The sequence below is a fragment of the Thalassophryne amazonica genome, chromosome 5 (assembly GCF_902500255.1).
Source record: "Thalassophryne amazonica chromosome 5, fThaAma1.1, whole genome shotgun sequence".
NCBI lineage: Eukaryota > Metazoa > Chordata > Actinopteri > Batrachoidiformes > Batrachoididae > Thalassophryne > Thalassophryne amazonica.
In genome coordinates this window covers 42,383,194-42,527,372 of record NC_047107.1, presented here as the reverse complement: position 1 = coordinate 42,527,372, position 144,179 = coordinate 42,383,194, and the positions used below count along the sequence as shown (strand labels likewise).

The window sequence follows — 144,179 nt, the reverse complement described above, 5'->3', positions numbered from 1 at the left end:
ACTACGGAATGGCTTCCGTCTGGCCACTCTACCATACAGACCTGATTGGTGGATTGCTGCAAAGATGATTGTCCTTCTGGAGGGTACTCCAGAATGCTGGAGCTCTGACAGAGTGTCCATTGGGTTCTTGGTGACCTCCCTGACTCAGGCCCTTCTCCCCCAATCGCTCAGTTTAGACAATCGGCCAGCTCTAGGAAGAGTCCTGGTAGATCCAAATGCCTTCCATTTACGGACGATGGAGGACACTGTGCTCATTGTTACCTTCAAAGCAGCAGAAATGTTTCTGTGCCTTTCCCCAGATTTGTGCCTCAAGACAATCCTGTCTTGGAGGTCTACAGACAATTCCTTTGACTTCATGCTTGGTTTGTGCTCTGACATGCACTGTCAGCTGTGGGACCTTATATGTAGACAGGTGTGTGTCTTTCCAAATCATGTTGACCATAAAATTTTATTACAGAGATTAGAGCATGCCATAGGTATTAAAGGCACTGCGCTGTGCGCATCTTGCGGTCAAGGGAGGAAAGATAAACTATAACAGAACTCAGAGCGCAGCCCTGCAGCTCAGCACGACAAGCAGAAGCGAAGTCAGAGTGCACAGTCTGTCTGCAGCCAAACTGTGCACTCTGACTTCTCTGTGCAGAGAACCTGCAGGCTGCGTTCTCACCTCCTCTCTGCCCCCTGCTGCGCGCACCTGATGCAGAAATTCCTGTGTCGTCATGATGCCACAGGGAGCAACTGGGAGCAGCCCCGGTGTGAAAGGGGCTTAAGGTTAATTATGGAGTTCCACAAGGTTCTGTGCTAGGACCAATTTTATTCACTTTATACTTGCTTCCCTTAGGCAGTATTATTAGAAAGCATTGCTTAAATTTTCATTGTTACGCAGATGATACCCAGCTTTATCTATCCATGAAGCCAGAGGACACACACCAGTTAGTTAAACTGCAGGAATGTCTTACAGACATAAAGACATGGATGACCTCTAATTTCCTGCTTTTAAATTCAGATAAAACTGAAGTTATTTTACTTGGCCCCACAAATCTTAGAAACATGGTGTCTAACCAGATCCTTACTCTGGATGGCATTACCCTGACCTCTAGTAATACTGTGAGAAATCTTGGAGTCATTTTTGATCAGGATATGTCCTTCAATGCGCATATTAAGAAAATATGTAGGACTGCTTTTTTGCATTTGTGCAATATCTCTAAAATTAGAAAGGCCTTGTCTCAGAGTGATGCTGAAAAACTAATTCATGCATTTATTTCCTCTAGGCTGGACTATTGTAATTCATTATTATCAGGTTGTCCTAAAAGTTCCCTGAAAAACCTTCAGTTAATTCATAATACTGCAGCTAGAGTACTGATGGGGACTAGAAGGAGAGAGCATATTTCACCCATATTGGCCTCTTTTCATTGGCTTCCTGTTAATTCTAGAATAGAATTTAAAATTCTTCTTCTTACTTATAAGGTTTTGAAGAATCAGGTCCCATCTTATCTTAGGGACCTCATAGTACCATATCACCCGAATAGAGCGCTTCGCTCTGACTGCAGGCTTACTTGTAGTTCCTAGGGTTTGTAAGAGTAGAATGGGAGGCAGAGCCTTCAGCTTTCAGGCTCCTCTCCTGTGGAACCAGCTCCCAATTTGGATCAGGGAGACAGACACCCTCTCTACTTTTAAGATTAGGCTTAAAACTTTCCTTTTTGAAAAAGTTTATAGTTAGGGCTGGATCAGGTGACCCTGAACCATCCCTTAGTTATGCTGCTATAGACTTAGACTGCTGGGGGGTTCCCATGATGCACTGAGTGTTTCTTTCTCTTTTTGCTCTGTATGCACCACTCTGCATTTAATCATTAGTGATTGACCTCTGCTCCCCTCCACAGCATGTCTTTTTCCTGATTCTCTCCCCTCAGCCCCAACCAGTCCCAGCAGAAGACTGCCCAGAACCTTCTCTTTAGTATTTTTATGATTTGTTTAAGAACAAACCAAAAAAAAAAGGAAGAAAAAGAACATAAAAAAGGGAACAGGGAGCCCACAGTTATAATCACTGTCATCAGGTTGAAAGGAAGACGATATAAGTATATTTGTATACATACACCATGTACTTATATATCTATACTCAACAAAAATATAAATGCAACACTTTTGGTTTTGCTCCCATTTTGTATGAGATGAACTCAAAGATCTAAAACTTTTTCCACATACACAATATCACCATTTCCCTCAAATATTGTTCACAAACCAGTCTAAATCCGTGATAGTGAGCACTTCTCCTTTGCTGAGATAATCCATCCCACCTCACAGGTGTGCCATACCAAGATGCTGATTAGACACCATGATTAGTGCACAGGTGTGCCTTAGACTGTCCGAACTCCCGGAATTATTTGACATGTTGAATAATTTTTTCGACGATTCCCAGTAAAGCCGGAACTAAGCCACACCCCCTACTGCCGGCGTTAACAATGGCGTTTGATCCTTAAGACGGCCAAAAACTCTTCCGGGACGCTTCCGGGAGCTCTTACCGTCTATGTGTAAATGGGGCTTAAGTAAAAGAATCTGACAGAAGCTCATTTCAAGATACATTAACTTCAGCCACACCTCCTCTTAATTTCCACCATGCATGCAATGATGCAGGTGGTAGATGTAGTGTATTTTACATAAGCAAAACAAACTTGTTTTTTTTTTTTTATATATACAGCGGGCCGTCACCATTTTTCCCAGTAAATATATTTCTGAAGGCGTTATTGTCACGACATTTTCACCAGATGTCAGTAACAGCCCAAGTAATCTCCACATACAAAGAAATCAAACCATAGAGGTCCATAAATTATGTGTGATCATGTGAAATGACAGAAAAAAGTATTGTACGCCTGAAGAAAGGGAGGTAAAAAAAGGCTTTGAAAGCCAAGACACCAGCTGAAATCTATCAGTAATTAGAAAGTAGTCCTGCCCCTTGTTAATACAAATTAATATCAGCTGGTTCAGTCCCAACTGATGGCATGTAAAAAGGTGTCTCATTACCAAAGTTTCACACAAGAAACATCTCATGATGGGTAAAAGCTCTTTCCAGATCTTTGCAAACTTATTGTTGCAAAATACTAATGGCATTGGTTACAGAAGGATTTCTAAACTTCTGAATGTTCCAGTGAGAACCGTTGGGCCCACAATCTGAAAGGGGAAAGAACATCACTTCAACATAAATCGGACATGACCAGGTGCTCCTCTCCAGATTTCTCACAGAGGAATGAAACAAATTATTGGAAGAGTTGTCCAAGAGCCAAGGACCACTTGAGCATGATGGGGAATTAGCAGGTAGAATTATTTTAAAGAACACAATAAGTAATGCACTCAACTGTTATGGCCTGTGTGCACGCTCATCATGCAAGACTCCATTGCTGAAGAAAAAGCATGTTGAAGTTCATTTAAAGTTTGTGGCACAGCATTTAGACAAACCTGTGAAATACTGGGAAAATATAGTCTGGTCAGATGAGACCAAAACTGAACTCTTTGGATGCCATAATAATACACACCATAAATGGCACTGTACATCACCCCTAAAACACCAAACCAACAGTAAAGTTTGGAGGTGGGGACATCATGGTATGGGGCTGTTTTTTCAGCATCCGGCACTGGCAAAGACAATGATCACAAACACACTGTCATGACAACTCTCAGTTGGTTTCAGAGAATGAAAATAAAGCTTTGAGAATGGCCCAGCCAATCACCTGACTTGAATCCAATAGAAAATCTATGGAAAGAACTAAAGATCAGATTTCATAGAAGAGGTCCATGGAATCTTCAAGATTTGAAGACTGTTTGTGTGGAAGAATGGAGCAAAATCACACCTGAGCAACTCATGTGACTAGTTTCTCCATTCAGGAGGCATCTTGAAGCTGCTATTACCAACAAAGGATCTAGTTGTAGAAGTATGAAATAAATTTTGGTAAGCATGTTCAATACTTTTTCCTAGCGTCATTCCATTTCATTACACTTAATTTTTCTACTTATTTGATTTGGTTTGTTTTGCATCTATGGATTACTTGGGTTGTTACCGACACCTCGTGAAAATTTCATGTCAATTGCATCTTTAGAAATATATTTACTGAGAAAAACAGTGACGTGTTCAATAGTTACGTTGCCCGCTGTATGTGGTGCGTCAAAGTTTAATGGACGGTATCTTTGTTACTTACAGGATACATATCTGTTTCTCCAAAGCTTTCCTAGGCCTGTGGCCCCAGTGCCCAAAATATCAATGTACACTTAGTGTTTCAGGTGATATTCAGCTCCACTGCCACAAACAGACAGGTAAAGTCTAAACGCAAACAAAACAACTTCACACACAGTAAAGGAAGTGTGCGCTGATGCTGCCTGATAGAGGCCTTGCTGTGCACTTTTTAACCTGCAAATTTTCTCACACAGGCAATGAGTGCAGACAAAGAGCGTGTAATATGTGGTGATGAAGTTTCAGAAGGGGACAAAAGCAGGATCAGGTCAGGGGGAAACAAGGTGAGACGTGTGTGTGCAGCTGGAAATGAGTCCGTGAGAAGAGAAAAACAAAATCCTGCAAAGTGTGGACATGCTGCTACTTTAAAAGAGTGACAAGTAGGACTTGGGGTTTAGGATAAGGCTTACTGTCTGGTTAGAAGGTGAAAGGATAAATAAATAAATAAAAAATCTATTTCAGAATGCTTCAAACATTAAATGCAACCCATCTGGCGGCTGATGTATAACCTTCACACAATGCACACTGAGATCTAGGTTTATATTTACGAATAGTTTTTTGTCAGCAACACATACAGTGAGGAAAATAAGTATCTAAACACCCTGTGATTTTGTAAGTTCTCCCACTTAGAAATCATGGAGGGGTCTGAAATTTTCATCTTAGGTGCATGTCCACTGTGAGAGACATAATCTAAAAAAAAGTCTATATGTATGATTTTTTTAAAAATAATTTATTTGTATGTTACTGCTGCAAATAAGTATTTGAACACTGAAGTGTTCAAATACAAATCAAATACAAATCAGTGTTAATATTTGGTACAGTAGCCTTTGTTTGCAATTACAGAGGTCAAACGTTTCCTGTAGTTTTTCACCAGGTTTGCACACACTGCAGCAGGGATTTTGGCCCATTCCTCCATACAGATCTTCTCTAGATCAGTCAGGTTACTGGGCTGCTGCTGAGAAAAACAGAGTTTGAGCTCAATCCAAAGATTTTCTATTGGGTTTAGGTCTGGAGACTGGCCAGGCCACTCCAGAACCTTGATATGCTTCTTACAGACCCACTGCTTGGTTATCCTGGCTGTGTGTTTGGGGTCATTGTCATGTTGGAAGACCCATCCACGACCCATCTTCAATGCTCTAACTGAGGGAAGGAGGTTGTTACCCAAAATCTCACAATACATGGCCCCGGTCATCCTCTCCTTAATACAGTGCAGTCGTCCTGTCCCATGTGCAAAAAAACACCCCCAAAGCATGATGCTTCCACCCCCATGCTTCACAGTAGGGATGGTGTTTTTGGGATGGTACTCAGCATTCTTCTTCCTCCAAACAGGGTGGAATTAAGACCAAAAAGTTCTGTTTTGGGCTCATCTGACCTCATAACTTTCTCCCATGACCATTTGGATCATCCAAATGGTCATGGGCAAACTTAAGACGGGCCTGGACATGTGCTGATTTAAGCAGGGGAACCTTCCGTGCCATGCATGATTTTAACACATGACATCTTAGTGTATTACCCACAGTAACCTTGGAAACAGTGGTGCCAGCTCTCTTCAGGTCATTGACCAGCTCCTCCCGTGCAGTTCTGGGCTGATTCCTCACCTTTCTTAGGATCATTGATACGTCACGAGGTGGGATCTTGCATTGAGCCCCAGTCCAAGGGATTGATAGTCATGTTTGGCTTCTTCCATTTTCTAATAATTGCTCCAACAGTTGATCTTTTTTCACCTAGCTGTTTGTCAATTGCCCCGTAGCCCTTTCCAGCGTTGTGGAGGTCTGCAATTTTGTCTCTGGTGTCTTTGGACAGCTCTTTGGTCTTAGCCATGTTAGTAGTTGGAGTCTTACTGATTGTGTGGGGTGGACAGGTGTCTTTATGCAGCTAACGACCTCAAATAGGTGCTTCTAATTTGGAATAATAAGTGGAGTGGAGGTGGAATTTGAGGGCCAGAATTTCTGCTGATTGGCAGGTGTTGAAATACTTATTTGCAGCAGTAACATACAAATAAATTATTAAAAAAATCATACATTGTGATTTCCGGATTTTTTTTGGGGGGGGGGGGGATTATGTCTCTCACAGTGGACATGCACCTAAGATGAAAATTTCAGATCCCTCCATGGTTTCTAGATTTCTAAGTGGGAGAAGTTGCAAAATAATATTGCTTTATGAGTAAACTTTCTGACAGATTTTGTACAGGATCTCACATACAACATTAAATGTAGGTGTCTTTGATTTATCGAGGCAATAAACAGAAAGGTAATGTTCTGGATCAGATCACGGTCAAAAGTAATACCATGTGCTGTCATTCATGCAGCTAATCTTCTGTGCATGGAACCTGCTAAATGGTGAATTTCCTGTTGTGAAAGTGTCGTGACACGGACCCACAACAGGGGGCGTTAATGAACGGACAATGGATAAGCCAAAAAGTAACAATTTAATGTTGTGAATCGCACAACAAAGTACAGACAATAACAATATGGTGGAATGTCAAATATACACAAGGTGACGTGTGGGCAGGCTCGACGATAGTAGACGTCTGGCGAGAGAAGAGCCGGATCCCACACAGCTTCCACCACCAACGGAGCTGAAGAACACCGGAGCCGCCAAGCCCTGCGCCCCAGGTGGCCACTGTCTTCAGCAGTCAGACCTGGTACTGCTGGCAGAGAACAGAGACAGTACTGATGAGTGTGAGTTTGCACACTCAGTAATCCCACAGTCTGTGTTTAGTTAGGAGGGAGAACCTCCACCTCCGATTCACACACTCGTGCAGCTCCCGAGATAACCACTTATCTGGGTGGGGTGGGAGGCGAAGCCGTTGCAGTCCACACCAAACGCCAACTCAGCAGACAGGGTATCCGTCCCAGGAAAACGGCTGCAAAAGAAATCAGACTAATACTCGAATTAAGGTTCAGCAGAGAATTACCTGAATGGTAGCTGATTTCTTGGCGGGGAGGTGGAGTTGCAGTCCGGCCTTTATGGTGGTGGTGATGAGTAGTGGATGAGTGACAGCTGGTACGGATGATGGGTGACAGCTGTCACTCCCGGTCGCTCCGACGCCCTCTCGTGCTTGAAGCCTGCACTTCAAGCAGGGCGCCATCTTGTGGTGGTGGGCCAGCAGTATCTCCTCTTCAGCGGCCCACACAACAGGACCCCCCCCTCAACGGGCGCCTCCTGGCGCCCGACCAGGCTTGTCCGGGTGACGGGTGTAGAAGTCGACCAGGAGGGCCGGGTCCAGGATGAAGCTCCTCTTCACCCAGGAGCACTCTTCGGGGCCATAACCCTCCCAGTCCACCAGATACTGGAACCCCCGGCCCTTTCGACGGACGTCCAGGAGCCGGTGTACTGTCCACGCGGGCTCCCCGTCGATGATCCGGGCAGGAGGCGGCGCTGGTCCCGGGGCACACAGTGGTGAGGTATGGCAGGGCTTGAGTCTCGACACATGAAAAATGGGGTGTATCCGCAGTGAAGCTGGTAGCTTCAGCTTCACTGTGGCTGGACTGAGGACTTTGAGTATGGGAAACGGTCCAATGTACCTGTCCTTCAGCTTTTGGGTTCCACCTGCAGGGGGATGTCCTTTGTGGATAGCCAGACCTCCTGCCCGGGCTGGTATGCAGGGGCCGGGGAACGCCGGCGGTCTGCATGGGCCTTAGCCCTCATCCGGGCTCTGAGCAGGGCAGAGCGGGCGGTACGCCACACCCAACGGCACTTCCTCAGATGGGCCTGGACCGAGGGCACCCTGACCTCTCCCTCCACTAGCGGAAACAATGGGGGCTGGTACCCCAAACACACCTCAAACGGGGAGAGGCCGGTGGCAGATGAAACTTGGCTATTATGAGCGTACTCGATCCAGGCCAGATGGTCACTCCAGGCCGTCAGGTGCGCGGAGGTCACGCAGCGGAGGGCCTGCTCCAGTTCCTGCTCCAGTTCCTGGTTCGTCCGCTCTGCCTGCCCGTTCGTCTGGGGGTGGTACCCAGATGAGAGACTGACAGTGGCCCCCAGTTCCCTGCAGAAACTCCTCCAGACCTGGGAGGAGAACTGAGGACCACGATCCGAGACAATGTCAGATGGAATCCCATGCAGACGCACGACATGGTGGACCAGGAGGTCTGCAGTCTCCTGGGCCGTCGGGAGCTTCGGGAGGGCCACGAAGTGGGCCGCCTTGGAGAACCAGTCCACTGTTGTGAGGATGGAAGTCATGCCCTGGGACGGCGGGAGGCCCGTGACAAAGTCCAGGCCAATGTGAGACCAGGGGCGATGAGGCACAGGCAGAGGCTGGAGGAGGCCTTGGGCCTTGTGGTGGTCGGCTTTGCCCCTGGCACAGGTGGTGCAGGCCTGGACATACTCCTGGACGTCGGCTTCCATAGACGCCCACCAGAAGCGCTGCCGGACCACTGCCATGGTCCTTCGCACCCCTGGATGACAGGAGAGCTTGGAACTGTGACAGAAGTCAAGGATCGCAGCCCTGGCCTCTGGTGGGATGTACAATTTGTCCTTCGGACCTGTCCCCGGGTCCAGGCTCCGTGTCAGGGCCTCCCGGACGGTCTTCTCCACATCCCAAGTAAGGGTGGCCACGACAGTGGACTCGGGGATGATGGTTTCAGGGGGGTCTGACAGCTCGGTCTTGACCTCCTCTTCATGCACCCGGGACAGGGCGTCAGATCGTTGGTTCTTTGTCCCGGGGCGGTAGGTGATCCGGACGTCAAAACGCATGAAGAACAGCGACCAGCGGGCTTGCCTGGGGTTCAGACGCCTGGCGGTCCGAATGTACTCCAGGTTCCGATGGTCCGTGAAAATCGTAAATGGTACCGATGCTCCCTCCAACAGGTGTCTCCACTCCTCAAGAGCCTCCTTCATCGCAAGAAGTTCCCTATTGCCGACGTCATAGTTCCGTTCAGCTGTGGTCAACCTGCGGGAAAAGTAGGCACATGGATGGAGAACCTTGTCGGACTCCCTGCTCTGGGATAGCACGGCTCCTATCCCTGAGTCAGAGGCGTCCACTTCAACTACGAACTGGCGACTGGGATCGGGCTGCACCAGAACCGGTGCAGTCGAGAACCGGCGTTTCAACTCCCTAAACGCGGCTTCGCACTGATCCGACCAGGTGAAGGGGACTTTTGTGGAGTTCAGGGCTGTCAGGGGGCTAACTACCTGACTGTAGCCCTTGATGAACCTCCGGTAGAAATTTGCAAAACCGAGGAACTGTTGTAGCTTCCTACGGTTTGTTGGTTGGGGCCAATCTCTCACCGCCGCAACCTTGGCCGGATCAGGGGCAACGGAGTTGGAGGAGATTATGAATCCCAGGAAGGACAAAGAAGTGCGGTGGAACTCGTACTTCTCGCCCTTCACAAACAGCCGGTTCTCCAACAGCCGCTGCAGGACCTGACGTACATGCTTGACATGGGTCTCAGGATCCGGAGAAAAGATGAGTATATCGTCTAGATATACGAAGACAAACCGATGCAGGAAGTCCCGCAAGACGTCATTAACCAACGCTTGGAACGTCGCAGGCGCATTGGTGAGGCCGAACGGCATGACCAGGTACTCAAAGTGACCTAACGGCGTGTTAAATGCCGTCTTCCACTCGTCTCCCTCCCGGATCCGAACCAGGTGATAAGCATTCCTAAGATCCAATTTCGTGAAAATTTGGGCTCCATGCAGGGGCGTGAACACTGAATCCAACAGAGGTAACAGGTATCGGTTGCGAACTGTGATCTCGTTCAGCCCTCTGTAATCAATGCATGGACGGAGTCCGCCGTCCTTCTTGCCCACAAAAAAGAAACCAGCACCCATCGGGGAGGTGGAGTTCGGGATCAACCCGGCAGCTAACGAGTCCCGGATGTAGGTCTCCATTGATTCGCGTTCCGGACGTGAGAGGTTGTACAGCCTGCTGGACGGGTACTCAGCGCCCGGTATCAAATCAATGGCACAATCGTATGGACGGTGTGGGGGCAGCGTGAGTGCCAGATCCTTGCTGAAGACGTCAGCAAGGTCATGGTACTCGGTTGGCACCACCACCAGATTGGGGAGGGACTAAAACCTCCTCCTTAGCTGTCACACCAGGTGGAACCGAGGATCCTAAACACTCCCGGTGGCAGGTTTCGCTCCACTGAACCACAACCCCAGACGGCCAATCAATCCAGGGATTGTGTTTTAGTACCCATGGAAAACCCAAAATCACTCGGGAGGTTGAAGGTGTTACATAAAACACAATCTCCTCCCTGTGATTCCCAGACACCACCAATGTTACTGGCTGTGTCTGGTGTGTGATTAGTGGAAGAAGGGTGCCATCTAGTGCCCGCACCGACAATGGTGACGGTAGGGCCACTAGAGGGAGCCCAACCTCCTTTGCCCATCTGCTATCCAGCAGATTCCCCTCCGACCCCGTGTCCACCAGTGCTGGGGCGTGAAGGGTTAGATCCCCACTCAGGATCGTGACTGGGATACGTGCAGATTGTCGGGGTCTCCCCACGTGGGTGTTGTGACCCACCCTTAGCCCAGTCTCTAAGGACGAGTGCTGCTGTTTTGACCGTTTGGGGCATTCTCTCTGTGTGTGCTCGGTTGAGCTGCAGAGAAAACACTCTCCACGGATCAGCCTCCTTTGTCTCTGATCTGATCGCTCTTTGGCCCTGCTCGTTTCCATAGCAACGTCAGCAGGGGGAGCTGTCGTCACGTGGAGAGCCCTGGCTGTGGAGCGTGGGGAAGTCGGCTCCCTTTCGGACACGGGAGGAAGAGGGACGGCTTGTGCCTGACCACGCCCTTCGTCTCGCTCCCATCGGTGTTCTGTTAATCGGTTGTCTAATCCAGTGATTTTCAACCTTTTTTGAGCCGCGGCACCCTTTTTATATTTACAAAATCCTGCGGCACACCACTGTCATGTGTCACGCACCACTAACTCGACTGGCTCTACACGGTGCGTTAGCACGTTAGCAACACGTGCGGTACAGATATGACGTAACATAGTATACTATAGTCATGGAGCTGTATATAAGAACTAGAGAGCGCAGTCCCAACGCTGCACACTAAACGAAAACGTCCCTTCATGAACAGCGACATGCTGTCTCCTAACCGGGCAAAATATCGACGAAGTACCCGGATGTTAATGCATTTTCAATGGAGATTCGCGACTGAACACACTCAGAAAAATGCTCGCAAAATACGTGTTAAAATGCCATTTTGTCCTGGATATCGAGCCAGTAAAATTAAATTACATTAAATTAATTCAGGAAAGTATTAAACTTACTCTGACACACACACATTCACAAATATTAGTGTTGAAAGTTACACGGATCTGCGCTGATAAGCTACGCTGCTCGGCTGAGCTGCTGCTGTTCAACGCAGCGCGGCTCCTAAAACCATCACAATACATTTATATATATTATATTTTTACATAATTATCCTTTATTGACCGAGTTTCATTCATGAAGTCAGCGGTGTGTGTGTGCACATCTCTGTGTGTGTGGCAGCACAGCGCGGGTCATTAATCTCATTATTTTAAGGTGAAAAAAAAAAAAAAACTCCCCAGTCTTGTCGAACAATTTTTAGTCACTAACGACAATTTTAACTAGACATTGGTCTAGCAGTGGAAAATATTAACTAGACATAAGTGAAATTAATGATCCGTGTCATCGGGCGACACAGGTACGGCAGGAGACATACAGCTGTTTATCATCCAAATATCATAGACAAAGTGACAACAATAACTAAAACCACTTACTTATGGAAGGAAATATTATCTCCCTTGTTCCTCCGTTTGTGACTTTGCCAACATGCGCAGCTTTCCGGCATATTCCACCTGTTTCTTGACGAGACTAAGTGAACTTCTATGCACACAAATCACTAACTTGCCCGGAATTAAAATGGCGATCACGCCTCCTTGTCGGCACACGGCTCAGCGCTACTGCGCGCTTTGCTGCCATCTACTGGAATAAAAGAGCATTACACCATCTGCCACACTATTACAGCACATACACCCGATAATGGTGATATTTGATAATTGCCCACGGCACCCCTGACGATCGATCACGGCACCCTAAGGTGCGTGCCTCTCCTCGAAGCAAATTTATAACGTAAGCCACCCGGCTAGCATCTGACGCGTACATGACGGGACGCTGTGAAAAGACGAGCGAGCACTGCATCAAGAAGTCCGCGCACGTCTCCACACAGCCTCCGTACGGCTCCGGAGGGCTTATGTATGCTTCAGGGGAAGGTGGGGGGGTTCGTTGAACGACCAGTGGAATGTCTGTCTCTGGCATACGGTCAGCAGGAGGAGGTGCTGCAGCAGCGCCCTGAGCATGCGCTTCCACCTGGGCGGTGAGAGCCTCCATCCTACGATTGAGAATAATGCTCTGCTCGGTAACTAAGTCCAACCGAGCAGTAAAAGCGGTTAAGATGTGCTGCAGCTCACCCAACACGCCTCCTGCTGGCGCCTGTGCACCTCGCTCTTCCATTGGCTGTTCAAGCGATGGTTGACACCCCTCGGGATCCATGATGTTGGCCGAGAAATCCTGTTGTGAAAGTGTCGCGACACGGACCCACAACAGGGGGCGTTAATGAACGGACAATGGATAAGCCAAAAAGTAACAATTTAATGTTGTGAATCGCACAACGAAGTACAGACAATAACAATATGGTGGAATGTCAAATATACACAAGGTGACGTGTGGGCAGGCTCGACGATAGAAGACGTCTGGCGAGAGAAGAGCCGGATCCCACACAGCTTCCACCACCAACGGAGCTGAAGAACACCGGAGCCGCCAAGCCCTGCGCCCCAGGTGGCCCCTGTCTTCAGCAGTCAGACCTGGTACTGCTGGCAGAGAACAGAGACAGTACTGATGAGTGTGAGTTCGCACACTCAGTAATTCCACAGTCTGTGTTTAGTTAGGAGGGAGAACCTCCACCTCCGATTCACACACTTGTGCAGCTCCCGAGATAACCACTTATCTGGGTGGGGTGGGAGGCGAAGCCGTCGCAGTCCACACCAAACTCCAACTCAGCAGACAGGGTATCCGTCCCAGGAAAACGGCTGCAAAAGAGATCAGACTAATGCTCGAATTAAGGTTCAGCAGAGAATTACCTGAATGGTAGCTGATTTCTCGGCGGGGAGGTGGAGTTGCAGTCCGGCCTTTATGGTGGTGGTGATGAGTAGTGGATGAGTGACAGCTGGTACGGATGATGGGTGACAGCTGTCACTCCCGGTCGCTCCGACGCCCTCTCGTGCTTGAAGCCCGCAATTCAAGCAGTGCGCCATCTTGTGGTGGAGGGCCAGCAGTACCTCCTCTTCAGCGGCCCACACATTTCCTGTTGAGGACAGGCCTGCCACTCCTTCCTCAAGACATTCTGGAGTTGAACAACAGTGTTCGTTTGGTATCGCGATACCAGTGTGAACTCGATTTTCAATTTCAATTTATTTTCATTTATATAGCGCCAAATCACAAATTGATGACCCAGAATATGCCGTAAGTGTCCGTTGCGGGTCCTCCCCAGTGTCACGGAACCTCTGCCTTAACCGGCTGATAGTTGACTCATGCACATTTAAATGTCTGGCTATGTTTTGCGTTGTGAAACCAGCATCCAGCATGCCAATGGCACATTCTCAAAGACTTTCATTGAGGTGTGGCAAAAATGCAACAACTTTCTAGTTTTTTTTTATATCTATAATTTTCTTTTATGGGCCCCATGAGATAACTGTCTTGAATCATCCAAATCTACGCACAAAAATATTTCAAACACTAAATTAAACAATTACTTCAGGTAATGATTGTCAAAAACAAACAAACAAACACACTCAGAACATCAAATAAGCAACGGTTTCAAAAATGTTCATGGTTTTGTGAAGGGCAAAATGAATTAAAACCTAAATGAAACAACTGCTTTAAAAAAAAGGTTCACAGTTTTGTGGTGGGCAAAATATGGGATTTATGAAAACAGTTTCATTAAAATTTTAAAATCAATTTAGATCTATTATGGCAATTATATATATATATATATATATATATATATATATATATATATATATATATATATATCTCAAACTTCCCAAATGTATTAGGGATACCACCAGAGAGTTACTCTCTTCTGATCTCCTGAAAGGTATCTTAAAGATGCCTAATCTAATTTTGATCAAACGTGGCAGCTGTATTGGGCACGTGGATGGGAAGAAGTGATTTAATTTTGGTTAGAATAGATTATTGTCAGTCAGAAGAGGTCAAGTTCAAATTTCTTCCCCCATACTAACGTATAGGAAAATTACTAATTTGATGGAAATGCTGACATTTTATTATGAATGAATTTGGCTTAAAAAAAACAAAACAACTTATGTAACATATTTTTTTCCAACAGGCCTGATACTTTGAAATGTGGTTGTGACATCACTGTGCTCTCTGAGAGCTTTTGATCTAGTTACGCATTGTTATACACTTTTTCCAAAAAGTTAAAAATTTCAAACCTGTTATTTTACGGAGACAACACGTCTTCTGAGAGCTACAAATCAGATGGATCACACAGACTGTACAGACAGCCTGGATCATGTTCGGGTCAGAATGGATTATAAGGGGTGAAGTGTCAAACTGCAAGTGTGAAATAATCTCACTCCAAAACTGGACCTCATAGGTATGGCCATTTAAAGGTGTGTGTGGGTGGGTGAGGAGAGTATGAGGGTGAATCATACAGGCAGGGAGGGAGGGAGGGGAGGAAGAGGGGAGTGGTTCAGATGGGTGGATCCATGTTCAGGCTTGGCTCTATAAAAGGAGCCCGGGGCTCTGGGCTCCACATCCACTCAACAAAAACTACACACTCTTGTTGTTGGCTGTCAGAGAAGAAGAAACATGGGAAAACAGAAGGTGTACTTAGAGAAACTGGCCCAGTTCTTCCAGATCCGCAACCTGCTGCTTCGCCAGGCACTGGCAGAATGTCTCGGCACCCTCATCCTCGTGGTAAGTCATATATCATCTTGAAATAGACTAAAAAAAGACAAATCTGTCCATTCCACTGGTGATAACTGTTGTGTGTCCTTAACAGCTACTTTTTTTCTATTGCATTTGATTGTCATTTCTTTGTGTGTGTGTGTGTGTGTGTGTGTGTGTGTGTGTGTGTGTGTGTGTGTGTGTGTGTGTGTGTGTGTGTGTGTGTGTGTGTGTGTGTGTGTGTACTGCACATTTCAAAGTAAGGCAACAGATTTGTATTTGACACTGTTCACTGCTGACTGTGTGTGAACGTAGGAACACATACTTTCAGAACAAACAAGACACTAAAACTGTATCAGTAACTGGAAACTATTTAATATGTTGGATCCAAATCCTGGTACCGCCCTGTTATCATATATAACACTATAAAACATTGAGAAGTAGTTATTTTAGCTGTCTCTATGAGGCCGATGAGTTTTAACAACTTCGACTGTAGTTTTGCTACTTTGCTCCAATCTCGAGCATTAAAATGCAACAGACTTTTCGGCTATAGTACCAAAAGTCTTTTGTCTCTCGTGCGAAGTGCATTAATGAGCCTGAGAAAAAATTCTTGTGGAGCCCAATTAGACTCTCAACTTGAAATTTTATCAGTTTGCCTCCTCATGTTTACTGTCACCAGAATTTAGGTGCAGGATGGGGGTGTGTGTGTGCGTGTGTGTTCAGAGACTCCAGTTACTGGAGTCTATTTCTTTTACACTGCTTTTGCTGGATAACTGACACATGAGTTTTCAAAGAGGTTTTGAAGGTCGTTGCAACCATGTTGTTTTTAAGCACTCCCATCACAAAGGAGGTGGCATGAGCTGAGCCACGCATTTGCTATTGATTTATTTTTTTTTAAGAAAGGTTGGCGTGATGAGTATGAAGTCTCTCTCTCTCTCTTTCGAAATATTAGTGATCAGCTCTTCTGTTGCTTGAAGAGTTGGTGAGAAAGTGTGTGTGTGTGTGTGTGTGTGAGGGCATGTACATACCTGTCAGGACATTGGGATGGTAGTGCTCTTGTCAACTTGAATATTTGTTGTATTTCTGAATTCTGTTCACATTGAAGCCATGGAAAATTGTTTCTATGCATTGATTTAAAAACAAACAAACACACAAACAGTGTTGCACATGCTGAGTCTGATATTGGAGGTTTCTTACCAACAGAGTTGCTTGTACAGTATCGGTAGGTCACAGAGTCTAAACAGGCTCTGTAGTGATGCCTTTGAAAAATCTGATTTTCAAATCCTTTTCAACTATGTCAAGAGATTTTTTTTTAAAGTAATTTTAACCCATATGTGCCTTCCTTGAGATAAATCTGTGATTTCAACCTCAAGTGACTCAAAAATGAAACATTCGAGCAAAGAATGCGTAGAGTCCGATGTTTGAGTCTAAACCTTGACAAGGTGGAATGATGTGATAGATGTTGTAAGCTGTATGTGCTGTGCTTATGGTACGACTGTGCCCTCACAGCCATGCCACTTTAAGCACATCTGATCCCTGCAGATCTCAGAAGTGTAGCACAGTAGACCCTTATTCGTACTTGTCTGGAAGACTACTTAGAAACACCAGAAGGAGTGAGTATGTTTTTTCACATAGAACTGGAGACATCTGGTGTAAAAAAACAAATCTGTTGTGGCAACAAAAAGCATAAAAAAGGTATGACTGTGCGACAGTATTTCAAAGAACTGGGAGCATGCACTTTCGCCACATGTCGCTGCTCTCACAATACTACAAAACCACCATGGGTCCTGGGTGACACGACCCAGGCAAAGATCTCGTCCATCCCCACCTTTGCAAATCTGTTACGGCCAGTTGAAATGTGGGTGTCCCCTCTGTCTTTTCTCTCTCTCTGTTTGTTGCCCAGTGCAATGATGCACAATGTTACAATCCAGTATACTGCTTATATTTCAGTTTAAAATGTCAAAGCATGGTGCAGTTTGTCATAGTCATTTGCAGAAGGGAAATTATTAGGTGGGTTATATTGATAAAATCTGATAAAGTATACATCAACCATCATCGCCCAGCTGGTGGCTTCATCTGGCCCCTGTGTCACTAGTTTAAGACTTAGATAAGGCCTCTAAACTACTTCACTGCGACTCTGAAAACAATGTATTTAGGACTGATTCTAGCCTGAAGAAGATGCCCATTTGAGCATGCTGAGTCTTTTTACAGTCTTAATCACTGTGCTGAAAGACTGATGCAGGAGCAGTGAAATCACCCAAACCAATGATAGGAAGGAGGAGGGATGCAGTTATTGTACTACTTTGCTGTCATTTTCATATTAAAGTCACCAGGTTTGTTTGACAGATTCTTGTGCACACGGTCAACTGTGTCCATATGCATTAAGAATAGGGAGGAATAATCACTGCATTGAGACTCTCCAGAGGAAATCTGATCTTTACACAGTTACCACTTACACGTTAATGGCCACTCTTTTGCAATTGGATGCCTTTGACATTCTACCAAAAAAAAAAAAAAAAATGTCTACAGTTTTTTTTTTTTTTGCGTTTAAGGAGCCTTACTGAAACACTACTTAAGCACATACTTCTTTGACCAAACACATCCAAAGCGTGCACAGTGCACACGCGAACACAGATTCAGCCATTGATATTGACACTCTCATATTTTCAACCCAGTTCAGTCACGAAGGCGTTCTGTGTTTGACCACAGCTGACACTGCCTGTTTTATGTAGTTGTCATGATCTGCACCGCACAAATATAAGAACCGGTTTTTCTGCTCTTGTGTCCAGATGTTTGGCTGTGGCGCACTCGCACAGCTCATATTGAGCAGCGGCAGTCACGGCATGTTTCTCACTGTCAACTTTGCTTTTGGATTCGCAGCCACCTTAGGCATCCTGGTGTGTGGCCAAATATCAGGTAGGGAAAATGTCTATTTTTAGGAACTGCAGCTGCTTTTATTTGATTTCCTCTGCACAAGCAGAATCACATTTTATCATGCGATGCTCTGAGTATGGAGTATGTCTTCAGCCTTGTTATTATGCATTCTTGAGCCATAATGATTTGTTTATGACTATTTTATTTTCAGGTGGACATCTAAATCCTGCAGTAACTTTTGCCCTGTGCCTGCTTGGGAGAGAGCGTTGGCGAAAGTTCCCCATGTATTTTGCCTTCCAGACACTGGGTGCTTATCTAGGCGCTGCCATCATTTTTGGCATGTACTACGGTAAGGGATCATTGGAGTTGTTGAAGCACGTTGCAATCAGAGAATATCATGTTTTAGATTCTAGGTTACACATTCTGAAAGCATAGGTAGCTCTAGGAGGGGGGCTTGACTGGGAAGCAGCTCCTCTTCAAGAATAATATGCATTTTGACCCTCAGTTTCTCACGACCACTGCCATTCTGTTAGTGATCCACTGCTATAATGCCTCCTTGCACTCATGAGATACTTTTTCTGCACTGTACTGAGACTGCATGAACGAGTTTGCACCTTTCTTATAATGCAATAAATTTTTTGTGAATTATTTTTCCATTTGCTTTGGTATGACAGCGTGATTAAAAAGTGCATAATCTCCTTGTCAAACAACCCTATCCAGAATCCACAACTAGAAGAAATTTAAAAAATGACAGGACAACATTCCAACACTTGCAAAGATTGAAAGAAAATAGCACCACCTAAAGGAAAACAAGTTACATCCAGACTGTGTCATTTGTCATTAGCTGTGTAGTTGTTCTGTTTTTCCGCCTGCATTCCAAGTTTTCCAAATTTACACTTTGCAACACATCTAAATTCAAATTTAAGGCTCCATATTGGGGCCACCGTGGTGATTTCAAGCAAACCATGAGCAGCCAAAAGATGTTTTGGAGTAGACACTTTACTTCAAAATGCATACTGTATTTGCACATTGAGTGCAGATTCTGTTGCTCAACAGTCCATGAGTCAAAAGCCAATTTTGACTTAATTGGTACCATTTACTCTGCCTAAATGGAATAGTTTTGACTGTGTTGAATGCTTGGTCTCTAAAGTAATTGTCAAACAAGGTCAACTTCCACTGGATTCTATGACATGCCATATATTACCTTGTAATATGATAAACTATGCATAAAAGATGACATTAACTATTCCTTTTTAACTCCCATTAGCTCAACCAGTAAGCTGCATCACTTTTTCCAAAATTGCAAGTTTAATGTTTGATACATGTACAAACTGAAACTGACTGGGAGCCAGTCTGCTCTGTGTAAGTTGGATCCTGTCAGATCTCAGAAGTTAAGCAGAGTGGATTCTGGTTAGTACTTGGCTGGGAGCCCTCTTAAACCTCTATTCCACAAGGTGTCATTGTAGTACTTTTGCGCACAATCCAAAAAAGTATCCAGTTTTGGAACTGTTCGAAAATTTCGTCCCGTTTCTAAAAATCGTTGATAGTACGTGGTAACTTCCAGGTATTTGTAGCCTAACAACCCCACCCGAAAAAACAAAAGAGGAGCTGCGTGCTCAATCGTGTCTGGCTGAGGGCGCAGCTCCTCTCTTTTGTTTTCGGGCGGGGCTGCTAGGCAACAAATACCTGGAAGTTACCACGTACTATCACCGATTTTTAGAATTGGGACAAAATTTTCAAACAGTTCCAAAACTGGATACCAATTACAAGTCTGCTGCTGCTGATGACTGTAACTACTATGTATACCAAGTCTGTTCAAGATTGCTAAAGATGGATCAAGAAGTTACTGTGATGCTTCAAAACAAGCCCCAATTTGCTAATCATGATTAAACAAGAAGGAACGGTGCTCCATGGAATAGCCCTGTTAGGAAGACGTGTGGGATTCTCCAGGTATAATTGGAGTTGTGTGTAGTGACACTGTACAAATGGGAGCACGTAAAAGACAAACTGAAACTGAACTTTGTCACTGTTTTTTGACCCTTAACTCCATAACATTCAGTCATAGTTAGTCCAAACTATACATTTTTAGAATCTTTATAGTCAGGCAAATAATATGATTACTTTTTCAATATGTTTGGAGAATTTTAAAATTTTGATCCCTGTGTAATCCTTCATTGACTCCTGCCTAGCTATAGCTACCAGTCTGGGGTGGTTATACATTTTTTTTGTACGTTATGGTATACTGAGGCTGGATTGTAAGTGTTGTTTAGGCACCTTAAGCAGTACCAAAAACCTGCTTGGCCCAGGGACCTTAAATAATTCTGCTGCTACAAAGAATAAAAAACTTGTCTCTTTGTATACCAGATCTAAAGAACAATAACAAAATATCATGATGCATTTGCTGTCTGTGTCTTGTTTAGATGCCTTGTGGGACCTTCCTGGGAGTTTTGAAATAACAGGACCGAACGCCACAGCTGGCATCTTTGCTACCTACCCGGGAAATCATCTGACAATTGTCAATGGCTTCTTTGATCAGGTAGTCCATCAAGCCCAACAAATATCATAGAGCAGAGACTAGACTGATTTGTCAGGCTCAGTTTTCCCACAAAACAGATGGTACAGACCTGATATTCATATTTTTCTTTCTTCTTGTGTGACAGCTCATTGGCACAGCAGCACTGATTGTGTGCATTCTAGCTATTGTGGATCCGTACAACAACCCCATCCCCCCGGGCCTGGAGGCCTTCACTGTGGGATTTGTGGTGTTGGTAATTGGACTGTCTATGGGGTTCAACTCTGGCTATGCTGTCAATCCTGCCAGGGACCTGGGCCCACGTCTTTTCACTGCTATGGCTGGCTGGGGCAGCGAGGTTTTCACGTAAGTGCTGTTTAAAGTCCCATCATGTAAACCTCCATTCTCTCTGTAATCAAACTAAAACTAACCTCTAAGTGTCACACCTCAGTGCTAGGCACTGCTGGTTTCTGGTGCCCATTTTTGCCCCTTTTCTCGGAAGCCTCATCGGTGTGATGATCTACCAAGTGTTGGTTGGCTGGCATGTGGAGGGAGAGGTACGTGACCGTGAGAGGCAGCAGCTGAAGAAGGAGAGAATCCGACTCACAGATGTGACCACCAACGACAACTCCAACGGGGCCAGCAAAGACAATCACTGACACCCTGACAGACAGTGAGAACACGGACACACCAGAATTTCATCCCTCCAGCCACATTTGGATTTTCTAAACCTCCTTTATAGCTGTTGGGATTTGTCCCAAGGTAACTGAGTATTTGTCAAAGCAGGCCCCATTCTTTCTGTCATTATGACATTGTATTATATTGTAGAGGAATGAGTGTGTAAAGGAAACTTCAAAAACACAGAATTACATTAATTCTTTTAAGAAATGAAAATTAGGATTGTAGTGTCTTTAGCACTCCTGTTTGATCAGTATTGTGTACTTTATGCCAATGTTGTAACTCGTTTTTAAAAAAATATTGCTTCATACATTTATATACAGTAGAGTAGATGAATTTATGTGTTTTCAAACTGTAAAAAGTAACTAATAATGTAACTTTTCAGTTACTGTGGCAACACTGCCCACAAATTAGTCACTCTTTGAAAAATGCTCACAATGCTCAATGAAGCATTTACTTCACAAGATGTTCTGTCATTTGCAATTGTTGACATACTAAATTAAACAATTACTTTCAAAAATAAGTCACTTGTATCAAAGGTTTGAAACAATAAATTAAATTACAGTTTTAGAAAGAAACCAAATAAAGCAGTAATTTACAAAAAAAAAAAAAAAAGTTTTAAAATACCAAATGAAACCATATCTTTGAAAGAATAGTAATTGTTTTGAAATTATTGAAACTCTCAATGAAACTATAGTACATTAACAAATTAATAGAATGCTGTTATTCTGTTAATGTAGGACTGTACATACCGTTAATGCTGTGCTTTAAAAAGATGTTCTTGTATTTGCTGTTCCTGTACTTTGTTTTTGGGTGCTAAACTTTACTGTGAGATCTTTTGTACTTTCTTTGTAGGTTGAGGGGAAAAGCTTTTGTACTGACACAATAAAGTTCCCTTTTAAAAGTTGCATAAATATGAGCCACGAGATGATGTTACCTTCTTTTTATTTCTTTCTCTTGTTTGTCACTGCTGTCTGTCACAACAACAGCTGTGTACAATGTTAATCAGGTACATAATATGACCTGTTTAACATTGTACACATTTTAATCAGGCTAATAGAGGTCACGAGGTCTTTTACCAACACCTTAAAGTTTGTGGCAATAAATGCACTGAAGTACATTTCAAATACATAATGAAATAAATAGTATTAGAAAAAACTTTTTCTGGCCTGTTGCCAGAAAGGTGCAGCTTCTTGCCATTCCTTCTTTTCCCTTTTGGAGACTGGGTGTCCCTCCCACAGACTGTGTAGGTGTGTCATACAGAGCATCATGTCATGTCATGTCATGCATGCACATGCTGTTACTGTCACAGTTACTTACTATGCCACGTCTAAAACAAGTTATTTTGCACAATTTCTTATCAGTGGAGTTTCTACATGAAAAGACAAAGAATTGTGTGATATTGATCAGGTTTAACATGAAATCTCAACCATATCAGACTGTGAAAGGTAAAAGAAAAACAAACAAATAGCAAAAAAGATTTTGCACAATATGACACTTTTAAGAATTCTGAAAGTGCTGCTCAGTGAACCCTGCAATCATCCAGCTGCTCTCTTTAAGTGCGCTTCTTGAAAAGGAAAAGTGCACCATCATTATGCAGTACACAGCAGCATTTTGCACTTCTGTTTCAAGTTTATAGTCCTCCCCATCATACTATATAAATCCAAAACCGCCTTCTTTCAGCCCGTAAACCAAATCACACACAAACCTTTAGAAACACAAGCATTTTGAATGAATACATTTATTTTGGTACAAAGAAGTGTCCTTGGTTTATCAAATATCAATATTCCTCTCAAATTATAACTGGAGTCCTTCATTTTAAACAGATTTCTGACATGTTGAGGTAAATTTTTTTTTTTTTTGCTTTGTACATAGTTTGTATTGTGATGCAATCAACTAAGTCCATGAATTTCAGCAATAGAAATATTGAATTACAACCCCAATTCCAATGAAGTTGGGATGTTGTGTAAAATGTAAATAAAAACAGAATACAATGATTTGCAAATCCTCTTCAACCTATATTCAATTGAATACACCACAAAGACAAGATATTTAATGTTCAAACTGATAAACTTTGTTTTTGCGCAAATATTTGCTCATTTTGAAATGGATGCCTGCAACACATTTCAAAAACTGAATGATTCAGAGAATGAGTCAAATGAGACGGCAGCTGAACAGATAACCATTTGCCATCACAATGATGTTCCTCAGATTTTGGTGAAAAGGGACCAAGCTGTGAAAAATCCTGTGGGTACACAACATGTGGAGCGTCCAAGGAAAAATGTGCATCCTCCACAGCATCTGGACTTAACGGAATGTTGCTAGAGAAATGTAAATAATTATAATGTGTAAGTTGTAGTATGTTGAGAAAAAATGCACATGTATGTGAAAGAAAAGAAAAAAGACAAGTGGAGTTAATGACTACAGGGGACGACACTGTGGTATCTGGAAGGTTCTATGGGTGCAGTACCTGAGGTTACCTGCAGGAGCGCTAAGCGCCACTATAAAAGACCGTGACTGCCGACAGTCAAATGCAGAAGTAGGGTGGCAATGAGAGGAGACCTGTTGGCTATATGTTTAAACGTTATAATAAAGTTCGCTATTGTACCTGTACAAACTCGTCGGCATCCTTTGGCAATATTCGAACAACATCTGTGACACAGTTATGAGACCCATGCATATTTTAACTGGTCACACAGCTGTATTACTTTGCATTTTGTATCACCAGTTATACAGCTTCATAATGAAGTGGTATAGAGGAGGATTTTATTAAAAAGAAGACCTGAAAGTTCAGCTACAAATTGCGAGAAGGTACATCTGAGATGCAAGCCTAGATTTGATCTGTTTTGATGAGATGAGATATACTTTATTGATCTCACAGTGGAGAAATTATGTTTACACTCCAGTTCCCTCAGACAGCAATTAGTCCACAATTATTACTTGTTTACCTTAATAATGGCACACATTAGAATTAAAGACAGCACATACATATTTGACATTGTTTATGTGCACTAAATTTGAAGAAGTCCGTTATCCGAATTGAAGCATGTGGGTGAAGGTCGTGCAGCAACCTTGAGTTGCTCCACCGTCAGCTTGGGGGTGGGGGTGGGGACCAGCAGCAGCTAAAACCGTGCCGCCCCCACAGAAGGGAAGGGGGGTGACGTGAGCAGAAGCCGGAGTGGGGGGTGTGTGATGGGGGGGTAGGAGGGGGTGGGGAGAGGGAGTGGAGCATGCTTCAGTCCTATGAAAAACAGTTTATTGTCTTTGTGAGTTGAGATAAGAAAGGAGCCAAATAATCACCAAGACCTGAAGACATTCCTCTGGAGGAAAACAGTCGGGCAGTTTGTCCTTCAGGCTTGATAAGCCTGCCGTGTTGTGGTTTGAGCAGTGAAAAACACTTTTAACAGTTCCACTTGAACAACCAAATCCCAATTATGAATTAAGAATATTCCCAATTATGAATTAAGAATATTCACCGGCCTCCGAAATCTTCAACTTCATCTGCAAGGCACACATCTGCTCCAAGATGTCATCCAATTTGTGTCTGAGTTCAAGAGTCATCGCAGTCTCAGAATGCAATGCCTTGCCCACTTCGTTAATCATGATGGACAAACGAGGGGCCGTGGTTCTTGATGCTGCCGTCTTGCCAATTTTCCAATAGATCAGGGCAGCACATAAGCCAGAGAGTACCAGCCCTGCTACCATAAGACCAAATATGAATAAATCATCGTCGTCCTCAGCGGAGAAGGGCGCCAAGCATGCAATATGCCAAGACCCCCAGGAGTCGACAACATAGCCCGCAGGATGCGTTCCATCTGGGCAGGTAGGATCCCTTGGTCCTGACCTTCTTGTAGAAAAGATGGTGTCGATAGCGTTCAGAGACCAGCTGATCAATTCCATGGTTAATCCAATAGTAGTCCAGTAGAACCAGTATCCAATATAATTTGAGGAATTCACAGTCTGGTGAAGTAGGGACTTGAAGGTTAAAGCAGAGAGCAGAGATAAGGGAGAGTGGAGGAGATGCGACCGCCCTCGTCGGAGTCCCAAGCTGAAAGAATATCCTTCTCCACTCTACTCCACTTTAGTCCTTGGACCTGGCATCCACATATGTAGACATGACATTTTTGGTTGTCTGGACCATAATACTAAGTTTTGTTTTTAGAGAATCTGGTGTCCACATACGAGGTCATTATACTGCCACTTGGAGGTGGTAGAAGAGTATAACATTAAAATACAGATTCAAGAAGGCTGATAACACACCTGGAAGTTCAGATGGCAGCTCCCGATACAAATCTTGCTCAGGTAAAAAAAAAAAAAAAAAAAATCATGGCTGATTCACATTCAGATATGTATAAGAATGCTCAATGTTTGTTCTGGAGTCAAACTTTTCAAAAGTTAGCAACTGTAACAATTTACCATGCTGCTAAACATGATGTCCATGTATGTTGACAGACACACCTAGTTATGCCAGCGTTGTTGAAATGTCCACAAATGTGGACACGGGGAGTTGGGATAGTTTTGTTGTCAACAGTAGATTACTACATTGAAAATAGATGTAACTTCCTTTATTAATTAATATAAATAGATTATTCTTTGATTTTTCTTATGTATTTTCCAGGGTGTTATACTCTATCACAAGCATTGGAGTTACTGGGGTCAATTGGTGGAGATAACTCAGAGTGGGAAGATTTGTCAGACATTGATGATCCCGTGGGGGATGCTGACTATCAACCCCCACAGCAGGACCCAAGCAGCAGTGAGGAGGACAGTAGTGGATGTGAAGACCATTCAACAGCCCTCTAAGCCTATCAGGGGATATAAATGTCACCACGATGAACATGAAAAATATTGTTCAATCACGAAAGTGCCAGTTCACGCACTCCCAGACATCACTCTTGGATACAGCAGGATAAATGCTGATGTCTCAAAAAATGTCGCTGCAGATACATCACCAGAACCAAGCCATAAGAAACAGACCAAGAAAAGGCAGGAGATGCAATGGAGGGCTTTTCCGCTAACACCAGATCAAGCCCAGTTTGAGCATGAGGAGGAAACTGAACAGGACAGAGAGGGATGGACCCCACTGGATTACATAGAACAGTACATTGATAAAGATTTGATAAAAATGATGGCAGATTGCTCTAATGCTATGTCACTAGCCAGAAGTGGGGACCTACTCAACACATCAACTGATGAAGTTTATAATTTTTTGGTGCCTGTATTTTGATGTCTTGCATACAGTATCCTGCAATCACAATGTACTGGTCCAAAGACTTGAGACTCCCTGCTATCACCAAAAAGTTCACACGTGACAGATTTTTCAGACTGAGGTCATCATTCAAAGTGCTCATTGATGATGATGTTCCCCAGGATCAGAAACTGTGATAAATTCTGGAAGGTGAGGACTTTCCTGAAATGCATTCTGAAAGGCTGTAAATCTCAGGCCTGACCCCAATGTGTATCCATTGACGAACACATGATCCCATTTACAGGAGCTTATCCATGCTGGCAATATCTGCCAATGAAACCAAACTCAGTTGGGATGAAAAACTTTGTCTGTGCAACAGTTGATGGTATTGTGTTGGACTTTGACATCTATCAAGGTGCAGATGCTCTCCTTGAACAGGTTGAAGAACCAGAAGATCTGGGTTTGGGAGGCTTGGTTATAGACTGTCTGTCTCAAACTTTGCATCCAAATACAAATTTCTACTGTGATTGGTTCTTCATATCCATCCAAAGTATAGAGCAAATGATGAAAAAGCAGATCTATGTACAGTAGTGTTCAGAATAATAGTAGTGCTATGTGACTAAAAAGATTAATCCAGGTTTTGAGTATATTTCTTATTGTTACATGGGAAACAAGGTACCAGTAGATTCAGTAGATTCTCACAAATCCAACAAGACAAGCATTCATGATATGCACACTCTTAAGGCTATGAAATTGGGCTATTAATAAAAAAAAAGTAGAAAAGGGGGTGTTCACAATAATAGTAGCATCTGCTGTTGACGCTACAAATTCAAAACTATTATGTTTCACACTGCTTTTTTTTTTTAGCAATTCTGCGAATCACTAAACTAGTATTTAGTTGTATAACCACAGTTTTTCATGATTTCTTCACATCTGCGAGGCATTAATTTTGTTGGTTTGGAACCAAGATTTTGCTCGTTTACTAGTGTGCTTGGGGTCATTGTCTTGTTGAAACACCCATTTCAAGGGCATGTCCTCTTCAGCATAAGGCAACATGACCTCTTCAAGTATTTTGACATATCCAAACTGATCCATGATACCTGGTATGCGATATATAGGCCCAACACCATAGTAAGAGAAACATGCCCATATCATGATGCTTGCACCACCATGCTTCACTGTCTTCACTGTGAACTGTGGCTTGAATTCAGAGTTTGGGGGACATCTCACACCTCCGTGTTGATAACCATTTGTAAAATCCAGGCGGCTTTTGATGGCTTTCAGTGGAGTGAGTATATGAGAAATTGTTTAACAGCAGGACATGTTCCAACTTGTCCTTAAGGCTTCCAACAGAGGTGTTTTCCCTGTAAGAGGTGACACAGGTTTCATACAGAAAAGAGGAGGAGTAAATTACCTGTATTTCTTTCAGCATGAATGTCTTCACATTATATCTCACAAATCAACAGCTGCCTGCTTGTTTAAAATCACAGGAGAAACATGTATATATAAGACAACCCAAATTAAAGGAGAAATGCCACTTTAACAACCTGGACCTCATTTCTGGCATAATATACGGTCATTTACTCACTAATATACCTTTGGCGTCATTTGGATTCAATGGTTCAGATGAGGTCTTTAGTTTCAAATCTGAGGCAAACATTTTTCTTCTTCTACTAAGGTGGATCAGAACTTTTTGTGGTACGCAGCACCAACTACTGTACTGGAGGGGCCAAGCAGTCAATATGTGTCACTGATTTCAGAATGCAGCTCTTTTCAACCAGACATGTGGTGCCATGACATGTCAATCATCTGTCTCCAGTCAGATTTCAGGGGAGTCCAGTGCAACCTTGGCCTCCGCTCTAGGTCTGCCCTTGCCAGGAAGTTCAACATTTGACATTTCCTGTTTCACTGTGGACTCAAATTTTGGCACTTCCTGTTTCAGTCTCTACTTGCCACAGGATTCCAATGAGGGCACTTCCTGTTTGGGACTCCCTGTACCATGAGTGAGCTTTGTGTCGCTTCGCTTGTATAACATCTTCTGGGTTGTCTGGGTGTCTTGGTGGTTTTCCTCACTCTTCTCCTTCTTGCACAGTCAATTCTTGAGAACTGTCTACTCCATGCAGATTTACCATAGAGTGCCATACTGTTTGTATCTCTTCATAATTGATGTAAATATAGTCCAAGAAATATTCAGTGGCAGCTTCACCATCAGAGAGCCTCGTCCACAACTACCACAAAAGACTCCAAGCTGTCATTTATCTTAAAGGGGGCAACACATGGAATTAAGAACAGGGGTATGTAAACTTTTGAACATGGTCATTTTGGGTAGTTCCTGTTGTCATTATGATTTAAAAAGAGTAAACTCAGTTGCTTAACAATAAATGGCTTCACTCAACCACTAACCATGATCGAAAAAACAGTTTTTGTGTTATAAGTCATATTCTCTGAAAAATGGCCCAAAATATTGGAATTCTGCCAGGGTATGTAAATGTTTGAGCATAACTGTAGATGTATCCAATGTCACATATATGTCGAGCTCCAGTGACAAATTTACTACTGTTCATACTGGTTGACTGCGGCAATTCAAAATACAGGTTTGTATTTCTTGAAGGTGGCAGTAAAATCCCAGTTTAACAGTGAAATAACAATAAAATTACAGTGCTAGCGATAAAGTTCCCATCATGCATTGTCATTTATAGTAATAATGTGAATACAATACTTTGTAGAATATATTGTAAAAAATTACATCAATGTGTGTGTACAGTGTAAAACCAATCTGGAGAGTTAACATTATTCTCCAAACCAAAGTGAGATTATTGCATACACTCATCCTTTCAATACTCCTACATGCATGAGAGTCATGGTCTCTGACAACGGTACTACAAAGACAGATCCAAGCTGCAGAAATGAGATGTTACAGATGACTCCTGAGACACACATACACAAGAGATGAAGTGCATAGAAGAGTGATGCAACATATGAAACACCAAAACCATGAACTCCCATGGTTCATTGCAGCACAACATCCATTGCTCACTGTTGTTAGCTGTTATTGCTAATTTCTAAAAAAATATTAGTCCTGTTGGCAGCACGGTGGCTTAGTGGTTAGCACTGTTGCCTCACAGCGAGAAGGTCGTGGGGTCAATTCCCATGGCCTTTCTGTGTGGAGTTTGCATGTTTGCATGTTCTCCCCGTGTGTGCGTGGGTTTCCTCCGGGTGCTCCGGTTTCCTCCCACATCCAAAGACATGCGTGTTAGGTGGATTGGAATCTTTAAAATTGTCCGTAGGTGTGTGTGTGTGGGTGTGTCTGTGCTTGTTTGTCTGTTTGTGGCCCTGCGACAGACTAGCGTCCTGTCCTGGGTGTACCCCGCCTTGTGCTCTATGACTGCTGGGATAGGCTCCAGTCCCCCGCGACCCTTAATTGGACTAAGTGGTAGAAGATGAATGAATGAATGAATATTAGTCCTGTTAACTTTCCATTTTCGCAGCATTCATCAATAACCCAAAACACTTAAGCACACCAAATGACAAATGTCAGCTTTCCCCAGTTTCTCCGTGATTGAAGCCATAAATACACACACACATACACTGCTGCTGGGTTCATTAACTCCAACAAGAAAATCAACATTGCAGCTTTTTATCATGTCACCACTGCAACTACTTCTGGCAAAAGTGATTTTCTAACAAGGATCAGAATGACACATGAATACGCCCTGACTTGTAAACATCATTATGTAAAAGACTTTCACATGAAGTGAGAGGAGGACAAGACATATTTGATATATGCTCAATAACTGCACGTTTTCATCATATTTTATTTCAACAAAACTCTTGATTAAGTAAAACAGAATGTTCCTTTGATTTGATCATCTTATGTCATCAACATGAGCAAAATGTTGTTTCAACATGTCTCTTTGACGACTGAGTTTATTAGGTTGTCGCTGTCAGTTACTTTCAAAGTGACCTGCTTCAAATTGTTTTTAGTCATTTTAAAATTCATCCATCTAGCCATGCATTTCCTCAACCTGCTTATTCCAGTTAAGCCCTGCTTATTCCAGGTCGCAGGGTTCACCTGGCTGCAAACAGATAGATGGTAATTTTAGAGATGTGGGAATGGACAGGTTGACTGCCTGAGTGGTTGGCATCCAGGACCCAAGGTGGTGATGTGGAAGGAAACAGATGACACGGTAAGCTATTGGAGCCACACTGGATGGTTAACAAAAATAGTATTACTGTATGTTACAACAAGTGACGTCTGCTGGTCTGTCAAAGAGGGGAAGCTCATTGTCGGCTTACATAATAAAATTTGTCAATTTATTTATATTTAAATTCAAATATGTAAAATGGTCAACAGTTCCTAGCATTTCACAATTTATATCTCTATTACATACAGTCTTTTATGATGGCTTAATTACCAAGTGGTTAGTGCACTTGGTTTCAGTGCAGAAGGTTGTCAGTTCAAACCCCACCCCTGCCACATTTCTCCATGTAATGTGGAGTTGTGTCAGGAAGGACATCCGGCATTAAATTTTGTGTCAGAATCAACATGCAGGTCCACCTTGGATATGCTGTGGTGATTCCGAGTGAAAACAAGGGAGCAGCCGAAGGGACTTACTTTTACAAGAATATTATCAATGTTCTTAAACAAAAATACCATCAAAAATTTCAAGAAGCACATAGAACCTCTATTATTAAACATGCATAACAGAGCCTGACTGTTTCATGACATTGTTCCATACAAATGTTATTTTAAAGATTGGCCAGCAGATATCGCCATATAAAATTGTATCAAAGCTTCAAAACACTGAACCACTTGCTTCATATTGATTCAGTGGTTCAAAATGCTTTGGTTTCTCATCAGTAATTTTCATGAATAAAATACATCAGAAACCACTAATTATTACCACGTGCCCAGATAGACTTATAATCATGAATACTTTGATGTTGTGTTGTGAACCAGGATGTTAATTAACATGTGATGACTTTTAAACACTTACTGAAGAACGAAGCAGAGAGTAACTCATCTAGATCTTCTTACATAACATCTAATTCAGTGTGCTTCTCTGTGTGCCTTTAAAACAGACTGATTTATAGGACATACAAAACACTGGCATAAATTTAAAAATGCATAAATCTGCAAAATCTGCAAACTAATTCTCACATTCCTATAGCTGTCAATCAAAATGGGATTCTGCCTTTCCCATCATTGTGCAGAACTCCAACGTTCCTTTTTCCAGTTCGTTTCCCGCTCTTTTCTTTATAAACACAGTACAGTTTGATTCATCCGTTGTGATGATCAAAATAAGTCTCAGTCTTAAGTCATTTAGTCGGTTTAGTCACAATAAAATAATTATAAGTATAGGTCCACTTGTAAGGTCAAAAAAGTAAGTGAAATGATGGTGCAATACTCCTACCACACTGGAGTACTCAAGAATGGAATGGAAGATTAATGGCCTCCTCCGGAAAAGGGAATTTTGATCCAAACTTCTTGGGTCAAGGCTGGACTCAGGTTCACATGTGGCTCACCTTCTTCCTCTTCAGGAAGAACTCTAATCCAGTTCTAGGATCTCAAAAACCTAACCAAGATGTCGGTTATCGCACTGAACCTCTCTATCTACTCGGTCCTTCGTGACTGTATTGCTCTCCTGTGAATATTTCTGAGTGCTTCGTTAGCGTTCACCTCACGGCTCTCTCTGAAGAGCTTTTATCTTATCTCTCTTTTCTGCTTCATGTCCATAGTAGCTCTCTTTTTCCCGCTTCATCTCTGACCATTTTTACGCTTGAGAGAAGCGACTTCCCCTGACCTCCAGCCAATGGAAAATGCACATCCCCCAATCTGATAAATATCAGCCATTCTGGTTGGAGTAACTGTGAATCGGGTGACTTATTACAGAGATTAGAGCATGCCGTAGGTATTAAAGGCAGTGCGCTGCGGTGGTTTGAATCATATTTGTCTAATAGATTACAATTTGTTCATGTAAATGGGGAATCTTCTTCACAGACTAAAGTTAATTATGGAGTTCCACAAGGTTCTGTGCTAGGACCAATTTTATTCACTTTATGCTTCCCTTAGGCAGTATTATTAGACGGTATTGCTTAAATTTTCATTGTTACGCAGATGATACCCAGCTTTATCTATCCATGAAGCCAGAGGACACACACCAATTAGCTAAACTGCAGGATTGTCTTACAGACATAAAGACATGGATGACCTCTAATTTCCTGCTTTTAAACTCAGATAAAACTGAAGTTATTGTACTTGGCCCCACAAATCTTAGAAACATGGTGTCTAACCAGATCCTTACTCTGGATGGCATTACCCTGACCGCTAGTAATACTGTGAGAAATCTTGGAGTCATTTTTGATAAGGATATGTCATTCAAAGCGCATATTAAACAAATATGTAGGACTGCTTTTTTGCATTTACGCAATATCTCTAAAATTAGAAAGGTCTTGTCTCAGAGTGATGCTGAAAAACTAATTCATGCATTTATTTCCTCTAGGCTGGACTATTGTAATTCATTATTATCAGGTTGTCCTAAAAGTTCCCTGAAAAACCTTCAGTTAATTCATAATACTGCAGCTAGAGTACTGATGGGGACGAGAAGGAGAGAGCATATCTCACCCATATTGGCCTCTCTTCATTGGCTTCCTGTTAATTCTAGAATATAATTTAAAATTCTTCTTCTTACTTATAAGGTTTTGAATAATCAGGTCCCATCTTATCTTAGGGACCTCGTAGTACCATATCACCCCAATAGAGTGCTTCGCTCTCAGACTGCAGGCTTACTTGTAGTTCCTAGGGTTTGTAAGAGTAGAATGGGAGGCAGAACCTTCAGCTTTCAGGCTCCTCTCCTGTGGAACCAGCTCCCAATTCAGATCAGGGAGACAGACACCCTCTCTACTTTTAAGATTAGGCTTAAAACTTTCCTTTTTGCTAAAGCTTATAGTTAGGGCTGGATCAGGTGACCCTGAACCATCCCTTAGTTATGCTGCTATAGACGTAGACTGCTGGGGGGTTCCCATGATGCACTGTTTCTTTCTCTTTTTGCTCTGTATGCACCACTCTGCATTTAATCATTAGTGATCGATCTCTGCTCCCCTCCACAGCATGTCTTTTTCCTGGTTCTCTCCCTCAGCCCCAACCAGTCCCAGCAGAAGACTGCCCCTCCCTGAGCCTGGTTCTGCTGGAGGTTTCTTCCTGTTAAAAGGGAGTTTTTCCTTCCCACTGTAGCCAAGTGCTTGCTCACAGGGGGTCGTTTTGACCGTTGGGGTTTTACATAATTATTGTATGGCCTTGCCTTACAATATAAGGCGCCTTGGGGCAACTGTTTGTTGTGATTTGGCGCTATATTAAAAAAAAAAAATTGATTGATTGATTGATTGACTATGATTGACACCTTGTTTACCCGGTGGGGTAAAATAAAACAACTAAGTTTTCAGTTTTCAGGAGTGACTGTGATGGACACCTTATGTAACCAATGATAACAGACATCAACAACCCAAATACACCATGAGGAATCAAAATCAACACTACAGAAATAAATCAACATTTTGGAACCCGATTCTTTACCGGGTTACAGTTTCATGTTGTCGTGGATGTGATGAAGCACGCCACCAGCGCCTGCTCCCAGACTTGACTTGAATTAATTGGGTAAGAGGTGGGCTACGCCCTGGACAGGTTTATGTATGACCAACTTATACTTTTACAAAATGTATTAATTTAACATTATGATAAAACCCAGTGTAATTGTCATAGTCTGAAACAGAGGAAAGTCACTTTTCTTGTTTTTTTTTTTTTTGTTTCATTGTGTTTAATCATTATAAACTCTTATACCTGTGCTGAAAATATTATAGGGACATAATGCATACTTATTGTCTTTACCTTCAAATAAATCCTGCAGTATTGTCCTGTAAGGGGGACTTAAGCACAACTTATCAACCTCAAAGTTGTGCACATGTGTTTTCTGTTTGGCTCCGGTATGCTGCTGGAGGCTCGTGCACTGCTTGATCTGTTAAAGGTTTCGAATGAGGTTTTCAGCAAATGCTTGCTGTTTGTTTCTGAATCATTATCCAGGATTGACTCAGCTCCAATGTTAGGGTCTTGTATTTTATCCATTATTTAAATTGTATAACATTGGATTTTTGGTAAGTACACTGCTCCTTGGTGTACACACAGTTTATTGCTGCTGCGTACGTTTACTCGTCATCATATCCATCCAGCTCCAACATGGCAGACGGTTTGCAGAGCCACTTCAAAAAAGGCCAGAAAAACAAAGGTGTGAGTGGTTATGGTGACAACAGAAGGAGTGCAAATAGTTGTCTCACATTTCACCCTGCAGCAAACAACACATCATCCATGGAAGTGATAAAAACAAGCAAAATATGGGTTGCATAATGCTTGCCATGAGCGTGTCATAGGCTGATGGCTGCCAGTTATGACAGATTGAGACAAGACACTACCAGTCCATGTAACTGCACTAAAATTACTGTCATTATGTCAAGCCTGTTTAACACGAAATACAAGGCATCATCTACTCCATATCAGTTACCCATGAGATGAATATGAACTTTCCACTGCAAAGCACTGGTGAGACTCATGTAAATTAATATAAATATGAAAGTTACACTCATAGTGCAACATGTACATACCAAGAGGGACCTAATGCGTGAATATGAACTTTCCACTGCTAAATATTAGTGCGCTATTGGCAGAACTGCAAAATTAAGATCTCTGCATAAGTATACAAACTTGTACATACATCAGAATTGCACTTACATGGCTCCACGCACTGCACATTAAGTATCTTTGGTATAAATATGAACTTTTTATTGTTAAACCATTGATGATATAGGCACAATCCTAAAATAAGGATACCCTACCGACCAACCAACCACTGATGTCAGGAAAATAATGTACCTATAACGCAATGTGGCATGTGTGTCTAAATGCTAAAACCTTCAAAATTAGTGCATTACTTTAAAACTAAAACATATAGCTGATATTTTCACTTTGTAAAATGACAGATGTGATGTTAATTTCAATAACTTGTCTGGAATTAGTTTGTTTAAAATTATAACCATAAGTCAAAGCTGTCTGCCTGTGCAAGACTCCAGTGAAATGATCAGTAGGTTTATATAGTGTGAAGAGAAATTATCTCTCTCCCCCCTTCCTCTTCCTTTTTCTCTGGTAGTCAGCTCTATTCTGCCTGCAGAGGACAGAGCTGTACCATTCATGGCTGCCTGTCTGCTACAAAACATGTAACAGGTAGGCACTAAAATCTTTAATTTCAGACTTTATAAATGTTTTTAACTGTTAAGCTTTATTTACTATGCCTGAAAAAATATGTTAGTGGTCTGAAAGTTGTTGGAACTAAATTTATCGGAAGCCAATTAGTCCACTGATGGTTTTCAAAGTTATCTGGAAAGCTAATCCGCTAATGAAAACGTTAGCAGTTAGTGGATTAGCGGAACTGTGCCCACCACTGCCTAATTACGTAGTATATACATGTATGCAACTGTCAAGCAACATTTGTGTTGTATACTGTTGTATCTGCTCCACATGAGGTACTTGGTGTGAATATCATTTTAAAGCAAGTAGGCACAAATCTAAAATTAAGATCCCATCATTATTATGCAAATACAGTCCATGCAAACATCCACAAAACACTCACGCTGAAGGATCTACTCTACACAATTTTCCCATGGAGGAAATATAAACTTTCCATTACTACACACTGTTAAGATACAGCGAGTCATTCACAAATATGAACCCCTCATTAGTTTGCAAATCTATACAAATATCAAAGCAGAAACAATTGTATTGCAATATCCAGTTCACATGAGGTATCCATGTCTTGCTACAGAGAAGCAGCAGTTCCCAAAAGAACACATTCCTTTAATTAGTTTTCAAAATTATCTACATACAAAATCCTCAAACCTAATCAAGTCAAATATTTTGGAAGGACAATGTATGTTTTCTAAAGTGTTGCTCATGAGCAACTCCATCGGCAATTTCCTGCAAATATAACAGTGGCAGATCTGCTTCATATCTAATCCTCAGGAAGTCCCAGTGATATACATACATTCCACTGCTTAGCATCGGTGAGATATAGCAACAACACACACAAGTAGGGTGCAAATTTCTGAAAATATCATACTCCAATATATACCCTTCATGAAAATACAGTTTCCTCTCATTCAGTATGACTCAGATACTCCTGCATTCCTGTTATTAATTTTGAAATAAACTAAGGCACAGAACATCCCCAAAACATATTCAGCTGATCTATTTCCAAATTAGGTTGTTTACATTGGGTGTATTTAGCTCCACCAAGGAGGTAATGTTTTCACCAATATTTGCCTTTTAGCAGGATAACTCAAAAAAGTAATGAATAGATTAATCTATTACATTTGGCGAGCAGATAGATAATATTCTGAGAAATACGTGATTAAATTTTGGAGGTGATCTGGAGTATATTCTGAAATTAAGATACAGAAGAATTTCTGGCCCACAGTAACATTTAACTCAAAAATTTGTGAGAGGATGTTGATTAAATGTGATGAGGATATGGATAATGTTCTACAAAACAAGGAATTTTATTTTGAATTTGATCTGGAACACATTTTGCATCCAGAATCCAGAAAAACTTTTAAGCTTTCAGGAACATTTAATTCAAAAATGTATTAATAATAATGAACTTCAATAACATTTTGTGAGCAGGAAAGCCAAATTCAAGTGCTGGGTGTCCGAGGTCAAGGTCAAGACTGGGTCACAACAACTCAAGGCCAAGGCCGAGGATTATAAAAATTATTTTCACCTCCCTCTCAACTAAAGTAAGTCCCACTGGCTGCTTCCTTCTTTTCAATTGGGGACGCCACAGTGAATACGCACAATTTTTATGTCGAGCGCCCTTCTTGACACAACTCCACATTAGGGCCCTGTCCCACTGGGGAGAGGATTAATTGCGCATGAAATGAGTACACAAATTACGTGCATTCGTTGTTGTCTGCAACAAAAATGGCTAAAATTGACAAATGTCCCAGTATGAATTACGGATAAATTAATAATATATATCAATGAATCAATCAATCAATTTTATTTATATAGTGCCAAATCACAACAAACAGTTGCCCCAAGGCGCTTTATATTGTAAGGCAAGGCCATACAATAATTACGTAAAAACCCCAATGGTCAAAACGACCCCCTGTGAGCAAGCACTTGGCGACAGTGGGAAGGAAAAACTCCCTTTTAACAGGAAGAAACCTCCAACAGAACCAGGCTCAGGGAGGGGCAGTCTTCTGCTGGGACTGGTTGGGGCTGAGGGAGAGAACCAGGAAAAAGACATGCTGTGGAGGGGAGCAGAGATCAGTCACTAATGATTAAATGCAGAGTGGTGCATACAGAGCAAAAAGAGAAAGAAACACTCAGTGCATCATGGGAACCCCCCAGCAGTCTAAGTCTATAGCAGCATAACTAAGGGATGGTTCAGGGTCACCTGATCCAGCCCTAACTATAAACTTTTTCAAAAAGGAAAGTTTTAAGCCTAATCTTAAAAGTAGAGAGGGTGTCTGTCTCCCTGATCTGAATTGGGAGCTGGTTCCAGAGGAGAGGAGCCTGAAAGCTGAAGGCTCTGCCTCCCATTCTACTCTTACAAACCCTAGGAACTACAAGTAAGCCTGCAGTCTGAGAGCGAAGCGCTCTATTGGGGTGATATGGTACTATGAGGTCCCTAAGATAAGATGGGACCTGATTATTCAAAACCTTATAAGTAAGAAGAAGAATTTTAAATTATATTCTAGAATTAACAGGAAGCCAATGAAGAGAGGCCAATATGGGTGAGATATGCTCTCTCCTTCTCGTCCCCATCAGTACTCTAGCTGCAGTATTATGAATTAACTGAAGGTTTTTCAGGGAACTTTTAGGACAACCTGATAATAATGAATTACAATAGTCCAGCCTAGAGGAAATAAATGCATGAATTAGTTTTTCAGCATCACTCTGAGACAAGACCTTTCTAATTTTAGAGATATTGCGTAAATGCAAAAAAGCAGTCTTACATATTTGTTTAATATGCGCTTTGAATGACATATCCTGATCAAAAATGACTCCAAGATTTCTCACAGTATTACTAGAGGTCAGGGTAATGCCATCCAGAGTAAGGATCTGGTTAGACACCATGTTTCTAAGATTTGTGGGGCCAAGTACAATAACTTCAGTTTTATCTGAGTTTAAAAGCAGGAAATTAGAGGTCATCCATGTCTTTATGTCTGTAAGACAATCCTGCAGTTTGGCTAATTGGTGTGTGTCCTCTGGCTTCATGGATAGATAAAGCTGGGTATCATCTGCGTAACAATGAAAATGTAAGCAATGCCGTCTAATAATACTGCCTAAGGGAAGCATGTATAAAGTGAATAAAATTGGTCCTAGCACAGAACCTTGTGGAACTCCATAATTAACCTTAGTCTGTGAAGAAGATTTCCCATTTACATGAACAAATTGTAATCTATTAGATAAATATGATTCAAACCACCGCAGTGCAGTGCCTGTAATACCTATGGCATGCTCTAATGTCTGTAATAAAATTTTATGGTCAACAGTATCAAAAGCAGCACTGAGGTCTAACAGAACAAGCACAGAGATGAGTCCACTGTCTGAGGCCATAAGAAGATAATTTGTAACCTTCACTAATGCTGTTTCTGTACTATGATGAATTCTAAAACCTGACTGAAACTCTTCCAATAGACCATTCCTCTGCAGATGATCAGTTAGCTGTTTTACAACTACCCTTTCAAGAATTTTTGAGAGAAAAGGAAGGTTGGAGATTGGCCTATAATTAGCTAAGATAGCTGGGTCAAGTGATGGCTTTTTAAGTAATGGTTTAATTACTGCCACCTTAAAAGCCTGTGGTACATAGCCAACTAATAAAGATAGATTGATCATATTTAAGATCGAAGCATTAAATAATGGTAGGGCTTCCTTGAGCAGCCTGGTAGGAATGGGGTCTAATAGACATGTTGATGGTTTGGAGGAAGTAACTAATGAAAATAACTCAGACAGAACAATCGGAGAGAAAGAGTCTAACCAAATACCGGCATCACTGCGAATATATGATGAACAATCACGGTTGTATAATGCATGTAGTGAGGAAACGGATCAGACGCATTGCGATTATCACAGCAGTATTACAGGTGTATTATGAATGCATTGCGCACGTGTTGTGCGTGCACGGCATCTGCATTGTGGTCATAATAGAAGCGCACTCGCTCCTTTCGGCATCACTATTCACACCAACAATACAGCCTCTGGAGCATTTGCTGGACTTGGACAAGTTGACTAGAGTAAACAAGCAGTGAACAAGGCAAGTGGTGACATCAGCGGATTGCATCAGAGTGCAGCTCATCTGAATGATTATAACAAGAAGTTAAATCTGTTATAAACATAGGAATAAATACTGTAACAACTGCAGACAAGAATGAAACAACACGCAACTGTTTTATCAAGCCTTGACAATGTAAACAAGTCAAATAATTACCTTTTTAGATGGCTCAAAATGATTTCTGCAGCTGGGCTATTCGCGCGCGTATGCGCAAACAGCCCAGCTGCAGCCTCCTCTGTGATTCAGAAGGTGATTAGAGCCATTTGCATCCGCCGCAAATCAGATGCAAAGCAGACGTAATAAAAACGCTTTTTCGTGGCCAGTCTGTATGCAGTCGCTACAACTTATTTTAGTTCGTCATGTGGACATGATGGGCACGCAAAATATCTGTTTTACACACTGTCCCAGTCCGCTGCCAAGCCGCAAATCCCTGTCAGTTGTTGATATCAGCAGATGACGGCGAATATACAGCGCATATTTGATTATGTATTGTGTATGTATGGAGTATGTATGGGGTATGTAAGGTGGATGTCATCCGCAGCCAAAATTTTGTGCAACTCAAAAATCCTGGCAATGGAAAACGTGCCTCTAAGGATAATTGCGGATGTGTACGGGTGTCGGCCGACTCATACAAGCATGTTTTTCACGCATATTGCGGATGTTAAGCAAATATGAGCCAATTTTGTACGCAATCCATATGCAAATCCTCCTAAATGCCAGTGAGACAGGGCCCTTACATGAAGAAATGTGGCAGGGGTGGGGTTTGAACCAGGCATCTTCTACACTGAAACCAAACACACTAACCTCTTTGGAAAACCCCCTCTCCTGACTACAGGAGCACAATTGAATGAGTGTCTGTTAACAATAACTTCATAACCGTAAAAATAAAGACAGAACTGGTTTTGGTTGGTTCAGCGGCCAATATTAGTTATCTTCTTCTACATCTACAGTCAAAATCACATGGAAAGACAGGCCATGTATCAAAAGCAACAAAACAAGTGAGGTAACTCAAAGAGCTCAGAGACAGTTCTTAAAGAAATTTAACTGAACTGCATAGATGCCTCCAACCTTCCATGTGCACCTGCCTCTAGTACCTCCTCATGCCTACAAGAAAATAAAACAAGTCTGTAAATGTTAAATTATTCTCAGTTATGAAACCAAAATCAGTTGCAATAATAAAACTACTTTGATGTAAAGGAATATAATAATGCTTGGGTAGTAACAAGGCTGTTTTGGAAGATTTTTAACACATTAGTACTTATAGATGTAGCATAGCATAGCATGTGTCTATGTGTGCGTGTATTACTATTACTGTAAAACAATGCAATCAAGCATTGCACGCGTAGACCATCATATGTGGAAAGTTACCATGATGGACGCATTTTTGCTTGGTGGGAAGTAAACACCGTGAAAAACAAGTAAATACAAGTGGCCTTGGCTTATTCTAGAAGACCAAGACCAAAAAAGGACATTACACAACGAGGCATCAAAAATAAATAAATAGTTGGCCTCAAGCTTGAGGCCAGTCTCGAGATCTTCAACACTGGTGAGCACATGAATAATGTCTGAGGAAATAATTTCTGTTGTTTTTGAGTCAATCTGCAACATATTCTGGATCCAGGATTCAGAAGAATGTTAGAAAGACAGCAACATTGATCTCAAAGAGTTACCAATTTATCCTGATCAACTGTTGTGAGCAGGTGTGTGTAACTGTAGTTCCTCACACCAGTTTTCAGATGGTGTTGATGAAGTGTTATGAGCATTTTCATAAATTCTTAGGAAACAAAGCCCGATGCTTGATGTTCAACATCAGTGAAAGTGGGTATTTTGACTTTGGGGAACATATGGCCTTGGGAGAGGTAGAATAGAATAGAATAGAATAGAATAGAATAGAATAGAATAGAATAATTATTTTTGTCCACTGAGGTGGAAAATTGTCTTCGGCTCACCAGCACAAAAATGACAGCATTAAAATAGAAACATTGTCATACATAAAAACACATAATAAACACAATAAAACAAAGATAAGATATAATAAAATACACAGGAATAAAGGAAGAAGTACAATAAGACATAGTAAAATAAATAAAATGTAAAATAAGATCTAGTAAAATAAATAAAACAGAAGTAAAGCAGTTCAGGTTTTATCTGTGGATTGGTCACTTTGTATGCAATCTCTGAATGCCTTGTATTTTCATCTTGAATTATCATGTTGAGGGCATAGCTTAGAGAGATAAGGTGTTGTGTACCCCGCCTCACATCCTATGACAGCCCCCTGTAACCCTTGACTGGAGTCAGTGGGTAGAGAAAATGAAAGAATATCTTTGTCCAGCTGGCTATAAAAGAGAATAGGCTTTGCTTGAGGAATTAACCTGTGTCCAACGGATGTCTGGGGATAAGAGCCGATGTAGTGCTTACTTGTTATCACTTTAAACAATTATCTGTTTACACATTCACAGAGTATGTACCGAATGGTGGGATTGTAGTGGAACCCTTTTTGAGACAGATAGCCTTAATGCTAAAACTGTACAATACTGTCAATATAACATTGGACAGACCAAGAATATTCATTTATTCATTTTCCACATATGCTGGTGGCAGGGGTGGTGGTCAGGCAGTTAAGTCTGTTTGCTTCCAGTGTGGAAGGTTAGGGTTAGGATGGAGAATCTTGCTGCTATAGCCAACCTTTGTACATCCACAAGTAGATATGTGGTCAAGATGGAAATAGGTTTTCTATGAAATGGCCTACAGGCAGTCCAGGGCAAGACCACATCATTGAGACATGTAATATCAGTGTTGTTTCCACTCTGTCAGCCATGTATAAATCTGGGTAGCATGAAATGTGTGATAATACTGCAGCAGACTTGCTATGTGGGGGGGTTAGATATCCTAGGACAACTTCCCCCCGGGGTGGAGAATATCCAGGGGAGAAGATAAACTGGTACACTGGTTCAAAGCCACCCCTGCCCATTCTCCTTGTAGTGTGGAGCTGCGTCAAGGAGGGCATCCGGCTTAAAACATGTGCCAAATCAACCTGTGGGTCCACCTTTGATCTGCTGTGGTGATCAGTCTTAAACAAGGGAGAAGCCAAAGGGACTTACTTACATGTGCCGGTTCTGAGTACACCTATGAAACCTTTATTATATCCCAAGGCCAGTTTGCACATCCCACAGTCTGAGAAAAGCACCTGGTTAGAATCCAGCATGAGATCACTCCCTTTCATGGAGGGGAGCACAACTTACATTCTTGGACCTTAAATTTTGCTGTGGGTAATGATGTGGGCAATAATGTGCTTTTTTAATATGTGTTTATGTACCGGGCCAGCCTATGTGTGTTGTGTGTTGTGTGTCGTTTGTTATGGGTCGGTCTTGGTTTGCTCAGCCCTGCTGTTGACCAAGGCAGGGATGTACATCTGGAGCTGGTCCCCGGGCGCCTAATGGCGACTTCTGCTCCTACTGGCAATTAGGATGGGTTAAATGCAGTAGACACATTTCATTGTGCAGGGAAATGTTGTGCATATGACAATAAAATTCTTTTGAATCCTTTGAATCCTTTGAATCAGTCTTGAAAATGCTATAAAGGACAAAACAAATCAAGCTCATTTCACTTTCTTTGCAGGGTGAACTGGCCAAAGTGAAGCCAGCATTATAGCATAATAAAAACTATGTTGCATGTCTGTGTGGAGTTTCGGTTTGAGACGGAGACTCCGGTGGTCTGTTTTGTAAGCTGCAGCGTGAAACACCTGAGGGAGGAGCTGCTGCTGTATGCAGGCCATGTGTGATGACAGCTGCAGCTTGTGCTGAGACTTTCAGAGACAACGGCATACCAAAGGAGAGAGAGCGAATTTCAATACTCCAGCAAGCAATTATGCACTTTAAATTTTAAACACCATCATCAAACACAGGTTTACAGGTTTCCTTATTATGATTTTCTATTTTATCACTTCCACTATTAGGTCAAGTCAGTTTGTTGATCATTTAAAAACTTATGGACCCATTTCCTCAGATTTGTTAGAGGGGTGGGACACAGGCCAAGAATGAACTTATTAAATTCTTGTGTGTATCCAACCCCAGGAACTGATCCAGGAAAAACTGGTTCCAATTTCATCAGAGAGCATTTTTCTGCAGTTTTGTGGGTTTGTCATGAAATAATTTGTCAATCTGAAGTAACAGTAGAAAATCACACATATGTAGGATTTTAATTTTCAGAACGATATGCAGGTCCAGACCCGGTGGATATGACAGGCTATGGGTGGATTTTATGTTTCTGAGGCTCATACATTTGAAGGGCCTGATGGCAAAGGCATGCACTCTACTGAGTGCCCCTCTTTTCATTTCAACCTGTACATTGTGCACATGAATATCAGCAGAAGAGGGTCCGACTGTGGAATAATTCAGACCCTACAGTGGCACCAATGCAAACAATAAAAGATGCACACAGCATTTTGAATGTTTATGCAAATTAAGCACACAAGGAATACACACAAATTAACATATTTTCACTGACAATTTCTACATAATACTTTCCATAGTTGCAATGCAGTCGGCCTTTTGGAATGTTTAACATAAAACCTGTGTTACATAAAAACAGTGTTACTGGAGTTGCGTACAGAACTGCGGTCGGCCCAGAGTGCAATACGACAAGGAGCCAGGGGTTGTCTGTGCCCACATAGGTGCTGACCACGCTGCGTTCCCTGGTAACAGAGGCATTCCAGCGGGAGCTGGCCGATCGGTCAGGAATGTGCCAGTCAACCTTGAGCCGAGCCACGCCAGCTGTGTGGAACGCAATCATCCAAATGTCATCCAGGTACATCACATTCCAACATTAAAGTGCCATTTACAGCGAGAGCCAGTTTCCCTAATGTAATCAGAGCTATTGACTGCACACATATTGCTATAAAGGCGCCATCATATGATGAATTTTTTTTGGTTAATAGGGAACATTTCATTCCATTAATGTTCAAATCATATGTGATGCACAAATGCATTTAACTAACATCATGGCTAGGTGGCCTGCTTCAGTGCATGACTCATTCATCTTGATGACAGGTCTGAAGGGCGGAATAGGCTGGACGCAAATGCAGGACTCTGACAACAAGCTCTGTAAGACACAGCAGTTTACTGAAACAGTAAATGAGGTTCGGCACACGGAAAGGCAGTCCAACAAGAGTGATACAAACAGAAACATCAGGCAGTAGGCGTGGTCGAGGATACAGGCAGGTAGTCGTAACACATGTGAAGCAGGCAGGACAAGAATACAATACAGAGCTGGAGAGTAGGCACAAGGCGCAACAATCTGGCGAAGAAATGAGGCAAACAAAGGAGCTTATGTGCACCCAGGTGATGAGGTACAGATTGAGAGCAGGTGTGTGTGGAACGCCCCAGAAAGAAGGAGTGGTCAGGGGGAAGGACACACCCACCACCAGAAAACACAGACAGACAACAGAGAAAGCGACAGACAGATCCAGACAGGAAAAAACCCCCAGCAAGAGACAAAACAATATAAGCAAACCAAAACCAGGAAAGCAACAAACAGGACCCAAAGCCTGACACTTGACTAACAACATGGAACAAACTAGAGGCTGGCATGGTGTGTGATGGGTAGCTGCTTGGTGAGTAAATAGTTTATTTGTGTAATTGTTCTGAATGAGAACCAGTGCGGGGACATTTGGGCATGTGTGCATTCAAATATGTTTTTTGTTATTAATATTATATTGTTATTTTTGTTTGTTTGTTTCTTCATAGTGAAACTAGAGCTGCAGAGCTTCTTAACAAGCCCCCAATTGTCTCCTGGTGTTCAGTATTTGTCAATAAACACGTCTGTAAAGTTGTGAATGCCACACACTAACAGCCATGGTGCACCTCATGTCTTTTAACTTCAGTGTGTCTGCGCTGCTCTGAGCCCACAGTGTTTAGATCCTCACACACACACACACACACACACTACCACTCACTTCTTTTCTGTTTCATGTTTATTCTGCTTGACAGGGTACCAAATAAAATATCCCTGCATGTTTCCACTTCATCTGTAGCTCACACTTACAATTTACGTATAATTTCTGTTCTTTGTTCATGTTGAATGATTAGAGAGGGGAATTCCAGGTCTCAGGCCCTATTTAAATAAATTTGCATATTTAAATGGGGTGTGGACAGGGAGGAGTTTGGTAATACTGCATGTGTGCTCAATTCCACATTGATTGGGATGTACAAAAGGCGCGTGCTTGGATCCATGCGTACGCACACTTTCATACATCTGACTTTTTTGTGCATCCGACAGTTTTTGGGTTTTAGCGTACGCCATGTTTCAGTGGGAAATCCACACAAGTCTTTGAGCATGAGATCTCTGATGTCTGTTTTTTTTGACAAATATCTTTATTAACTTTTTTCAATTATTACAGAAAAGACATACAGAAACAACACATACACTAGAAAAAAAAGGCACATCCATTATTACTCTAAAGCACACAACATTCCAAACTGGAGAAGAAAAATTAAGTGACATGGTTTAATTATTTTAGCAGTTGCTTATCATCAGGTATGTAATATGTATGCACAGAAACAGCAGGCTACAGGGCTACGATAAAATCATCGCCTTCCAGAAATTTCATAAATGACTCACAAAAGTCTTATATTTTCCCTTAACTACTGTATGTGTGAGTTTTTCTCCATAGCAATACACTGCAATAGCTCCTCAACCAAACTTTGCTTACTTGGTCTATGAACTGATTTCCATGACTTCAAGGGGACACAGTATGACCATCATTCTTCTGAAACTTCCTCAGTGCACAATTTTCCAGAAAAAGTCCAAATGTACAGAGTTTAGGACACAGAGGAAGAGGTTCATTTGCTACCTTCGATAAGATTGTAATAATCTCCTTCCAAAACTCTTGAATGGTGGAACATTCCCAAAAAAAAAACAATGGTATAAACTACCTTTATGAATACCACATTTGACACATGTATCAGGTGTGTCAGGGTAAATACGATGTAGTAGTACCTCAGTGGTATTGTACATTCTCATCAACCATTTATACTGTAATAACTTGAACCGTGTATTTATTGTTTGAACCCGACACTGTAAACACATATCCTTCCATTCTTCTACACTAATTTCCTCGTTAAGATCTGTACACCATGCAAGTCATTTATCCTCAGAGGATTCTTTACTTCCAGCTATAATGATTTGGTAAAATCTGGAGATGAGTCTTGCTGCTCCATATTGGTTCACAGCTGTCAGTTCCAAAGAATTCTGAGTGGGACAGCTAAGGAATTTTGAGTCGTTGGTGTAAAGCTTCTTATCTGAAGAAATTTGAAAAAGTGTTTTGAGTTAATAGTAAACTTCTCCTTGATTTCACTGAAACTTAAAAGAACATCATTGTCATATAGATCTGATACTTGACTGATACTTTTATCCACCCATGACTTAAAACCAGCATCATTGGTGCCTAGAGTAAAATTCCTATTCCCCCAAATAGGGGTGAATTGGGACAAAGGAGCATTTTCTTTAAGGTAATTTAACATCCCATGCCAACTTTTTACAGTATTTCTAACAAAGGGATTTCCATCATCACGCATTGTAATGCTGTTTTAGGTCCAAAACCAATATAAGGCTGCTCTTAACTGTGCTGCCCAATAGTATCCCTGGAGGAAAGGCATTCCTAATCCTCCTCTGTCATAGGGTAAGTACAACAAGGTCAGGCGCAGTCTGGAGCGTCTGCTGTTCCAAATAAAATAACAAAAAAATATGGTGAAAAAAATCAATAGCCAGCTTCTGTTTGGTCTCATCTGTCTCCAGTATATTAATTTCAGTTTCAAGTTCTTTAATATCCTTTTCTAACTCTATAAGTTTTGACGTCTGTTTAGCGTGGACATAGAACTGTAATGCACTTTGTCACCACTGGTGAAAATTCTGGTACTTTCACATTGAAAGGCATGTGCATAAAGTTTTGGGGACATCAACAGTGTACCAAATATTTGCACAGCTGCGCTAGTTCAGCATAATGTTTACACCTTATGCATTCTGCCTTAACAAATAAGGGGCATACGCTGCTGATCCAGAATATCCTTTTGTTATATTTAATCTGACTGCTGCATGCCGTCTGACTGGAGTTAATGTTCCTACATGATTGGACTGTATTTTTGTGGTCTTGGACTTGATTCAGACATTTTTTTTTTTTTTTATCATAACCTGGATAGCTGAGACTGTGTTAGGCCAGCTGGAGATTTGCCTTCTTGTCTCACTGCCAAGGCAAACAGCAGCCCAGGATTTAGTCTGTCAAACCAGAACTATGCACTATTCCATAATTCTCTGGATGGTTTAAAAATATCAAGTTTGCAGCTGTACTGCTCATCCAACAAGCAACCACAGCTGTAATGTGCAGATGAGCCATTTATGCTTTATTAAAATGAATGCGTGCCTGATGTTGGAAAGCCAAAATGTTGTGATTGCTAATGATTTAAACTCAAAATTGTTTTTCTTTGCACTCTGTTACATACAGTGGGACATACAGCAAGAAAATCCAGGTCCCTGTTCCATACGTAGATGAGTTACTCTATTTGTTTGTTCAGTACAGTTTGTACTATTTATTCATTCATTTTCTGCCGCTTATCCGTGTCCAGGTCATGGTAGCAGTACCCAGTCATCGGCCAAGTCCTGTAAGTCTTCGCGAAGGATTACAGGGTGCTCCCAAGCCATCTGTGAAATATTATCCCCCCAGCGTGTCCTGGGCCTGCCCCGGGGCCTCTTCCCAGTTGGACGTGCCTGGAAGACCTGCTAAGGGAGACAGTCATGGTTCATCCTCACCAAATGGTTGAACCACCTCAGCTGGCTCCTTTCAATGTGAAAAAGCAGCAGCTCTACTCAAGAGTCCTTCCCAGAGAGTTGTACTTCTCACCCTGTACAGGACTGTAAGCCCAGATAACCAAAAGAGGAATCTAACGTCTGACATAAATAAATAAGCATTTCTATGTCTCCACTACTGTGTCTCATACCACTGTCTTGACTGAACTTTGATTTAGGGTACGACAGAGATGGACAAATTATTCATAATGGATTAAAAACAGTTTCTCAACAAGACAAAATGCTTTTATGTCACTCAAAATGAATTAATAAATTCAAATAAGGACTAAAACAACAAACACATTAATCTGACTGAGGACATTTGAGACAAAACAGCAGGAACTTGTATGTCACATGTAAGGGGAAACACTCCACCTTCCTCATGGGGCCGGCTACTATACATTCAATAACGTGGATCAACAGTAGCAAAAACAGGCAGCATCCACATTCAAATGTATCCAAACTTCAGATATGATTTTTATTATCTGTGGTATTGCACTGATTTTTTTTTTTATTATTAATCTCAGCACTTCTTACTGTCTTTCCTATTCAGAGTAAAATACCCAGACCCCTCTTCCAATCCTTGGTTCTGATCTCATTTTTAATTCTCACTCTTTATTTATTTATTTTTTTATTCATGACATCTTAATGTTTTAGGTTGGGGTGTTCTGACTGCTTGAGGAGTGATCTCAGATCTTGGAGTATTTTTTTTCTTGGGGTTCCTTGTGTTTTTAAGTTCACATGATGTGAGAAGAAATGTGGAGCACACACTGATTTTGTATGTGAAAAGGTGCAATCGGTGTTACTGAGGAATCTCTCTCTCATGCAGTCAGAGGATGCCCGTGACTGGATAGAGAGAACGATGTCGAGTGGTCCAGACATTTGTCACTCCCCTGCTGTCGCCCACTACCTGGAGTTCCACACGTAACCACATACTTTGGTAGCGACTGAACATACAGTTCACATTTGAACAAGATCTAACATGTCTGGTAGGATTAAATTATATTTTAATTTCAATTTGAAATGTTTTTGACAATACACCGCCTCATGTTTGATACCTGCTGGGACAGACTCCAGCTCCCCGTGACCCTTAACTGGAGTAAGTACTGTAGTTGAAGGTCCCTAAAGTGTGCCTTAGAACAGATTTGTGAACAGTATTTGAGAGAAATAGGTCTTTTGTGTACATAATAAATGTTTTAGAACTTTGAGTTGCTCTCATGAAAAATGGGAGCAAAAACAAGTGTCGCATTTATATTTTAGTTCAGTGTGTGTGTGTGTGTGTGTGTGTGTGTGTGTGTGTGTGTGTGTGTATATATATATATATACACACTGCGCGCTCTATTGCGCTCTATGACTGCTGGGATAGGCTCCAGCCCCCTGTGACCCTTAATTGGACTGAAGCCTTGGTCCCACCAAATAATGAAGGATGAATAATGAGCCACGCAGCATGTTTTTTTTTTCTTCTACAAGAGGATTTATTCAGCTGTTGTGGGAGAATGGTGGCTCTGAGAGGCTCTTAGAGGCAGTATCTTCAGTTAACAAGGCTCATCTCTGAGCGTGGTGCTAATTTCAAGATGTTCAAAATTTAGCAACAAGAGCGTCGGGCAGTTTGTGTACGAGTTACTACGAGGAAAAACGAGGATTATAGATGCATGTTTGTGGTAAAGACGAGGCTGCTAGAAGCCCATTATCCCAGCACCTGGCAGCTACGAGGACCTGAGACGCTATTTTTGGAGCAGCTCAACCCTCTTATGCACCCAATCCCACCTGCTCTCTGCGCTGGATGCTGTATATAAAATAATCATTTTGTAGCGGATTAATCATTTTCTGTCAAACCTTGGATGTTGAAAACACCTCTAATCACTTCTGGAATTACAGAAGACTATTTAATCTGGACCCTATTTTCACTTTCTCCTGCTCCATGAGGAACGTATTTTGGAACAGCTTAAAGATAACTATTTTTAATGTTTTTATAGCTTGGTAAAACAGTTGCATGTTCGTTCCTAGCTGTAAAAGTATGTCTATGATAGATTTAATATCTTGTTAGTGGATCAGATGAGCTCTGCTGTGTGTGCGCGCACTGATGGAATGACTGGTACCAAACACGAGCTTTTTTATGCAAAACGTGAGCTCACAAAAGAGTGATTTTGCAGTGAATAACAGATGAACACAAAGTTGAAAGTTGGATTACGGTATAAAAGTAGCTGTGTGTTTAACCCCTTTTGAAGCCTGTATATCCCATCGATGGGAAATTTCACTTTGTATTTGTCAGATAGCAAGCCAAAATGAGGTGGGTGGTAGGAGGTTAAAGCCGCAGAAGAAATAACGCTAGCGAAGCTGTAAGAAGGCACGCAGAGCTGCCCAGGAACACAGAATGAGCGCATGCAAAAGAGCGTTTTTGCAGACATAACACAAAGTTAAAAGTTGTATCACTTTGATTGTAAGCTGTGGAAGAAATTAATTTTGTGTGTATGTGTGTGTGTGTGTGTGTGTGTGTGTGTGTGTGTGTGTGTGGTCACAGAGAGCTGGGTGAATGCACAGAATGGCTGCATTTGACTCTGGACAACAGTTAGCAGCCTGGCGCACACTGGTCCGTGTCGTGTCAAAGTACACTCAACAAAAATATAAACGCAACACTTTTGGTTTTGCTCAAATTTTGTATGAGATGAACTCAAAGATCTAAAACTTTTTCCACATACACAATATCACCATTTCCCTTAAATATTGTTCACAAACTAGTCTAAATCTGTGATAGTGAGCACTTCTCCTTTGCTGAGATAATCCATCCCACCTCACAGGTGTGCCATACCAAGATGCTGATTAGACACCATGATTAGTGCACAGGTGTGCCTTAGACTGTCCACAATAAAAGGCCACTCTGAAAGGTGCAGTTTTGTTTTATTGGGGGGGGGATACCAGTCAGTATCTGGTGTGACCACCATTTGCCATTTGCCTCATGCAGTGCAACACATCTCCTTCGCATAGAGTTGATCAGGTTGTCAATTGTGGCCTGTGGAATGTTGGTCCACTCCTCTTCAATGGCTGTGCAAAGTTGCTGGATATTGGCAGGAACTGGTACACGCTGTCGTATACGCCGGTCCAGAGCATCCCAAACATGCTCAATGGGTGACATGTCCGGTGAGTATGCCGGCCATGCAAGAACTGGGACATTTTCAGCTTCCAAGAATTGTGTACAGATCCTTGCAACATGGGGCCGTGCGTTATCCTGCTGCAACATGAGGTGATGTTCTTGGATGTATGGCACAACAATGGGCCTCAGGATCTTGTCACGGTATCTCTGTGCATTCAAAATGCCATCAATAAAATGCACCTGTGTTCTTCGTCCATAACAGACGCCTGCCCATACCATAACCCCACCGCCACCATGGGCCACTCGATCCACAACATTGACATCAGAAAACCGCTCACCCACACGATGCCACACACGCTGTCTGCCATCTGCCCTGGACAGTGTGAACCGGGATTCATCCGTGAAGAGAACACCTCTCCAACGTGCCAAACGCCAGCGAATGTGAGCATTTGCCCACTCAAGTCGGTTACGACGACGAACTGGAGTCAGGTCGAGACCCTAATGAGGAGGACGAGCATGCAGATGAGCTTCCCTGAGATGGTTTCTGACAGTTTGTGCAGAAATTCTTTGGTTATGCAAACCGATTGTTTCAGCAGCTGTCCGAGTGGCTGGTCTCAGACGATCTTGGAGGTGAACATGCTGGATGTGGAGGTCCTGGGCTGGTGTGGTTACACGTGGTCTGCGGTTGTGAGGCTGGTTGGATGTACTGCCAAATTCTCTAAAACGCCTTTGGAGATGGCTTATGGTAGAGAAATGAACATTCAATACATGAGCAACAGCTCTGGTTGACATTCCTGCTGTCAGCATGCCAATTGCACGCTCCCTCAAATCTTGCGACATCTGTGGCATTGTGCTGTGTGATAAAACTGCACCTTTCAGAGTGGCCTTTTATTGTGGGCAGTCTAAGGCACACCTGTGCACTAATCATGGTGTCTAATCAGCATCTTGGTATGGCACACCTGTGAGGTGGGATGGATTATCTCAGCAAAGGAGAAGTGCTCACTATCACAGATTTAGACTGGTTTGTGAACAATATTTGAGGGAAATGGTGATATTGTGTATGTGGAAAACGTTTTAGATCTTTGAGTTCATCTCATACAAAATGGGAGCAAAAACAAAAGTGTTGCGTTTATATTTTGGTTGAGTGTAGTTATCCCTGTCAGAATTTGTATCCAGGAGCGCGCAGTCAGTACAGCATCTTTTTTGGACTGCGTTTAAAAAATGTGACATCTTGAATGGATGCTGTGAATTGAAAACCCACACCTTAAAGGGACAAGGTGTGGGAGGGCTGTAGGTTTGGACCAAACCCATGGATCATATGTGGCTTGACGTGGATCATATGTGGTGACACGAGCCACGCGAGGCTGGATGGAGCTCAAATGACAGGTTGAGGGGCTGTAATTTGTATCGTAGGTACACTTCAACTGTGAGAGACAGAATCTAAAAAAAAAAAAATCAGAAAATCACACTGTATGATTTTGAAATAATTAATTTGCATTTTATTGCATGAAATAAGTATTTGATACAATAGAAAAACATACCTTAATATTTGGTACAGAAACCTTTGTTTGCAATTACAGAGGTCAAACGTTTCCTGTAGTTCTTGACCAAGTTTGCACACTGCAGCAGGGATTTTGGTCCACTCCTCCATACAGATCTTCTCCAGATCTTTCAGGTTTTAGCTCCATCCAAAGAATTTGAGTTCAGGTCTGAAGACTGGCCAGGCCACTCCAGGACTTCGAAATGCTTCTTACGGAGCCCCTCCTTAGTTGCCCTGGTTGTGTGTTTGGGGTCATTGTCATGCTGGAAGACCCAGCCATGACCCATCTTCAATGCTCTTACTGAGGGAAGGAGGTTGTTTGCAACTTTTCATGATACATGGCTCTATCATCCTCCCTTCATTATGGTGTAGTCGTCATGTCCCCTTTGCAGAACCCCCCCCCCCCCCCCCAAAAAAAAAGTTTCCTCCCCCATGCTTCATGGTTGGGATGGTTTCCTAGGGGTTGTTCTCATCCTCCAAACACGACGAGAGAAGTCGATACCAAAAAGCTCTATTTTGGCCTCATCTGACCACAGTGCCTTCTCCCATGCCTCCTCTGAGTCATCCAGATGGTCACTGGCGTGAGCAGGGAGACCTTGCGTGCCCTGCAGGATTTTAAACCATGACGGTGTAGTGTGTTATTAATGTAATCTTTGCGACTGTGGTCTCAGCTCTCTTCAGGTCACTGAGTAGTTCTGGGTTTTCTCAGAATCATCCTTACCCCACGAGGCGAGATCTTGCATGGAGCCCCAGACCAAGGAAGATTGACAGTCATCTGGGCAGCACGGTGGCCTAGTGGTGAGTACTGTTGCTTCACAGCAAAAAGGTCATCCTGTGGCCTTTCTGTGTGGAGTTCTCCCCGTGTTTGCGTTGTTTCCTCCGGGCGTTTTGGTTTCCTCCCAGATTTAAAGACATGCAGGTTAGATGAACTGGAAACATTATAGTTGCCCAGGTCTCCCTTGCAAAAGAGATCTTGATCTCAATGGGACTAAACTGGTAAAAAAAAAAAAAAAAAAAAGATTAAAAAAAAATCTTGTTTCTTCCATTTTCTAATAATGATGCCAACAGTTGTTGTCTTCTCACCAAGCTGCTTGCCTGTTGTCCTGTAGCCCATCCCAGCCTTGTGCAGGTCTACAGTTTTGTTCCTGGTGTCCTTAGACAGCTCTTTGGTCTTGGCCATGGTGTTTTGGTAATGTGAGGTAGTGCCAGAGGTCACAGATACACCTGTGACCTCTGACACCAGTGAAGTGGAGCAAGGTGACCTCATCATTAGCGGATCATTTAATTATTCTGTCCTTGAGTTTATTGGTGAGGGGTGATATGGAAACGTAACCAAATGCCAAATTGAAGTACAGCAGTGATGGTGGCTCTGAAAATCATAAAGGCAGACACAGACTTTCAGCAAGACACTGAAAAAGAGGCAGATCATCTTTTATATTCTTCTTCTCACACATTTTCTGAATGGTTCACATCTGTTTGTATAATTTGGTGACATGTTTGGTCTTCTTTTCTCCTCATGCATCCATGTGAGACGTCCTCAGTGTTCTTGACCCAGCTGAGACAAACATTTCTTTGAGTGTTTTCAGCACCAAGGATGAACCTGTCTGGCTTTTGAAATGCTGGACATGAGTCTCTGCACTCTGATGGAAGAGAGACTGGACTCCACTGTCTCTGCAGCCCATCAGGCTGCAGGCTTGTCTTTTCAGTTTTGCCACGAAGTCCAGACAATACCTGAAGAATTAAGTCCTCTGGAGTTGCCTTTTCACACCACACAGTTTGTGCCACTTACATGATTGAAATGGCATCAACACACACACTGTTTATTATGATTATCATTATTTTAAGTGAACTCACTCACTCTGATTCCTCCCACCAATAATCTGCTCTATTCACACATGGACTCAATGAGACATTATCTTTGTACTAAAGAGCTGGTAGATTAAAGTCTGTTTTATGCCCCGTCCAGCTGATTTGGACATTGGTGTTCTCAGATCCAGATCCTCCAGGTAATGTCAAGACAAGAGGCTTATTGTTGTACTACAGACATTTGTTGATGAATTAAAGCAGAACATTTAAACTATGATCCTCCCTGTTTGTTATCCGTCTGCACCTCTGTGTGCCTCTGGAGGCTCTGAAGGGTATTCTGGTTCTTCATGGGGACATTAACCCCAACAACATCATGCTCATCGGCCATGAGGTCCGGCCCGTCAGAGGCAAACTCATTGACTTTGGAGGAGCTCTTCCAGTCTCCAAAGTTGAACATGGCTTGGAGCTTCAAGCTGTTGGTTCAGGTGAGTTCATGTGCACAGCTCGTCTGTTCATGTGTTTGTAGTTTGGTGTTTAAAAGTGATCGAGCACAGTTTGTGGTCCTCAATTTGTCAATGGGAATCACAGCTGCTGTCAGTGTTTTAGAGCATCTGGACTGACATTTGTCCCCTTTCCTCCACCATCAGGGCTCCAGAGGTGTCCTTAGGACATCTGTTTAAAGAGGCCATGGATACGGTGCATCCAGAAAGTATTCACAACACTTCACTTTTTCCACATTTTTTATGCTAGAGCTTCAAAATGGAGTAAATTCTTATTTTTTTTTTTTTTTTTTCAAAATTCTACTCATAATGACAACATGAAAAAAGGTTGGGTTATTTTTTTTGGTTGGAAATTTCACAAATTTATTAAATAAAAAACTACGAAATCACACCCTTTGCTCAGTACTTTGTTGGTGCACCTTTGGCAGCAATTACAGCCTCAAGTCTTCTTGAATATGATGCCACAAGCTTGGTGCACCTATCTTTGGGCAGCTTTGCCCATTCCTTTTCGTAGCACCTCTGAAGCTCCATGAGGTTGGATGGGGACCATCTCTGCACAGCCATTTTCAGATCTGTTCAATCAGATTCAGGTCTGGGCTCTGGCTGGGCCACTCAAGGACATACACAGAGTTGTCCTGCGCCACTCCTTTGATATCTTAGCATTCACACAAACGAGTTCAATCTTTGTCTCCTCAGATCAGAGGATTTTGTTTCTCATGGTCTGAGAGTCATTCAGGTGCCTTTTGGCAAACTCCAGGTGGGCTGCCACGTGCCTTTTACTAAGGAGTGGCTTCCGTGTGGCCACTCTACCATACAGACCTGATTGGTGGATTGTTGCAGAGATGGTTGTCGTACTGGAAGGTTCTCCTCTTTCCACAGAGTGACCATCAAGTTCTTGGTCACCTCCCTGACTAAGGCCTGTCTCTCCTGATCGCTCAGTTTACATGGAGTTCAGGTGGATCCGGACGTCTTCCATTTACAGATGATGGAGGCCACTGTGCTCATTGGGACCTTCAAAGCAGCAGAAATGTTTCTGAACCCTTCCCCAGATTCGTGCCCAAGACAATCCTGTCTTACAGTTCTACAGACAATTCCTTTGACTTCATGCTTGGTTTGTGCGCTGACATGCACTGTCAACTGTGGGATCTTATATGTAGACAGGTGGGTGCCTTTCAAATCATGTACAATCAACTGAATTTTCCCCAGGTGGACTCCAGTTAAGCTGGATAAACATCTCAAGGATGATCAGTGGAAACAATGATCCACCTGAGCTCAATTTTGAGCTTCATGGCAAAGCCTGTGAATAATTTTTAATAAATTTGCAGAAATCTAAAGAAAAAATCACATTGTCATTATGGGGTATTATGTATAACATTTGAGGAAAAAAATTAATTTAATCTGTTTTGCAATAAGGTTGTAACATAACAAAATGTAGAAAATAGGAAGCCCTGTGAATACTTTCCAGCTGCACTGTATGTGGAGCATCTGCAGCATCACGGCATTCAAGTTCCTGGCTGAAAACCTGTTCCAGTGCACTGTGAATATCAAATGGTAAGTCGTCAAGTGTTTGGGAGGTCAGTGTGATTGTACAGCTGCTCACAAACAAACATCACCCACGTGGAAACTTGATGGAGGATTTCAGCTGGTGTGGTTTCATATGATCTCTCTCCAGATGAAGGCCATGGTGCAGGTGCATGGGCAGCCAGAGGACCGGGTACTGAATGCTGGAAGGTTCACCAAGTACTTCATCCAGCAGAACCAGGAATGAACATGCGGAAGATGAAGGATGATGATGTAACTATTCTTATTTGACAATGATTAAATAACGCTTTTAAACAATTTATTCAACATGTTTTGTTCTTTTAGACACATGAGGAGAGGTAGCCCACGGCTATGAAGCCAAAGAGAGGAACAGCTTCATGGAGCTGCCAAACTCCCTGGGTGATCTGATGAAGGTTGGTGATTTGTGTCTGAGTTCAGACTGAATCGGTGGTGTCTGATGGACTGAACTTGCTTCTGTGTCCAGGTCCATCAGGAGACATTTTGTGGATCTCCTCAAAAGGATGCTGGATTTGGACTGCAAACTGTCACTCCAGCTGAAGCTCTGCAACACCTGTTCCTTACTATGGAGTATCTCACTGTCACACACAGTAAACATGTGGAGTTGGGTGATTGATGTATTTATTGATTAACAGTGGCTCATGCTTCGTCCAAGCTTCAACCTCCAAAGGACCAGTGGGATTTGAGGAAAGCCCACCAGCTATGTCTCTCTGCAGCAGGACTCACAGAGTGCTGCAGAGGATCCTCAACTTCTTCAAAAAAAACATTAGGAGAACCTTTTCCTGTTGGCTCCACCCACAGGTTGAAGACTGACTGACTGACAGGTGTCACCAGTGGATGAAAGATGTTTAAATGTCCCTCATTTTGTAAGTATGTTTTTTATAATTAAACAGGTTTCTCGGCATTCCTACTCCTTATTTGTATCATGGTCTGCCCCTTGTCTGTGTCCACTGTTGCTCTCATTGTTCTCCTGCTTGGCCCTGGTCCTTGATTATCTGTTCGCTATACTTTAGTCACTGTCTTAGTTTTCTTTTGATGATCTCTTTGCTGGTCTCACCTCTGTGTTCCAATTGAAACCAATTGAAATTTGACTTTGTATACATGTAACCAATTCCTATAAAATAGCCCGTCCAAATTAACTTGAACTATCAAGGTTACCCAAGATCAAAGGTGATGTGACAAAAACAAAGATGACATGTGACTTATTATCAATCAATCAATCAATCAATCAATCAATCAATCAATCAATCAATCAATCAATCAATCAATCAATTTTATTTATATAGCGCCAAATCACAACAAACAGTTGCCCCAAGGCGCTTTATATTGTAAGGCAAGGCCATACATGCTGTGGAGGGGAGCAGAGATCAATCACTAATGATTAAATGCAGAGTGGTGCATACAGAGCAAAAGGAGAAAGAAACACTCAGTGCATCATGGGAACCCCCCAGCAGTCTAAGTCTATAGCAGCATAACTAAGGGATGGTTCAGGGTCACCTGATCCAGCCCTAACTAAACCTAAACTAAACTAAACTTTAGCAAAAAGGAAAGTTTTAAGCCTAATCTTAAAAGTAGAGAGGGTGTCTGTCTCCCTGATCTGAATTGGGAGCTGCTTCCACAGGAGAGGAGCCTGAAAGCTGAAGGCTCTGCCTCCCATTCTATTCTTACAAACCCTAGGAACTACAAGTAAGCCTGCAGTCTGAGAGCGAAGCGCTCTATTGGGGTGATATGGTACTATGAGGTCCCTAAGATAAGATTGGACCTGATTATTCAAAACCTTATAAGTAAGAAGAAGAATTTTAAATTCTATTCTAGAATTAACAGGAAGCCAATGAAGAGAGGCCAATCTGGGTGAGATATGCTCTCTCCTTCTAGTCCCTGTTAGTACTCTAGCTGCAGCATTTTGAATTAACTGAAGGTTTTTCAGGGAACTTTTAGGACAACCTGATAATAATGAATTAAAACAGTCCAGCCTAGAGGAAATACATGCATGAATTAGTTTTTCAGCATCACTCTGAGACAAGACCTTTCTAATTTTAGAGATATTGTGTAAATGCAAAAAAGTAGTCCTACATATTTGTTTAATATGCGCATTGAATGACATATCCTGATCAAAAATGACTCCAAGATTTCTCACAGTATTACTAGAGGTCAGGGTAATGCCATCCAGAGTAAGGATCTGGTTAGACACCAGACAATCCTGCAGTTTGGCTAATTGGTGTGTGTCCTCTGGCTTCATGGATAGATAAAGCTGGGTATCATCTGCGTAACAATGAAAATGTAAGCAATGCCGTCTAATAATACTGCCTAAGGGAAGCATGTATAAAGTGAATAAAATTGGTCCTAGCACAGAACCTTGTGGAACTCCATAATTAACCTTAGTCTGTGAAGAAGATTCCCCATTTACATGAACAAATTATAATCTATAAGATAAATATGATTCAAACCACCGCAGCAGAGTGCCTTTAATACCTATGGCATGCTCTAATCTCTGTAATAAAATTTTATGGTCAACAGTATCAAAAGCAGCACTGAGGTCTAACAGAACAAGCACAGAGATGAGTCCACTGTCTGAGGCCATAAGAAGATCATTTGTAACCTTCACTAATGCTGTTTCTGTACTATGATGAATTCTAAAACCTGACTGAAACTCTTCAAATAGACCATTCCTCTGCAGGTGATCACTTAGCTGTTTTACAGCTACCCTTTCAAGAATTTTTGAGAAAAAAGGATGGTTGGAGATTGGCCTATAATTAGCTAAGATAGCTGGGTCAAGTGATGGCTTGTTAAGTAATGGTTTAATTACTGCCACCTTAAAAGCCTGTGGTACATAGCCAACTAATAAAGATAGATTGATCATATTTAAGATCGAAGCATTAAATAATGGTAGGGCTTCCTTGAGCAGCCTGGTAGGAATGGGGTCTAATAGACATGTTGATGGTTTGGATGAAGTAACTAATGAAAATAACTCATTACATGTTGTGTTTTACAATCACTTTACTATTGCATGATTTTTAACTGCGTTTGTGTGGTATTCTGTTGGTCAGTATATTGAAAACTTCTGCAATCATGACGGAGGCTCGGTGTCTTTGCTGAACATTTAGTTCAGCATTTATGAAACACAAAAGGCAACGTGAAAAGAAAGAAAAAAAGTCAAGATGATGATACAAACTTGTCTGGTTCCGGCTGAGCACCCTTCACAATAAAACATATCCGGTTTTCCAAAATAAATCATTCAAGGCTTTTAATATAGTTCACTACCTTTTTTAAATTAATGTGCAATCATGTTCAATTAATAATCATGTAAACTGTATTCTACAACAAATAAGTCACAACACAATACACTTACAAAAAACATTATCATTATGGAATAAAAAATATAACTCTTCACTTTTGTTGGAACTGATTTTGTGTTGACATGCCAATAAAAAAATAACAGGTGGAGGGACGGGCATCAAACACAACTTTTATTATAACTCTGGAATGCCTAAAACATTTGCACAGTATTATATTTCAGGTGAAATATTCCTGACATTTGTGACTCATAACATCTGCATTTAAACAGCTCAGCTTATGTTTGAAGTTTTAATTTATCTGAATTTCCTTTCTGGGTGTGTTTTAAACAGCAGACACATGGCCACAAGATTTTCAACATTTTCTCCAGAATGTGGAATTTAGCTGAAACAAAAGATGGTGTATTTCTAAAGAGGAAATGGAGGATCATCACAGTACATCTGAGTTTCATCTTTGAAATGTTGTCCAAAGAACAAATAGCTCTTTTTATTGTGTATCACAAAATGATGGAAAAACACATTCTACATTCTTAAAGGTCACGTTCAGGTCAAGGTAGATTTGTCTCTTGTAATCAAATTTTGAGTAGAAATGCAGTGTGTGTGTGTGTGTGTGTGTATATATATATATATATATATATGCAAAAATCAATCCAGAATGCATTGCTCTGTCATCATTCGTTAATTTATTTATTTATTTAGCTTTTTTTCATGTTGCTCATTTCGTCACTTTCATGCAGTTGAAGCAACTAAGATTTTATTTTGACGTGTGGTGTATGTGGACCTGTCATGGTGCTATTTGACTTGTATAACATAACTGCTGTTAAACAATCACAAAACACTAGTTTATATTTGGGTTGGGATGACTAATGAAAATCATTATTTGATAAGATGACTCATCTTGTCAAATAATGAGGTCAAATCTAAGGAGTGAAGCTCCAAATTTAAGACTGTGCGAAGAGTCAACATATAATAGTTTGGCCTTAAGCCCCCTTTTCTACAGTGGCTCATAGAGGCCACGACATGGCAAATGTGGAAAACACACATACAAAAAAAAAAAAAGAGAAAGAAATATCCCCCAAAAAACAAATCACAAACTCAAACACCTTTCTCAGTTCAGCAATAGGTTTTTACATTATCAAAACAAAATACATGCTTCCACACACAGACAATATACAGTAGTGTTCAGAATAATAGTAGTGCTATGTGACTAAAAAGATTAATCCAGGTTTTGAGTATATTTCTTATTGTTACATGGGAAACAAGGTACCAGTAGATTCAGTAGATTGTCACAAATGCAACAAGACCAAGCATTCATAATATGCACACTCTTAAGGCTATGAAATTGGGCTATTAGTAAAAAAAAGTAGAAAAGGGGGTGTTCACAATAATAGTAGTGTGGCATTCAGTCAGTGAGTTTCTCAGTTTTGTGTATCAAACAGGTGTGAATCAAGTGTCCCCTATTTAAAGATGAAGTCAGCACCTGTTGAACATGCTTTTCTCTTTGAAAGCCTGAGGAAAATGGGACGTTCAAGACATTGTTCAGAAGAACAGTGTAGTTTCATTAAAAAGCTGATTGGAGAGGGGAAAACTTATACGCAGGTGCAAAAGATTATAGGCCGTTCATCTACAATGATCTCCAATGCTTTAAAATGGACAAAAAAACAACAACAGAGATGCATGGAAAAAAATGGAAAACAACCATCAAAATGGATAGAATAATAACCAGAATGGCAAAGGCTCACCCATTGATCAGCTCCAGAATGATCAAAGACAGTCTGGAGTTACCTGTAAGTGCTGTGACAGTTAGAAGACGCCTGTGTGAAGCTAATTTATTTGCAAGAATTCCCTGCAAAGTCCCTCTGTTAAATAAAAGACATGTGCAGAAGAGGTTACAATTTGCCAAAGAACACATCAACTGGCCTAAAGAGAAATGGAGGAATATTTTGTGGACTGATGAGAGTAAAATTGTTCTTTTTGGGTCCAAGGACCACAGACAGTTTGTGAGACGACCCCCGAACTCTGAATTCAAGCCACAGTTCACAGTGAAGACAGTGAAGCATGGTGGTGCAAGCATCATGATATGGGGATGTTTCTCCTACTATGGTGTTGGGACTATATATCGCATACCAGGTATCATGGATCAGTTTGGATATGTCAAAATACTTGACGAGGTCATGTTGTCTTATGCTGAAGAGGACATGTCCTTGAAATGGGTGTTTCAACAAGACAATGACCCCAAGCACACTGCTTAACAAGCAAAATCTTGGTTCCAAACCAACAAAATTAATGCCTCGCAAATGTGAAAAAAATCATGAAAAACTGTGGTTATACAACTAAATACTAGTTTAGTGATTCACAGGATTGCTAAAAAAGCAGTTTGAACATAATAGTTTTGAGTTTGTAGCGTCAACAGCAGATGCTACTATTATTGTGAACACCCCCTTTTCTATTTTTTTTACTAATAGCCCAATTTCATAGCCAATTTCAAGAGTGTGCATATCATGAATGCTTGGTCTTGTTGGATTTGTGAGAATCTACTGAATCTACGGGTACCTTGTTTCCCATGTAACAATAAGAAATATACTCAAAACCTGGATTAATCATTTTAGTCACATAGCACTACTATTATTCTGAACACTACTGTACCTACAGCACATAGAGGATGTGTTTGTCTTCGGTGCAGTGTAAATAAAATAATAACATATGAAAATGTTGCTACCTTCAAAATAAACTCTTCAAAAAACTAAATAAATAAGCTTACTCAGCTTTGCTGACCAGACAGACAAAGAGCATTGCATCACAATGCGCTGGACTTTCGGTGAAGTGACAGTTCTCTGGGCAGACAGAAATCTCTTTTTTTGTGTTGTGAGTACTTCTGTTGTGTTGGGGAGCTTTGCAACACCTCTGGATTTTTGGGTGTGTTATGTGAAATTGCAGCAGATGTGTCATCAGATTAAATTGTTGCATGTGCTGCTGCAATATGTTTGTGTTCTGTGATTGGAAGCATTTCTTTTTCTATCAGCCACTGTATTTTTCACTTTCGCTGATATGCAGTCCAAAAGATATCCACAAAAAGTGACGTGACAGGATGTATGATAACATGATAGTCTCCATGGAAATACAAGGGATTGTAATGAATTTAGCACAACTGGAGACCCCAATGTTGAGAACAACACGGTGTGGTAAATTTTACAGTCTTTATTTGCTGACATTGGACGGGTGATGGTCAAAGCATACAGGAGAGGCAGTCTGCAAATTAACAGTGTTCATGAACAAATGTGCAAATGAATGATCCAGGAAAACATGGTTGAAACACACCAGTGTCTGTGAAGATGTAAGCAAACAAATGACGCTGAGAAACAAGAAAAGTTGTAGTTGTCAGTTGTTCAGAGTTGGACCTGAAAAGAACAACTGTTTACACACACAGGAATGATCACGCAAGAGACAGTGAATTTCTTTGTCCTGTACAGGAGAGGACAAACGAGAAGCTCCTTCAGAAAGAACTGTCATCCGTCCTAAAAGTCCCGCCCATTTGCCTCTTTTTTTTATTGAATATCATTACATACAGCATATAGGAGTGACAACATCACAAAAAAAATGGAAAGACACAAAGTCTGGTCTGACATCAGAATTTTCAGAATCAGAATAAGAAAAAAGTTGATTGATTGATTGATTGATATCAATCAATCAATCAATCAATTTTATTTATATAGCGCCAAATCACAACAAACAGTTGCCCCAAGGCGCTTTATAATGTAAGGCAAGGCCATACAATAATTACGTAAAAACCCCAACGGTCAAAACGACCCCCTGTGAGCAAGCACTTGGTGACAGTGGGAAGGAAAAACTCCCTTTTAACAGGAAGAAACCTCCAGCAGAACCAGGCTCAGGGAGGGGCAGTCTTCTGCTGGGACTGGTTGGGGCTGAGGGAGAGAACCAGGAAAAAGACATGCTGTGGAGGGGAGCAGAGATCAGTCACTAATGATTAAATGCAGAGTGGTGCATACAGAGCAAAAAGAGAAAGAAACACTCAGTGCATCATGGGAACCCCCCAGCAGTCTAAGTCTATAGCAGCATAACTAAGGGATGGTTCAGGGTCACCTGATCCAGCCCTAACTATAAGCTCTAGCAATAAGGAAAGTTTTAAGCCTAATCTTAAAAGTAGAGAGGGTAGGGGTGGTGGCCAAGTGGTTAATGTGCTTGGTTTCAGTTCAGAAGGTTCCGGGTTCAAATCCCACCCCTGCCACATTTCTCCATGTAATGTGGAGTTGTGTCAGGAAGGGCATCCGGCGTAAAACCTGTGCCAGTTCAACATGCAGATCCACCTTGGATTTGCTGTGGCGACCCCGACTGCAAACAAGGGAGCAGCCGAAGGGACTTACTTAAAAGTAGAGAGGGTGTCTGTCTCCCTGATCTGAATTGGGAGCTGGTTCCACAGGAGAGGAGCCTGAAAGCTGAAGGCTCTGCCTCCCATTCTACTCTTACAAACCCTAGGAACTACAAGTAAGCCTGCAGTCTGAGAGCGAAGCGCTCTATTGGGGTGATATGGTACTATGAGGTCCCTAAGATAAGATGGGACCTGATTATTCAAAACCTTATAAGTAAGAAGAAGAATTTTAAATTCTATTCTAGAATTAACAGGAAGCCAATAAAGAGAGGCCAATATGGGTGAGATATGCTCTCTCCTTCTAGTCCCCGTTAGTACTCTAGCTGCAGCATTTTGAATTAACTGAAGGCTTTTCAGGGAACTTTTAGGACAACCTGATAATAATGAATTACAATAGTCCAGCCTAGAGGAAATAAATGCATGAATTAGTTTTTCAGCATCAGTCTGAGACAAGACCTTTCTAATTTTAGAGATATTGCATAAATGCAAAAAAGCAGTCCTACATATTTGTTTAATATGCGCTTTGAATGACATATCCTGATCAAAAATGACTCCAAGATTTCTCACAGTATTACTAGAGGTCAGGGTAATGCCATCCAGAGTAAGGATCTGGTTAGACACCATGTTTCTAAGATTTGTGGGGCCAAGTACAATAACTTCAGTTTTATCTGAGTTTAAAAGCAGGAAATTAGAGGTCATCCATGTCTTTATGTCTGTAAGACAATCCTGCAGTTTAGCTAATTGGTGTGTGTCCTCTGGCTTCATGGATAGATAAAGCTGGGTATCATCTGCGTAACAATGAAAATTTAAGCAATGCCGTCTAATAATACTGCCTAAGGGAAGCATGTATAAAGTGAATAAAATTGGTCCTAGCACAGAACCTTGTGGAACTCCATAATTAACCTTAGTCTGTGAAGACGATTCCCCATTTACATGAACAAATTGTAATCTATTAGATAAATATGATTCAAACCACCGCAGCGCAGTGCCTTTAATACCTATGGCATGCTCTAATCTCTGTAATAAAATTTTATGGTCAACAGTATCAAAAGCAGCACTGAGGTCTAACAGAACAAGCACAGAGATGAGTCCACTGTCCGAGGCCATAAGAAAATCATTTGCAACCTTCACTAATGCTGTTTCTGTACTATGATGAATTCTAAAACCTGACTGAAACTCTTTAAATAACCATTCCTCTGCAGATGATCAGTTAGCTGTTTTACAACTACCCTTTCACGAATTTTTGAGAGAAAAGGAAGGTTGGAGATTGGCCTATAATTAGCTAAGATAGCTGGGTCAAGTGATGGCTTTTTAAGTAATGGTTTAATTACTGCCACCTTAAAAGCCTGTGGTACATAGCCAACTAATAAAGATAGATTGATCATATTTAAGATCGAAGCATTAAATAATGGTAGGGCTTCCTTGAGCAGCCTGGTAGGAATGGGGTCTAATAGACATGTTGATGGTTTGGATGAAGTAACTAATGAAAATAACTCAGACAGAACAATCTGAGAGAAAGAGTCTAACCAAATACCGGCATCACTGAAAGCAGCCAAAGATAACGATACGTCTTTGGGATGGTTATGAGTAATTTTTTCTCTAATAGTTAAAATGTTATTAGCAAAGAAAGTCATGAAGTCATTACTAGTTAAAGTTAAAGGAATACTCGGCTTAATAGAGCTCTGACTCTTTGTCAGCTTGGCTACAGTGCTGAAAAGAAACCTGGGGTTGTTCTTATTTTCTTCAATTAGTGATGAGTAGTAAGATGTCCTAGCTTTACGGAGGGGCTTTTTTTATAGAGCAACAGACTCTTTTTCCAGGCTAAGTGAAGATCTTCTAAATTAGTGAGACGCCATTTCCTCTCCAACTTACGGGTTATCTGCTTTAAGCTGCGAGTTTGTGAGTTATACCATGGAGTGAGGCACTTCTGATTTAAAGCTCTCTTTTTCAGAGGAGCTACAGCATCCAAAGTTGTCTTCAATGAGGATGTAAAACTATTGACGAGATACTCTATCTCACTTACAGAGTTTAGGTAGCTACTCTGCACTGTGTTGGTATATGGCATTAGAGAACATAAAGAAGGAATCATATCCTTAAACCTAGTTACAGCGCTTTCTGAAAGACTTCTAGTGTAATGAAACTTATTCCCCACTGCTGGGTAGTCCATCAGAGTAAATGTAAATGTTATTAAGAAATGATCAGACAGAAGGGAGTTTTCAGGGAATACTGTTAAGTCTTCAATTTCCATACCATAAGTCAGAACAAGATCTAAGATATGGTTAAAGTGGTGGGTGGACTCATTTACATTTTGAGCAAAGCCAATTGAGTCTAATAACAGATTAAATGCAGTGTTGAGGCTGTCATTCTCAGCATCTGTGTGGATGTTAAAATCGCCCACTATAATTATCTTATCTGAGCTAAGCACTAAGTCAGACAAAAGGTCTGAAAATTCACAGAGAAACTCACAGTAACGACCAGGTGGACGATAGATAATAACAAATAAAACTGGTTTTTGGGACTTCCAATTTGGATGGACAAGACTTAGAGTCAAGCTTTCAAATGAATTAAAGCTCTGTCTGGGTTTTTGATTAATTAATAAGCTGGAGTGGAAGATTGCTGCTAATCCTCCGCCTCGGCCCGTGCTACGAGCGTTCTGGCAGTCAGTGTGACTCGGGGGAGTTGACTAATTTAAACTAACATATTCATCCTGCTGTAACCAGGTTTCTGTAAGGCAGAATAAATCAATATGTTGATCAATTATTATATCATTTACTAACAGGGACTTAGAAGAGAGAGACCTAATGTTTAATAGACCACATTTAACTGTTTTAGTCTGTGGTGCAGTTGAAGGTGCTATATTATTTTTTCTTTTTTAATTTTTATGCTTAAACAGGTTTTTGCTGGTTATTGGTGGTCTGGGAGCAGGCACCGTCTCTACGGGGATGGGGTAATGAGGGGATGGCAGGGGGAGAGAAGCTGCAGAGAGGTGTGTAAGACTACAACTCTGCTTCCTGGTCCCAACCCTGGATAGTCACGGTTTGGAGGATTTAAGAAAATTGGCCAGATTTCTAGAAATGAGAGCTGCTCCATCCAAAGTGGGATGGATGCCGTCTCTCCTAACAAGACCAGGTTTTCCCCAGAAGCTTTGCCAATTATCTATGAAGCCCACCTCATTTTTTGGACACCACTCAGACAGACAGCAATTCAGGGAAAACACGCGGCTAAACATGTCACTCCCGGTCCGATTGGGGAGGGGCCCAGAGAAAACTACAGAGTCCGACATTGTTTTTGCAAAGTTACACACCGATTCAATGTTAATATTAGTGACCGCCGATTGGCGTAACCGGGTGTCATTACTGCCGATGTGAATTACAATCTTACCAAATTTACGCTTAGCCTTAGCCAGCAGTTTCAAATTTCCTTCAATGTCGCCTGCTTTGGCCCCCGGAAGACAATTGACTATGGTTGCTGGTGTCGCTAACTTCACATTTCTCAAAACAGAGTCGCCAATAACCAGAGTTTGATCCTCGGCGGGTGTGTCGTCAAGTGGGGAAAAACAATCTGCACACTGAATGGTCAAAGATCATCTGCTCACTTTTCTCGTTTGACAGTCTTAATGATCACTTGAACCATTCAGCGTATATGATTGCTTTTGACACTAAGTAATTATTTAAAGGAATAATGATACATGAACTTTCATACATGCATATACGTATATATGAAAAATAGAGAACAGAATCAAAGACATGATTACAGAGAGTACATCAAAGTGAAGACATTAATATTTGATAATACATATATTGACAATATAGAGAAAAACCCTGTCAGTAGTATTGCTTCATGCTACTAGTACAAACACAAATACAGATAACGTCATGCAAAAAAATTGAGTGGACACATTTGAAGACTGTTCTTAGGAAACTGGATAAATGTTTCAGCAAGCAACATGCGCTGCATACCTCTTACTCGCACCAGGTGCCGCGCCTATCTGATGTGCAACACGACATGTCTGTGCATATATCTGTGTCAAAACAGGGACAGTTAGAGAATGAATTAAAGTAATGATAGGAGTTATTCTCCTCTGGAAAAGTATCTTTTGGAGTGTTGACAAGCAATGGACCAAAGACTGAAAGGCCATTGCTGAAGCTCAGTAAATCTACATAAAAACAGCAAGTAAGTCTCTTTGGCTGCTCCCTTGTTTCACATTTGGAGTCACCACATCAGATCCAAGGTGGACCTGCATGTTGATTTTGACACAGGTTTTACACCGGATGGCCTTCCTGACACAACTCCACATTAAAGAACCCTGGGATTATAATAATATTAATTAATCAGGGAGACTGTTCCTGGAGAGGTGTGACTTTCTCCAAAGTATACACAATGTGGAACTCTAGACTCCAAATGAACGTGCAGAAGGAAACATGCTCTGTACGTTTTCCTTCTGGCACTTTTTTTTTTCCCAAACAGAGATCTCTGAGTTACTCCTACGATCAGAGAGAAGTCATATTACTCTCCATGACAATAGCCCAACCTCTCCCAAAAACCAATATAACAGCTTCGGCTTGTCTGTTGTAAACACACTCCTCCTGCTGGGAAGTTTCCGTGCCAGAAGAAAGTACTTTTTGGAACTCTCACTGCCATCATCGTCATGTTTGATTATCTTGGGTAATTATATTGTTTCCAGGTAATAATAATATAATAACATGCTTTTGTAGGGAGGTATGCATTTTCAGAGGCCCGCAGTCGCCCAAAATGACAGCTATTCGCCCGAGTTAGAAGCTGGCTGCTTTAGCTGCTGTTCATTGTCGACCTATCCATGAGAAAATCATCCGGAATATCCATATTGGGACCAAAACAAACTTCTTGCCTTTTAATCTTTTCCTCTGTGGACAGTTTTTTTTCCCCCTCTGCGGACAGTTTTTTTCCCCCCCTCTGCGGACAGTTTTTTCCCCCCCTCTGCGGACAGTTTTTTTTTTTCCCCCCTCTGCGGACAGTTTTTTTTTCCCCCTCTGCGGACAGTTTTTTTTTTCCCCCCCTCTGCGGACAGTTTTTTTTTTCCCCCTCTGCGGACAGTTTTTTTTTTCCCCCCTCTGCGGACAGTTTTTTTCCCCCCCCCTCTGCAGACAGTTTTTTTTTCCCCCCCTCTGCGGACAGTTCCCCCCCCCCTCTGCGGACAGTTTTTTTTCCCCCCCCTCTGCGGACAGTTTTTTTTTTCCCCCCTCTGCGGACAGTTTTCCCCCCCCCCCCCCTGCGGACAGTTTTTTTTCCCCCCTCTGCGGACAGTTCCCCCCCCCTCTGCGGACAGTTTTTTTTCCCCCCCTCTCCGGACAGTTTTTTTTCCCCTCTGCCGACAGTTTTTTTTTTTTCCCCCTCTGCGGACAGTTTTTTTTTCCCCTCTGCGGACAGTTTTTTTTTTTCCCCCTCTGCGGACAGTTTTTTTTTTTCCCCCCTCTGCGGACAGTTTTTTTTCCCCCCTCTGCGGACAGTTTTTTTTTCCCCTCTGCGGACAGTTTTTTTTCCCCCCCTCTGCGGACAGTTTTTTTTCCCCCCTCTGCGGACAGTTCCCCCCCCCCTCTGCGGACAGTTTTTTTTTTCCCCCTCTGCGGACAGTTTTTTTTTTCCCCCTCTGCGGACAGTTTTTTTCCCCCCCTCTGCGGACAGTTTCCCCCCCTCTGCGGACAGTTTTTTTGTCCCCCCTCTGCGGACAGTTCCCCCCCCCCCCTCTGCGGACAGTTTTTTTTTCCCCCTCTGCGGACAGTTTCCCCCCCTCTGCGGACAGTTTTTTTGTCCCCCCTCTGCGGACAGTTCCCCCCCCCCCTCTGCGGACAGTTTTTTTTCCCCCCTCTGCGGACAGTTTTTTTTCCCCCCTCTGTGGACAGTTCCCCCCCCCCCCTCTGCGGACAGTTTTTTTTTTTTCCCCCTCTGCGGACAGTTTTTTTTTCCCCCCTCTGCGGACAGTTTTTTTTTCCCCTCTGCGGACAGTTTTTTTTTTTCCCCCTCTGCGGACAGTTTTTTTTTTCCCCCCTCTGCGGACAGTTTTTTTTTTTCCCCCTCTGCGGACAGTTTTTTTTTTCCCCCCTCTGCGGACAGTTTTTTTTTTTTCCCCCCTCTGCGGACAGTTTTTTTTTTTCCCCCTCTGCGGACAGTTTTTTTTTTCCCCCCTCTGCGGACAGTTTTTTTTTTCCCCCCTCTGCGGACAGTTTTTTTTTTTTCCCCCCTCTGCGGACAGTTTTTCCCCCCCCCCTCTGCGGACAGTTTTTTTCCCCCCCTCTGCGGACAGTTTTTTTTTTCCCCCTCTGCGGACAGTTTTTTCCCCCCCTCTGTGGACAGTTTTTTTTTTCCCCCTCTGCGGACAGTTTTTTTTTTTTCCCCCCTCTGCGGACAGTTTTTTTCCCCCCCCTCTGCGGACAGTTCCCCCCCCCCCCTCTGCGGACAGTTTTTTCCCCCCCTCTGCGGACAGTTTTTTTCCCCCCCCCCTCTGCGGACAGTTTTTTTTTTCCCCCTCTGCAGACAGTTCCCCCCCTCTGTGGACAGTTTTTTTTTTCCCCTCTGCGGACAGTTTTTTTTTTTTCCCCCCTCTGCGGACAGTTTTTTTTTTCCCCTCTGCGGACAGTTTTTTTTCCCCCCCCTCTGCGGACAGTTCCCCCCCCTGCGGACAGTTTTTTTTCCCCCCTCTGCGGACAGTTCCCCCCCCCCTCTGCGGACAGTTTTTTTTCCCCCCCTCTCCGGACAGTTTTTTTTCCCCTCTGCCGACAGTTTTTTTTTTTTCCCCCTCTGCGGACAGTTTTTTTTTCCCCTCTGCGGACAGTTTTTTTTTTTTCCCCCTCTGCGGACAGTTTTTTTTTTCCCCCCTCTGCGGACAGTTTTTTTTCCCCCCTCTGCGGACAGTTTTTTTTTCCCCTCTGCGGACAGTTTTTTTTCCCCCCCTCTGCGGACAGTTTTTTTTTCCCCCCTCTGCGGACAGTTCCCCCCCCCCTCTGCGGACAGTTTTTTTTTTCCCCCTCTGCGGACAGTTTTTTTTTTCCCCCCTCTGCGGACAGTTTTTTTTTTCCCCCTCTGCGGACAGTTTTTTCCCCCCCTCTGCGGACAGTTTCCCCCCCTCTGCGGACAGTTTTTTTGTCCCCCCTCTGCGGACAGTTCCCCCCCCCCCTCTGCGGACAGTTTTTTTTTTCCCCCTCTGCGGACAGTTTCCCCCCCTCTGCGGACAGTTTTTTTGTCCCCCCTCTGCGGACAGTTCCCCCCCCCCTCTGCGGACAGTTTTTTTTCCCCCCTCTGCGGACAGTTTTTTTTCCCCCCTCTGTGGACAGTTCCCCCCCCCCCTCTGCGGACAGTTTTTTTTTTTTTCCCCCTCTGCGGACAGTTTTTTTTTCCCCCCTCTGCGGACAGTTTTTTTTTCCCCTCTGCGGACAGTTTTTTTTTTTTCCCCCTCTGCGGACAGTTTTTTTTTTCCCCCCTCTGCGGACAGTTTTTTTTTTTCCCCCTCTGCGGACAGTTTTTTTTTTCCCCCCTCTGCGGACAGTTTTTTTTTTCCCCCTCTGCGGACAGTTTTTTTTTTTCCCCTTCTGCGGACAGTTTTTTTTTTTCCCCCTCTGCGGACAGTTTTTTTTTTTCCCCCTCTGCGGACAGTTTTTTTTTCCCCCCTCTGCGGACAGTTTTTTTTTTTCCCCCTCTGCGGACAGTTTTTTTTTTCCCCCTCTGCGGACAGTTTTTTTTTTTTCCCCCTCTGCGGACAGTTCTTGGGCTGCGCGCGTGCTATGACGTAATTTGTTTACGCACAGCGGGCGGGTATAACCAGATACCGTCGACGTAAATCTACAATACCAGCCTAGCAACGCCTCGGTAAAGTGATAATAATTCAGTTTAGTCATCACATTCTAAGGCTGAACCACTGGAAAGATACATAATATCAATACATTTTCATAAAAGCGAAAAATAATACAACTCTGTTTTGTGTTAGGATTATTTATTCAACAGTTCAACGTAATAAAATTACAGCACATTGCAAAGGCACAAATTGAGAGACATGAGATGCATAATCAGCAGCTTTCATGAAAAAGTTGTGTTAATAAGGTCAGTTAATATTATGTATATTCAAAATAAAAACAAACATTTCTCCACATACATCTTAAGTCAAATGAGTTTAATACACATGTTAATGCAGGTGTTACAACAGTTTTTGCAACAACAAAAAAGAAAAGCTACAGTGTGTAGGATTTAGCGCCATCTAGTGGTGAGCTTTAAGATTGTGTTATAATGTAACCAGTCATGATTTTGTTTCCCTTTACATTTTGGCTTCATTTCTGTCTGAGATTCATGTTCTTTTGCCTTTGAAGTAACTTGTTCGCCTGCACTAGTGGAAGAGAAGGCCAGCAGGAGGTGCTGCACAGAAGAAGTTAGTAAACCTCACTCCCCAGTGTCCAAAGACGCTTTAGAGAAACATGCTAGTGCCTGTCTCCTGTCCTGAAGATCGTGAGTTTGTACCCAGAGTGGGACACTGCAGAAGTATGTCACACCAGCAACCAGTAGACATCGTCCAAGGAAACAACCACAGATTCCGCTTCTTCTTTCTTCAGTGTTCTGTCTGCACTGCAAAGTGTGAAAGTCAGAGTTAGTATGTCCCTTTTGAGCTACTGTACCAACATGGTGGCCTCCATGAAGGGCTTATGAAACACACATCAGTTCTAGCTTGCAGGTAAATAATTATACATCAATAAACATATGAATGATACATTTGAGGTAAACACTTTAAACATACCTAAATCATAAACACTGTACCTTTTTAAAATTATCTAACTCTGTGCACGTTGTTAGAAAATACTTGCTTCTCAGTGAGGAAGTCCCCAATTCAAGCCCACCCATGCCCATTTTTGTCAATATGCAGTTTTGGCAGGAAGGTAATCTGGTGTAAACTTTGTACCAAATCAATATGCAGAGTCATACCAGTTTCTCTCTGGTAACCCCGAGCAAAACACAAAGAGCCAAATAATACAAAGCAAACGGTCAATCCTAGAATTGAACTTAAAGGGTTAGTTCTGGCACATCATTGGGTCAAAGTTTCAAATTTAGTGAGGTCAAACTGGCCAAAGCACAAACACTATTGTGAAGGTAATGTGGTCCAAATGTCAATAGTTACATTTTTCTCACTTTAATTAGCACCAAATGTGGCACACTTTTGGAAGTGTGTTCTGGAATTACCCAGCAAGGTCAATTTTGTCAAAGGTCAATGATGGGATTAAGGTCTGTTTATTTGTTAGCCTATTCCTCCCAGGTCCTTTTGTTGACTTCTTCCAGACTTGATTTATCAATGAAGGCTGACCCAAAATTGCCCTGAAATAATCTTTTTTTTTTGCAAAGGTCACATCAAATCTGACATCTGACACTTTATTCACCCTTGCAAGATTAACCTCAGGTCAACTATTTAGGTAAAAGTCTTTGGGGTCAAATATCAGATTTCCGTACCCCATACTGTTCTCTAGCCCAAGGATACCATTACTTATAGTGCAGCAGATAAATTCATTTTTTCAGTGAAATACTTCACTTATACAAAGAAACATGAAATTTTCTACACATCTTCTTCATAGGTTAAGTCATCATTTCTGACCATTTATTGATGTCTTTGTATAATCTAGATAGTAGTTTTAGTGATCTATGTAGTTGGAAGGAGTGAATGTCAGTGCACAACCAGGGCACACTGGTGACTTCACTGCTGTGAAACTCAGCATGGGGTTCAGTGTCAGCTAATCTTACTTTACTAATGCTCCACCTGGCTTTACTAACTCCCAGTATGGTAGAAAAGTACTAGTTGTAGTGTAGTTTAGCATAGTTTAGTGTCCCAAATGCTGTCTAACAACCCCATATCAATTAGCTTGTAGAACGTAGTTGGTATTTTTAGTTAGACAGCCGCACCTGAATTGACAGGATGTGCAAGCGCGGGAGAGCTGAGCCAAGGGTAAGTGGGGCTATGCATGGTGTGTCCATGTACTTACCTGGATGATGTACAGATCACACGGGACTTAAATGGCACTGGATGAATGATCGGGCTAGGTGTAGGTCACCCGAACCTATTTGTATCCCATACATCAATGTGCATATGAGACTAAGGTGGTAAAAGGATAGCCTTTTTATGTTTCTTTGTATAACTGAAGTATTTTCTCCCTATCTGCTGCACTATTAGTAGTATTAAGCTGTAACACATGAGCATTGTGGCAAAAATCTAATGTGGACTTAACATTTAACAAGCCAGTGGAGAGCTGATTCCATAGCGTAAACTACACGCTAGTAGTATCTTGCTAGCTTATCTAAACTAATTCAGTTGGAGCTAACAATCGTCATGTGAGCTTGTAGCGTCGTTTAGCGTACAAACATTGCTCTGATTGGCTGTAGGTCTGTCCAATTGCATCCAGAGATATTTTGCTCTGTCTCTTAGTAACACCCCTTGAAAACTGAAAGCCGACTGAGCGGGACTGTGCCATTACTACATTTATCCTGTAAATGACTGTATCTGACTGTTTTTGTTTTGGAAACTGAGAACACCTATCGAGAAGGTCAATAACAGCACAGTGGTTGTGGTGACAATAATGAGGCTAAAAACTCAACTTTGAATGGAAAATGTCAATATTCTTGTGAGTTTTTGGTGCGGCTCCTGAAGCTGAAGGAGGGGGCTATAGCCCTAATGAGTCCTTCCCTGGAGCTGCCTGTGTAGGCACACAAATTAGTTCCTGATTTATTTCCATTGAACAGCAACAGTCTCAGGTATCATTACAAAACCAATTAAAAAGTATTGTTTTCAACTGTGTTTGAGTATCTTCCAACCAGAGCAAAAAACCAGCATGGTAGCCCACGATTCAGTTTGAGACAATAGATTATGTAAACTATTCCTTTCCTTAGCTGAGTTCTTAAATAGCAACTTATAAAAACTCTACATGTATGCTTTAAGAGTCATCCTCTCATCCTTTCATCTAACAAGCAATCACTCAAATCTTGAGTGCCAAATGAAGTAACTTTGAAGTCAGATAGTTCATCTTATGGTCGGCCTTTTCTGTTCCAGCAGAACCTGCAATAGCTTTCATCTTCCTGGAATTAAAAACGTCAGTTATGACATTTATAAGACAGTATACAGTCTGTGCATCAAAAGTAATTGCACCATGTGGTGGTATTGGTTTCAGTCCTGTGTGTTTGTCTGTCCGCATAGCAACAAAATTACTCCAAAAGACTTTTGATCTGATTTGGACCAGACTTGGTGGATGATTGAGATTCAGCCTATTACAAAGTAATTAGAATTTGGGGAACATTGGATAAAAGTCAAAGCCACAGGCCAAGGTCATAACTGCAGATATTCACAATGGCTGTTCTGAGGAATTGGTTTTACATTCATCAGTGAACATGGGATTCCTGCAGACCTCAAGGGTATATTTTTTTAAATGTATTTTCTGATTCGTTACAGTTACTCAGCTAAAATTTATGTAGTTACCACCTATATAGTTGTCTGCAATTTCACTTCTTTTGATAATATTTGACTAAATACCGTGGGCTTCATAACTTGTCATACAGGGTCCACTTGGATTCAAGTTTGGGAACTGGGTAGCCTCTGCAGCAAAATTTAATTTTATCTGTAATCTTTCCCTTGGCCACATTACTTTTGACCTTGTGAATCTGAAATGTCAGATTACTTTAGAATACTTATTCTGAGAAATAGGTTAAATGACTATTTAAACAGCACGTTAATTGTCAAAGCATTTTACAGTGATGCCTTATTATATTTACCTATTCACATAAACTGATGTCAGGATGTGATTCAAGGAGCTCAGCTGCACACTGGGAGAAACTTATGAATGAACTTGTAAGTGACGTTCTTGTCTGACCTGGATTTGAACTGAGGATCCTCTAGTTACAAGCCCAGTGTTTTAACCTCAAGAACATCGACTCCTTTCTTACAGATACACCCATGGTTACTATTAAACAGTAAATTATATGAACTTTGTCTTTGACATTGGGTGACCTTGAAAAACTTATTTAGAACATCTATTCTGAGGTTTCAAACAGTTTATTTACACCACACAATAAAACATACAATAAATAAAAGAAGAAATATAAAATATACATAGCTAGGATGCAAGGCTGTCCAGAAATAACTTGGAAGCTGATCTAGCTGGACGGCTAAGAACTGGTTATAAAATAAACAAAATAGAGGTCATACAAGACATAAGTATAAACAAAAAGTGGAAGTTGTTTGGAGGTTACTGTTAAGCAAAAACATGAAGTCATATGAAAACTTTTTTACATATGACCTTGAAAGGTCAAATCCTATGTCAACCACTTAATTTAAATACATTGGAGCCCATATGGATGTAACATGGCTGTGTGTTTGATAAAGTGGTTCACCCACATATCATTGTATGTTCATGCCCCCCACCCCCTGTTTCACCACTGTCCTTTCAAGTAGAACCAATTTCAAACTTCTTGCAGAATTGTAACAAACCTGCATACAGCAGCATGGCCCTCACGCTGAATACAGCGGAGTAACAGAGCCATCCTTCCATTGAATGAGGATTTCTCCTCGTTGTAAAAAGGGCGAGGACTGTGGGAGGCGCATGGCATGCTCTGTCAGAGGGGCTCTTTCACTGGGAACCGGAGACCCGGGAACACTCTCATCTTGCCTTGGCATGTACGAATTCAGCACACAAACCACTTTCTCCTTTCTGGCACAGCAAAACAAGAAAAGGACAGAACGTAGGCAGAGGTACAACATATATTTTTCTGCCAAATTCATTCCATTTTTGCTTCTGATCCGACGTCCTGAATTTAAGTAAGAGTTTAGAGTCTAGTTTAGAGTCAATTTTTGACACAATTATAACATTCTGTAGTTTCAGTTGGGTATTGTACTCAAGTGAAAGCTGATCACATCTTTATAACATCTTGTATTTCCTGTTTTGATTTATTTCTATTGTCACATATGATCAGTTTATGGGTGATTCTTTAACTACGGGCACTATTGGCCTTGTAAATGTAATTTCCACCACACCATTGCCTTATAATATAAAGCGCCTTGGGGCAACTGTTTGTTGTGATTTGGCGCTATATACATGTGCTCTGATGTCACTGTTTATCTCCATAGAAACTACCCAAACAATCTTTCATACAAACTGTTTAAAGGGACATTGCAGTGTTGTGGTGGAAATTACGGCAATAGTGTGGGACAACTACATTTTGTTAAAAAAAATCACAACAGTTGTATGACATTGAATATCCCAATTATGTTTTGATTATTTTACTGATATTTTATTCAGAGATATTTTAAAACATTAGAAAAAACATTTCTTTACCATTCATTTTTATCACTGAAGATCAAAAGTCTGGGTGTGGGACAAGCACAAAACGGCAATATTTGCATATAATGATGCTGAAAAAAGGTGAAAAAGTCATCATAGACTACTAGAACAAATTTCTTAACACACTTTCATTGTAAAGATAACTATAAAAGTGTGAAATTTCCCCTTTTTTCTGTTTTTCATACAATATGATCAAAGGACATAATAAGTGCCGGTAATCACCCTTATACAATTTCTATACAGTGGGTAAAGTAAGTATTGAACCACTCACCATTTTTCTCAATAAATATATTTCTAAAGGTGCCACTGATATGAAATTTTCACCAGATGTTGGTAACAACCCAAGTAATCCATAGATGCAATGAAACCAAAACAAATACATAAGTACAGAAATTAAATTATGTGTAATAAAATGGAACGACACAAGGGAAAAATATTGAGCAGTGGTGGCCAAGTGGTTAATGCGCTTGGTTTCAGTTCGGAAGGTTCTGGGTTCAAATCCCACCCTTGCCACATTTCTCCATGTAATGTGGAGTTGCGTCAGGAAGGGCATCCGGTGTAAAACCTGTGCCAAATCAACATGCAGATCCACCTTGGATTTGCTGTGGCGACCCCGAGTGCAAACAAGGGAGCAGCCGAAGGGACTTACTTACTACAGCCTTTATTGACAGGACAATATTTTTCCCTTGTGTCGTTCCATTTTATTACACATAATTTAATTTCTGTACTTATGTATTTGTTTTGGTTTCGTTGCATCTATGGATTACTTGGGTTGTTACCAACATCTGGTGAAAATTTCATATCAATAGCATCTTCAGAAATATACTTATAGAGAAAAATAGTGACGTGTTCAATACTTATTTTACCCACTACATAAATATACAAAAGCGTAAAATAATTATATTGCTGTTGATATATACAGTACAATGTAATTATTCCTTATTGTATTGCACCATAGGCCCTGAGTCAGACGGGTGTCCTGTCCAGGGTGTACCCCACCTCAGGCTCTATGACTGCTGGATATGCTTCGGCCTCCCACGACCCTTAATTGGACAAAATGGTTGAAGATGAGTGTGTGTGTGTGTGTGTGTGTGTGTGTGTGTGTGTGTGTGTGTGTGTGTGTGTGTGTGTGTGTGTGTGTGTGTGTGTGTGTGTGTGTGTGTGTGTGTGTGTGTACTGTACTATATAGCAGAATCATCCATTAAATTTAACACTATTCTTGACTCACTCTTCTTCAATCACTTATCCGGGTCACGGGAACACTCCAGCAGAGTGTTTTTCTAAAACTGCTCTTGCAGTTTTGTGTGTGTGTACTTAGCACTCACCTATGTGAGTAAACATTAAAGATCAGGATGACAGTCCCCAGGACCAGAGCCAGAGAGCTTAAAACCAACATAGTTACCTTCCAGCCCATCCCTGCACACATGTACAAGGCAACACATCAGTATCATGTACATTTCAAACCACGGGATTTGTTTAATCTTTGACCTCGAGTCCAACAAAGCTCTACACACTGCAAATAAAATATTAATCATGTGCCTTCACACAGCTATGGCACAACCAAGTCACTACATTCAGTTTTCCTCTGCATCCACTGCCACCTAGTGGTATTTAAAAAAGTCATCTACATATACCGATCCAGTGTACAGACTGTCCACATTTCAGATTAAAGTATTATGAAGTCAATTTCACATATGTAAGCATACGTCCAGTTTAAAAGTGAGAATAATTCTTACCATAATCCATACTGAGGAAAACCATTGTGGGATCTGCAGGGGATTTGGTGCTCGTAAATCCAGGAGAGACATTGACACCTGTTTTAATTTCAACTAGAATTAGAGATGAAACAGAGACACCTGAGTGAGAAATGTCTTTACACAAGCAGGAGTCATATTTTAGCACTGGAAGGAGGGGTCAGTCAAGGCATGATTCATTCTTAGACTCCCACATCCATATTTTTCAGTCATTCTCCCTCTCACAAACACATAAGCTTGCTCTCACACACATATGCTCCCTTTCATATACATGTACTGTTCTTGCATACACATTCTTACTCTCCCATACTTATGTTCTCCCTTGTCCATATAAGTTGAACTCTCATATACATGTATTCTACATTTCATTCTCCCTCTCACATGTACCTCTCCCACGCATATATTAATTCTCTTACATACATTTTACCTTTTGACACAATTTTCCTCTCGTGTATAAATTCCCATTCGCACATACATATATTGTACCCTCATATACAGTACATATCTTCTATGTTCATCTATGTATTACAAGCCAAGTGGCCTCTGTGTACGTGTACGCATGCGTGTGCATGTTTGGCTTCGATCACAGAGAAACTGGAGAGAGCTGACATTTGTCATTTGGCATGCTTAAGTATTTTGGGTCAAAGATGAATGCTGCAAAAATGGAAAGTTGATAGGACCAATATTTTTGGATAAATTAGGGATATTACGTAACAAAAGTGAACAATGGATGTTGATATCACCATTAATCAGTTCCTGGTAACCAGACAAGCTCTGATCAAAGGAAATATCTTAACCTTGCCAGCTGTAAAACATGACATCAACTAAATGTGGCGAAAAATAAATACAATTATTCACAAAACTTTGTCATTTTAATTTCCTGCACTTTCAGTTAAAATCATTTTAGAAACTTTGCATAATTTATTACCACCCTTGAAAAATGTCAGCTACCTATTTTATAAACACTACCCGATCTAGACCCTGTGGATCGCCACAGGTAGCACGCTCGTCCTTTATATTTGTTCAATAAGAAGATTGCCCAGTCTGACGCAATCAGACTGTTTTGATGCTGTTTTGACACCGTGAGAATATTTAGAACGCAGTCAGATCGCAGTTAGAGTCCCCCTCAACTACACTTCAACTGTTTTGGACATGAGCAACACATTCGGATCGGCCACACAAATTTGCCCGACTGTTTGAATGCACCTTAACACTACATGACAGTGTGATAATGTATTTGCTGCTACCATTCCCTCACATGGCTGAGCCAGACTGTGCATCTCAGAGATGACAGGTGGAAGAATAGCAGGCTGCAACAGTTCCTCCACAAGGTGGCGAGGTTGATCCTGGTGTTGAGGATGTTTGCCATCTCTGTCACTGCACAAAGTCTGGTTGTCAAGTGTCCACCACCTGCTGCCCTGGTCATATAAACAAACGCAGCTGTTGCATACAGCGTAAAAATAAAACTCATAATGTACATGTTCTCCTGAAAGTCCACTGTAGGAGCTTACGTGATCACCTGTTTGTGATAAAGCAATTTTAATCAGGGTTTTTAGTAGAGTCCTACAACAAATGGTGGAATAATCAATATTATCATGAAGAAACTATAAAACTTTGGTGCTCCAAATGTGGATTCTAATGTGGGTAATTTGTTAGTTTAGTACATAGAAGGATGGGGTATTTTTTTAAAATGTAGATCAACAAAAATATAAACGCAACACTTTTGGTTTTGCTCCCATTTTGTATGAGATGAACTCAAAGATCTAAAACTTTTTCCACATACACAATATCACCATTTCCCTCAAATACTGTTCACAAACCAGTCTAAATCTGTGATAGTGAGCACTTCTCCTTTGCTGAGATAATCCATCCCACCTCACAGGTGTGCCATATCAAGATGCTGATTAGACACCATGATTAGTGCACAGGTGTGCCTTAGACTGCCCACAATAAAAGGCCACTCTGAAAGGTGCAGTTTTATCACACAGCACAATGCCACAGATGTCGCAAGATTTGAGGGAGCGTGCAGTTGGCATGCTGACAGCAGGAATGTCAACCAGAGCTGTTGCTCGTGTATTGAATGTTCATTTCTCTACCATAAGCCGTCTCCAAAGGCGTTTCAGAGAATTTGGCAGTACATCCAACCAGCCTCACAACCGCAGACCACATGTAACCACACCAGCCCAGGACCTCCACATCCAGCATGTTCACCTCCAAGATCGTCTCAGACCAGCCACTCGGACAGCTGCTGGAACAATCGGTTTGCATAACCAAAGAATTTTTGCACAAACTGTCAGAAACTGTCTCAGGGAAGCTCATCTGCATACTCGTCGTCCTCATCGGGGTCTCGACCTGACTCCAGTTCGTCGTCGTAACCGACTTGAGTGGGCAAATGCTCACATTCGCTGGTGTTTGGCACGTTGGAGAGGTGTTCTCTTCACGGATGAATCCTGGTTCACACTGTCCAGGGCAGATGGCAGACAGCGTGTGTGGCGTTGTGTGGGTGAGCGGTTTTCTGATGTCAGTGTTGTGGATCGAGTGGCCCATGATGGTGGTGGGGTTATGGTATGGGCAGGCGTCTGTTATGGACGAAGAACACAGGTGCATTTTATTGATGGCATTTTGAATGCACAGAGATACCATGACGAGATCCTGAGGCCCATTGTTGTGCCATACATCCAAGAACATCACCTCATGTTGCAGCAGGATAATGCACGGCCCCATGTTGCAAGGATCTGTACACAATTCTTGGAAGCTGAAAATGTCCCAGTTCTTGCATGGCCGGCATACTCACCGGACATGTCACCCATTGAGCATGTTTGGGATGCTCTGGACTGGTGTATACGACAGCGTGTACCAGTTCCTGCCAATATCCAGCAACTTCGCACAGCCATTGAAGAGGAGTGGACCAACATTCCACAGGCCACAATTGACAACCTGATCAACTCTATGCAAAGGAGATGTGTTGCACTGCATGAGGCAAATGGTGGTCACACCAGATACTGACTGGTATTCCCCCCCCCAATAAAATGAAACTGCACCTTTCAGAGTGGCCTTTTATTGTGGCCAGTCTAAGGCACACCTGTGCACTAATCATGGTGTCTAATCAGCATCTTGATATGGCACACCTGTGAGGTGGGATGGATTATCTCAGCAAAGGAGAAGTGCTCACTATCACAGATTTAGACTGGTTTGTGAACAATATTTGAGGGAAATGGTGATATTGTGTACGTGGAAAAAGTTTTAGATCTTTGAGTTCATCTCATACAAAATGGGAGCAAAACCAAAAGTGTTGCATTTATATATTTGTTGAGTATATTTAAACAACAACAACAACAAAAACATGTTCACTGATTTCCACTGTACTTTATGAACATACCAAAATAAATTTTGGTGTCAGGATTAATGTGATTCCTTTGTTACAAAACAAGATGCATCTTCTGTCATTTTGAATGATTTTGATTTATTTCTCAAGCACTAATACATGAATATGAATGAATTCTCTCAGTCACACATATCCCATGACAACAAATCAATCAATACAAAAGGCAAATTTTGTGCAAATCCAGATGAGAGATTGTTTCAGGTAAAGATTCCCATTTTTCATGCAATAAAGGTATTCACATTAACCACATTAACCCCCAATCTCAATTCTCTTTTGTACACCTTCCCCTTCCCCCTGGCCCTACCCCTTCACCTTACCCCTTTAAAACAAGGGGTAAGGTGAAGGGGTATGCCTCTAGCCCTGTTGAGACACCCTTCCGCCTTAGGAGAAAAAAAACTGCCCGTGTCAAACCGGCGTCTTCACTGTTTGTTAACATGGCAACCAAAATGCAACTTGTTGCAGTGGCCTGTTTGCTCTTTTTATTTTCTTGCCTTGCTGCATAAATGCAAAGAAACATTATTATAATACTAATAACAGTTCATCAATAATAGTAATAATTAATATTGTTTAATCATTAACTGACTGATTGATTAGTAATTAATTAATTAGTAATTAAAATAAATAAACACTTGAAATATATCAGTCTGTGTGTAATGAATGTATACAAGTTTCACTTTTTGAATGGAATTACTGAAATAAATCAACTTTTTCATGATATTCTAATTACATGACCAGCACCTGTAGTAGAGAAGCTTGAATCTTCGACTGGACTGGGTTGCTTGATGCGAGGACTTTTCGCTTCAAATCGCAGAAGCTTCCTCAGCTCAAATTCTTGCTCTGGTAGTCTGACTTCTGTCTTGACTCTTGTAGAGAAGTCTTCTCTACAAGAGTCAAGACATTATAACGCCTCAGCGCATGAGCGAAGTTAAGATATTCCTCAGAATTCCTTCAGCTTGGGACTCCGACGAGGGTGGTCGCATCTCCTCCACTCTCCCTTATCTCTCTGCTTTTAACCTTCTAGTCCCTACTTCACCAGACTTGTGAATACCTCAAAACTATATTGGATTCTGGATTTATTGGACTACTATTGGATTAACCATGGAATTGATCAGCTGGTCTCTGAACGCTATTGACACCATTTTTTCTACAAGAAGGTCAGGACCGGGGGATCCTACCTGCCCAGATGGAACGTATCCTGCGGGCTATGTCCTTGACTCCTGGAGTTCCTGGCGTGTTGCATGCTTGGCGCCTTTCTCTGTGGAGGACGTCGAGGACCTATTCATTTTTGGTCTTAAGGTAACAGGGCTGGTACTTTTTGGCTTATGTGCTGCCCTGATCTACCGGAAAATTGGCAAGATGGCAGCATCAAGAACCACCGACCCTCGCTTGTCCGTCATGATTAACGAGGTTGGCAAGGCAGTGCATTCTCAGACTGCGTTGACTCTTGAACTCAGTTGCAAATTGATGACAACTTGGAGCTGATGCGTGCCTTGCAGTTGAAGTTGAAGGTTTCGGAGGCCGGTGAATATTCTTAATTCAAATTTGGAATATTCTTAATTCATAATTCGGATTTGGCTGAGTGAGTGGAACTGTTAAAGTGTTTTTCACTGCTCGGCTGCAACACTACAGGCATCAAGATTAATTGCCCACTGTTTTTCCTCCAGAGGAATTTATCCAGGCTCTGGTGAGATTATTTGGCTCCATTCTTTTCTCAACCCACAAGGACAATAAACTGACAGACTTACACATGGACCGAAGCATGCTCTGCCTCTCCTCTTATCACTCTTCCTGCCCCTCCCTCCCTGTGACAGGCCTCGTCCTCTCAAGCTGGCCTGGCGGCGCGACTTGACAGTTGCAGCGGCTACAAACACACTCACATTGCCTCAATTGGGAAATGGACTGTTTCAAGTTTAGTGCACATAAACAATGTCAAATGTATATGTGTTGTCCTAATTCTGATGTGTGCCATTATTACAGTAAACAAGTAATAATTGTAGATCAATTGCCGTTGTATGTGGAATGTGAGTGTGGACATCTCGTTGTTGTAATGACAATGATAAATCTATCTGCCTGCCTGCCTGCCTGCCTGCCTGCCTGCAACAACAACAACAACAACAACAACAATATACACAACATGCATCCAGCAGCATACACGTTGCTGTCATAGACAACTGCCTGTAAAGTTTTTTGGCAAGTTATACATTTCTAAACAGTGTAATCTGTAATGAAAGCCGTTTTCATTTGTGCGGTTCTTTCGGCACGTTTGTTTCTTTGGAGACAGCAGTAAGCTCCTCCTACCCCTCCAAACGGAGTGTGCATCCAGATTCACTCCAAACAGAGGGGTTTGTAGCCCTTCGCCTACCCCTCCGCCTCCCTCCAAAAAGAGAATTGAGACACTCCTCTCTCTCGTGCCCGAGCAAAACGGAGGGGAAGGGGTAAGGGGAAGGGCTGAAGGGTAGAATTGAGATTCAGCCTAAAAGTTCGTCAGCTTCTCTGTGCAGCTCTTTCTGATCCACAGCTTTAAAAAATGATTTGACAAATATTTATAGCATTTCATCATTTAAAAAAAAAATCTCACAAATAACATGAATTTAATGACCTCAGTACAGGTTCACTGAAAATGAAGTTATGTTCCTTCACTAATGTGTTCTTACTTGCTTGTGATCCTTTGAAAGGAAGACTAAAGTGGATTCCTGTGTGGCACTGAGGCGCAGACTCGTCCCTGACAAAGTCAGGTGGCCTTTCTTGGAGCAGGACCAAGCCTGGAGTCCATCTCCTGTGCCCATTTCCATTGCTGCCATTCCACTGACAGCATCTTCATTTCCAGCTTTAAAAATGCAGGCCTGCAAGTACACACCTTCATGCTGCTCTTCAGGTGCAGTTAGACAAAGTCCTGTATGGTAATTGCTGACTGCCTGGCTCTCAGCGTGCCAACTCCATTCCTGCAAGGCAGAATATGGACTGCAGTTCCCGAGGGAAACTCTGCCTTCTGCAGATCCATCCTGCACCTGCAGACACGATCCCAGCAGCTTGTTCTGAATCTTTACACCGCACACCTCTGCAAATATGAAACAAACAAAAAACATATGATCTCAGCACATTCTTAATTTCTGCAGGCGTAGGTCTTTTTACCCTGCATGTTGTGTTTGTCTGTGGACAAGACAAATCTGAAGTGGCTGCATGGATATCCTTAAAACTTGGTGGCAATATTACTTGGATAGATATTTAGAAGTCACTAGATTTTGGAGTAGTTTGGTCAAAGTTCAAGTGAAAGGAAAACAAGGTCAGAAAATGTATTTATTGAAGTCCATCAAAGAAGAAGATGGATCAAGCTTAGTGGGCATATTAATTTGAAAGATATCTAGAGGTCATTAGATTTTTTTTTTTTTTTGAGTAGCCTGGTCAAATATCAAAGTCAAGGAAAACATGATCCACCCCCCCCCCCCCCCACATTATTATTATTGTTATTAACATGTACAGTGAGGAAAATAAGTATTTGAACACCCTGCGATTTTGTAAATTCTCCCACTTAGAAATCATGGAGGGGTCTGAAATTTTCATCTTAGGTACATGTCCACTGTGAGACATAATCTAATAAATAAATAAATAAATAAATAAAAAATCCGGAAATCACAATGTATGATTTTTTAATAATTTATTTGTATGTTACTGCTGTAAATAAGTATTTGAACAGCTGTGAAAATCAGTGTTAATATTTGGTACAGTAGCCTGTGTTTGCAATTACAGGGGTCAAACGTTTCCTGTAGTTTTTCACCAGGTTTTTACACACTGCAGCAGGGATTTTGGTCCACTCCTCCATACAGATCTTCTCTAGATCTTTCAGGTTTGGAGTTTCAGCTCCCTCCAAAGATTTTCTATTGAGTTCAGGTCTGGAGACTGGCCAGGCCACTCCAGGACCTTGAAATGCTTCTTACGGAGCCCCTCCTTAGTTGCCCTGGCTGTGTGTTTGGGGTCATTGTCATGCTGGAAGACCCAGCCATGACCCATATTCAATGCTCTTACTGAGGGAAGGAGGTTGTTTGCCAAAGTCTCACAATACATGACCCCATCCATCCTCCCTTCAATACGGTGCAGTTGTCCTGTCCCCTTTGCAGAAAAGCACCCCCAGAGTATGATGTTTCCACCTCCATGCTTCACTGTTGGGATGGTTTTCTTGGGGTTGTTCTCATCCTCTAAACATGGTAAGTGGAGTTGATTCCAAAAAGCTCTATTCTGGTCTCATCTGACCACATGACCTTCTCCCATGCCTCCTCTGGATCATCCAGATGGTTGCTGTGAACTTCAAATGGGCCTGGACATGTGCTGGCTTGAGCAGGGGGACCTTGCTGCCCTGCAGGATTTTAAACCATGACAGCATCATGTGTTACTAATGTAATGTATTGTGACTGTGGTCCCAGCTCTCTTCAGGTCATTGACAAGGTCATCCTGTGTAGTTCTGAGCTTTCTCAGAATCATCCTTACCCCACAAAGTGAGATCTTGCATGGAATCCCAGACCGAGGGAGACTGACAGTCATCTTGTGTTTCTTCCACTTTCTAATAAATAATCACAACAGTTGTTGTCTTCTACCAAGCTGCTTGCCTGTTGTCCTGTAGTCCATCCCAGCCTTGCGCAGGTCTACAGTTTTGTCCCTAGTGTCCTTAGACAGCTCTTTGGTCTTGGCTATGGTGGACAGGTTGGAGTGTGATTGATTAAGTGTGTGAACAGGTGTCTTTCATACAGGTAACAAGTTCAAACAGGTGCAATTAATACAGGTAAAGAGTGCAGAATAAGAGGGCTTCTTAAAGAAAAATGAACAGGTCTGTGTGAGCCAGAATTCTTGCTGGTTGGTAGGTGTTCAAATACTTACAGTATTTGCAGCAGTAACATACAAATAAATTATTAAAAAATTATACATTGTGATTTCCGGATTTTTTTTAGGTTATGTCTCTTAAATTTCAGACCCCTCCATGATTTCTAAGTGGGAGAACTTGCAAGATCGCAGGGTGTTCAAATACTTATTTTCCTCACTGTATATGTCATGGAATGACAGCATCTCACCATGTGATTTAGGTCCTTTTTGAGTAAATGCTTCAGGGGAGCATGAGCATGGCTAAAGCCTTTCAGCTTCTGGGGGGGAGAGCAGCGAGCCCCCCAGACCTCTCACATGCCTGGAAGCTCTTCTGCATCTAACCATGTCATTTAGGTCCTTCAGACTTTTTTTTTTTTGCTGTTCAGCTTCTGTGTGTGTGTGTGGGGGGGGGGCTCCACCCCACAGACCCCCCTAAATACAGTCCTCTTAACCCCCTGCTAGTTTAAGCATTTTTTTTAAAATGTTGTAGTAAATTAATATTCAAAGTTTTCAGCTAGTTGACAGTAGGCTTGTACAATATGGCCAAATTATTGTATCTCAATATCATCATATCAATATGATATACAATATTACTATGATTTGACACAAAGTGCAGCAACAGTGAAAATTAAACATTCTTAAACAAAACAGTAATAATACCACACTCATTTTGCACTCATCATAAGGTTAGGTTACAGTGCCCTCCAAAAGTTTTGGAACACTTTTTTCACACATTTTAATTTGTTTATGCCATTTCAAATTCAATAAATACAAAAATATAAAGAATAAAAATTTCTAAAATTATCTTCCTCAAACTGAAAGCAAATCTCTAAAACTTGATAAAATCTGTAAATAATAATCAGTTTTATTGCCAGTTTTCTTCAGACAAGTCAGAGGATGGAAAATGAACATTTCCAAGTCACTGAATATGTCTTGGACTTTATTTACATCAATTATGATGAAATACTAAAGTTTCTTTCACCAAAACATCAAATCTAGGCTTTCATCTCAAATGTACTTTCTGGTAAATTGTAACTGAACTATCACATGCTCTTTTTAAGAAAATCCTCCTCTACACCACTTCATCAGGAAGCTGTATTTTATATTTTTAATTAATTTATATCAAGTGGAAGATATTTGCGTTCAGTTTGTGTTGAAGGAAGATAACTTTAGATTTATTTATTTATCTGTATTTGAAATGGCATAAACAAATTAAAATGTGTGAAATGCCAAGTGTTCCAATACTTCTGAGTACAGTTGAGAAACATTCCATGGCATGTGTATTTATAAATGAAATGCATCATCCTGCTGTCACTCAGAGAGCAAAACAAAGAGGTTATTTAAGTCCTTCAGACAGCAAAATTAAGAGGTTATTTAATCAACAGCTGCCTGCTCGTTTAAAAATCACTGGAGACACACGCATATATAAGACAACCCAAATTAGAGAAATGCTGCTTTTAACAACCTGGACCGCATAAAATACCATCGTTTACTCACCAATATAACAATTTAACTTTATTAGTCCATGGTTCAAATGATGTGTTCAGTTCAAATCTGAGGCAAAAATTTTTCTTCTTCTACTAAGGTGCATTAGAACTTTTTTACTGGACAGGAGGAACCTAGCAGTCAATGTGACTCTCTGTTTTCAGAATGCAACTCTTTTCAACCAGATGTACGGTGCCGTGACATGTCAATCATCTGTGTCCAATCACATTTCAGGGGAGTCCAGTGCAACCCTAGCCCAGCAGTCATTGGGCAAGTTACAGGGTACACCCTGGACAGGCCTACAGTCTATTGCAGGGCCACATAAAGACAGACAAACACATTCACACTCCCACTCACCGGTCAATTTAAAGTCTTCATTTCACCTAGCCTACATATGTTCAGAAATGGGAGGAAGCCGGAGCACGCAGAGGAAGTCTAAGCAAACCTGGGGAAAACATGTGAATTCCACACAGAAAGGACCAGGACGCAAGCAAAGCCGGGACCAACGGTGGATCTGGAAAGTATTCACAGCGCTTTACTTTTTCCACATTTTGTTATGTTACAGTTTTATTTTTTCCTTAAATTTCTACACATAATACCCCATAATAACAATGTGAAAAAAGTTTTGAATTTTTTTTTTCAAATTTATTAAAAATAAAAAACTAAGAAATCACATGTATGTGAGTATTCACAGCCTTTGTCATGAAGCTCAAAACTGAGCTCAGGTTCATTCTGTTTCCACTGATCATCCCTGAGATGTTTCTACAGCTTGGAGCCCACCTGGGGTAAATTCAGCTGACTGGACATTTCAATTTCAATTTATTTTCATTTATATAGCGCCAAATCACAACAAAGTTGCCTCAAGGCGCTTCACACAAGTAAGGTCTAACCTTACGAACTCCTACAGCAAGCACACAGTTAACAGTGGTAAGGAAAAACTCCCTCTGATGATTTGAAGACAAAATCTCAAGCAGACCAGACTCAAAGTGGTGACCCTCTGCTTGGGCCATGCGATCGACACAAGAGACAATACAGGAGATTATAGAGGAAATTTTGGGGAGTCCACGCTGGTGCATAAGATGGGAGGCCTGCTGAAGAAAAACACCCACTCCCATCTCTGCATGGAACCACACGTTAAACAGAGAGGAAAAAAAAAGAATCAGGCAGCAGAAAGACAACAAATACAGTATCAGCATTTAGCAACAACAAAACAGAAGAAATACTGAGGTATCACCAGCCACTAGCCCTAAGCTTCACTAAAAGACCCAGACTTTAGATAAAGTTAAGGCCGTGGCCAGGTCCGTTTCCTAATAAAATGAATTTAAAAGGGTAAAAAGCATAGTAACATACTATGCCAGTATGCTAGCCATACGGAAAGGGAAAATTAGTGTTTCTTAAGTCTGAACTTGAAAGTCTCTACAGAATCTGAAAGTTTTATTGATGCAGGGAGATCACTCCACAAAGCATGTGCATGATAAGAGAAAGCCCTGTGACCCACAGACTTTTTATTCACCCTGGGGACACAAAGTAGTCCTGCACCCTGAGAAGGCAGAGCCCAGGCCAGTACGTAGGGTTTAAGTAGGTCAGCTAAGTAGGGAGGTGCCAGTTCAATTTTTTCAGTTTATTTTCATTTATATTGCGCAAAATCACAACAGAGTTGTGTCAAGGCGCTTCACACAAGTAAGGTCTAACCTTACTAACCCCCAGAGCAGCAGTGGTAAGGAAAAACTCCCTCTAGGAAGAAACCTCAAGTAGACCAGACTCAAAGGGGTGACCCTCTGCTTGGGCCACGCTACAGACATAAATTACAAAACAATTCACAAAACAAATATACAGGAAATGCAGTTGGCGCACAGGACAGGAGGGTCTCCTGCACAAATACCACACTCATCTCTGGATGGAGCTGCACCTTAAACAGAGAGAAAAAACAGAATCAGGCATCAGAAAGACAAGAAATACAGTATAATTTGCCAGCATTAAACAACAAGAAAAACAGGAAATACTAAGGTGATCGCTGGCTACTCGCCCTAAGCTTCACTAAAAGACCCAGAATTTAGGTAAAGTTGAGGCCGTGGTATGCTCCGTTTCCTAATAAAATGAATTAAAAGAGTAAAACGCGTAAAACTATACGATGCCAGTATGCTAGCCATACGAAAGGGAAAATAAGTGTCTCTCAAGTCTGGACTTGAAAGTCTCCACAGAATCTGAGTGTTTTATTGACACAGGGAGATCATTCCACAGAACAGGGGCATGATAAGAGAAAGCTCTGTGACCCGCAGACTTTTTATTCACCCTAGGGACACAACGTAGTCCTGCACCCTGAGAACGCAAAGCCCGGGCCAGTACATAGGGTTTAATTAGGTCAGCTAAGAAGGAAGGTGCCAGTCTGTGAACAATTTTATAGACTAGTTGCAGAACCTTAAAATCTGATCTCACTGGGACAGGAAGCCGGTGAAGAGATGCCAAAATGGGTGTCATGTAGTTGAACTTTCTGCTTCATGTCAAAAGTCTGGCTGCAGCATTTTGAACCAGTTGGAGAGCCCTAATGCTGGACTGCGGTAAACCAGAAAATAGAACATTGCAGTAGTCCAATCTAGAAGAGATAAATGCATGGATCAGGGTCTCAGCATCACCCTTAGACAGGATGGGATGAGTCTTCGCAATATTTCGCAGATGGAAGAAAGCAGTCCTCGTAATATTTCTAATGTGGAGGTCAAAGGACAATGTAGGATCAAAAATTACCCCAAGGTTCCTCACTTTGTCAGTGTGATGGACGACACATGAGCCTAGGCCGAGCATAAAAGTAGCAAGTTTCTAGACATCCAACTTCTCACTGATGCAAGGCAATCTTCTAAGGATTTTATGTGAATGAGTTTACCAGCAGTTATCGACATGTATAACAGAATCATCAGCATAGCAGTGAAAGGTAATCCCAAAACGCCGCAATATGTGCCCAAGGGGTGCTATATAAAGGCAGAAAAGCAGGGAGGCTAAGACAGACCCCCGTGGAACCCCAAATTTCATGGAACTAAGATTAGAAGTGGTGTTATTGTACAAAACACAGTGAGAATGACTGGTCAGGTATGATGTCACAACCTGGTCTCACGGCAAGTCATGATTCAGCAGCATGAAATATACATTAGTCTATTGGCTCGTGATATTGTGACGAAAAGCACCTCGAAAAAAAATGTGAGACTGGGCTGGATGTCAACCATGCAAGGACATTCCCAGTAATCCTAAAATGATTTTCCAGCCTATCCAGTAGAATATGGTGATCCATAGTATCAAACGCAGCACTACGGTAGGAGTGGAAGCCACCCGTGGGCTCAAAGGACTAACAGGCACATCCAAGGGAGAAAACCGGTTCACAGTTCGCAGTGGTGAGTGTGTTTGGGGTACTGCAACCAGGCACTAAGCCCTATCTGACGTCCTCCACCTAACTACGGTCCGAAAGCTGTCATCCACAGCCGGCGATTCGAGGCTAATGCTAATAGGCACGCTAGCCGGCCCAACACTATCCTCATCTGGAGTGCCCGTAACATCTAGTAATAGCACCAGAACCATACTGTGTCCAAATCCATTGCAAGCAGAAGATCATTCACTACTTTAGCGAGAGCTGTCTCTGTGGAATGATATTTTCTAAAAGCAGACTGCAGTGGCTCAAAAAGATTATTCTCGGTAAGGTAGGCCATAAGCTGCTGGGAAAACACCTATTCCAGAATTTTAGAGCAAAATGATAGATTTGATATCGGCCGATAGTTTTTCAATACACTAGGGTCAAGATTATATTTCTTAAGTAATGGTTTAATCACTGCAGCTTTGAAACATTTAGGAACAGATCCAGAGGTGAATGAGAGATTAATAATTTCCTGCACAGTCAGGTCCTTAAACAGTTAGGTATAGGAGCAAATAAACAGGTTGTGCTTTTTGTAGACGTTACGAGTTTCTTCAGCATGTCTAGTGAGATACTATCAAATTCTGTAAATCGAGGTAAAACCTCAGTGATGGCACCCACCTCAATAGCAGGGTGTAGTGGCTGGGTTAAGGCATGCTGGGATATGTTTAACCGAATGTCATCTATTTTCTTCTCAAAGTAATCCAAGAAATTTTGTGCTGTAAAAGGAGAGCGACTTATAGGTGTTTATCCATGAATGTGTTAGCACCATGTCGAACAAGAACTTTGAGTTATGCTTGTTTTTGTTGATCAATTCAGAGTAGTAGCCCTGCTTTGTAGCCAGTAGTGCATGCTTATAGTCAAAGATAACATCGCGCCAAGTGATGTCATCTAAGAATTCAGAGTGTGGGCCAGGAGCCTATATACAGTGACAAAGTAATATGACTGATTTTTATTGTTGTGACCTTGGCATCATGGGCAGAGCGGAGAATGAGATGTTCAGTCGAATTACATTTATGACCCCCAACAGCTAATAAACCAAACCTAGATTTATAGATAAGAACAACACACGCATCTTGCTTCACATCATGAGGGACGTGATTAAATGTGTACATTGGTGGGCAGGCCTCATTTAAGGCCACATAAACTGCACTATGACACAGTGGATTTTCTGCACTAATTTCCCACCCTGCTCAGTGTCGTGCTCACTGGACTGACATCTCTGCTATTTTAGCATTGTGGGAAAGCTCGCCGGAATACTTTTGCGAAACTGCTCAGCATGCCGCTCTCGGTGGAGCGACAACACACAGACTGTGTCTCTTCCCACATAGATCTCTTTCAGTGCAGCTTCTTGTTCTGACTTTAACACGAAGTTAACACCCAAGTCTTTCATCGCCAACTGTAAATGGTAATCAAAACATTCCAATCGTATCTTTCTAACTCTTTTGCATCAAACTCCATCGTGTCAATGTCTACAATACTCATAAACTTTTAAGTTTCTTAAATATTTATTATGGTCACTCTTAAAACTTCAGTTCTCTTCATACTTTTTTTACTGGTAAATTTTAGAATTGATTTAGATGAGATATACTCAACTACTTTTTGCGCAGGAATTCATCAAGCACATCGTCCACAGGCATGTACTAACACAGAATCCCCAGAAACTGTGGAAAGTCGGCCATAATGAGAGCGTCCACTTTTAGCTTGTCGTAAGCTAAGATAGTGGTGCTTGTGACAGTGTGCTAATTTCCCTGCTAAGCTAATGGATTCCACACCCACATTCGTCATAAGCCTTGCAGGGTCTCTAATCACCTGCACCGTGGCCTGCTGTGAAGTCCTAATGTTACCCTCCCTGTAGAGCTCTATCTATGTTCACAGACAAGACGGCGGCACCTTCCCCAGTAGGGTGAAGGTAATCTGACATCAGCAAGCCATGGTGGCCCCAAAACAAAGGTCAGTTATCAATCAAACTAAAGCCTTGCTGTGTATAAAATTGTTGCAGCCACCTATTTAACGATGTCAGCCTGCCAAACACCTCATCATTACCCCGGGAGGGGAAGGGGCCAGAGACTATTAACTGATGCCGACAAATCTTTCTGGCAAGGTCACAAGTCCTTTCTATGTCTATTTTTGTGACCTTGGAGTGCTTCATCCTGACATCATTGGAGCTGACATGAACAATTATGTGGCTATATCTAGTGCCCTGTTCCTTTGTCTGTCTACCCTTCTGCAGTGTCAGCACCTTGAGATGAGAGGTGATGTTGTGTGCTCTGACCCCAGAAATACATTTAACGTCAGTCAGCATCTGGAACCTGACTTTACGAGTGATAGAATCCCCTATCACTAAAGCCCGGTGTTTTTGCCTGGAGAAAAGAGTGGAAGTCACCCATGGGCTCAAAGGACTAACAGGCACATCCAAGGGAGAAAACCGGTTCACAGTCCACAGTGGCGAGTGTTATCGGGGTACTCCAACCAGGCACCAAGTCTATGTGACTTTCTCCACCTAACTACGGTACGAAAGCTGTCATCCACAGCTAGTGATTCTAGGCTAATGCTAATAGGCACGCTAGCCAGACCAACACTAACCTCTTCTGGAGTGCCCATAACATCTAACTCCACTGAACTAAGAAGCTGTTCAAGCTTGTGGACATGACTCTCTAAAAGAGCCACCCTCTCTGACCGCGCAGAATTTATGTAAAGTGTAAAGCAGTGTACTTTGTCCAGCTAGCACGAGCTAACCACTAATGAAAACGCTAATATAACCACTCCTAAGATTCACACAGGAATAGAATAATGAGCGAAATTCACAGCAGTTACACAGAAAAACTAACAGAAGTATTAGACTGGTAGTAACAGTACAGTCACTTGCCCAGTTCTGGATCATTGCCAGTTCCAGATCACTGCTGTAGTATTTGCGGCGCCGTTTCTGGTAATCAGCGTGAATAAGATAATACTTGGTACCAATGGAAAGACATGTTTTGTCTACAAATGACCACAAACTCGACAAGATCCAGCCATCTTTGTGATCAGCAGAGGAATCAAAACATCTCGGTGTCTGTGGTGTGCGCGCTTTTTCTCATTCACTCATTCCTGCAAGTTTGAAAGTAACGATCTCTAAAACGTAGCAAAGGTGAGTTAGTCATTCTGTGTTTTTGGTTCTAGAGCTTACTTGGGTAGAAAATGTCAGTGTGTTATGTCTTGCTGTTTAATTGCTGCATGCATTTATCTCCGACACGAAAATTTGCCAGTTGTGGATCACTGAAGCAGCAGCCTCGTGTCAGGACTTGTGAGCCATGTGTACTTTGGGGGTCATCTCAACATCACGAATGGGCATGAATGTGGGGGTTTTTACTTTTTAATTCAGGAGAAATCTCACCTCCACACATTTAAAAACACATTTAAAACCCTCCTTTGCTCTTTATCTCTAACAATATAAGATACGAAATGATAGCAAGTTCGGGCATCTTGCTATCCTGACCCACTTCATTGTGTTAAAAGCTTAGGGGGAGAGGTCAAAATCCAAGAATGTTTATTACCACAGATTTTATTTTATCTTAATTTATTATGGAATGCTACCCAATTGGAGTAAATGAATTAATCATTTCATATAAATAAAGAAGTTTTTTGGAAGAAATAATTTGCAAATGCAATTTGTGCTTGTAATGATGGCACTTTATGATGGCAGTGCATTTTTTTTTCAGATGCCACCTAAAAAGAAGAAAGCTGCTGCAAAGTCACCCATAAAGAAGGGCACTGTTGCCAGTCCATCTGTGCAGAAGGCAAAGCAAGTTAAAAAGCGCTATATGAAGGCTGGTTATTCCAAATCTCCTTCAAGGCCCAGCAGGATTCAGCAAGGGCTGTTAAGGAACAAAAGGTATCCGTTCGTTCGGCTGCAAAACATATGGGTTTCTGCACAGAAGAACTGACAAGGGAGATGGAGCAAGATAGTCGCAGTGGTCCTGCACCAGTGTTCAATGCAACTGAGGAAGAAACTATGGCAGAATAGCTGGTAGAAATGGCTAAAAGGGGAATGGGTCTCACACCCAGTGAATTTCTGGACAAAGTGCAAAGAATAATTGTAAAAGAAAAGCGGAAAAACCCTTTCAAGGAAAGTCGCCCAGGATATAAATGGTACTATTCATTCATGGCCAGAAATGACCACATAGTTCGCCTTAGAACTGAGTTGATCAAAACTGACAAAAGATCAGGTAGATTTATGGTTCATTAAATTCATGATCTATATGGTTTCTCTGGATCTCTTGGACAAACCTGCATGTGTGTACAATGCGGACGAGAGTGGTTTTGTCAAGGGCAGTAAGGCTGGCATAGTTATTGGACCTGTTAAGTCTGAAGATTCCAAATCGCAAGTACCTCATGTGTCTGGTGGTTCATCCAAGGAACGATTAACCACAATGTGGTGTTGTAATGCAGACAGGGAAATGTTACCTCCTTTCTTGATTTACCCACGACCAAAACCTTCTGGCTACAATCCACTGAATGGAGCATTCAAGGGCACCGAAATTGAGTACACTAATAAAGGATGGATGGATGCAGATATGTTTGGAAAGTTAATCGAGTTATTTGGTAGGCACGCAACTCAGGAACGACCGGTTATCCTCCTTGTAGACTCTGTCAGCAGCCATGTTGATTTAGAGCCCTTTATGTATGCCAAGGAGAGAGGTATTGAGCTCTACCGGCTGGTGCCAAATGCTACACACTTGATGTAGCTAATACATCAAAGCATATTTGGGACACTTAAGAAATTGTGGTACAAAGTACTCAGAAGTCACTACAGAGAAACCCCAGGAATTAAAGTCACCAAGGGTAACTTTGCTGGTATGTTGAAGGTGGCCTATGACAACTTCTACAATCCACGCACTATCATAAACAGCTTCAAAGCAACAGGAGTATACCCAGTTGACCGAGCACAAATAGCTGATGATGCTTTGAAGCCAGGCCTGACATATCAGTTAGATGACAGTGCCAGTACATTAGGTGATCAGCAAGTGGATAAAGCTAGCTCAAGTGATGAGATGATGAAAGCGAAGGGAGCCTTGAAAGTGTATGAAAGTGTCTTGACCACGCCTGTACGCCAGAAGTACGAGGTCTGTTAGAAAAGTATACGACCTTTTTTGTTGTTGCAAAAACCTGATGGATTTGAATCACGTGTGCTTGCATGAGCCAACCTTGAACCTTCGTGTGCATGCGTGAATTTTTTCACGCCTGTCGATTGCGTCAGTTGCTGGCAAGCAGCATTTGTGTGAGGTCGTGTGTAGTGCTCTCGGCAGATTTTCATTGCAAGGAAAATGACGGAACGACTGGAGCAGCGCAACTGCATCAAATTTTGCCAGAAACTGGGTGACAGCCGGGTGGAAACCATTCGGAAGATTCAGATGGCTTTTGATGACGATGCTATGGGCATCACACAGATTAAGGAGTGGTACAACCGGTTTAAAGACGGCCGCACAATGATGGGGGTCGGACACTTTTCTAACAGACCTCGTATAAGCAGTGCACTGAGGAAAATTATGATGTTGTTGGTGCATCACCTGGGTTTGATGCATATCAGAAGCTGGTGAGAAAGAGCCAGGGGAAGACTTCACCAAAAGCAGACCCTGCTGCTTTGGATTTGTTGGCTAATGTTGCCCTTGCCCTATCACCTCCAGGATTGAATACTCCAAAACCAAGTACAAATACCTCCAGTACCAGCATGGAGACACCAAAGAGCACATTAGATGTCAATTCCATTTCCCGTGCTACAAGAGTCCCTCATCATTCTGAAGGCAAAACAACCTGTCATCAAACGGCGACGGATGGTTAATCCTTTGCCTGATAACTTAACATCCAATGAAGGAATAAGACAATTAGCACTAAAGCAGCTAGAGTTTACACAGAAATTTGCAGCACGTGAATGAAAAGCGAAAATAACATTCTTGAAACAGATGCAGAAAAGTGATAAGCCATCTAAGAAATCTGTCACTTTTGATGACAATCCCTCAACTTCAAAGGATACTGAGGATGAGGAACAATGTATTGTTTGCAATGTAAAATGGTCTCAAAATCAGGACATGAGCACTGAACGCACATGGGTAGAGTGTGCCATGTGTGAGAAGTGGATCCATGATACTTGCATCCCTGAATGGGTTAACACAGATGGCCTAGAGGAAGAGGACATTGACTTTCTCTGCCACAAATGTTGCAACTGAGTGGGGATTCAGATGATTAAATTATAGATAATTAAATATTTCTGTTTTATGGGCTTCTGGGGATTGATCAGTAGGGGTGCTGGGAAAAAATTGAATCACGTCCGAATCGCGGTTCTTATTTATCAAGATTCTGAATTGATCCAAAATGTCCAAGAATCGATTTTCAAAAAGTATTTTTTTAAACATTTTCTTGCTTACTCGCTGCGTGTACTGTTTGTCAGGCAACGGCCTCCGTACTACAGCGTCCCCGTGAGGGGAGGGTCCGGCGTGCTTCAAACATTCGTGAGCTGCAGCTTAGCATGGCGGATGAAGAGCTAATTCAGCCAGCACCGTCTTTGCTGAAGGCAAATGTTTTGGTGCATTTTAGATTTTATTATTTGCTGCGTAAGAAGGAGCTTGACATGACTTATGCAGTGTGCAAAATCTGCAAAATGAAAGTCAAGTACTTCTGAAACACTTCAAGTCCACAAGCCCACATGCTACGCCATCACCCGGAGCTAAAAGAAGTGGAGCAGTGGTATCTGCTGACTACTGACCAGTGCTTCGCTAAACTGCCAGCCAACTCTGAACGAGCAGATAAGTAAATTTGCATCATTAGAATCACTTGATTAACCTTGTAAAGCTGCTTTTTCTTAAACATAAACATTTTTTAAGTAATACAACTATTTCTCAGAGCTCTTTCAATAAAAAATCGATTCTGAAACGAATCGTCACCCCAAGAATCGGAATCGAACTGAATTGTGAGTTGTTGAAAGATTCACATCCCTATTGATCAGTTAATACTAGTACATGAAAAGCTGTTTTACAACTGTTTTTTGTATCAATGAGACTTGTAAAGAGAATGGAAAAAGTTGGGAAATAAGTTTAGTTTCAGATTTGTTGGGACAAGTGACCACATGGTATTAGTTTCAGATTTCCGTCAGTTTATGAACTTTCTGAAACATACATGTTGCTGCATCCAATGAGTGGATCATCACGCTTTCACCTGTACAAATCTGAGAACTAAAGTTATTTCCCTAACCTCCTAAAGTTGTTTTCTCTGTTTTTGTTTTTTTTTTCAGACAGTGCACATTCACAACTGTGTAATCAACAGGTACCATTTATGCAAAGTGAGACCTTCGATGACCAACCCCCCAACAACCTTACGAGTTGATAGGGAGTACTCAAATATTAAAGATGAGTCAGCATGTCTGGTGTGGGTTCCAGGGCTGAGTACATTCCCAGCTCATATGCATGAAGACATCGTTGATCAGAAACGAAGGCTCCTGCTAAAGGATATTGCAGGGCTCCCAGTAGGGCATGTCCCAAGGGGACTAGCTAGAGCTTTTTGACAGATTACTGACAAAGATTTAGAGGCCAGCGTAACTGCAGTGGCAACTGGTGAGCCAACTCAGAGTTTCTCACCGTGGCCACCAGTGCTTGAGCAAGGGGGAGGAGTTGTTATTCCATGTTCTTTTACTATCAAATGTTCAGAAAAGTTCATGAATATTGCAGAAAACTGGGTGAAAGCAGCTGTTGAAACCATGCCTGAAAAAGAAGTAATTTCTGTATTAATTGTATAAACAGTTGTCCCCTCTATGCTGCTGGTGTCATTACTAAAATGTTGGGTTTTTTCAGTGTCTGATACATTTGTGATAAAAGAGTTATTGTCTTGAAATCTGCATTTTCAGTCCTTTATACTCAACATCATTTGACAACTTTTTGTTCTTAATAATAACTGAACTGAAATATAGATGTTATTTCACACAAGCAGAATTTTTACTCATCCTTGACTGAACAGCAGTCTTGGTATGAAAAAGGTGTGTGCCCATGCACACTGAAAGCTAACCACTTCGTTGAGTAAAAATACTGCTTGTTTCAAATAACATTTGTATTTATGAATTGCAAAGCTGATGAATCTATTTGATAAAATAATTGAACTGAACTTGAAAAAAATTACATATTACAATTACATATAAAGGAAATTCTGTTTTTATAACATAATAATAACATATATATGTATATATGTGTTATTATATATAACATAATATAAATCGCAAAACATAACATCGAAACATAGTGATCGTTTCACAATTTTCATCCCAAAGTGAAACTGCTCTCTCATATTACATACATTAAGTGAATTGCCAGAGCAAGATTAATTATCTGACTGATTTCGCTTTCATCTGTCTGACTGACCTGATATGTGTTTGTTGGAAATCATTTTCCTTTCACTAATTTCCTTTCACTAATATCGTTATAATTGACACCACGGGAAGCAGTAGATGTTATTAAAAGTTTTTCAGTAAAAATAATGTCTGTCATTTCTTTCAGTTTTGATAAATGGTCTTTTCCTTTTCTGATTGTCATTTAAAGGCTGTATTAAACATAGTTGTAAATAAAACATGAAGTGAGCTAATTAACCCCTTAAAAAGAATTATTATTTTATTCATGAAGGTTGAATGGTGGATACACGCTGTTTCCAGTTATATGCAGTGTGGGACTATAGAAAAATAACTTGATCTTTTGTTATGAGAGCTTTTGCAACACAGCACATTTATGCTTTGTCAGAAATAATGTGGAATCTCAATAAACGTATTTCAATTTAGCAACTTCTTAACGACCATATATGGACCAAATAATGCAGGTTTGAAGGTATTTAAAAACATTTGATTTTTTTGCTTGTAAAAACGCCTAACAGTGCATTTTGAAACTAAGTAAATTCTCATTTAATAAGTATAATTTACATCATTTTGTGTTCAAAACACATTCTTGGGCACAGTGTGTATCATTCTGCATTAGAAGGGCTTCAGCCAGATGCCAGGAATGCCCCCAAAGTGACAGAGTGTCATGATCCAGAACCGGGCAAAGTGATCCATTTCTGGCAACGAAGTGGCTAAGGATACATACATCCATATCTTCTGCGGGACTGCTAAAGGTACGGACCGAGGACAAATACAGCCAAGAGATTTCCCCTAACCCTGACCGTCTGAGCATGCATATCATGGGTGCGATAAAACAGCACTTGGAACAACACTAATAACTGGACATCTTGACCTGTTTACAGCAAAGTAAGACTTTCTACAGTTGAACTTTTACAATCTTCAGACCAGCTGACTTGTTTACGGGTATATAATGACTTTTACTGCTCTATTGCTTTATTGCTCCGTATCTTTAGAACAGTCTCTGTAGATACAGGTCCGTACCTGTAGCCACGGCCTTCCGGTAGCAGGAGATGGTAAAATCACAAGTCAGAATTTCAATACATCCACTTGGGAAATGATTCACAATATTAATACCAGCATTTTGGCATCTAAATTAATCCTATATCTTGAAAATAACCCCCCACCCCTTGAATGTAACAAAGTATGGTCTATTTTCAATTATCTGGTTATTCCGCTATGTGTAAAGTTTGTCCATGCTCTTCAAAAACTTTATAAACACAATTCTTTCACAAAGGTTTTATTTCAGTAACATTGTGTGAATAACAGAACTTAGGAGGAGGCCATGCTTTTCAAAAACTTTAAAAACATAAACCATTGTCAAAGGTTTTATTTCAGTCACACTGTGTGAATAACAGAACTTAGGAGGAGGCCATGCTCTTCAAAAACTTTAAAAACATAAACCATTGTCAAAGGTTTTATCAAATTCTTTAGCCTAAGATCTTGTTTTTGGCCATGACACTTGATTTACTACAACTTGCCATGCTATGACTTGAAATTACATGTGTAATTGCATGGTCACTGTAATAATATCAGTACTTATGTAGCTTTTGTGACTTCTCTAAAACAAGTACTACCAAGTCAGGAGCATTATACGAGGTCTGATAGAAAAGTATCATACCTTTTTATTTTTTTCAAAACCTATATGGATTTGATTCATATGTTTTTATTTCAGCCAAGCTTGAACCTTCGTGTGCATGCGTGAGTTTTTCCACGCCTGTCGGTTGCGTCATTCGCCTGTGGGCAGGCTTTGAGTGAGCACTGCTCCACCCCTCTCGTTGTTTCATTGTGAGGAAATGGCGGAATGATTTGGGCTTTTTTTCCATCAGAATTTTTTCAGAAACTGTTAGAGACAGGCAGCTGGAAACCATTCGAAAAATTTATCTGGCTTTCGGTGAAAATTTTACGGGCTTCACAGAGAATAAGGAGTGTTACTACAGCTTTAAGGATGGCCCACAATGGCGCAGGGTGCGCCGCGCTCCGAGCCGCCATCGAGAAGTAGAAACCACCACATCATTTCTAAACGGATCACTGTGTGGAGCCGGGACCGTCGTGTGCAATTTCTCTGGTTATCACAAGAGCTGGACATCAGCCATTTTCTGGCAGATTACACTTTTAACAAGAGATTTTGTCATGGAAAGCCGCGTGGAGGCTTCGCGCATCACGACCAATTCGCTGATGAAGCGAGACAAAGGAACACCTCCATTTCGGAGTGCCAGAGGACAAGTTGGGACAAGCCCAGCTCTCCACAATTTCTCTTATACTCACTCGACTGGTAAGCACTGAAAGCCGAGATAGACATGTCCCACCTTGTCCTATGGCACTCCGAAACGGAGGTGTTCCTTTGTCTCGCTTCATCAGCGAATCGGTCGTGACGCGCGAAGCCTCCGCGCGGCTTTCCGACCTTTTTATTTTTTTCAAAAACCTGATGGATTTGAATCATGTGTGCTTGCATGAGTTTGCATGAACCTTCGTGTGCATGCGTGAGTTTTTTCACGCCTGTCGATTGCGTCATTTGCTTGTAAGCAGCCTTTATGTGCTTTGTTTCGCTGCAACTCTTTTCATGGCCAAATCTTCTGTCACAGTGGAATGTGCCGAAAAAGTGCTGATGTCCACCTCTTCCACAATTTCTCAGATAGTCACACGACGGCCCTGCATGACCACAGCGTTCACTTTGGAATGATCTGGTCATTTCAGCATGTTGATGGCTGACCAGAGCGCGGCTCGCTCTCCACCGTTGTGCAGATATCCTTAAACCGGTTGTACCATTTCTTAATCTGTGTGATGCCCAAAGGATCATCACCGAAAGCCGTCTGAATAATCCGAATGGTTTCCACTTGGCTGTCGCCCAGTTTCTGGCAAAATTTGATGCAGTCGCGCTGCTCCAGTTGTTCCGCCATTTTCCTTGCAAAGAAAAAATGACAAGAGACTCCACCCATCCTCACACAAAGGCTGCTTACAAGCAAATGACGCAATCGACAGGCGTGAAAAAACTCACGCATGCGCACGAAGGTTCAAGGTTGGCTTATGCAAGCACACGTGATTTAAATCCATCAGGTTTTTTGCAAAAAATAAAAAGGTCGGATACTTGTCTAACAGACCTCGTACATATAAGGTCCCACAGTTGACGGTGCATTACAGAGCACAATCCAAGCATGAAGTCAAAGGAATTGTCTGTGGACCTCTGAGACAGGATTGTCTCGAGGCACAAATCTGAGGAAGGGTACAGAGACATTTCTGTTGCTTTGAAGGTCCCAGTGAGCACAGTGGCCGCTTCATCCGTAAATGATTAAAGTTTGGATCCACCAGGACTCTTCATAGAGTTGGTTGCCCATCTAAACTGAGTGATCAGAGGAGAAGGGCCTTAGTCAGGGAGGTGACCAAGAACCCAATGGAGCTCCAGCATTCCTCTTTGGAGACAGAAGAACCTTCCAGAGGGACAACCTTCTTTGCAGTAATCCACCAACCAGGTTTGTATGGTAGAGCGGCCAGACAGAAGCGACTCCTTAGTAAAAGACACATGACAGTCCTCTTGGATTTTGCCAAAAGGCACCTGAAGGACTCTCAGACCATGAGAAACAATATTCTCTGGTCTGATGAGTAAAAGATTGAGCAACATTGATGTGAATGTCTGGCATCATATTTGGAGGAAACCAGGCACCATCCCTACAGTGAAGCATGGAGGTGGCAGCATCATGCTGTGGGGATGTTTTTCAGCGGCAGAAACTGGGGGATTAGTTAGGATTGAGGGAATATACAGTGAGGAAAATAAGTATTTGAACACCCTGCGATTTTGCAAGTTTTCCCACTTAGAAATCATGGAGGGGTCTGAAATTTTCATCTTAGGTGCATGTCCACTGTGAGAGACAATGTATGATTTTTTTTTAAATAATTTATTTGTATGTTTCTGCTGCAAATAAGTATTTGAACATCTGTGAAAATCAATGTTAATATTTGGTACAGTAGCCTTTGTTTGCAATTACAGAGGTCAAATGTTTCCTGTAGTTTTTCACCAGGTTTTCACACACTGCAGCAGGGATGTTGGTCCAAATTAAATTTTTTTTCAATTTATTTTCCTTTATATAGCGCCAAATCACAACAGAGTTGCCTCAAGGCGCTTCACACAGGTAAGGTCTAACCTTACCAACCCCCAGAGCAACAGTGGTAAGGAAAAACTCCCTCTGAGGAAGAAACCTCAAGCAGACCAGACTCAAAGGGGTGACCCTCTGCTTGGGCCATGCTACAAACATAAATTACAGAAATAATTCACAGAACAATTCACGGAGGAATATACAAGAATTGCTGTTGGTGCACAGGACAGGAGGGTCGCCAACACAAACACAACTCCCATCTCTGGATGGAGCTGCACCTTAAACAGAGAGAAAACAGAATCAGGCATCAGAAAGACAAAAAATACTTTATAATTTGCCAGCATTAATCAACAAGAAATACTAAGGTGATCGCAGGCCGCTAACCCTAAGACTCACTAAATGACCCAGAATTTAGGTGAAGTTGAGGCCGCAGCCCGCGCAAATACTAATAACATGAATTAAAAGAGTAAAAAGTGTAAAACAAAACTGTACCAGTATGATAGCCATATGAAAGGGAAAAGAAGTGACTCTTAAGTCTGGACTTGAAAGTCTCCACAGAATCTGATTGTTTTATTGACGCAGGGAGACCATTCCACAGAACAGCATGATAAGAGAAAGCTCTATGACCTGCAGACTTCTTATTCACCCTAGGAACACAAAGTAGTCCTGCACCCTGAGAACGTAAAGCCAGGGCCGGTACGTAAGGTTTAATTAGGTCAGCTAGGTAGGGAGGTGCCAGTCCATGAATAATTTTATAGGTTAGTAGTAGAACCTTAAAATCTGATCTCACTGGGACAGGAAGCCAGTGAAGAGACGCCAAAATGGGTGTAATGTGGTCGAATGTTCTGCTTTGTGTCAAACGTCTGGCTGCAGCATTTTGAACCAATCGGGGAGCTTTAATGCTAGACTGCGGTAAACCAGAAAATAGAACATTGCAGTAGTCCAATCTAGAAGAGATGAATGCATGGATCAGGGTCTCAGCATCGGCCATAGACAGGATGGGACGAATCTTCGCTATATTTCGCAGGTGGAAGAAAGCAATCCTCGTAATATTTCTAATATGGAGGCCAAAGGACAACGAAGGATCAAAAATTACCCCAAGGTTCCTCACTTTGTCAGTGTGATGTATGACACACGAGCCTAGGCTGAGTGTTAACTTGTCAAATTGATGCTGATGTCTCACTGGACCAAGAACCATCATTTCAGTCTTTTCAGAGTTTAAAAGTAGGAAGTTTCTAGGCATCCAACTTCTCACTGCTGCAAGGCAATCTTCTAAGGATTTTATGTGAACGAGATTACCAGCAGTTATCGGCATATATAACGGAGTAACATCTGCATAGCAGGGAACGGTAATCCCAAAATGCCGCAATATGTGCCAAAGGGTGCTATATAAAGGGAGAAAAGCCGGGGGCCTAAGACAGACCCCTGAGGAACCCCAAATTTCATGTCACTAAGGTTAGAGGTAGTGCTACTGTACAAAACACAGTTAGAACGACTGGTCAAGTATGACGTCAGCCATGCAAGGGCACTCCCATAATCCCAAAATGATTTTCCAGCCTATCAAGTAGAATATGATGATCCACTGTATCAAATGCAGCACTGAGATCTAACAGCAACAGAACCGTAATGGTGTCTGAATCCATTGTAAGCAGAAGATCATTCACCACTTCAGTGAGAGCCGTCTCTGTGGAATGATATTTTCTAAAAGCAGACTGCAGTGGCTCAAAGAGATTATTCTCAGTAAGATAGTCTACGAGCTGCCGTGACACCACTTTTTCCAGAATTTTAGAGCAAAATGGTAGATTTGATATCGGCCGATAGTTTTTCAGTACCCTAGGGTCAAGATTAGGTTTCTTAAGTAATGCTTTAATCACTGCAGATTTTAAACATTTAGGAACAGATCCAGAAGTTAAAGAAAGATTAATAATTTCCAGCACAATTGGCCCAATAGTGGGCCACAGGTCCTTAAACAGTTTTGTTGGTATATGATCAAATAAACAGGTTGTGCTTTTTGTTGACATTACAAGTTTCGTCAGCATGCCTAGAGAGATACTATCAAATTCTGTAAATCTAGGTAATACCTCAGTAGTGGTGCCCACCTCAATAGCAGGGTGTAGTGGCTGGGTTAAGGCATGCTGGGATATGTTCAACCTAATGTCATCTATTTTCTTCTCAAAGTAATCCAGGAAATCTTGTGCTGTAAAAGGAGAGCGAGCTACAGGTGGTTGTCCATGAATAAGTGTTACCACCGTGTTGAACAAGATCTTTAAGTTATGCTTGTTTTTGTTGATCAAATCAGAGTAGTAGGTCTGCTTTGTAGCCAATAATGCATGCTTATAGTCTAAGATAGCATCACGCCACGCAAGGTGGAATACTTCTAATTTTGAATGACGCCATTTCCGTTCTAGACCTCTTGCTTTATGCTCGAGGTCATGCAGGTAATCGTTGAACCAAGGTGACTGCGATTTGGGGAAGCGCGGTTTCAACACAGGTGGCGCAATCATGTCGAGTGTAGTGTTGAGCACTGAGTTTAAACTATCCACAAGTCTGTCTATTCACTGGGTATTTGTCAAAAGTGAGGCTAAGACATCAGGCAGTCTAGCTTCTAGTTCAGTCTTAGTTGAGGAGTTGATGCATCACTGCAGTCATAAATAAGGTTGTTGTTCCACTAAACACAGCAGCGAAACTGTAAAATTATTAAGTGAGTGATCAGAGACCACTGATGTAAGAGGCATGATGTCAATATTCGTGACAGCAATACCATGTGCGAGAACCAGATCCAGGGTATTTCCACTAATGTGTGTCGAATCCCGAATGCATTGCCGAAATTCTAATGCATCCACAATTTCCATAAATGATTTGCAGAGGGGATCAGAAGGCTTATTTATATGAACGTTAAAGTCACCAATGATCAGAATGTTATCTGCACTAGTTGACAAGTTAGAGATGAATACACCAAATTCATCTAAGAATTCAGAATATGGGCCAGGAGGCCTATATACAGTGACAAAATAATACGGCTGATTTTTATTGTTCTTCGCCAAAATCTCGCAATACATGACCCCATCCATCCTCCCTTCAATACGGTGCAGTCGTCCTGTCCCCTTTGCAGAAGAGCACCCCCAGAGTATGATGTTTCCACCCCCATGCTTCATGGTTGGGATGGTTTTCTTGGGGTTGTTCTCATCCTCTAAACATGGTAAGTGGAGTTGATTCCAAAAAGCTCTATTCTGGTCTCATCTGACCACATGACCTTCTCTCATGCCTCCTCTGGATCATCCAGATGGTCACTGGTGAACTTCAAATGGGCCTGGACATGTGCTGGCTTGAGCAAGGGGACCTTGCTGCCCTGCAGGATTTTAAACCATGACAGCATCATGTGTTACTAATGTAATCTTTGTGACTGTAGTCCCAGCTCTCTTCAGGTCATTGACCAGGTCCTCTTGTATAGTTCTGGGCTTTCTCAGAATCATCCTTACCCCACAAAGTGAGATCTTGCGTGGAATCCCAGACCGAGGGAGATTGACAGTCATTTTGTGTTTCTTCCACTTTATAATAATCATAACAGTTGTTGTCTTCTACCAAGCTGCTTGCCTGTTGTCCTGTAGTCCATGCCAGCCTAGTGCAGGTCTACAGTTTTGTCCCTAGTGTCCTTAGACAGCTCTTTGGTCTTGGCTATGGTGGACAGGTTGGAGTGTGATTGATTGAGTGTGTGAACAGGTGTCTTTTATACAGGTAACAAGTTCAAACGGGTGCAATTAATACAGATAAAGAGTGCAGAATAAGAGGGCTTCTTAAAGAAAAAATAACAGGTCTGTGTGAGCCAGAATTCTTGCTGGGTGGTAGGTGTTCAAATACTTATTTGCAGCAGTAACATCCAAATAAATTATTACAAAATCATACATTGTGATTTCCGGATTTTTTTTTTTTAGATTATGTCTCTCACAGTGGACATGCACCTAAGATGACAATTTCAGACCCCTCCATGATCTCTAAGTGGGAGAATTTGCAAAATCGCAGGGTGTTCAAATACTTATTTTCCTCATTGTATGTATTCCCTCATTTTAATTTTTTCCATATTTGTAGTAAGGCTGTAACATAATAAATTGTGGAAAATATGAAGCACTGTGAATATTTTCAAGATGTATTGTACTTGCTGTGATATAACAGTGCTAACCATGTTGCTTACTTGGATATATATCCTGAGGTGATTAGGATTTTGGGTAGCTCAGACAAAGGTTAACCTCAAGGAAACATGGGCTGACTGCACTTTTTTTTCTAGATCTTAGCAACCAAGAACTCTAGATAGATGATCTAAAACATATATTGATCAGCAAAATATTTGTGATTGATTGGTAAGAATGTCTTCAAACAGCCATCACATGATGAAGTCATACACTGTCAAAAAAAAAAAAAAATCACCATTACAAACAGATGTGTATTTTCTTGTACATGTGTATTGTGTTATGTCGAGTGTGCACCAGCCCCCTGTTGCCTTTCATTGACTGTATTTTTAACTGGAGCACCGCGCACATAGAACGCAAACCTCCACCAACACTAGTTGCCAATTCCACAAATTTTTAACATGGAAAATGTTTCAAGGTCAAAGTCCTGTTAAAAGTGAGGTTTCATAAGATAACTCAGATGTAATCAGATGTCAGTAGTGTACATATTTACTTCATGCACCTGAATTCAAGTTTTTTTGTTTGTTTGTTTTTTTTTACATTTTCAGTTTCTGAATTCTTTTTCAGATAATTTTCACAGAACATTGGTTATGGTTATCTCTGCTTTGCAAAATTCGTCATTGCTTTTTGACATTTGGTTTCCGACTGATAACTGGAAGGTAAAGAAACAGGCATAAAATTGGAACCTCCATCCAATTTTGGTGGTGTAGGTAAATCCATAACAGAAAAATGAGTGATTGAGGCACTTTTGATTGAGACATAATCAGTGGTGGGCACAGATAACCAAAAAAATAACTTTGATAACAGATAATCAGATAACTGAAAAGTTATCTTTGATAAAGATAAACCGATAAACCACCCAAAAATGTATCGGAAGTTACAGATAATAGATAAATTCCAGTATTGTCTCTGGTACATTTGCAACTACTAACAAGCTGAATTTGAGTTTTAACACCACAATCGCTTTTGGAAGCATCAAACGCGACATAAAAACCCAAATAATGAACCTGCAATTCTATGTTTGAACATCCTGCCCTCTGCTGGAAGCTTTTGTTTACTACACAGCTTCCAGCACAGAAGCACCCTGAAAGCAGCCACAAAGCCAGCTCTCTACCAATCCCAACGCTCCAGTCAGGCGGAGGTCTTGGAAAATAAATGCTGACTTATGGTTTGGTATGAATACTGATAGAATAACTCCATTAATGTCAATTCTGTCATTTGTACAAAGTTATAATATAACATCTTTTAATGTTGAATAATGCACTAATTCTGAGGTTTAGTAACAAACACATACAGATCGCAAAGGATTCTGGGTAAAAGTGCCTCTGCTAAACACTGATTGGTTCAGTCATTCATTATGTAAACCAACACGTTAATGTGATGTGTATCGTGTGTTGGGGTTTACAGATAAATGAGCTTTTGTAAAATATTCCATTTTTTATGTGTAAAAAGTCATTTTTACGGAGCCCTGGAAGTGTCATCGCAAAATGTTTTGCATGTGGAGAGAATGTGCGCTCATTTTATTAGTGCCGTGTGCACGTTTTATTAGTGTCGTGCGCACGTTTGATGATGTTGTAAAACATGTAATCAGTATTGTCTTGACACATAAATGTTGGCTTTACACTGTGCGAGTTTTGGCCTTTTTTCAGATGATTTTTCATTCGTGCGAGAATTTTTTGTACCAAGTTTCAGGTTAATCGGATGTCCTGCATCGTGTAGTGTACATGGAGTAACAAGCTGCGTTTAACATCTCACAACCACCTCCTGATCGCCGATTGTATGGTCGAATGAAAATCAACCTGTTTGATATTATTCTGGTCGGCCGTCATGAGGGTATCCTGCTTCTGAAGAGCAACAAGCATCCAACCGCTCACACTGTGCATGTGCAAACACTGCAGAGCTGTCTTGTAATGGTTTTTTTTTTTAGTTGTTTTGTTTTGTTTTTAAATGTTGATGTCTCCCATTGAGAGTTTTTGTAAATTAAGTTTGAAAAAACTTAACTTGTGATTAAAAATATCATACAGTGTCTGCTCAGCTTCAGGACGAATACTGCCATGAACTGCCATGAACACTACTGGCCAGTAGATGGCAAAGACTCCCAAAGAGAATCTCAACATCTTCAGCTCTGCCACCTCCAGCTCTGCCTCCTGTCTTTTTATTAGTGCCACCGTCTCTAAGCCGTACAACATAGCTGGTCTCACTACTGTCTTGTAAACTTTCCCCTTCACTCTTGCTGATATTCTTTGGTCGCAAATCACTCCTGCCACCTTTCTCCACCCACTCCACCCTGCCTGCACTCTCTTCTTCACTTCTTTACCACACTCTCCATTACTTTGAAAACTCATCTACTTTCACCACTTCTACTCCTTGTAACTGCACTATTCCACTGGGCTCCCTCCCATTCACAAACATGTACTCAGTCTTGCTTCTACTGACTTTCATTCCCCTTCTCTCCAAAGCATATCTCCACCTCTCCAGACTAGACTCAACTTGCTCTCTACTCTCACTACAGATCACAATGTCATCTGCAAACATCATAGTCCATGGGGACTCCTGTCTGATCTCATCCATCAACCTGTCCATAACCACTGCAAACAAGAAAGGACTCAGAGCTGATCCTTGGTGTAATCCCACCTCCACCTTGAATGAGTCTGTCATTCTGACTGCGCATCTCACTGCTGTCACACTATTCTTGTACATGTCCTGCACTACCCTAACATACTTCTCTGCCACTCCAGACTTCCTCATACAATAACACAGCTCTTCTCTTGGCACCCTATCATAAGCTTTTTCTAAGTCCACAAACACACAATGTAACTCTTTCTGGCCTTCTCTGTACTTCTCCAACAGTATTCTCAGAGCAAACATTGCATCTGTAGTGCTCTTTCTCGGTATGAAACCATATTGCTGCTCACTAAAACCTTAAAAATGAGCATATTGCTTTAAAACTAAAACATATATCTGATATTTTCACTTTATAAATCTTCAGATATGACAGTAATTTTAAATAACTTGTCCAAAATTAGTTTGGTTAAAATTTGAACCATAAGTTAAAAATGTATGCCTCTGGATGACTTGGGTGATATTGCCAGCGTATCAGTATGGTGTTAAAAGAAATGATTTGTGTGTGTGTGTGTGTGTGTGTGTGTGTGTGTGTGTGTGTGTGTGTGTGTGTGTGTGTGTGTGTGTGTGTGTGTGTGTGTGTGTGTGTGTGTGTGTGTGTGTGTGACCAGAGGATAGAGTGGTTTCTCTTGGAAACAGCTCTCTTCTGTTTGCAGAGGATAGAGCTATACATCTGCTAGGAAACTTTTGACAGGTAGGTGTTCAACTGATTTTAAATTTTAAAAATGTTTGCTGCTGTTCAGCTTTGTTTACTACATTATCGGACAACAATTTATCAGAAGATAATTAATGTGATAATAGTTTTTAAAGTTATCTAAAAAGATAATCCGATAATGAAAACATTATCTTCAATAATTATCTTTTATCGGATTATCGGAACTGTGCCCACCAATGGCTATCATACAAAATGTACACCAAATGGGCTTTTCAATATTAAATTCAAATGTCCACAAAATCCACAATCTGGATTTGATCTGCATCAAACTTTGTCAGGTCATAGTGAGTGCCAGTCTGCACCTCACTTTCAAATATGAGAGTATGCTGTGTGAACATGCATGCTCAGCAGGATTGTGGAACATGCACATTGGATTTTCCTTTTTTTGTTGGTGCTGCCTGTAAAGAAGCCATTATGGAGCCAAAGAAAGAAGGCAAAGGTGAAGACCTGAAGAGGAAAGTTGTGAGAACCACAATAGAGGTGAAGAAAGAGATCATTCGAAGCATGAAATTGGAGTCCATGTGTCCGGATAAATGAAAAGCAGTTAGCCGGTGACCACAGTACTGAGCTCTCTAACTAGAACTTCTGCAGAAAGACCAACAGAAAGAGGTGATGGAGGAACTGACATTAAATCTTTTCTGAATACAGGTAAGGTGAAATTGTCTATTTTATTATAATTACTGTATAGTATTTTGTATATGATACTATGCATATTCTTTGTATTTTGTCTGCCTCTTATACATGAAATGCTGTTTAAAAAAGGTAAAACAGTGTTCTTTTTTTGGTCAGGAATGTTTTAATCCATTTTACATTGTTTCTTATGGGAAAATTGGTTTCAGTTTAAGAACAGCTTGGTTTAAGAACAACAATTAGGAATGAATTAAGTTCTAAAATCAAGGTTCCATTGTATTTTATAATTACTGTACATTTGTAATGATTGCTTATTTAGTACATAGTAGCAACACCAGTCTGATGGATGCGAGATTTTGGTGCAACATTAAGAAATTAGAGGCCAAAAAGAAGAAAAAGAAACTGGAGAGCACTCGTAAATGGTGCACCTCTGTCGAGGCTCAACACGGTTGTACCATTTATCTGTCCTTAATTGTACTAAAGGATGCAGTTTCCTCAAAGTACAAATACATGCAAAATGGAAATCAGGAAAATAATAATAAAGAAAAAGAAGAAAAGCAATCTTGTAGCCATATCTGTTTTAAAATGTAATACTAATAATAAAAATGTAATAATAAAATAGTCTTTAGCCCAACAATTTCTTCTAAATCAAATTTCAAGAGATATCCTGTTGACAACAAACAAAACTAAACTAAAAACTACAAGTCTCCACCAAAAATAAATGTTTTCAAAAACAGATAACTTTTAAATGTGAAGACAACACATTTAAATAAAGAAATGCACTTGATTTTACTTGAACAAGCAAGAAAGAACAACTTTCAGTGTTCTCACCTTTGCAAACAATGAAGACAAGAACCCACTGCAGCCTTCTTCCCAGGGCCATGGTGCTGACTGAGACTGTTTGAAGTCTCCTATGACAACACAGTTTGCGTCTTTTTAGTTACCGTTCCAAGTGCAAGTAGGCAGGAACAAATACTCAAATGAGATTGTACTACCCCCTCCTCCACTTGGATTAAACATTTTAGGGGCATGCATGGTTTGCAAAGCGTGGCTGCTCCAAGGTTTCTTTTGAAATTCCCTTTTGTTCTTTGTCCTGTAGGGCACAAAATCAGTTGCAGAATATAAAGCACCATTGTTTGGATAACAGGCCCGCTGTCTTTGAGTAAAATCTCAGCTTTGACATTTTCATATGGAAAAATAAATGCACACAGTGGTGTTGGTTGACTCTCTGCACATCATTATGCAATGTTCATTTGTGCTCTATGTTCTGTAGTTCTGCTTTGCATAGTAAAATATGGTTTTCCACTCCTGATTCAAAGGAGGCATAGCTATGGGGTGGATTCTAGGTTTTAATCCCTTCACAAACATTTTATGCCCAGTGTCGGCAGAAACAGGTTTTTTCATGTTTTCTACCAAGTCAAGTGCACTCCAAACTCTTGAACCACTAATTCTTTTCATTTTATTAGAAGATAAGATAAACATTATTGATCCCACAGCGGGGAAAATCAGTTGTTGCAGCAGCAAGAGTCGTACAGTAGTAAAGAAAAAGAAAACTATTTACACTAAAGAAAGGTGATTAAAGTATATTGCGATGTTTGCTGGTGGGTGCATAAATACTGATGTGAACAGATTATGTGAAAAGTAGAATATAGTGAGTGTAAGTATGTATAGATATGGTAAAATTATTGCACAGTTGTGCATGTAATAAAGCACAAAAGGTGACAGTAGACGTAGCTGATGTTTTATACAGTCTGACTGCAGTTGGAATAAATGACCTGCAAAGGTATTCTGTTTTGCACTGAAGGTGCAGCAATCTATTACTGAAGGAGCTGCTTAAGGCTCCCACAGTCTCATGTAAGGGGTGACATGTGTTGCCTATAATTGATGCCATCTTAGTTAACATTCTCCTCTCACCCACCACCTCTATGGAGTCCAGAGTGCATTACAGAACAGAGCCAGCCCTTCTGACTAATCTAATGAGTCTCTTGCTGTCCCTCTCACAACGTTCACAGCCCCAACAGACCACAGCGTAAAGTATGACTGATGCCACCACAGAGTCATAAATAGTTTTCAGCAGTGCCCTGCACGCAGCAAAGGACTTCAGTCTCCTCAGCAGGTAAAGATGACTTTGGCCCTTATTGTACAGGACAACTGTGTTGTGTGCCCAGTCTAGTTTGTTGTTAAGGTGAACACCCAGATATTTGTACTTCTCCACAATCTCTATGTCCAAGGCCTGGATGTTCACAGGCACAGTCTGAGGAGCCTTCCATTTGAAGTCAATCACCACCTCCTTTCTCTTGCTGGCATTGATGCACAGGTGGTTCCATTCACACCAGGCCACAACAACGGTGATGACCTCCCTGTACTCCACTTCTTTCCCCTCAGACACACGTCCAACAATAGCTGTGTCATTCGACAACTTCTGGAGGTGACAACTGTCCGTGTTGTACATGAAGTCTGATATGTATAGTGTGAAGAGGAAGGGAGAGAGCACTATACCCTGCAGGGCCCCCGTGCTGGACACTACCCACCCAGAAACTGAACATTCTTTGAATGTTCATTGAACTTTTGCACGAACATCATATGAACAAAGAATAAAGACAGGTATTGTTCACATTCAAACATTCTACAAATGTTCATTTAATGTTCTGAACATTTGTGAATGTTTGTATAATGTTCATTGAATGTTCACATACAAACATTACCTGTCATTCTTTGTCATTCGTGCAAATGTTCAATGAACATTCAAAGAACATTCAAAGAATGTTCAGTGTCCAGTTGGGTACCACATCAGACACAGTCGCAAAGCCTCACATCCTGTGGTCTGTTGGTGAGGTAGTCAACGGTCCATGCTGCCAGGGGACAGTCTACTCTAGCCTCTTCCAGCTTCCCCCTGAGAAGTAATGGCTGAATTGTGTTGAAGGCATTGGAGAAGTCAAAGAAGCCCAAACTAAAAATTATTCAGATAGCATATTTAGTAGCCCGCATGTCATTACTAGTTTCCACAGAGGCAATTGTTAGTGTTTTTCCCCAGTGTCCAATATTCTTTAAATGTCCAGTACACTTGCACTGATCTGTGCATGCATGGGCATGTTGGTCTTAAAATGACTTGTGGTAATGCACAGTGTTCTTTTTTCCATTGGTATTGAGGCAATGGAAAGTGACTGTACCACAGACCACCGAAAATCTTTCTGACAGTAAGTCCCTTGTTTTCACTCGGAGTCACCACAGCAAATCTGAGGTGGATCTATCCATCCATCCATCCATCCATCCATTTTTTTCCGCTTTATCCGGAGTCGGATCGCGGGGGCAGCAGCTCAAGCAAAGCCACCCAGACCTCCCGATCCACACACACCTCCCCCAGCTCCTCCTGGGGAACCCCAAGGCATTCCCAAGCCAGCCGAGAGATGTAATCCTTCCAGTGTGTCCTGGGTCTTCCCCGGGGCCTCCTCCCAATAGGACGTGCCCGGAACACCTCTCCAGCGAGGCGTCCAGGGGGCATCCGGAAAAGATGCCCGAGCCACCTCAACTGACTCCTTTCGACGTGGAGGAGCAGCGGCTCGACTCCGAGCTCCTCCCAAGTGAACAAGCTCCTCACCCTATCTCTAAGGGAGCACCCAGCCACCCTGCGGAGGAAACTCATCTCGGCCGCTTCCGAGGTGGATCTGCATGTTGAATTGGCACAAGGTTTACACTGGATGCCCTTCCTGGCGCAACTCCACATTACATGGAGAAATGTGGCAGGGGTGGGGTTTGAACCAGTAACCTTCCGCACTGAAACCAAGTGCACGAACCACTTGGCCACCATTTTTATATACCGCATATTTCAGGTTCACCAAACAGTCTTGACAGCATCACTGAGTCTAAAATTACTTTTCAATATCTCATTCTGATCTATTTTAATCTACCATCTATCAGAACCAAGCAAAATACTGGGCAAATAATTAGATTGGAGCAGGAACCACTTATCAGTATTTACAAAAGAATGACTAAATTAAACATAACACAAATAGCCTTGGACCTTCAGGAAAGAGATACAGATCACTTACGTCCAGGACTAAGAGAGCCATGTCAGGCTTTGTGACCACAGCCAGAGCCGCCGAAAAGGGGAGAGTCAGGAGAAGGATAATACAATTATATTACTGGGAAAATAATATGACACTCCGTAATAAACCTACAATCACACATATATTTTGTTTACAATGTATGAGTAACACTGTTTATTTGTTTCTGAAATATTTCTCAATGCCCACCCCTCTCTCTATTTAAGTAAAGTGGTTCAGTCCACCTGCTCCATCAGACAGCTGCAGAGCCAAACTTTTCACAGACAGCGAGTGGAGGCAGAGACGGCAGGATGCCTCAGAAGTCAGGGAGCAAAAAAGAAAAGAAAAAAAAAGCTCAGACAGGAGAAAGAAGTGAAGGGTCGACAGTATGTCACCCAGGTTTTTCATAGGCTTTCATAGGAATAAGCTGATGCTTCACCCTACCCCTTTTCGGACATGTTGGGTACACAGTAGGAACTTTTTTGTTGTTGTCTTTACTGATCTATCTTGTAATTGTTGTTGTATCAAATGTTTGAAATAAACAGTTTTCATTCATTCATTCATTCATTCATTTTCATTCATTCATAGGCAAGGTGGGTCTGTTGGTGGTTCATGTAATGGAAAGTTCTGGAACATGATTAGCATGTTGTATGTTCCTAAATTTGTCCATGGTTTATATAAGCTAGCTCACATTTCTCCCCATATTTGCTCATATTTCTGAAGAAAACTCTGGATTTATACACTTCACTGTTTTAGTTAACTAATCAAAGCAGGCAAACGTTTAGCAAGATGCTCTGCTCAAAAAATGAAGCATGTTCCGAACAGACACATCAAGAGTAGCAGCAGCCTTCTGTCAGTCTCCCCTGAACAAGCCCAAGTACCCCCCGAGGAAGGAGGTGAGCAGCTTTGACTAAAAAAATAAAACATCATTCTGAAATAAAGAAGCCTTTAGTCTGTATATATTTCAGAATGATTTGAATGGTTTTAAAAAGCATCAGCTATCACTGAAATATAATGTTTGGTCAGGAGTTCGGGACTATTATCTGCCTGCTTTGCAGTAGGAACAGACAACATTTTTATTGTTTGCTTGTTGGATCTTGTTCGATAAATGATATGAGCAAAGCGACGCGCAGCAGCGTGAAGCTCGCTTATGGTACAAGGAGTTCCAAACAGGAAGTGCCAAATTTTCAGTCAACAGTGCAACAGGTAATGTAAAATGTCAAACACTTCCTAGACTGACAGATGTGATCTCATGGTATCTCACGGGAATACAATGGCAAATTCACACTGAAAAAGGAAGTGCCAAATTTTGAGCCCACAGTGAAACAGGAAATATCTAATGTTGAGCACTTCCTGGCATGGGTGGAGCTAGAGCAGAGGCCAGGGTTGCGCTGGACTCCCCTGAAATGTGATTGGACACAGATGATTGACATGTTACGGCACCGCACGTCTGGTTGAAAAGAGATGCATTTTGAAATCAGTGACACATGCTGACTGCTCAGCCCCTCCTGTACAGTAGTGAGCACTGTGTACCACAAAAAGTTATAATCCATCTTAGTAGAAGAAGAAAACATTTGACTCACAGACTCCAAATGACACCAAACTTATATTGGTGAGTAAACGACCGTATTTTATGCCAGAAATGAGGTCCAGGTTGTTAAAAGCAGCATTTCTTCTTTAATTTGGGTTGCATTATATATATGTGTTTTTCCGGTGAACAACAGGCAGCTGTTAGATGCTCAGACTGAAAGAAATACAGGTAATTTGCTCCTCCTCTCTGTTCTGTATAAAACCTGTGTAACCTCTGAATTTTGCTCTCTGAAGGACGTATTTTAAATAACCTCTTAATTTTGCTGTTTGAGTGACACACCAGTGACACAACAAAGTTATCTTCCTTAAACTCAAACTGAAAGCAAATCTCTACAACCCAATATAAATGAATTAAAAATATAAAATCCAGCTTCCTGATGAGGTGGTGTAGAGGAGGATTTTCTTAAAAAGAAGACCTAAATGTTCAGCTACAGTTTGACAGAAAGTACATCTGAGCTGAAAGCCTAGATTTGATGTTTTGGTGAAAGAAACTCTTGTATTTCTTCATAATTGATGTAAATAAAGTCCAAGACATATTCAGTGACTTGGAAACGTTCATGTTTCCATCTCCTGAATTATTTGAAGAAAACTGGCAGTAAAGCCGATTATTATTTACAGGTATTATCAAGTTTTAGAGATTTGCTTTGAGTTTGTGTTTGAGGAAGATAATTTTAGAAATTTTTATTCTTTATATTTTTTGTATTTCTTGTATTTGAAATGGCATAAACAAATTAAAATGTGTGAAATACCAAGTGTTCCAATACTTTTGGAGGGCACAGTATCCTAACCTTATGATCGGTGCAAAATGAGTATGGTATTATTATGTTATTGTGTGGTATTATTATTATGTTTAATTTTCAGTGTTGCTGCACTTTGTGTGAAATCATAGTCATATCGTATATCATACTGATATGACAATACTGAGATATGATAATTTGGCCATTTTGTACAGCCCTACTGTCAACTAGCTGAAAAGTTTAAATATTAATTTACATCTACATTAAAAAAAAATTAGAGGGGTCTGGGGGGTGGAGCCCCCCAGAAGCTGAAAGGTTTTAGCCATGCTAATGCTCCCCTGAAGCATTTGCTCAAAAAGTCTGAAGGACCTAAATGACATGGTAAGATACTGAAGAGCTTCGCTCATTCATGTCTGTGACATATACATATTAATGTTCAAATTACGATAAATCGTAAAAGGTAAATGGTCATTTTGTTTTTGATGGTGTTTTTTGGCTGCGATTTTGTTTGTTTCTTCACAGATTATAATTGCATGTCATTTTAATTGAAGAGGTTATTTTGTATTTAAATTTTGCATTTTCAGAATGATAGTCAAAAATATCATTAAAGTGCAGTTTTATGTAAAATAGTATCAAAATTTCCAGCCGGCCCAGTGGCTGGCTGTGAGGGGAAGCCAATAAGATGTCTTTCCATGGGGCCCAAAATCCCCGGAGGCACCCCTACCCACATCTATTAGACTTATTTGAAATTTAGAATTTTTTGAAACATTTTTTAAATTAATTGTTCATTTATTATTTGGAAAAACAAGAAATGCAGCTGGCAAAACATGAAAAATGGTTTATCCGTGTGTTTATAAGTGTGACCATGATGTGTCAGAGAAAGCAATGGTGACAACAGCGGACGGCTGTTGCAATCTTATAATGTCAGGGTGTGATGTGGATAAGGGACCGGCTCTCAGTTGTTTGTGTTAGCGACGTGGATGTTGAGTGTCCATCCACACTCAATGATGTGGTCCTTGACTGTTGATGAACAATTGAAAGAATGAAGCAACACAAATGTGACAATGGCGATCGGATGTTTATTGACCGTCATGTGGCTTTTGTACAGTTTTGAAGTATGGAAAGCCATATGAATGGACAGTGGATATCAGAAACTCCAAAGCTCCCTGAGGTGAAGCAGCAAGTTGACGTTTTGTATATATAATACTATTTGTTTACTTTTATTTTGTTTAATGGGTGCTTTCTATTAATTTTAATTCTATATGCAAGTTTAACTTCTGCATTGTGTATGTGTATTGTGGGGATGTCTTGGGAGACTAGACGGTCTAGTCTAGCATTGGGCTTGAGAATGTGAATATGAGGCATTGTAAAGCACTTTGAGCATCTGATGCAGATGGAAAAGCGCTATATAAATGCAGTCCATTTACCATTTATCATGTGTCCACTTCACTGTCACTCCACTCTCGGGATGCTAGCTCACAATCTCTGGCATGGGAGGTGGGTGCTCTGACCATAAGGCTAAAACCCAGGCTCTGGACTGTGTGGCCAGTGAGTCCTTTAGCTGTTGGGGAGTGAGGTTTACTGGCTACCACATGCACAGCGACTCCTGCTGCCTCCATCACACAAGCAACATGTATATGCCCCATGAATCCAGTTTTGTAAGATGCATCTGAGTAACATTTAAATACCATAAATAAACTATGCTTAACTTTAGCCTAGGTTTTTGCTGGTCTATAGTGCAATCACTTTATAGTTTCACTTTACACAATGCACCAGCACTACACCACACTTTACTTTTACACCAGTGCATCCATGCATTGACAGATGCACATAATTTTACTTTCAGTTTAAAGGACATGGGCACTTGCATTGTGCTGTGCACTGCTTTGAGCCATGTGAAAGATGTTTCAGTAGACAGTCGAGAGTGGGACCAAACCAACCCCCGCCCCATCCCTACCCCAAACGAATTCCTGGTGACACCCCTTCTCACATTCTCGGTGTTTACCACCACATTTGTTAAATAAATGTGCTTCCAGCCAACATGCTACAACTCCACGGACTATCAATTAGGTTTAAAGCGCATAAATCTGCTAGGAGGACAAAATAATGTTCCAAGCTGAATAGGATTGCCTGCTTGTTGTGCTGAGAAATGAGACAGCATTTTGGGTTTGCTTGGTCTCCTGATGTTTTTCTGGGTCATGGTGTACCTCAAAGAATGTGCACGAGTTATGACAAAGTAAAAATGGAATCAAGTTGGTACAGGAAAAGTGAGGCCATATTCAACAACAAAATCATTTTTATTTGCATAAACTATATAGAAACATCACAGGACTTTACATAATTTACAGTTTACAGGATCATCGTGTCGTGGCTGCAAGTTGCTAACATTAATTCACCCTGAACAAAAATGAGAGCAGTCGAATGGACAACAACAGCATAAAACAAAGGTTAAATAAATAACAAATTAACTGTAGATTTATTCACTACATTTGATATGATAAAGCTGATGCATCAATAATGAAACAATTGGTTCATATAGTTTGCAAAAGAGTGAATGAAACAACTGATTTATTATTGTATAGCATCTTAAAGCAATGAATCTGTTGTGTGTTGGGGGGGTTTTGGCTGGACAAGGTTTGGTTGTTTTGTGTTTATTTTCCTTTCCAGGTGATTTGGGGCTGTTCTCTGAGGAAAATGTGCTGCAGAAGAGTCTCTCTCCTCTGTTACGATGATTGGCTGCACCTGTTGCATTCTCGTGCGGCTCTCTAACAGGACAATCCACGACACCTGTGATGTTCACGTGCAGATCTGAGGACTTCCACCTGGTACCAATGTAGTGATGAAGAACTACATTTAAACCAGCAGTGAGTTGGATAAGATTGCCGGAGAATACGACCTTGTGACGACCGTGTGGGGACGCTGAGGGCCGTTTCAGAGTCTGACATCGCGCCTGTGAAGGAGGACGAGGGTGAGAGGCAAACGTTGTCAGCACACGACAGAGGTGAATATTCTGAAAAGTTTATCCGTGAATATAAATTGGCGTTTATACGCAGCTATAAGTAATTATTGGTGGAAATTGTTTGGCGTGCTCCTCACAGCAGTGGCGTGCGGATTAATGATCCTCCACTAGCTGTGAGCAGCAGCCTCTTTGAACTAAGTTTTGAAACCAGACCTAAACGTGTAGCTGATAAGTTTGCCTCTAAACAATATTTCGTAGTAATAAGTGTTGAATAATCTCATCTCTGTTCCTCCTTCGCAGAGTACAGTCTGGGAAAGTCACCTGGGGGGGGTGTTGGCGGAACTCCTGAGTCCTGAACGTTTGGACTCCGACTGTTGAGACGCTGAGAGAGCGCGCCGCCTTTTCACCTCACCAGAACTTAAATTATTTAGTATTTCATGTATAGCACAAAGGGAGAAAAATAAAGGTGTTTTCTTTTTGGAACTGCTTCTGATTATTTCATGCTGGGTTCAGTCAGATACTGGACCGCTCCTCAATCCGCGTCTTATCCATAACAGAATCCTTTTCTGAAGCAGTTTCATTTAGTTGTCCAATGGAGGTTAAAAGAAAAGAATAATCCTCTGAAGAAACTGCTGAATTTAGTTTTGAAAACAGAATCATGTTCAATTGTTTTGAAAATTTTGAAACAATGGATCACTTTTTGGAGCAAGGGTTTCATTTATCTTTGTCACTGTTTTAAGATAGAGAATAAATTTCTTATTTTGCAAGCAGTGTTTGTTTGTTTATCTTCCAGTACAGTGTAATTTTCAAATCCAATATATTATTGTGTCCCAATTGGTTCATTTCATTAAAAGGATTAAAAAGAATTGCTTCTGTCATCGCTATCTGTGGAAAATTTCAGGAAGGCTTTAAGTCCTAAGTCCACTCCCTTCCCTACGCCTGTGTTGAAACTGGAGCAAATGTAGAAGTCACAAGATCATCTGACTCAGATTATAGAGAATGCACAAACAGAACATGCTTTCAGCATTGACTTAATCATAAACCAGATGGAGTCTGTGAATTTAGCTGCAATGAGTTTGATAGTTTGATGAGACCATCATATTAAACATCATGTTTGGTGCAATACAGGTGACATCACTCTTTGTAAGGAGTTTTGGGAATCCATAGTACTCTGAAGTCAAAAACTGCACTGACGGTAATTAAATATTACAATGAAAAAAGTCAGTCAAATAAAGATTGTGACTGAACCTCTCCACCAGATGTCACTACAATCGATTGATTGCATTTCCCTTTCTGTGAGTCTCATTAGGAGTGGGGGAAAAGGGACTTATATGATGGAGGGTGTTCTCCAGGTTGAGGCAGGGATGGAGCAGTAGGCTGGAGATGATGCCCTGAAGATGCTGCGATTCCATGTGGGGAGGCCTGTGGTGGCAGCAGTTGGTTATAGCCGCTTGCCATGTTGGGATACTGAGCACTAACTGGGACTATGGGGCCATAAACACCTGAACTCCAGGGTGCAGGGGATCCATCAGAGTTGGCACGACGAGGGATGTCAGAGTTGCCTGGGCTCCCAACAGTCCCTGCTGGATAGGGGGCTGCAGCCTCACCGAGCAGATCGATAGCAAAGATCGACGGAATGATGACCACCGGAAACGCAACTGTTGGATCAAAGGCTAAAGCGATATCCAAATACACCTGGGGGGAGAAACACATTTGTTATATTTATTAGGTTATATTTGGCACTTATATTTTTGTTATGTTTTATTAAGATATTATTTATTATATAACAGCTGAGTGGATCCTTGTCATTTGATTGGTGCTTTGTATGTCACATGACATGGATTATTCATCCCATTTGTGTTGCATTGCATTTAGAGTGCAGTTTGGTTCCGTTTAGAGTACAAATTTGGTTAGATGCGTTTGGTACTATTGCACTCTGTGTGCACACACGCACACACAAAACAAATCCACTACGCTGTCTCTGGAGGCTGTTAGCAGGAAGTTAAAATGAAAAGCTAGACTAATTTCTGATGTGATTTTTTTTTCACTGCACTGAGGATGTACACAGTCTTTTTTTTTTTTTTGTAGTACATGCACGCACAAGCACTGACCCAATTGTGTGAAAATATTGCTATTTATTAATTTAATTTATTGGTGCTATTATTATTATTATTATTATTATTTCTACTACTGTTACACATGATTAAGAGAGACAGGTGTGAACAAATCAAGTATGCGCTGAGCTAGAAGCATTTTACAGGCAGACAGTGTTTGTATATTTATTAAAGGATTATTAACCGAGTGTGAGGTCTGTACTGGAAAATATCAGACTGAGGTCTTGACAGCTGCACTCTGGCCGTACAAAAAAGACAGGACTGATATTTCCGTAAAGATAGAGCAAGCGAGGTTAATAATTCATTTATTATATGGCTGTTCGTTGTGTTTTCATCTTGTTGGTCTTCATTTTGCATGTCCACTTTAAGCTCGTTTGCTGCTAGTTCCTTCAATTCAAACTCATCAGTGTAATAAAATTTGCTTGGAGAATGGTCGTCTTAGTCACTCATAATTTATTTGTTCGCTTTTTGTTTTGTTTTATTTCATGCCGTGAAAATTGTAAATAAAGTCCCAAATCTGACATGCGAGATCACACTGAGATCTGATATTCCTGTACAGACCAAGCAAACGAGGTTAATAATTCGTTCATATGGCTATTATTTATATATAAATATGCAAACTTACAGTATCACCAGAATATGCTGCTGACAGTGTTGGGCTCATTTGCTTTCTTCATCTCCATGAAGAACTTGCTAACAGGTGGTCCACTCGTTAGCTGGTAAGCTTTAAATCCATGTGTGTTTTCTGATGCTATTTAGATATTTATGGAGTACGTTCATGTCCGACTTGGGTTTTCTGATCGTGTTTTTACTTTCCTGGTTTGTAACAAAAATACGCGTTGTGGACTGATTATCATGGAAACTGTTCCGGATATGGGAAAATAGCCGAGCGGTAATCAGCCAATCAGAGCGCACATAGAGTTGCAGTCATATAATAAAACAAATTGCTACTAACCTTGACACAATAGTCCAGTGAGAGCATGTCACAGTTTTGGATAGAGGGTGGCAGATCATGAGGAAGTACAATTGGACATGTCACAGTTGTCTTTGTGCAGGCCGCAATAGTCTGTCCAGACAGTTTGCATATTGTCTTTTTAGACTTCTTAAAGTCGCTCTTGGTCCAGTACACAATCCGCTGCTGCAAAGTGAATTTAGGTATCAATGTTTTGGAGGAGTCATTCTTGATTTTTGCAACAGCAAGAACAGTTTGACCTGTCAAAATAAACAGTTACTCATTACAAAACCAGAAGGTGTTCTGTTTTATGTGGTCACGAGACGGGTGTAATTGTTTCATATCAGCTGACTGTGCTGCACTTTGGTCATGTCTTGCATGAATATGTTGTAAAATGACAGCACCTTACCTGGAACATAAGCCTTTTTGTCAAGAAAGACGGCCATTTTGACCTGCTTTTTGGTGAATACACCCATGTATTTTTCAGCTAATCCAATCTGGGAGCACTGGAACGAATCACATGGACAAACATTACTGATTAGTCTTGGGGTCAATTACACATCCACAGAGAGAAAGTCAGTCATCCACAAAAAAACAAACAAAAAAACAAAAAACAAAAACCCAGAGAAATCAAAGAAGACAGTAACATTTGACACTGATGAAATACTTGTACACTGCGAGACTACTGATGTACTGCAATCTGTAAAATTCAAATATCACTTCCAGTAAAAAGACAAACAGACTTGTAGGAATGCAGCATTTGATTAAGCTTCTTTAAGTTAAGGTAATATTTCTGGCTTTAATTTAATTTATTATTGGATTGATTTTGAAAGCTGCTATACAAGTACAATTTACTGTTATTATGTCCAATAAAAGAGTTATGTTATAATCCCTTTCTGTGGGTTGGCTGATTCTGTTTCCACCAGGATTGATATTGTGGGTGATTATCATGAAAACTGTTGAAAGGAAGGAAAATGGACCAAGGATGAATCAATTAAATTTACTGCAAATTCACAAAATGTCTTTTCAGCTTTTGTCAACATTCCAAGATAGGCACACAAGTACTTTGTGTATTTTGGTCAATTCCTTTTGAAGTTATATTAATTAGAATTTTAATTAATAAACCACACGTTAACTTGGGCTGGGAAAACTAATGAGCAAATTAATCGTCATTCATTGTGGCAATCCCTCTGTCATGAGGAAGATTGACTGTTGATCCATTTTCAGACAGGATGGTGGACATGGAGATAGACATTAACACTGATATGTCCAAAGGTCTGCATTTATTTGAAATATTTTAACACTGGGTGTCAGATGTGGAGCAGATCAGAGGTAGGGATTAATACAGTGTAATGCTAATTTTCAACTATTGTTGAGATAATATTTCCAGCCTTGATTCTGTACAGAAAATTCCCACACTACTACACTGTACCCTGTGCCTGTTGTCTCTCCTTGCAGTGGAGAATAAGAAGACAGACAAGTCGCTTGTGAACGTACTTTAATCCTTCCAGCCCGACTGCACAAAAATGTTCTACTACTGGAAAGTTTTTTTTTTTTTGAGAGATGTTACTAGTAATTTCAGAGCCGTGGTGATGAGTTTGGAGTAGCTTCTTGGGGATCCTACAAATACTTAGGATGTCCCAGTAGGGCAGTCCGATCAACTGAAACAAACGCTTTGCAAAACTTAACATTGGCTGCAAAGAAGCACTGCTGATACTCACGCTTGCATTTTATGAGTACCCGCAGGGCTAGAATGCGGTCAACAGTTGACTTCTTGGGTGTGTAACCAGGCTGTTCCAGTCAATGAGCAGCAAGTAGCTGAAACTGAATCTTATTACGAATGATCCTTGAAAGCACCTTCCCTGGCACAGAGAGCAGTTTAGCACTCCTATGGTTGTTAACCATGTGGTCACACTTGCCTTTTCAGGTTGTGACAACACTACCTTTCTTCCAATCTATAGGGATAATACCAGCCTCCCAGATTGAAAGAAAAAATGTTTGTGTAACCCATAGTTATTTTGCCAAGTTACTGTTTTTATTTACTTACTTTTTCCTTCAAAGAATGAAATTTCTGTGAGTATTGGTTTTTCGCATTTACGATGAATAGTGCTGTTTGGCAACTCTCCGCTCAGAGCTGAGTCATTTACTTTCACGCCATCGATCTGCATGAAGCGATGCCATGGTCCTGAATATAACATTTTCTATACGTACGTAGAAATTCTGCTATGGTTTGTGGCTTTTGTTGCATTTGACATACTTTTTTGTTGCAGTTTGTTGATCAGTTAATTATTTGGACATTTTGCAAGATATTTCAAAAAGGCGTGAATACATTTCAGTTAAATGTAGTGTATGTGTAGGCTTTGGGTGAAGGCAGACTTGACTGAATCTTGCTGCTGATCTGAATCAGTGGATCTCACTTTGTTTCAGTTTATCCAGATCCTGCCATTGATCTTTGATCTGTGATCCTGAATCCTCTCATGCTGTATTCAAAATTGCCAGTTTTTCAGCAATCAGGATCTGTCTCTTGATCCTCATTCCTTTTGCTGCTGAATCAAAACAAGACATGCAGAGAGGTGGACAGGCAAACAGCAATGAAAACATAACCTCCTTGGATCAAAGATCTGCATCAAAGGTGAGTGATCTGGATCAAAGATTAGGTTGAAAGGTAAGTGATCAGAGTCAAATATAAGGATCATGGCTTAAGCATAAGTGATAAGGATTGCACATACTTGATCAAAAACACAAAGAAAACTGTACTTTCCACAGCTGTAATACTCAGAGCAGAATTTTCACACTTCTTGTTGACACAAACTAACTGTTACCACATGGTCACTTCTCTAATAAACCACTTTGTAGACAGCCTTCATTTAAACAAAACAAAAAAACAAAACACTTTTGTACTACATTACACTGTAATAAATCTTTACAGGTAAACAAAACCTCTTGTTTCAGTTTCAACAACTAACTTACCCCAAATATTCCATGGATTTTTGTTTTCAGCTGCTATAAGTCACTTACAGTACTGTAAAAATTGAAGTATTTCTTTTAACTAACTTACAAGGGGCAATTGAGAAGTTTTGAAGCAAAAAAGTAGGGCACGTTTCTCCATCTTTTGCATTCTGAGAAAGGAACATTTCTCAAGAATGTGTGAAGTTTTGACTCACTGGGTGTAATGAGAAATCTTGGTTTTTCAGAATGCCCTACTTTTTCTGAGTCAGGCTCAAAACTTCTCACTCACCCCTTATATTATTTTATGGCTTATTACCTGTCCATGGCTTAGAATCGGCCGTGCCACAAAATTGAACTCTCTTTTAACAACACAAGGCCGCCCCCAGCTCTTAGATAGCTTTGCTTCAAGCAGGTAAACGATCTTTCCATGTTTCCCCGTAAAAGAAGAAGGCATGTCCCTGTGAGAAAGAACAAAGATTAGAGCAACAACCGACAACGACACTAGCAATGACAATGTATCAAATTTTAAACTTACATTTGGGGGATATTAATGCTGAAAGTAAAGCGATGGACACCTGATCGTAGCACAGTGACTGTAAAAGGCCAAAGTTAATTAATGTTGAAAAACTGCACAACCCAGACAAAAAAGCAACTTTTGTTTTCTGCATCACACTCAGGTAATCTTGTTACGACACCTGTCAGTGGATGGGATACATTAGGCAACAAGTTAACATTTTGTCCTCAAAGTTGATATGTTGGAAGCAGGAAAAATGGGGACATATTTGAATGACTGTGACAAGGGCCAAATTGCGATGGCTGGATGGGCAAGAGTACCTCTAAAATTGCAGCTCTTTAGGGCTTTTACTGGTCTGTAGTGGTCAGTAGCTACCAAATGTGTTTCAAGGAAGGAACAGCAGTGAACTGGCAGCAGGGTTACGTGGGATGTGTTGGACAAGCAAGTCCGATCCATGGAGGACCCACATTGCAACTTACAGAATTTGGATCTGGTGCTGACGTCTTGGTGCCAGATACCACAACATGCATTCAGAAGACTAGTGGAGCCCATTCCTCAATGGGTCAGGGTGTTTTGTAGGAAAAAGGAGACCTACACGGTATTAGGCAGGTGGAGTATTGGTGGTGTATCCAAGAAACACTGTGAACCAGGAAATCCCGCCCACCGAGCTGGAGGTACAATTCTGCACGGAATGACCTTGTAACTTAATCAGTAAGATAATCTGGTCAATAGCATGTGTCTTGTGTGTCTATCTTAAGTAATGTAGCCCCTGTGAACTGAAATATTTTCCACTGACTGACTCCGTGACCTGATCAATATATGATTCAGGTCACTGTTGCTAGAGTGATCGTGGTTTTGTGTTTAATAAATGGTTCATCACAAGCACAAACATCTTTGCTCTTAGAGTCTATTTTATTGTATGGCTGCGACGCTATGCATGCTCTGATTGGCTGATCACCGGTCCGATATTTTCCCATATCAGACTGATTAACATGACAATCGGCCTGGAACTTTTCGTTACAAACCAGGAAGCAAAAAACACGATTAGAAAAACCAAGTCGTACATGAACGTACTCCATAAATATCTAAACACCATTGGTAAACAACACAGATTGAAAGCTTACTAGGTAACGACCAGACCATCTGTTAGCAAGTTCTTCATGGAGGTGAAGCGAACAAGTCTGACTATGAGCCCAACGCCATTTAGCAGCAGCTTTCATATTCGGCTGATATGTGTTCATGTATATAATAGCCATATAAAAAACAAATTATTAATCTTGCTTGCTCTGATAATAATCCTTTAACATTGTGAACAATATATAGAGTATATTAACAATAAACCTTGACATTACCCATCTTCACATCATTCATAGCTTGATTTTATCATGTACTGACAAGAAGAATAAAAATATTTTAGCTTACCTTTAGAACTGTGGTCAATTAAATATTGTTTGACTTTGAAGTATCTCTTGTGTGTGCTGTATGATCTCTTGCTGTCTCCATCTCCTTTTGACAAGGCTATCTTCCCATCAGCTTTGGCTTTTACAAAAAGGCTTTCAACGTTAGCTTCATTGTGTACAGAGAAAGAAACGGTGCCTGTTATGGTATCGCCTGCACAAAAAACACCATAACTGTTGAGATTATAGTAACTCAAGTCGACGCCCTGTATTGAAGGCATATCAGACTGTGGGCAAAGGTGCTGTCTTTGCACTTGAGCAAACGCAAGATAACTACTCCCGATAACAGTCATCCATAAAACTACATATGTGGCACCACCTGAAATGACATCAAATGGGAAACCCAGCAGCAGATTGGTTTGAGCACACAACGAGTCACGGCAACATCAGTTACGCAATTTACGGGGATGAGTGAATGTGTGTCTGTAAAGTGTACCTGTATCTCACAGTGAGCCTTTTGTTACACCATTTAGACTTATTCGCAATGATGCAGGTGTACAGAAATGAAGATTTTTTTTTTCTTTTATGCTTAGTGAGGTTTTTCAGGTCAGATATGAATTAAAATTAAGCATGTGAGAACAAAATTAAATGCTTCGTATTTCTGAATGTGAGCATCCTTGTATTCAAGATAAAATAAAATAACAATGCAGTTTCCACACATATATACACAATTTATTCATATCTACACATCGGTACGACAATAAATTTGGTTTGCCAAGGATTCCCAGACAGCAAATAGATCCGGGCCGGATGTAGTCCAACATCTGGTACCAATCCTGAAAACAGATCCGGTCCAGACAGTTTTTGCACCCTGGCCCAGATCCGGCACGGCTCCGCTTTACAGTTCTGGAACAGATCCGGACCAGATCTGAACTGGATCTGCAAAACACCAGCCGTTTACAGACCATATCTGGCATGGATCTGGGACAGATGTGGTCCGCATCACAGCACCGTGGCAGGAACATGGGGCATAACGATAAGCAATTTTATCTGCACTTGGTAGAAACTATTCATTAGTGGTTGTAAACTCTGTATTCTGTAATCGTGATTGTCACTGAGGCTTTTTTAGATGCTTATTGCAAAGCGGTTTGTTTCTTTACAACAATCAAGTTTTATAAGTCCAGGGACACTGATCTGTGTGTTATAGATACAAATCAGTTTCCTCGGATCCAGTGAACTTACCCCTTAAAACTTGTTCCTGCCACGGTGCTGTGATGCGGTCCACATCTGCCCCAGATCCGTGCCAGATATGGTCTGTAAACGGTTGGTCTTTTGCGGATCCAGTTCAGATCTGGTCCGGATCTGTTCCAGAACTGTAAAGCGGAGCCGTGCCGGATCTGGGCCAGGGTGCAAAAACTGTCTGGACCGGATCTGTTTTCAGGATTGGTACCAGATGTTGGACTACATCTGGCCCAGATCTATTTGCTGTCTGGGTTATGTAGTGCAAAACATTGTTCTATAATATATTTGATCTAGCTATCTAGCTGAATAGATTTTAAAAACTTTGAAAACGCTTTCTTGATACGGTATTGTGAGGTCGAGACACAATATAGTGTTTAAAATTTGACACTTCAATAGAAAGAGCCAGGTGTAAACATTATAACGGCTCAACCTTGTGGGACTTCATTAACTGGTCAAAGTCAAACAATAATTAATACAAAATACAAAAACAAAATACAAAGCTTGCTGCTTACACCATCCAAAATAAATGTTTGTAAGTACACAGAATAGGTAAAAATAAATAAATAATAAAGTTTTAACTATTTACAACCACCCATTATAAATGCACCTTATAAAATGCTATAAAAACACTATATAAATGCAGTGCATTTACCTTCTTAATAGGGAAATAAAATCAAAAATATATTGCTGAAATCTTTCATAAAGTGAGAACACTGAAAAAAGTCTTGCATTTACATGGTTTAAATATGTACATCAGTTGCACATGACCAGAATGTGTCCAAATAACTTTATGTTTCTAGTTGAGAAACAAGAAAAACTGTACACATTCTTATCAAATGTGGAAAAAGTGAAGCACTATGAACACTTTACAGATGCACTGTAGGTGCTCAGTGGTTGTATAGTTTACTTCCTAAGTTTGCAGCACTTCATGTCAGGGGAATCCAAGTTTTGGTCTTTGTCTGTTTGAATCCCTAAGTGTTTTCAAATGTTATAGTCTGGTGTTAGCAGCATATTTCACAAATATAGGTGCTTGTCTTTTTTTTTTTTAAATTTTAAATAACATGACATGGAGGAAAATGAGATGGCCAAGAAACAATACGGACAGATGGTCGTATTTGTTGCAGAGCATTTGTTTACAGCCTCCCAGGAGCTAATGGGACTCAATCTACATTGTGTGATTAGTCATGTAGCATGCATTATCTTATTGTCAAATTTTGCAGTGGGAGATGTTGGAGAAAAGTTTAATATGATATAGGACAAGCTACAGGTTGCTTGTCATTTGCTTGACTGAAACATGTCTGTGCTCATCATTGGTGTGGAAAGCAACAAGTTGCATATAGGAGTGGTGATTGGTTAAACCATAACGTTGGAGTCACATATGTGCATGGATCAAAGCCTGGGGCAGAAGGCAAAAGTTTGGTTGTGACAACATCTGGGAATAAGATTAATGGCATCAATGCCATTAATGGATGAAGGTGGTCACATTGAATACTCTTGGGTCCAAGAGTATCCATAAGGCCCTGAAACAAAGGTGAACTGGCCGTTGGGAGTACTGGGATTTTTTTCTAGTGCGCCAATCAATAATGGGTGAAGGCTGCCTTTGTTTTTTTTTGTTTTTTGCTGCACCTTGCGTTAATAACTCGCCCGGCCCAGGGAGAGAGAAATGCACCAGCACTTAGAGTTCAGCTGCAGCCTGCAGACACAGCATGGGCCCAGTGGCTTGTCTGTCAAAAGAATACCTGGCCCAATTGTGGCACTGTGATAGAGTCCAGAGGTCCAGGAGTCCCACCCATGCATGTTCGAGACCCCTCTCATCGAATCACCTTCAATGATGAGCAATCGTGATGAAAATAAAAAAAACAGCAGAACACAAAAAACAAAAACAGTTGCAAAATGAAGAAAAAACAAAGAGGGAAAAGGAAAAAAAAAAAAAAGCTCTTGCGGCTGATACTGCTAAAAGCAGAAACATTTCAGAGATGTTTGCTGCAGGGACTGAACTGGCAGGGGCGCCTACAGGTCCCTCTCAGCAGCAGCAGGTGGTGTCCGAGTCAGACAGTGAAAATGACAGCGAGGTTCCTGCTGCCATGGAGGTGGTACAGGAGGAGGATATTGGTGGTGGTGGCGGCGATGATAGCAGGTGTGTGCCAACATGGTGTGGATAAACACCCATTCATATAATTGTTTAGCCTTTCATATAAATGAAACCGGTACCCCCTTTTCTGGTTGCACCTACGGGTAATGTAATGTAATGTACTCACCTCATAGCAAACTCTGAAGTGTGGTGTGTTACAACTAAATGTAGTTATCTAAAGTATTAGAAATCAATACCACATTCATATCCTGATTAGTTTATTAACCACAATTTTATACTTTCATCAAAGGATGCCACACATAATTGCAGATCTACAAGCTTACAAATCACATGTTGCAATGTGATGTGGTTTGAGCATGTCAATCTGCTATTTTCACAATTTTCAGCCTTTATTTTATTCAAGGTGCCAGAATATTAAAAGATTATTAACCAAGTGTGAGGTTTGTACGGGGAAATATCAGACCTCTGTGTTATTCACATGGACATCGCTGAGGCTTGGTCCGTACCAACACCACGGTCTGATATCCCTGTACAGACCGAGCAAATGAGGCTAATAATTTGTTTATTATATGGCTGTTATACAGTGAGGAAAATAAATATTTGAATACCCTGCGTTTTTGCAAGTTCTCCTACTTAGAAATCATGGGGGGGGGGGTCTGAAATTTTCATCTTAGGTGCATGTCCACTGTGAGAGACATAATCTACAAAAAAAAAAATAAATAAAAAAAAATCCAGAAATCACAATGTATGATTTTTTAATAATTTTGTTTGTATGTTACTGCTGCAAATAAGTATTTGAACACCTGTGAAAATCAATGTCAATATTTGGTACAGTAGCCTTTGTTTGCAATTACAGAGGTCAAACGTCTCCTGTAGTTTTTCACCAGGTTTGCACACACTGCAGCAGGGATTTTGGTCCACTCCTCCATACAGATCTTCTCTAGATCTTTCAGGTTTGGAGTTTCAGCTCCCTCCAAAGATTTTCTATTGAATTCAGGTCTGGAGACTGGCCAGGCCACTCCAGGACCTTGAAATGCTTCTTACGGAGCCCCTCCTTAGTTGCCCTGGCTGTGTGTTTGGGGTCATTGTCATGCTGGAAGACCCAGCCATGACCCATCTTCAATGCTCTTACTGAGGGAAGGAGGTTGTTTGCCAAAATCTCACAATACATGACCCCATCCATCCTCCCTTCAATACGGTGGAGTCGTACTGTCCCCTTTGCAGAAGAGCACCCCCAGAGTATAATGTTTTCACCCCCATGCTTCACGGTTGGGATGGTTTTCTTGGGGTTGTTCTCATCCTCTAAACATGGTAAGTGGAGTTGATTCCAAAAAGCAGTAACATGCAAATAAATTATTAAAAAAAAATCATATTGTGATTTCCGGATTTTTTTTTAGATTATGTCTCTCACAGTGGACATGCACCTAAGATGAAAATTTCAGACCCCTCCATGATTTCTAAGTGGGAGAACTTGCAAAATCGCAGGGTGTTCACTTATTTTCCTCACTGTACATATAAACACACAAACGTACAGTATCACCTGAATATGCTGCTGATGGTGTTGGGTTCGTTCGCTTTCTTCACCTCCATGAAGAACTTGCTAACAGGTGGTCCGCTCGTTAGCTGGTAAGCTTTCAATCTGTGTGTTTTCCCGATGCTGTTTAAATATTTATGTGGTACGTTCATGTCCGACTTGGGTTTTCTAATCGTGTTTTTAGCTTCCTGATTTGTCATGAAAACATGCTTTGAGGACCGGTTGTCATGGAAACTGGTCTGGATATGGGAAAATATCAGACCAGTAATCAGCCAATCAGAATGCGCGAAGCATCGCAGACATATAATGAAAAGGGATTTTGTTCAGTATAGTATATTGTTCAGTAGTGTTATTAAGGGTTTATGTGTATGTAGCAGCTGCACTCTGCGTTGTGTTGTTATGACTCCGCCCATTGGCCCCCCTCAGGACACGATCTCATGATCCTTGGCATGGGAGTCAGACTCTCTAACCAGAAGCTAAAACCCAGGGTTCTGGCCTTGTGACCAGAGAATCCTTTTGAGCTATTGGGAGTGAGGTTTACTAAGTACTGATGCACAGCGACACCTGCTGGCCTCTGTTGTTGTATATATGTACTCCAACACTGGGCAGGGAGTCGACACAGTATCTGCAAGTGGATTGTAGTGGTGGGCTAGTCTGGACCAAAACGTCCAGTGCCAAATTTTTGTCCCAGTCCAGCCCGGCCCTGAAGCACAACATCCCATAGCAGAGGGAGGGAAGTAAGTTTTGCTTGCCCCCCAAACTAACCAAACCAGCAGGAGAAATGCTTAATGGAAACTTCTGCTCTGAATCCAAAGAAATACCAAATACCAAATATACTTGCAACAAAGGAGAGGCACCTGAGTACATTTCACAAGATGAAACTTCAACAGATAGTTTAGATGCTGCAAACACAGTCCTTGGAAAAGATTTGCTAATATAATTAAAAGTTGCACAACCCAGACAAATATGCAATTTTTAAAACAATCTGTACCACACGAGGATAATATGCTTATGACCAGCTGCTTTATTCACATCACACATCAGCACAACAAATTAGGTTTGCCAAATGTTACATAGGTGAAGAGATGTACTTAAAATGCATATAAATCAATGTTCTGGTGGTCTTACACAGTACTGTTGTCTGGCTGCATTTACTCTGAAAACAGGAAAAATGTTCTTGAAATACTGAGGTAGAGAAGCACAATATAATGTTTAAAATGTGTTTCACTCGAGGTCCGCTTCAGTTGATGGAGCCAAGTGTAAACAGTGTTTTAAAGAAAAAACTTTGCATAGCCTCATTAAGTCAGTGGCAAAAGGCAAACAAAACTAGAATTAACCACAAAAAAGTAAATGAATTTCTATAGTATAACTTCTTTCTGTTTAACAAACACTGAATAGCATATGGCGTAGTGGCTTAATTTAAAGCATACAATATATTTAACGGTTTACTGACTACATAATACACATATAATAAACAGTCATACACAACACAGGAACCAGTCTACATAAACAATATTAATATTCAATGGATTAGATTATTAGGCACAACTTGAAGATGAAATTTATATTCATGACAGCAGTGTAACAATAAAACAGACTCCTCAACAGTCAGGGAACCCAGTGCTAAAAATAAACAGGTTTTAAGTATTACACACTACAGAGAAGATCACAATAAACACGGCAAAGCTGACTTTAACGGCAAATTCTCAGTGCAAAGAAGAACAGGATGGCCTAGACACACCACGGATGAAAAAGTGGGTTGTCCTGGTTTACAGACTGCACTGAGCCACTGTACAACTGTATGTCCAGCAACACCAACCCATAATGCAGCAGGCAAAGAAAAAAAAAAAAAAAAAAATCAGTTTTATAGACTGATTTTTTTTTTTCTTGACAATTCTGCCTTCACATAAAAATGACTTCAGCCGCACAACCATCATGAAGATGCAACGATGTGCAACAGTGGTTTTTGAGAAGGTGCAGCTGCTGCTCGGTTTTCACAAATATCAAAAAGACGTGACATCGCACAATCAGTGACATAGCATCGCACGAGAAAAAGACATCTGCGGCACAAAATATAATAATAAAAATAATGACTTGGATATATAGAGCGCCTTATTATCACAAGATACCCAAAGTGCTTACAAATTGCATTATTATTCATTCACTCACATGTTCACACATTGGTGGTGATAAGCTCGTAGTGCAGCCACAGCTGCCGTGGGGCAGACTGACGGACGCCTGGTTGCCATTCTGTGCCTACGATCCCTCCAACCACCACCTCATTCATACACATTCATAAATAAGCATTTTTTTGCTTGTGGGAAGGCAGCACAGTGGCTTAGTGGTTAACACTGTTGCCTCACAGTGAGAACATCATGGGTTCGATTCCCATTTGTGGCCTTTCTGTGTGGAGTTTGCGTGTTCTCCCCGTGTTTGTGTGGGTTCTTTCTAGGTGTTCCAGCTTCCTCCCACATCCGACGACACAAATTTTAAATTGTCCGTAGGTGTGTATGGGAATGTGTTTGTCTGTACGAGTATGTGGCCCTGCGACAGACTGCATGACGTCCTGTCCAGGGTGTACCCCACCTCGTGCTCTATGACTGCTGGGATAGGCTAAAGCTCCCCGCGACCCTTAATTGGAGTAATCGGTTGAAGACGAGTGTGTGTGTGTGTGGGAGGAAACCGGACTGCCCGGCGGAAACCCATGCAGACATAGGAAGAATATACAAACTCCACACAGAAAGGGTGGGAAGTGATCCCACAACCTTCTTGCTGTGAGGCATCAGTGCTAACCACGAAACCATCTTGCTGCCCACGGTGGGCTAGTGTTTAAAATATATTCCTGCAGGGAGGGGTTAGGGTGATTCTTTGATTTATCAGGGACTCAGAGTTATGTTATGTTGACAGTTTTTAAAATCTGTAAGGTACTCTATGTCAAATACTCATGTCTACAGAGAAACCTTAATGTATGAATCAATTTAACATGAGCCAATTTTAACTGAGTGTTGTTGACAGGCTCTCATTAGGGCTGGGCAATTTGCCAAAAACATTACTTTTGGTGAAACTTGATACACAGTCACATCCCTAAAATCTCAGACATGTTTGATGTCGGTTGCATTTCAATTCTCATTTTGGTCACCAGGGGGCTTAGTCTTGTGCATGCAAGAAGCCCACATAAACTTCATGGAGTATGACCAAATTTCATATCCCTACTCAAACAAATCAAACACAAAAACCCATTAAATACTTGGTCTTTATAAAGTCAAAAATTTCCAGCTTTAAATGTGGAAAGCCAAACTGCCAGGACTCTATTTGCCTAAATCCCAATGTGGTTGCGTGGTTGGGACAGGAGGATAGATGGTTGGTTGTTTTTATTTCCAAACTATTATTATTATTAATATGTATATGTCGCGGACATGAACGAGTGAAAACTGCACTTTAATGATATTTTTGACTATCATTCTGAAAATACAAAACTTAAATACAAAAATAACCTCTTCCATTAAAATGAAATGCAATTACAATCTGTGAAGAAACAAACAAAATCTCAGACAAAAAGACCATCAAAAACAAAATGGCCATTTACGTTTTACGATTTATTGTAAGTTGAACATTAATATATATATTTCTTTCAGCCTGAGTGTCTTCATGTTATATCTCATGAATCAACAGCTGCCTGCTGGAATCACTGGAGAAACACGAATATAGAAGGCAACCTGAATTAAAGGAAAAATGCCGCTTTTAACAACCTAGACCTCATTTCTGGCATAAAATACGGTCGTTTAGTCACGATAAAACTTTGGTGACATTAGGCGTCCGTGAGTCAAACGTTTTTCTTCTACTAAGGTGGATTAGAACTTTTTGTGGTACACAGCGCTCACTACTGTGCAGGAAGGGCCTAGCAGTCAGTATGTGTCACTGATTTCAAAATGCAGCTCCTTTCAGCCAAACGTGTAGTGCCATGACATGTCAATCATCTGTGTCCAATCAGATTTCAGGGGAGTCCAGTGCAACCATGGCCTCTAGGCAAGAGAATCTTATCACTGACAATGATTCAATACACTCCTCGATACACTACCAGCGATACGATATATATAGTGATACATGACAATACTGATGATATGATTCACCCCTGTTCCTGATTCAATACGATTTGGTATGTATTTGATGGCGATTCAATTCCACACAATGCGATACAATGCAATTTGGTGCGATATGATTAGGGATGGGTACTGATAAGATTTATCTATCGATGCCATTATCGATTCCGCTTATCAATCCGATTCTTTATCGATTCCCTTATCAATACCTCTTGTGAATTTTCTGTGTACTAAAAGTAGGTTTTACAGGTTTTATATGTCAACAACATTTTATTGATTCTGAAAGTAAATAAATATGAAATTGGTCACTGAATTCTTAATCTCTTGACTTAAATAAAAATCAATAAAATCTGTATATGGCCACTGAATCCTTGATGTACATGACGGATTCTGATCTCTGGACATCAAAAGAAATAAAGACAATCTGTAGTTTTTGTCAAAAGAATTTCCTTTCAGATATTAATGGCACAAATGTAACTCACTCTGATCTGAGCTCTTCAGCTGGCTGCTGCACGTCAGGATGTAATTCATAAAAAATGCAGGATGTCTCATTTTGGGGAAAAAAAACCCCAGTTTTGGTCAGTTTGTGTGTGTGTCACTCGTAGTATATAAGATAAGATAAAACTTTATTGTCCGTAAAACAGAAAATCGATATTCCCTTGATATTACATTATCAAGGGAAAATGATGCTGTTTATGAGCCAGGGAGAAGGTGAAACTGTGTTTGAGATGTAATTTTCTGGCAGTGCCATTGAATGCATTTCAGTGAAACCACTGCACATTCTATCAATTTTCTCACTAATATTTATGAAGATATGATATTATCACCAAGCCCTTCCTCTAACTGTTGGTTTGGATGTTGGTTTGGTTGGTAAGTATGCTGCATGTGATTTGTCAAGTAACATTGATCCTCTTACTTCCTGTCAGATGTTTCAGTGGTAGATGGTGGGTAAAGAGAGGAATAGGATGGAGGGGGTTCCTCCGATTGGGACAAAAAGTCTGTGTTCATCACTGGTGCGGAAGGAGACAGGCTATATGTTGGAGCACCTGGTGACAGGTTAAACACTGGATGTGCAGATGGGGAGCGATCAGATGCTGGAGCAGAAGGCAGAAGGTTGGCTGTGGAAGCATCTGGGAATGGGTTTAATGTTGGAGGAGCAGTTGGAGATGGGTAAAATGCACCAGCAGGAGGTGGCGGGTGGAACATTGTTGATGATGATGGAGACGAAAATGGAGAGGGTTGCTGTGGCACCGGAGTACTGTAAAATCCTCCCATTTGTGCAGGCTGAGGCGGGTACATGCCAGCTGGACCAGGAGGAAATGCTGGGGCACTTTGGTATGTAGGTGGTTGTGTTGAATACGCTTGGTTTCCTGAGTATCCATAAGCCCCTGAATCATAAAATCCCGCAGCAGGGAGAGGGAAGTCATTATTGCTTGGACCCACCATACCTCCACCCTGGTAGGGACCCACAGTGTTGCCATGCTGATGTGGAGCGAACCAACCAGCACGCGAAATGATCAACGGAAATTTCAGCTCTGGATCAAAGGAAAAGCTGATGTCCAAATACACCTACAAAAACAAAGAATTCCATGATCACATGTCATTCTATGTGGAAAACTACAACAGCTAGTTTACAAAAATTTTTAATATTTACAAAATTCAGGGTTGGGAAGTTTTAGATGCATTCTGATTAAAACCTGGTAACAGCCATCCTGGTAGCAACAGATTTTAGACAGTTTTTGCCAACAAAAACAAAAAAAATATGGGTGAAACAAGAAAATACATTTGAAATCTGCCTAAATGTAAAATAATAAACGTTTGTGACAAGCATAGTCGTGTACAACAACACAGCCAGACCGACATGTATGGGATATACAGGAACTCTAACAACAGCAACAACATAATGTGACAAAATATTATTGTGGAAAAGGTTTCTTAACTTGTCAACAACAAAAAAACTCGTCTATACGTTTTTCACACCAACTTCAATAGTGGTGATAAAGACTCACTTCTCTTTGATCGTCTTCAGGGAGGCCATTTTAAGAGGTGTAAAAACAAAACTGATCTTTGATTTGACTCACACACCTACTTCAACAGAGGAGTGACTATTTGATATTGGTATGTATGGGCTAATTTGACAACAAAAGTCAGTTTCACTTAGACCCCATTACACAGGGACAGAGTCCATTCCGCATCCCTTGTGTGAGCAGGAAATAATGGAGAATGCCACAGGATGCCATAGAAATGCACAGCACACGCTAGGACCTTACAAGGCACGCTCTGTAGTTGTGCAGTACATGCCTTGGTCTCCATGGTCACCGTGAAGTATGGAGATGCACCTGACAAACACAGAAAAGTCTCCAAGGCTGGAGGACACTCAAATACTGCACAGGTGACACACAAACAAAACACGGACCACGCCATGACAGCCCAATGGATGCTGAATGATCAGGGCTATGTGCTGTGATTTTTATGACGAACATTCATTTTCTAAAGCATTGTTATAAAGCGCAAAATGAGTTCCTTGTCAGCTGATGTCTGTCAAGTATGTCAAAGTTTTGTGCATGTTCAAAACTTTGAGCAGAGATCAGACACAGAGCTTTGTCTTATACTTTTCCTGCTGCTGTCTGATGGTTCATTCTGAGCTTCGGAAAGCTCCGGTGTCAATTCAGCACAAGCGGACAATGCAGCTCGGTTGTCACTGAAACCACACATCACGTAAAACGGGTTGGATTTGTAGCTGCTACAGTAATAAACACCCTGATTACTGTTATGAAGACAACTTGTAACATTAACTATCCAACAAGGTGTCACCATGGTAGACAAAATGAACTAAATATTCAATGCATCTTTTTTCCACATTTCTGTACATGCACATCCAGTTTGGATTCATCTTGTCTGATTCAGCTGATGCTGCCTGCTTGAATGATGGAGAAACGCACACACGTACAGAAGATAGATCCAAACTGAAGAGGAAAATTAATCATTTAACCTTAGCTAGTTTTGTCCACAATCACGCTCTCTCAGAGTTGATTGCTATCCTCAAGCATGAGCAGTGAGGAAATATGACATCATGCTTTTAGACCACGGCCAATACTGCTCCAATTCAGCATATACATTTATAAACAGGGAAAATCTATGGAAATGTGATGTCGTCTGTAGTGTGCCAACTCCACCGCAGGCAATGACGATGCACAAGGGATGACGAAGCACTTATACACAAAGGTTTTTTTTACATCCATTTTGCATCTTGGCAGTTTTAGAATGCACAATGGCCTCACAAATGATGCCATCCTGTGTAACGGGGCCTTTATGCAGAGTAGACACATCTGCTGTCATACACCTTGCCTATATACTGCTAAGATCATCACTTAAGGTGCGTTTACACATAACCAAGACGCGTTACGAATGTCATTTTTCATTGTCATTTCAATGTCATGGTAGTGGTTCCTGTGATGGTTCTTGGAGCCCAAACTGTCACGCGTTATTACGAAGTGACACGGAAACTGTCAGGTTTTGACACGACTTGTAATGGGGCGTCACATTTCACTGCGCGCATGACTAATCAGTTTTCTGTCACGTGCGCACAATTAAACTCGGCTCCAAGTGTCGTTCCACAGTTCCTGCTGAAGCTCCTCAGGATGCTCCTGCAGGTGTTCCACCTGCTGTTGTAACCAATGAGCGGGAGAACGAGTCTGACCAACCAGAGGAGCGAGAGGAGACTCACGTGCAGCCAGACATCTCTGCACCTCCTCCAGTCCGGCGGAGGAAGAAGCGCCGCACAATTAAACCCTGCTGCACCCCATTCAGTTTGACTGCTGACACCAAGTCGGCTAAAAGACTAATTTCAGTGCTCTTCAGCGCGCTCCTGCAGGTGTTCCACCTGCTGCATGTGCCTGATGTTTGGGAAAATGCGCGAGATGAGAGCCGCATGAAGCCACACATCTGGCTCTGTCCTCCTCCTCCTCTCTGCACCACTCCATGGCACAGAGCCCAACTACGCATGCAGTCACAAAGTTCTTCTGAAAAACTGGAGCGATCTGAATGCGGTTGGATGAATATGGGTGTGTGTGTGGAGACAATTCACCTCGTTCACAACGTGACAGAACTTAACGATGCGCTGTTACGCGCAATAGCGCGCAACAACGCGGAACACTATTCTTGACCGTGCGTAATGGTTCCTGATAATTCTCCAGCAACACGTGTCATTAATCGAAATGTGTGGTAACAGGTTGCAGCAGTTCCTGAGGACACCTGACGCCTCTGCCCCGAATAATCACATTCGTGATCAGCGGCCAAGAATGTATACTTCGTGACATTCGTGACTTGTCGTTATGTGTAAACGCAGCATTA

General features: G+C 41.4%; 4 protein-coding genes and 1 long non-coding RNA gene across 5 annotated transcripts in view; 2 read left to right on the top strand and 3 right to left on the bottom strand.

The window, feature by feature from the left end:
* The first annotated feature begins 14,977 nt into the window (after nt 1-14,977).
* On the top strand, nt 14,978-22,094 carry aqp3a (aquaporin 3a). The gene is made up of 6 exons (XM_034170064.1): nt 14,978-15,141; nt 17,901-18,027; nt 18,197-18,334; nt 20,406-20,521; nt 20,646-20,863; nt 20,949-22,094. The coding sequence occupies exons 1-6, from the start codon at nt 15,034-15,036 to the stop codon at nt 21,154-21,156; spliced, it is 915 nt and encodes a 304-aa protein (XP_034025955.1). The 5' UTR covers nt 14,978-15,033; the 3' UTR covers nt 21,157-22,094.
* Nucleotides 22,095-68,654: 46,560 nt separating this feature from the next.
* LOC117510376 lies at nt 68,655-76,677 on the top strand. The gene is made up of 3 exons (XR_004560704.1): nt 68,655-68,666; nt 74,637-74,639; nt 75,645-76,677. It is a non-coding gene; the product is annotated as an uncharacterized LOC117510376 (long non-coding RNA).
* On the bottom strand, nt 72,824-114,572 carry LOC117510375. The gene is made up of 7 exons (XM_034170063.1): nt 114,435-114,572; nt 85,879-86,282; nt 81,098-81,257; nt 79,822-79,914; nt 79,411-79,501; nt 77,240-77,455; nt 72,824-73,338 (listed from the first exon to the last, which is right to left on the bottom strand). The coding sequence occupies exons 1-6, from the start codon at nt 114,484-114,486 to the stop codon at nt 77,257-77,259; spliced, it is 999 nt and encodes a 332-aa protein (XP_034025954.1). The 5' UTR covers nt 114,487-114,572; the 3' UTR covers nt 72,824-73,338; nt 77,240-77,256.
* Nucleotides 114,573-124,041: 9,469 nt separating this feature from the next.
* On the bottom strand, nt 124,042-131,150 carry LOC117510374 (arrestin domain-containing protein 3-like). Its single transcript, XM_034170062.1, has 6 exons — nt 130,884-131,150; nt 129,483-129,540; nt 129,264-129,405; nt 126,408-126,504; nt 126,002-126,258; nt 124,042-124,627 (listed from the first exon to the last, which is right to left on the bottom strand). The coding sequence occupies exons 1-6, from the start codon at nt 131,137-131,139 to the stop codon at nt 124,238-124,240; spliced, it is 1,200 nt and encodes a 399-aa protein (XP_034025953.1). The 5' UTR covers nt 131,140-131,150; the 3' UTR covers nt 124,042-124,237.
* An 8,946-nt stretch (nt 131,151-140,096) lies between these two features.
* LOC117510373 (arrestin domain-containing protein 3-like) overlaps nt 140,097-144,179 on the bottom strand; it is a 57,814-nt gene continuing 53,731 nt past the window's right edge. The window contains exon 6 of the mRNA XM_034170060.1: nt 140,097-141,395. Coding sequence (XP_034025951.1) covers nt 140,739-141,395 — 657 coding nt within the window. The 3' untranslated portion in view covers nt 140,097-140,738. The remainder of the gene's footprint in view (nt 141,396-144,179) is intronic.

Coding starts and splice junctions, on each gene's coding strand:
- LOC117510374 (XM_034170062.1), bottom strand. CDS start 131,139: ATGCCTTCAATACAGGGCGTCGACTTGAGTTACTATAATCTCAACAGT. Junction 129,406..129,482: donor AGCATTAATATCCCCCAAAT/GTAAGTTTAAAA, acceptor TCTTTCTCACAG/GGACATGCCTTCTTCTTTTA. Junction 124,628..126,001: donor CACTGGACTATTGTGTCAAG/GTTAGTAGCAAT, acceptor TTCTCCCCCCAG/GTGTATTTGGATATCGCTTT.
- aqp3a (XM_034170064.1), top strand. CDS start 15,034: ATGGGAAAACAGAAGGTGTACTTAGAGAAACTGGCCCAGTTCTTCCAG. Junction 18,335..20,405: donor CATTTTTGGCATGTACTACG/GTAAGGGATCAT, acceptor TGTCTTGTTTAG/ATGCCTTGTGGGACCTTCCT. Junction 20,522..20,645: donor TCAATGGCTTCTTTGATCAG/GTAGTCCATCAA, acceptor CTTGTGTGACAG/CTCATTGGCACAGCAGCACT.
- LOC117510375 (XM_034170063.1), bottom strand. CDS start 114,486: ATGGCCCTGGGAAGAAGGCTGCAGTGGGTTCTTGTCTTCATTGTTTGC. Junction 81,258..85,878: donor TTTCAAAGGATCACAAGCAA/GTAAGAACACAT, acceptor TTATATGACCAG/GGCAGCAGGTGGTGGACACT. Junction 79,915..81,097: donor GCACAGTCTGGCTCAGCCAT/GTGAGGGAATGG, acceptor CTCTAATTCTAG/TTGAAATTAAAACAGGTGTC.